This window comes from Zonotrichia leucophrys, chromosome 4 (genome assembly GCF_028769735.1).
Source record: "Zonotrichia leucophrys gambelii isolate GWCS_2022_RI chromosome 4, RI_Zleu_2.0, whole genome shotgun sequence".
NCBI lineage: Eukaryota > Metazoa > Chordata > Aves > Passeriformes > Passerellidae > Zonotrichia > Zonotrichia leucophrys.
Genome location: NC_088173.1, coordinates 55,268,526 through 55,399,788, shown reverse-complemented (window position 1 = coordinate 55,399,788; position 131,263 = coordinate 55,268,526). Strand labels below are relative to the sequence as shown.

The following is a 131,263-nucleotide window of genomic DNA, read 5'->3' as shown; positions in this document are numbered from 1 at the left end:
GCCAGTCTGAGAGAAACTCAATCCAGAAGCCAGGCTTAGCTGTTCCCTGTTCCCACTCTGGAGGTGAGCTGGCAGCTGCTGTGCTGCCCATGGAGCTGGGAGCAGTGGGGCTGCTGGCCTGGACCAGCCAGCCTGTTCTGTGAGCAGTCAGCCTGTGCTCACCTCTGAGTCAGATCAGTCAGTTCTGGCTTCCTGCAGAGAAACAGAGAAGTTTGAAGTCCAATTTACCCCTGACGCCAAAAGAGGCTTCTTCTATGATAGCCAGAATTGCTTGACATTCCCAATTGCCTGATGTGTGACTGCCAGCAAATCTGTCCCACATGAGCAAGGGAGTCACCTGTATTTAGCAACCCCTGAAAACATGGCTTATGATCATCATTCAGGCTGCATTGTCAGATGATGTGACTACCTGAGAGTTTAACATGTCAGTCAGGCCTCAGAGTTTCCCTGTTGATTTGCTTTACTCTATAAAGCTTACAGGCATTAAAATGGGAAGGAGGAATCTTCTCAGGGTAGCCAGATGTGAATATTACAATCAAATAAATATTGATAAATGTCAATGCCAGGATTCTCATGCTCTGCAGGCAGGCCAGATTTCTGGGTTGGCATATTTAGTCTTAATTTCCTGAACCCTGTTCCCTGTATGCAGCTGCAGCCTGTGCATGACGTGTGCAGAGCACAGGAGCTTGCCCCGTGTGTTGCCTTTGAAGGCCCTTCAAATGCCCACCGACCTGCAGGGAAGCAGCACTGGCTTACTGCTGATCTCCTCAAGGTTCTCAGAATCATTCTAGAGACTCTAGAAGTGCCCATTGCACCCAGGTGCAACCCACAAGGCAGGGACAGTGGTTCCAGGAATAGGAAACTGTGGGGAAGAAGCTGCAGCCAAGTTAAAACATAAGGTATTTAGACACAGTGGGAGCAACAGCATTTGTTTGGAGGTGGAAAAATTTCCTTTCTGCTGAGTATTTTTAATAATCTTCATGGGCAATCCATTTCCAAGCAGTTGAAACCCAAATCTTTAATGCACGCTGCCGACTAAGCCGTGCCTCAGTTTACAACTACAGAAACACCTGCACTATATTAAAATGTTAAAGGGAAATGTTAGGTAAGGAAGGGGTTAAGAACACACCTAATCAGATAATAAATGTAAGAATTTGGCACTTCTTAGAGTTGGACATTAAAAATGAAAATAGAATCAGGGAATATAGTTGGAATTTCTGAGTTCAAAGGCACCCACAAGTATCATCAAAGTCCAACTCCCGGCCCTGCGCAGGACAACCCCAAGAATCGCACCACGTGCCTGTAATTGATGGGTAAGTACCAGTTACATCTTTGCAACCAGTAGTTATCACATTCTGAGACACAATTTAGTCACCAGGACAGCCCTGTGCAAAGGGGAATGATATTTATTAATCACCCAGGGCTAAAGAACGATGCCATAGTTCCGTGGTGAAGGCATGTCCCGCATCGGTGGCGGGGGAGGCTCGGGGCGGGCGCTGCCCGGGGCGGATGTCCGGCGGGACCGGCCGGACCGTGCTCCAGCGCCAGGTGGCAGAGCAGCACTGCCGACAGCATCTCCACTCCGCTTCCCGCTGCTGTCCTGCCCAGACCGACTCTTCCAAGCTATTTCTGTTTCGGGAATGATTTATCTGTCCCTGCGTGGGACGGCAGCGTGCAGCCCGCCCGAGAAGGAGAGCAGCCCACGGCCCCGGCCAGCCCTGCTTGTGTATCGGTGCTCATATATCGGTGTATCCCCACATGGCAGTACACAGCCCCTGCCAGCCCCGCTCATACACGAGTGTATCCCCACACGGCCCCAGCCCCGCTCATACACCGGTGTATCCCCACACGGCCCCAGCCAGCCCCGCTCATACACCGGTGTATCCCCACACAGCCCCAGCCCCGCTCATACACCGGTGTAGCCCCACACGGCCCCAGCCAGCCCCGCTCATACACCGGTGTATCCCCACACGGCGCCCAGCTCCTGCTGCTGCCCCCCGAGCCAGAGCTGCCAGGGAGGGAGGTGCCGCAGCAGAAGGCGGTGTCTCAAGGGAGCAGGGCTGTTTGGCAAAGGGTTTACATCGTCCCAGATCAGCGTAGCACCATCATGATGAACATCGTTCTTTATTATTTACCATATAGAAAAGGGCCACTGAGAGGGATAGAACTTAAGCAGGCAAAAAGGATCATAAAATCCTAGAATGGTTTGGGTTGGAAGGGACTTCAAAAATCACCTTCACTGTGGACAGGGACACCTTCTGTTAGACCACATTGAAATAAATAGATGAAAAGGTAAACAGTGTAAAATATGCATTAATAAATGTTTATTATTTTTATATGCCTATGTTTAAGGGCAATTTTTTGACAGTGTTTCCTTACAAGAGCAGAGAAAGTGATGTCTGATCTGATTTGAATCAAAGGCAAGGTGATGAGTCCTCAATCTGCAAGGCAGGACAGAGGACCTGGTGGAAAAAGATGTGTGCACTGGAAATTTGGCACTTGTAAAAGTGGTCACTGTAGGAGTTGAACAGTGCTAAGAATCATTTTTGGTGCTTGATCAGTTAGGAAAACCTCACAGCTGAAAACAGTAGAGGTTTGTATAATGGTTTTGATACTGTAACAAAGTATGAACAAATGAGCCTTTGTCAGGTGACCAGATCATCTATGACTTACCAACAAAACAAGTTAAATCAACTCCCCTTTATGGTGGTCAGCACAACTTGATTTATTAATGTCTAGGTTAACAAAGTGATTGACAGCAGTTTATAACAAGGCAGCAAAATCAGTTGTACGAAGGTCTGGAGCTGGAGCTTTGCCGCCTCTATTCTGATAACATTGAATGCACAGAAAACGTCACAGCTGGACTGTGCAAGGGTCAGTGACCGGCTGAGCCAACAGAGGACTCATATGAGGGGAAGGTCTTTCAAGGTGGGTACATTACACTGCTTGGCAGGGGAGTGCTGCGGGGTTTTGGAGCAGCCTAGTGCAGCTGACAGGTTTGAACAAGCTGCAGAGCCAGCCCTGCACTGGCAATGTGGGCAGGGTCTCAAGGGCTGTGAGGGATGTGCCTTCAGTAGATACCCAAAAGACAGTGCCTGACATAACTTAGATCTCCCAGCAGCATAGTTCTTGGGGATGCAGCTGTGCCTGAGGGTACATACACAGCAGACTTCCTTGATAATAACATCATTTAATCCTCTTAGATGAGCTTTTCTGGCAGGGCAGTGGAGAGAGGCTCACCATCCTTGATGATTCCAGTCACCATCTCTCCAGTCATTGTTTGCAGAGGAATCTGGATAGGCTGCATCAATGGGCCAAGACCAATGGGAAGAAATTCAACAAGACCAAATGCTGAGCCCTGCCCTTGGCTCTCAACACCCCCAGGAAGGGCTACAGGCTGAGGGTGGGGTGTCTGGAAACCTGCCCAGTGGAAAAGAACCTGGGAGTGTTGTTTGACAGCAGTTGAACATGAGCCAGAGTGTGCCCAGGTGGCCAAGAAGGCCAATGGCATATGGCATGGATCAGGAATATCGTGGCCAGCAAGAGCAGGAGAGTGACTCTGTCCCTGTACTTAGCACTGGTGAGGCGACTCCTTGAGTTCTGTGAGCTGTTCTGGACCCTGCAGTTCAGGAAGGGCATTGAGGTGCTGAGTGAGTCCAGAGAAGGGCAACAAAACTGGTGCAGGGTCTGGAGCACAAGTCTGGTGAGGAGAAGCTGAGGCAGCTGGGGGTGTTTAGCCTAGAAAAGAAGAACTCAGGGGTGACCTTATTGCTCTGGACCTGGTTATGGAATATCAAAAAAGAAATTAAACCAAGGCTCACACTGCGTACAAAGTAATTCAGCTGAGTTGGATTGTCTTGTTAGGCCCAAGGGAGTACAGCACAGCTGGACATGGCATTGTGCTGGACCATGTGGCTGCTTGAGTTGTGTGCCTGGTGTGAGCCAGGCTCAGTGTCCCAGCAGCTGGACAGACAGCAAGGACAAAGCTGCCAACTGGCCCTACTCGGCCCCTGACAGCCTGGTCCCTGCTGAGAGAGCACTGTGGGATGGGAAGCTGTGCCTGCCCTCACCAGAGATGACAGATTCAGTGGAGGCACTGGGAGAGCTGGAGGTGGGGACATGGCCTGGGAGCCACACAGGGGGAGCAGCAGGGTCTGCAGGGAGGTTTTATGGGGACAGAGGCAGGCAGTTTTCCCATGCACACAGAGGAGACTGTGCAGAGATGGCTGGATTTTTTCAGAGATTTTTCCATTCCACCTTTTCCAGAAGATGAGCATTTCATTATTTGAAAGTTCACAGTTCAAATCTGTGTTATAACCTAGAGTCAAAGCTCTTTCCATGAGTCAGAAATATGCATTTTAAGGAAGAAACACAGGCAGTTGCATTTCTCAATTAGGTTTCTGTCGCAGTAATTGGGATTGGGTACAGGTTTTGTATGATCTGTTCTGTGTACATTACCTGGCACTTCTGTTTGTCCAGAAAATTTACTGGGAGCTTGGGGGACACCTACCATCAGCTGCTATCAGCTTCTACTATTTCAGCTGTTAAGAAGTTAAAGAAGTTAACCTCATCTCAACTGTGGCCCACCTGCAGAGAACAGATGTTGTGGCACACCCATATGGACAAGTGACTAAAAGAGAGTTTTTTAATGGCATGTAGGAGAACACATCTAGCTCAGCCAGCCAGATAGCTCTGTCCTCTCTGAGAAGTTACTGAATTTCATTTAATAAGAATTCCAATGCATACAAGTATAAAAAGCTGCTACTTTTTGCCAGCCTCCAGGCCTTCTGAAGGCCTGTTTTTTTGTATCTTTGAAGAGAACCTCCATAAGATCAGCCCTCCAGACCAAAAGAAAATCAAGCCTGTTTCTAAAGCATTGCTGCTTGGCCCATGTTTTATGCCTTGCTTGGATCAGGTGTATGGCTGGGTGTCCATGTGTCTGCTCTCCCATCCCATATCCTCCACTGAGAGAAGATCTCGCCCATCACCACTCACTAGCTCCAATTTGGGACCCTCTGGTTCCCAAAGGGTCTCAGAGTGCCTTCACCAAGTCCTGCTAGACCTTAGGTAATGCTGCTCTGAGAGAGAAGCTACTTAATTTAAATGCTTTAGGTAATTCCATCTCTTCCTGTTCCCTTGGAATAAGTTCTGAAAGACCTGATCAATGCACTCTCTTCCATAAGGCAACAGATGGTCAGCAGAGACCCCTCAATTTCTCCTCTGAAGCTGCCTGGCTTATGAAAGGAAAACTTGAGATAAAATACATCCTGTGCTCTTGCTGGTAGTTTTTCCCAGATCCGTAGAAAGTGTACTGGAATGCAGCATCCAGCCAGCACTGTGAGCTGGATATCCCATTTATGGGCTTTTATCCCTTTTTTCGATGTTGCCTCATGTACCTGGTGATACATGGAAATGTAAGACTGGCTTTGAGCGATTATTTACAGAAAGGTGAGTCACTTTCCCCGGTGTTATTGCTTTCAAGCCTCTCTATCACCTTGACATGAAGCTATTATAAGTATTAACCTCTGGAACACCTTCATTGCAATTGAAGCAGCTATGGTGCAACACTGGCTTTTAGGAAGGAAGAGTGCCAATCACTTACTAAAATTGATTCAAATTCTGCCAAGAATTTTAAACTTTCTGAATATTTTTAAGGAAGAGGAAAGCAGTTTGGATAACGTAAATTGAGTGTCAAAGATAACATCTTCTATGAGGGGTTTTCTAAAGGGTACCAGGTTCTGATAAATGTAATAGATACTATTTTTGAATATTGATATATCTGTCTGTTTTGGCATTGTGTTGTGAAGTTCACTTTAAATTATTAAGCTTTACATTATTAAATTATGATGGCTCCATAAAAATGCTCTACTTTGAAGAAGGATTAATATATAAATCATAATGTTCCTAATTCAATTCACAGTGGTTTGAGTTCTCCATGGAACCTACAATCTTAAAGAGAAAGGCTGTTAAAGAGATCAACTAATTTATATTTTGGCTGCTCTTTTATGTCCAAGTCAATTAGCTTAAAATTCTTCAACCATAAAATCCTTGTTCTTTACCATCTAGGCAAGCCCTTTAATAACCACACTGCCCTTACTGGTATGTTGATTGGAACTGAACTCTTTTAAAACTGGAATTCTATACCTTAAAATCTTCCTCCTGTATTTTTAGATGAGTTTGTCCATTATTGGCTGATATGTGATGTATCAAATACTTCTGTGATGCATTTTCATGGCCAGCAGTATGCTAGTGCAGTGCAGTGTGTGCTATTGAAGGCATGTACGGTTTGCATTTTTAATTTGTCCATTTAGCTCCTCCTTTTGCTCAATTATTTGTCTTGTTTATAATCAACACTTGCCCTTTCAAAGGAGAAAGAGAGCTCAGATGACCACCAGCAGCAACATCATGAGTATTTTGGGAAGATTGCCCTTTAGAGATGTGCAAACAGTGTGCCCACCTCCCTTTCACAGCACAAAAGGTCTCACTTCAAATGGTTTTGGTAGAAGAGGAGCCTCCAGTCACTCAGCACGGATGTCTCTGCTGAGTTACAGGTGCCTGCCTCGGGAGCACAGCAGGATTGGTGCTCTGCCAGGGTGATACTGTGCCAAAATTGTGTCCTGTGTGCTGTAAGTGGCCATTCATCAAGTGCAGCTGATGACATCCTGACAACTGAGTCAGGTTTATTTGATTTTTCATTTGCAAGCTGTAAGTGGAACAATCTCCTGCTTGCTATGATCACAGTTTCCCTGTTTCTTTTGCAACACATACACAGTATAATACACCTAAGGTAACACCTACACTTCAATCATTGCTGCATGCCAGTAGATTTTACAGGAATATTTGACATGATCATATGTTCCTGTTACCTTATTTAACACAGTGCTCTCTTAGTACTTTTTTTTTTCTCGTAAATTGTGTCATTTATTTTCTTAGGCAAGAAAAGGCTTTCCCTGTCACTTATTACCTGAGAAGATGGTAATGTATCATGCAAAAAAAATTGCTAAAGGAAACAATTCAGGCCACTTTTCTGTGGGCTGTAGTTGGCTACCCAGTGCCCCCTGGTGAGACACCTCCCCACGCAGCATATCTCACCCAAGTTAAGGTCACACGGAACTATTAGATCATCAAATTTGGCCTGATACATATCAAAGGCATTCAAGTTTCACCCAGGAATGTCTTGTTTGTTACATATTAAGTTTTCAGGTGATAAATCTACACCATTGTCTAGTGTTTAGGAGTGGCTGAGGTCACTTAGTTTGTTCAGTCTGGAGAAGAGGGGACTGAGGGGAAACTTCATTGCAGTTACAACTTCCTTGTGAGGGGAAGACAGGGGGCAGACTCTGACAGGACCCTCCAGTGACAGGATCCAAAGGATCGGCTTGACATTGTGTCAGGGGAGGTTTAGGCTGGATATCAGGAAAAGGTTCTTCACCCAGAGGGTGGTTGGGCACTGGAACAGCTCCCCAGGGAAGAGGTCACAGCAGCAAGCCTGGCAGAGTTCAAGGACAGTGCTCTCAGACATGTGGTGGGACTTTTAGGGTGATTCTTTGCAGGGCCAGGAGTTGGACTTGATGATCCTTTCAGAACCCTTCCAATTCAGAATATTCTGTAACTCCATGGTTTAACAAGATTGATCCCTTCCTGTGCCCCAGCAGAAATTGTTCTTGTTCCCACCAGGACCAAGATGCCTATAGGCCTAAGACCCCATGGCTGCATACAGACTGCAATCAAGCAGAGCCAGCTACACACAGCAAGATAAGGCCGGGAAAACGTGAACAGCTTGCTCATGTCCACACCACACTGTGCTTGGATTTGTACCTCTCCCAAGCGCTACACTTTCTGATGAGTTCAACAAGTCTGAAGTTATACAAGTGCTGTGTTGCAACCCATCAGGGGCATAGTTTGATAACATGACATGACCTGGGTGTGTTGCATGCCTTGAGAAATTGCCTGAGGGTACAAAGTCTGCTGGGATAACATTGGAGGATTGTGAGGGGTGGAGGAGCCAAACCCGACACAGTTTTGTCCATAATGCCTATTGTGAATGCTCCTTGATGTCTGCTGTCTTCTGGACTGAGATGTTGTGTTCTCATAGTGGGCTAACTGGGACAGGTCAACAACATGTCACATACTGACAGCTGCTGCAGTGTTGTTTCACCTAAGGGTTGGTTTTACCTAAGGCCTGAAGGTAACCTTGCAGAATTCTGCAGGTTAGCAGAATTCCCATACCTTGTAACTGTGTCATGCAGCCTTTCTGACTGATATAGGGAGAAGGTGATTCCAGCTTAGAATATATACCAGTACAGAAATGGGACCTAGAGTTAGAAGATCTGGCCTGTTTTTTCACCCAGAACTCACAAACACATGTAGAAGTCACAGACATATATGCAAGTTTTTTGTTGACTAAAGATGTATTTTCTTTGAACAACCATAATGAAAATGGTTGATGATAGAATAATTCTGTCTTTTCCTCTTGAAAACATCAACACTGCATGAAGGATAAACCTACTTTTGCAACACAGGAGATTCCTTGATTTTGTAACAAACTGCCAGACAAGGAATGTCTGGATGTAGAATTCCCCAGGGTGTCAGGAAAACCTGATTTCAGTAGGGTTATGCTGACATAAATACTGAAACAACACAGTCATTGATCAAATAAAAACAGAAAGGCAATATTTTACTTGTTTTTGATTACTGTTCTTTTCACTGTAACTTCATCACAGCCATTAAAACTACTTGATTTTTAAAATTTATAATTCTCCTTTAATATGTATGATAATTTTAGAGAATCATAGAGTGGTTGATGCCAACATCAGCCAACATCAGGGACCTCTGGAGATCATCTTGTCTACACTCCAGACTCAAGCATGGCCTCCTACAACCAATTACCCAGGACTGTGAATAGATCATGTCTAATTACAGTAACAGAGATATTTCCTTCTGATGCTCATGCGTGAATTTTTATTATAATTTCATCGTTGGCTCTTTGAAAAGAAAACTTATGCTTTTTATCATCCCCAGACAACTCTTTGAGTGTCTATGAGGAAGTCTAATAATTTCAGCAGCACTGACCTTGGGAATCTGTGTACTGCAAGATCCCAAAGAGATTATCTACCCATTTGTGGACTACTATGTCCTTTTTAAAGTTATGTTCATAAAAAGATTTTGAATTCCTTTGTTTGGGAAAACAATTTTGGAAATATGGACTAAGAGTCTCATGGTCTAGATTGGTCCTCCTGAATCTACCAATTTCTTTAAAGAACTCTTCACTGACTGTGAACTGCCTTTTGGGATCCTTAGCAGTACAGCCTACCATACTGTTTGTTCTTTCTTTTCTGATAATTTTTAAAGATTATTATTTTTCTAATGAGTCAAAAATTCCCCAATTTTTACTTAGTTCCAGTTTGATTCATGACAGCACTCAACATAAAACATCTGTGACCAAATCAAAACCATGAACAAGCAGCAACTCAAGTGAACTTAATCTTGAAGTAAGTAATTGGAGTTCTGCCTGAGAACGTTACTCATTTAAAAGGGGAGGATTTTTCCTTCTAAAAGCCTTGCTGCTGCATACAACAGCCTTCCCTGGCCTTACTGTGTTCTATGGTTCTGCTGCAGATTTCAATCCAGTTTGCCACGTCTTAGATTCTCAAATGTTTCTCACAGTTCACCTTAAATATCGAACTTGAGAAAGGACTTGAATATTAGAATCTTTTCCCAAAAGAATCAGAGCATTTTCTTCCTTCTGCAGCCTGGTGACCCAGCTGGACAGGACAGCTCACTGGTTCCTGATGCTCCACTCACTGCATGAGGGATCAGTCTGTCTTCCTTACAAGTCCAGGTACTTTGTAGTTTAGCACCGTTTTAAAAAGCTAATTGGAGTCCTGTTTTCACTGCTATGAACACAGCTTAATAAAAACAATAATCTAGATATGACAAGAAATAGCAGCAAAAAATGTACCTTGAGAGCAAACCAGGTTCCTTGTCCAAGTGCGCAATTTGTTTTTCAGCTGCTTCAAAAACTTAACAGCAGAGCACAACTTTGAGGTCTTACCTGTGAACAAGCAGCAACAGAAATCTGATGTGAGGGAAAGCTGCAGCATGTTTGTGCAACCATGGCAGAGCAAGGTTAAGACAAGTATTGAGGTGAAATATGTGTTGGCAATGCCAAGCCAGGTTATGGGTTAAAAAGGGTCATTGATTTTGCAACAAAAGTACTCTTTGGGTGTAGGTCACATGTTAGCCTTAACCCATCAGCCACTTGATTCAGTATTGTGGCTTTCCTCATAACAGTAGTGAACCTTTAAACTGAAAATATGAGTAAGAGTTACAGTTATAAATAATTGGACTTTCTATCAGTAAGCAAGAATTAGGATTCTTGTGCATTTTTTAGTAAATTAATATGTTATAACATTTTTCCTTATTGCCGAGTTCCACCCAGGATTGTCGCTAGTAAGCTACACAACAAGATGTAAAGGTTTGGAACAGGCCACTTCACTGCGCGCATGAATCACAGACACTGCAGAGTTTTTGCTTCAAAAACTTAACTGTTTCTAGATCCTGCTGAGGCTGACTAAAGGATACCTACTCCATTTTCTGTTTTACTTTTTAAACAAAAATCAGCACAAGTAATCACAAATGCTAAGCCTTTTGAGACAAGAGGGCAAACATCAAGTATTTTGAACTTTTTGTTCCTAATCCTAATTAGAAAAACTCACTGGTACTGTTTTCATCATTGTTTATACCATCCTGAATTTAATAGGTTCCACTTAACTGGCTTTAACAAAAACCAGATAAAGAAATCTCCAAATTGGCAACTTATTGAGTTCTTTTCCCACCCCTTTCTTAAACTGAGCTGAAAGATTGCATTTTGTTTGAAGTGTGAGAAAAGATGCAGAAGACATTATGTAACTGATGCCAGTACCAAAATGTCCATTGGTTTCAATAGGCCCAGGATTCATATGTGGTCTGATTTTTGTTCGTAGGTATTTCATTATTAATTATAAATCATAGACTCACAAACCCAAGGCCCTGCTGTTTTCAATGTTGTACAAATGCAAAAGATCTGTTCACTTTCTGTCTCTCTCCAGAGCTGCACTTTATAATTATATGTAAGATACAAATCTACTTAAAAGAGAACTCATTTCATGTGACTCAGTTGTAAGAGACAGATGGGGCCATGTTTATAGCCAGGTAAATTCTTTGTTGTTGGGAAATTTACAGTGTAGCTAACAACGCTCACAAATTCATTCAAGGTAAAAAATGGGCTCCACCCCAGTTGCTCTGCAGTCTGTGTGTAACAAATAAAATGCTGTTGTTCTTGTGCCTTGATGCAGATCTGCCCAGAGCATTGCAGTGCCAAACATGGACAGCTGAGCTGCCTCAGGTGCCAAAAGGAAAAAGGCCACGATGGCTCAGTGCTGCCCTAAGGTGGAGAAGCAGGCTGAAAGTTAATAATTTGTGTGCTTTGTGGGGCAGGAGTACCCAGGGAGGCGTCAGTGCCACACAGCACATGCAACCATTATGTCCATATTCTCTCTTGTAAAAAAGAAAGTTGCATTAAACTTCAAGGTTTTCCTGTGCAGGGTTAGGAACTGGATTTGATGATATTTGTGTGTCACTTCCAAATCAGGGTATTCTGTGATTCTGTGATGCTCCACAGAAAGCTTGTTCTAAGGGGTAAATTTGAAATGTAAAACATATCAAAAGCCCTCATTTTCTAGAAAATTGTTCCAATTAATTAACAAGAGACATAAAACCAAACTCAGGCTTTGAGCTGCCAGATGCTGTGACATGGGTATTTCCTTGCAGATCTGAGTCTTAGGGCACTTGGAGAAAAGTCAGGAAAATCCATCAGAGAGAATTTGATTTAATCCTTACTAATGAATCAACAGGTGCTTCACTAGAAGGCTGTATGTGGAATTATTTTATTCCCAGCTTCACTATCCATGCTTTCTGTCCAGCAACACTCACTTTTTGAGGTCTTGTGATTGAATCTGACCTGCCAATTCTGTGGAAATTTCCTACTCCTGTTGCTGCTCAGCCTCTGATGCTGTGTCTGTCACACCAGCCACTTGGTGCATCTGGAGAGAGAATATTCCTCATCTTGACAGAGTATATGGACAGCCCTACACCAACATGTTATTATGTTGAAACTTGTCCTCTTTTAACCTTACTGTTGCTATTTCAAGAGCAATTTTCATTTATACAAATTAGACCTAGTGAAGCACGCAAATATCAACCAAATGTGAACTCATGGAAATTTCTCCTTGCTGAACAGCAGCATTTGAGCAATTCAGAAGATTTGTGTTTCCTGTTCATAAATAAAAAATATCTAATTTTATATTTTTGCCTGGTCTCTTTATTGTAATTCTGTGCTCCTCACTTTCATTCAAAATATTTGTCCTTATAAGACAGCTTGAAGTGGACTTTAACTATAATATATACTAAATACTTGGTAGGAAAAGACTGTCTCAGACCAGATTAAGACAATTTCACTAACTTTATTTGTTTCCAGTGTTTTCTGGCATTTTTTGAAATATTCTAATGGTCAAAAATGGTAATAATTTAGACAGGAACCTGCTGCCTCTGCCCCTTGGCTGTCACAGACATTTTGGCATCAGCAGATTTCTCTTTAACAAGAGAAGAGAATGAAATGAGATCTGTTTGCGGGTAGGATTAGAATCCATAGATCAAAGCCACTCAGAGAATTTTGACGTCATGCTATAAAGCCACAAGAGTTTCAGAGTTGTATAAGGTAAAAAAAAGGTCTTCTCCAGGCAGTTGCTTCCTGAAACTAATATGTAGTCTTTGTATTACTCCTTGGAAAAAGGAGAGGGTATTTCTGTTTCCTTGATGTTTGTATTTGCTATTTTGTGCCATTTACTCTGTGTAAGAAGAAGGAAATTCAAGACATGTAATGTGATGGAAATGCCCCAAGGAAAGTAGCAGACATGGATGTAGATCTGAGTCACAGAATAGGTAAGGTTGGAAGGGACCACTTGTCCAACCTCCCTGCTCAAGAAGGGGGAATTTTGCCCAGAATTGTGTCAAAACAGCTTTTTAACATCTCCAGGGAAGGAGACTTCACAATCACTCTGGGTAGCCTGTTCCCACGAGGGCTCAGCTGCCCTCATAGTAAAGTTCTTCCTCATTTTCTGATATTCAGATTCATTCTACCTGTTCACCACAGGTATATGTTACCCCTCTATTAATTACCAAAAATATTGCTTATTTTAATTTTCTGGATTGCTTCATTTGTTTGGTAGTATTTGGCAGGAACACTCTGATAGATTTTCTTTAAATTGAAAATTTCTGAAAATATGTTCATTTGGACTAAACTTTCATTGAGAATCAGGAGAAAATTAGGATTAGCATTTGTGATTACAGTAAAACATTCTTGACATTATCATTCTGACTAATAGACTCAGCAGCTGAAACAGAGGATGAAGAATTTTTTTATTAAGGCAGATAAACTTTTACACTTGATCCTATTTGTTCAGTGTCAGGTGTGCACCTATGAGCCCTTTGCTGACTGCAGCATCTCTGAAAGTGTATTTTTAATGCAGATAGAGTAAAGGGCTGTGTTCCCTTTTTTTTCTTAAATTATTTATTTGGCAGTTTATTGCCACAAATCTTCAGTAACACTTGAACATTGAAACCTATTAAAAGCTGAACAAGTAGCAATGTGAATGGTTTCTCTCCTATTTACAGTATAGTTTCTCTCCTAGAAATTCTATAAGGAGTTACTCTACAACTAAGAAGCACTTAATTTGACATATATATTATTTTAAGGTGGGCTATAAGAATTCACACCACATTATTTTCTTCCCACAGTTTAAAATGATCACATTTCTGAACCTGCTTTTAAAAGATTGTGATCTGAGTCGATGACAGCTCTTCAACAAAAGTCCATGCAGTAAAAAGTGATAGAAATGGCAGCTCCATTCTCCAGTGCTAGTTCTTGTGCTGTGGCCTGTTCCATTAGCTGGAAGCTGAATATGCTAGGAAAACTCTTTTGCATTCCCTTGCCTAGAAGTTGGATTTGGGGAAAAAGAAGAGCCGTTCTTAGGAAGGATATTCCTACCTGAGCTTGAATACAGAGCCAGGCGAAGCACCTCACAGATTACTGCTGTCTTGTCCCCAGAGCAGTCTAGTGTTGCCACCTGGTTTGCAGTAATATTTGTTTACATTTGTACTTTCCCCTGCTCCCCGAGTTCTCCTTCAGACCCAAGCCCCATAAAAACCCCATTCTTTATACTGCCTCAGTCGCAGTGAAACAGTACTCCTACCACAGGAAAAAAATTACTAACAATTGCATCATGACAAACAAAGTACCTGAATTGTCAGGAGTTGGCATAAATCAGGAAAAAAATTATTTTTCCCCTTGGAAGAGGCCTTAGTGCAATAGAACAAGACACGGACAAGGAAAGTAGATGTTAACAAAGAAAGGAGTATATCTTGCAGAGGAAGAATTTGTGAGAGAATGAAAATAATAAAGAGGGCTTGGTTCTCAGCCAGACAAAAGTTCAGCAGAGAATTAAGCTGTGCTTACAGCAACCTGATAAAGGAGTGGGGTCTGCCTTTTCTGGGCTTCTAAAAAGGAATCAGATGTGAAAGGTGAACAGAAAGATCATTGCATTTTTGAAAGGGGACCATTTCTAAATGATCTTTACTTTCTTGTTCCTATCCTAGAATAAAAAATAATAGAATCTTAAAAATTCCATCCAAAGACTGTCTGTTCATGTGCTTGTTTACGTCAGTCATCTCTGAACCCAAGACCATCAGTAAATGAGAAAATTAACATTTTAAAGAGGACTGTTGGTTTGAGGGGTTCTTACTAGACCTTGGGATGGGTAATTGGCTCAAGGACTACTGTGTCTCAGGTAGAAACTGGAGACATGACTATTATTTGGTAAAACAAGTGCTTGCAGCATGGGAGCTGCGATATAAAAATGTATAAAATACATATATCTACATGTATATAATGTACATGTATATTTATAAAATTATATATATATATATAAAATTTTATATATATAAAATACATATATTTGCATGCATATAATTTACATGCATATTTACATGTATACATGTTTATGTATTTACATTTATATATAATACGTGCATATATCTACAATACAATACAATGCATATATAAAATATACCTATATAATGTCATATATAAGTGAATTATATATTTTAATATTGTTTGGCCTTGCAACACATGATTACAGTTATGTATTAAAATATGTCAATTTTTGCCATACACAAAATATAGGAATGTTTTACGCCATAGAAAATTATAAGTCTAGAGAATCTGACATGCTAAAATGCTCTATGCAACTTTCACAACTTGCAGGCTAATCCACAGATGACTTTTTCAGACCTTAATTGATAAAAACACAGTGAGTATGAATTAGATACTTTATTAACCGGTTATTTGCAAAATCTAGTGAGAAAGTCTATTTTTTGTTATTTAGTATGACCTTGATGATAACTCTGGCATCCATGAAGTTCCAGTTCCAAAACACTCCCAAGACAAAGTCCTGGTATCTTCCACCAAAGCTGAAGGACTGTGCTTAGTTTTAATCTGGAAATAGGAGATGAAATTGGTTTGCAATCTGCATTTATGATCTCATGGAAAAGTACAAATGAGGAATCACTTTTTATGAAGTAAAAACTCTGGTGTAATTTGAGTGTATGGTTGTTCATGTCAAAGGGAAGAATTTCATATAAAGGAAAGTCATGACACTGCAAGCAAAGTTTATGGTTTTATTACCTATAAAATGTGTCTGAAATATTTATATAAAAACAAAACAGTAACTCTTTTTGTATATATTTCAATGTAGAAATGTCATTTCCTACTTTTCTCTCCTTGAGGTCTATTACTTGACTGCTCTATTGGGCAATTTATAATATTAATTATGTTTTATTTTCTGGCAATATCTGTTGATCTCACAACAAGCAACAATCAGTCATACACCTTGTATCTTAACCTGTAATCTAGAATATTTCATCTACTAATAGCTGTGTTTGGAAAACTGCTACCAGAAGGACAATGGATAATAGAGAAGTCCAGCTTTATACAAAACAGATCTGTGTTACACTTGTTACACAACAACAGCAAGCAAGCCTTGACTCAAAATGGGTTGTGTTTCACTTGCATGGTGACTATAATTTTGAAATATATAATTCTGATACATTTGATGATCAAAGGGCTGGAAAATCTGCTCTGTGAGGAAAGACTGAAGGAGTTAGGTCTTTTCTCCCTGGAAAAGAGAAGATTCAGGGAAGAGGTTCACCACAGAATTTCAGGTTTTGAAGCATGGCTACGAAGAGGGCAGAGGCTCTCCCTTCTGAAGGAGCCACAAAGAGAAGGGGCAAGGGATACCCATTGTTTCAGGGGAGGTTTCCATATAAGAAAGAAATCTTTCATAGTGAGTACAATCAATTATGGGAGCAACCTCCCCATGCAGTAGAGTTCCCATCATTGGAAGTTTTCATGGTGCAAATGAACAGGATGCTAGACAGTCTCACCTGGGCTCCCTTTCTCATGAAAGACTGTGTCAGACAATTTTCTGATGTCCCTTCCAACCTGAGCTGTTCTGTGATTCTCCAAAAATTTTGTAAAAAAACCCCTCCTGGTGTTCAAGAATTGAATTTTGAATGTGTTTGAAAGTTCCTGGGCAATATGGGTAAACGATGCATATCTACAGGCATTTTTATTTCCAAAATTGTTGTTTACAAAAATGTAACAGGCTAAAAGATCAGGCATTCATAATCCAAAAGGCCCTACGAATAGGACATATTAAGACCACCAATACAAGGTCAAGAATGGTGGGAGACTGAATATCTGTTCTGTAGAATTGAAGCAGTAGATGATTTTACATTTAAAGACTAAATTATAGTACATATAGAAAAAGATCACCCAGGAGCATAAGTGGTGCATTCAAAATTAACTTCTGAACCTGAGTAACTGAGTATTTTACCATGCAATTAAAAGGTAGAGGTGAGGTGAGGGAGAGCATGGACAGTCTTTATTCTTCTACACATCAATGCCTCTTCTGTATGGGCAATTTCTTCCAAATCTGTACTTTTATCTTCCAGTGAAGGGAAAAGGGAGAGAATGGTTTCCTTGGGCCTTTGTCCTCCTGTGCACTTTGGACATTAAAGTGAGTGAATGCACCACTAACACTGTCAGCTCTGAGTTCACCAGGTGAGCAGCCCAGCCAGCCCACAGCCACAGCACCTGGGTTTTGGGGAACTGCAGCCTGATAATCACATTAACTTGTGCCCATATTTTCTTAGACCTGTCTAGATTAAGAACAGCATAAGAACAGTTCAATTTCTAATAAACATGTTTTTTCCTGTCTTTACAAATGCTGAGTCTGACTAACCAGTCAGAGTTCTAGAAGGAAGTCTATACCATGACGGATGTGCTTACAAAGTGCCCTAATATCCAGTGAGTCACATCTGCAGATAATCAAGAGAAGTTACCACTTCTCAATCATGGTTGTTAAACACAAAAAATAGGTCACTTGGCCTGTGTGGATGAGAAGTGAATTTAAAGAATGAAGAAGCTCCATATGTAAGCAAGACACTGAAGTAAGTTGAAGGATGACTGTGATTTACTCATAGATGGAAGCAGGCTGCACAGACTGAAAACAGAGGTGTGTGAAGTCTAGACATTGTTTCCTGGCATAATCTTCAACAGTTTTCCTACTCTGCCTCTGTCCTTAAGGGAAAAATCAGCGACTCTGCATGCTGTGTGAGAGGGTACAGTACCCTGGGGGAGCTCTCCCTGGGGAGAAAACAGATCTTCATGAAATAGAGACACCCTTTTCTGAGAGGAAAACAAAGGAAAAAAAATAGCATACAGGCACTGACAGCACCAGAGAAAATTAATGTGTGTTCACAAGAGGCTGAGAAAGGACTCCAAGGATTTCTCTAGAAGCCCTGGTTTGTGGAGACACCAATACTCTGAGCCTTCCAGTGACCCTCCCAAGATATTTTCTGACAAACCAGAAGAAATCCAACATACACAAACCAGAGGAGCAGGATTTGAAAGGAGTCCAAATTTGGAGTAGGAACCCAGAACCTGTTGTTTATTTTTTCACATTTTAAGAGTTCTTGGCATGCTGTTATAGCTCCACTCTTCTCAAGAGAGAGGTGTTGGGATGGTCTTTAATGAATAGTAGGCATTTATTCTGGCTTATACTTCAAATTTGAACAAAAGCCTATTTCTTAATCTGAGGGTCATACTTCCACCTTTGGCCTTCACTTTGATTTTTTTCTTCACATACTGTATCTTACAAATTTTTTTTTTTGAGAGAGAAATTCTGGTTTTAAGTTTGAACTTAAATTTCTTTTTTTATGTGCCCAAAAAAGACACTTTGACATTTTGACACTAGAAAGGCAGAAGAGGCCAGTAAGTGCTCATAGCCTTTAAACCTCAGTCCAGTTAGTCTTTGTGCAGTATGTCATGATAGTGAATATCAGAATTGTGGACTTTACAATTGCTATGCCTCATTTTCCTCATCTCTAAATAAGGTTTGTTGATAAGGGTAAAATTATCCATGTACTTAAATTATATGTAAATCAAGCATCTAATATGTGTTTAATCTCTCAGCTTGAAGGTTTCCTGGATTTAAAAGGTACTTGAGGGTCCCCTATAGGTTCATTTCTATCAGTGGGAGAAGTCTCCCCTCAATTCTACATCATTATACACAAAATCAAAATATTGCTGCTGGCAAGCTGCTGTTTGAACAGCACAGTGCTGGATGGTAGCTGAGACACCAGGGACCTCAGCTGCTGTGCACTACAGAGTAGAAACGAGCATTTGCAAATTCCAGAGTAGTTTGGGAATGGCAATAGAAGGAACTGAACTTTTGAAGGCAAGAAATCTGCCTGTGGGAAAAGAGAGAAGGAAGGGGGAGATGGGTAATTAAGAATCAAGTGAGAAAGATTAAAGAGCTGTGAGAGTCCTCATGGGCAGAGGGCACTGGGCAGCCAAGAGGGCCATCATCCCATCATCCCAGCTTCTTGCTTATCACAGAATCAGGCAGGTTGGAAAAGACCCTTAGGACCACTGGGAGCAAGGACAGCTGGCTAATACTGTATCAGAAAGATCAGGAGCTCAGTGGATAGAGCTCTTCCTAAGCATGTGTGAGATATTGGCGTCCAGCTCCATGGAAGGATGGAAGTGAATGCATGAAAGCAGTACTAAATGTAGCTGGAGCAGACAGAGAAGACTAAAAACACAAATAGCAGGAAAGAAAAGATAATGATAAATAACTCTCCATTTCAGTTAGCTAAATAATCCCGAGAGAGTAAACTATAAATAGGCTAGTATTAGGGTAGAAAAGATCTTCACTTCCTTTTTGTGAGCTGCTCCAGCTTGTCATCTATATAGTCAAAATATCTTTTAATATGAAAAGTGTTAATAATTGTTATCTAACTCCAACAGTCAGACTATTTCCAAGCCTTTATCACAGGCTACATTTACAGACTGTACTAATAACTGGCTTTATCTGCAGTGCAGGAAAACCACAAAATGGAGCAGAAACAAAACATTACTTAAAGTAATGAAATCCATGTTGTGATTAAAATTTATCAAAGACATGTCAAACACAGTCAAATGTATAGGAAGAGGTAACTGTAATCTCCAGTCCCCTTCTGCCCAAACCTAATTAAGCTGAAGTTTGTTGACAGAGAAGAATATTTTTGTGGTCTGTCTAATGAATAGATGAACAGATAGTCCTGTATTTTAGATTACTAAATGATATGGAAAGTAATTTAAGTATCAACTTGGAATATGCATCCTGATCCTTCATCTCCTACATTTTAAAGAGCTTTGTAATTTACATATATGATTGAATCAATTACTTCTAGAATAATTTTGGGAGTTGCCTAGAACTAACTCCTCAAACTACAGACTTGATGATGGCTATGATGGCTAAAAAAAAAAGGGTTCCAAAATTTTCACTTTGCCTCGGCAAAGTTCAAGATTAGGAGAAAATATCAGTGGAAGACTATTTGCTTTAGGCATATCATGTCTGACAGAAAAAACCACAAAAAATACAATAGGCAGAATATGTTTGAAGAATGAAAGCTTGGAATTGAGAACAAATTAACCATTTCTTGCAAATCCATAAAGATCTTATGACAGTGAGCTTTACCCAGAAATCCAACAGCTCAAAGTCCCGTGGGGAATGACAAATAGCCTGAAATATTCTGTGGCTGTTAATGTGCCACAATAACAGCCACAATATTCCTCAATACTGAATTTGATTTCTACACTTAATCAGAAATAGTTAAGATTTGCACATGTGCTATCCTCATGCTGACCATTGACTAGGGATTTGGATTGGAACTGCAGGAGGCAATTGTCAGTATGACAATGTTTTCATTGATTTTATTAGTCTGATTGCCTTTTTGGCCTTTTTATACAAGAAAGATCTAAAAATAAAGTGAAGTGCACCAATTAGAGAGCACTATTGGTAGTATAATTTATTTCCTTAAGGGAATTTGTATAATTTATGTCGTCAAAAGCTATGTCTATTAAAATTGTTTTGTCATACAATCATGAAATAATTTAGATTGGAAGTGACCTCTGGGTTTCACCTAGGCCAGATTTCTGGAGTAGCAGTGTGGAAGTAACTTCAATGCTAAAACATTTTTCTCAGAAGTTGCCCTGGGTGCCTCTTTAAATGGTCCATTGTGAACATTATCTCTTTGAATATACAACCAGAATTTCCCTTTCTGCTTCAAAGAAGAGCTTGTTCACGTCCTTTCTCACCTCCCCCTGCCTCATGAAGTGGAAGACAGTAATTAAATTCACTCCTAAGCTTCTGCTTCTCCAGACTGAACTCCTTCAGACTCTGCCTCTACGTTGGATGTTCCAATACCCCGAGCAGCTCCTGAGTTTCCATCCATCTGCACATCCCTCTCTCATCCCCAGGGACCCAGAGCTTGACAGGGGATTGCAGCACTGCAAATGCCAAATCATCCATTATCGTGTCCCTTTGACTTACTGCTGAGGCTGCCATTAGTCCTGCAATCACTGTTTTAGAACCAACACTCGCTCATATAGAAATCTCTTTGAATACTAAAGAATTAAACTGACATATTATTGAAAAGATCTCAGAGATATAATTTTTCTTTGAAAGTCTAGTTTGGGAATCTCTCTAGATTGTGTGAGTTTAAAAATCTGTATTTATATCTCAGATTTATATTTAAATCCCTACCCTAGACTTTTACTAAAATATAAGAGGTATTATGAAAGAAGCCAGCATTAACTTATCATGTTTTTAAAGAAATCACAAACAATTTCTTATAGGACTTTCTTGTGTAATTTTCCTTTGTTTGGAATCAGAGAACTTCTGAAAATACTGAACAAAAGGCAGAATCTTAGGTTCTTTTTTTCTATAAATTGAATACAATTCATATGATATTTTAATTTTTTTTTTTTTTCAAGAGCAATACTCATAGGAAAATGCTCAAGGAAATTGTTCCGTTTTTCCCAACAGCCACAAAAGTGTGAGCATTTCTCTCAGAGTGGGGTTGAGTTCTTTCCCTTCCAGGAACAATTGAGCAGAGGAATGCAGCTGAACAGCTTTGTTTAATTAGTCAGTTTTTCTGAATTAAGGATGGACTAACACTCTTAGAACAAATAGTATAAAAGAAGTTTGGCAATGATGAAAAGGAAAAACTGAAGACTTGTTTTTGAAAGAATGAGTGAGAGAATAAATTTCAGCCTGAATTAAGACCTTAATAAGTAGGATAATATATCTAAACAACCCATCTCTTTTTACACATAAATTTGTGTATTTTACAAGCTGGGATGTTGAACTGGGGAGCTCTGAACTAGTTAAGAGTGTAGGTGTGCCAAGGGAAGGTGGGTGGTTTGTACCATCTTAATTTCGTGTTCTCTTCACCTGTTCACCTGTATATAAATATAGTATATATATATGTGTGTGTGTGTATATATATATATATATATATGTTGCATAGATTGTGATCTGTTAAAAGCTCATATGACCAGACTCCTTATGAGCTGACTAATACTGTCTTCTTATAATCACTTGGTTTTCTCCACAAATATATTTTTGTCTTTAATTTTATTGGGTTAATTTATTTGATTTGCATATTTTTATAACATATCTACTACAATTATCTTGGCACACATCAGATTCCAGGTCGTTCTTCCATTTGTATTTCCATCTTCACATCCATTAATCCATTGTTGTGTTCAAATAACTCACAATATAGCTTCTAGGTCAAAAAAAGAATGTTAAGTGATGGTAAATTTATTTTCTTACTTTATTTTATTTTTAAATTTTTATTTATAAAGTACCTTAGAACTGTGAAAAGTTTATGTTCCTTGACCTGCCTACAGAACTTGGAAAACTTCCAGAAGGGATTTTTTCCTTTGGAAATCTTTCTAATTACTATCACTGCTGAATAACTGATGTTACAGTTGTTTGAATTAGCCATAAGAACCCCAGAACTGCCATCCTTTGGGACAGATAATTAACCACAATTTATTCTTGAATAAAACTTAACATTTGCCATAAAATCCCAGAGGCATATTTGTATTTTACAAAACCTTAGTTCATCACATGGTGCACAATGGAGCATATTTACTAGCATAGCCTAGTCTAGTACTGCTACCTCTCACGTTAGCATGTATGTACTGGGATCAGAGAGGACTGCTAGAAAGGAATTTCTCATGCAAGACTAAACTCTGCTTTAGGGGTAGATATGCTTCCTAAGAAGAAGAAAAAAAGCAACAAACAATACAAATACTAATAGGAGCAGAAGTATCTGTTAAACTGATACAGTGTTATGAAATAATGGAGCTTGTCCTTTTTAAATTTTCAATTAAGTATTTGTTCATAGTTCATATGATTCTTGAAACAGAAACCAAGTTAATTTTAAAGGCCAGGTTCTTCAATTGTTCAAAGTATAAATATTATACAATGAAAACAAGTTTGGGCTTTTACTTATCTTCCAGGGTTTCTAGTTATCTTCTTCTCCTTGGTCTGTGCTCCAGGATTAAGTATGGCTTGTTCTGGTTCAGCCTACTGTTCAGATATCTACAGAAAAAGATTCCCTGTGGAAAATAAGAACATGTGTCTGGACAGCAAATATATTTGAGGGAATATTGAGGTCCATGACATTTCTTCATTTCATCAGTGTTTTTTTCCTCTGGATTAAGTTCTTGTGCATTTCCTCAGAGAAGTCATTCTGGTACAGCAGTCATCAAGTACATGAGCACGCTGTCTCTTGAGATCAGAGATTAATCACTGGGTTAAATACCTGATATTTTTTAGCTGTGGCTTGTGTCCTTCCAGGACATGTCTAAGCTCAGTTTAACTTGACCAATGTGGGTTTAGCAGCCCTTGATCCTTACCCTAGCGGTTCAACATTTTCACCATATTGTTGTCAATAGGAAAACTCCTTAAGGTTCATTTCAGTGCAGTCTGTTCATAGCCTATTTTTTCCAGTCTGCAGCTACTTCTGCAGTGACTGTAGGAGCACAGAGACTCCAGCACCCAGGAATGAGCTGGTACACACCCCCAGCCAGTGTGACTCAGAGGTGAGGTCTCAGGTCTGGTTCTGCCCTGTGCCTTGCCCCACGTGCAGCTCTGTGGACATGGGCTGCTGTGCCTAACACTGCCTTTTGTCTCTGAGCCAGCTTGGAGACTCTCCACTCTAATCTCCTGTAAATCCTGCTCCAGGATGGAATGATGATCACTTAGTGACTGCAGATTAACAAGATTACATGGGGATTTATTTGGCATATTAGGTTAAATTCAACGCAGGACTTGGATGGAATTGGAAGATTCAAAACTGACTTTTATAAAGTCAAGCTAAATTTAATTTTAAACTCAGTTGTGTGAACTGGATAGCATAAACATAGTAAAAAAACTCTATAGTTGTTTGCTGTTTCGGCAGTAGCCATAGTGCTCAGTTTGGGGTGAGATGATAGAACTCATATCAAGTAGGAATCTGCTCCGAGTACACTGAAAAGCTCTCTAACCAGGTGCTTTTACTGCATGCCTCAATGCAGCAGCTAGGAGCAGGCCTGACAAAAAGAAGCAGCCATGGACATGAGCTGGAGGAGCAGCTTCAGCGACCTCTCCATTCCAGTGCCTTTCAAAGGCTTGCTCACCCCAACACAGAGACTGTTGGCTGCTCTGAAGTGGCTGGAGGGATTAGGGCTCTATCAGTCTGCAAAAGTCACACTGAAAGCAGTATTTCTTTAACTGTGTGTGGTGACAGTGACTCCAAGGCTCTGTACTGGAGTACCATGAATAGCTATACCACAGCCTCAAGCTTTTCTTTGGCTGTATTTTTTTTTCCCTAGTGAACCTCCTCCTCATTGCTGCACACTCAGTACCTTTTTTCCAGGACAGGTCATGGCACTGCCGTTCCAGGTCTCCACTAGTCCGAGCCTGATCTATGGGAACTGGAGGAAGAGAAATGGCTCTCCTTAGGCTGGGTATGAGACTGAAGCAAAGTTCCCCACTTCCTGATGCTGTTCCAGGGGATTATAGTGGCATTGTTAGAAACGTTAACGCCCAAAGTTTTTAGGGGAAAAACAAACAGGCAGTGGGTGTTAGTCTGTTCCCACAGAAAATGGCTGATGATATTGTCCTCCCAGCAGGTTTCTGAGCTGTAAATCTCTGAAACTATACATATGTCATGGTTATGAGAGACAAACTCAGCAGCACACTCTGTGACTCATTGTCCATGTGTCCATGGTATAGGTTTTTTGTCTTTGCACCTTTTGCATGGTCCTGAGATGAAAACTCCTCAGCAAAGTCCTCATGGCCCAACCACAGTCTTGAAAACTACCAACTTTTCATTACTTTCTGAAATACCTCACTGATATTTTAGAATGATCCTGTACTATGCTCATCAGAAAGTTCCAGCAGAGTAAGATGAAAGTGTATAGCATGACTGACTTACTGGGACTTGCCCTTTCTTCTTTTGCTTGTTTTTCTCATATTATTTTCTTCACCCCAAGTGCAGTGAACTCCCTACAAAGAAACACTTTATCTGCTGGATATTGAAACAAAATGCCAAACCTGGAGTTTGTAGTCACTACTGTGTAAATATTTAATACCAACAATAATGGTTCTTTGGGAATAAAGGGTGTATCACCAATAATTGTTACTGGCATTGCTATTACAGTCTCCTGGATCCAAGCCACGAGGTCTGGCAGATGCTGGTGGAAGCACACTCAGACCCTTAAGTGAGGCACTAATGTAAATACAACAGTGTGTCCCCTGTCAGTGCCTATTCAAGCACTGTGCGGTCCCTTTGACTGAACAGTGCTGAGTCTGAGGAAGTTGTGATAATTGTGAACCCAAGGCTGAATTCCTATAAAGTTCAGGCAGAGAAAGATACTGGTTTGAAAAGAGTTTTGAGAAAAACAACTAGATTCTGGAGTCAGCTTCCAATTTACTAAATTTATTAGCATCCATGTGACTAAAGCTGAAAAATGCAGAATTTCTAAGATGTATCAGTTCTTTAAATATTCAGCTTGTGTGTTCTTCAGAATGCTCTATATGTAAGATTGAATGAAAAACAGCAAGTACAGAACTGGGTATTTCAATGAATAATAATTTTGTATTATTGTATTAATGCTTAATTTAAAATTCCTGTTCCTTTTTTTTCTTAGCTCAAAGGCTTCCTAAGACAGGTGTTATTGTCTTTCTAAGGCTTTTGCTGTAGTGAAATAGACTGCATGAAAACCGATGAAATGAAGGAAAAACATGCTTGTTTTCTCTGACGAATTACCTCACTGTTTTTTTTTTTTCTTTCAACTTTATTCTAGCACAATTAATGACTTAATATTAAGGCAACAGATTATCTTATCTGCCCTGTGTTTCTTTCCCCACCAGCTGACTTTGTTCCTTACATACTATTCAGTTTCTTCCCTCCAAGTACTTACCAAGCCAATGCAGGCAGGGAATATGCAGGGAACATGCAGGACATGTTAGGAGCTTTCTTGGGGAGCAGAGAGGTGTGTCTTGTGGTGCCTTTGGTTACTGTGCACCCGAGGGACAGAGGGAGCCCTGAGCAGTCTCTGCCCCATGGGGAGGGCAGTGACGCCTCCTCCGCCCCCATCAGCCGTGCTCTGAGTGAAATTCCACTCGTGGGCAGAGGGCTTGGCTGTCCAGAGCCTTTTCTGCTCTCCGGGAGGGAAGGAAGAGCTTCTTCTCTTTGTCATCCTTGCTCTTGAGTGCCAGCACGGCAGAGGATGCCCAGCAGCACCCCATCTCTTTACTGATTCACAAAAGGTTTGTTTTTATGGGGAATCTTCTGTCTGAGAGGAGTCTGTGCATGTAATGTCCCTTTTATCTTCTGGAGGAACTGTTCTGTAACTATGGCATTCCTTGGAGGCCAAAAAATCTTTAGTGCTTTCTTTAATTGATGTAAGTATAGATTAATCATACGCTAACTTGGCAAGTGGCTTTATTAGAACTAATTTCTGTCTTCAAGCAGTACAGCTTATTATAACAAAATAGTAAAAAGCTCATTATAAAAAGGAAACAAAAATTCACGGGGAGTTTCGGCTCCATGGCACAAATTGTGAGTTGTGAACTTGGGGTCTGACATAGGTATTCTAGCCAATATACAAGGGAACAATCTTGCAACAATAAGATCCAAAGAAAAGGTATGGTGGTTTCTTAGAGTGGGCAGTAATTTATGTGGAAACTCATAACAGATAGATGGGCACTCTTGTATCCTTGTGTGTTTGTATTTAAGAGGGATCAAATATTTATGTGAATGTGACTTTTTTCTCTCAATCTTGTGCAATCTACTCTGAGGCTAAATACATTTTGAGAACTGTGAAGGAAATTTTCCTTGCACCATATCTTTTACAAAACAAGTTAAGACATTTCTTACTCAGCCAAGGGTCCTAATTCTGTTTTACATATGTTATTTATGGTGAGGCAATTCAGGGGCAAAGATTTACATTGATCTCCTGAAAACACTGGAAAGTATTGTACAGTACTGAAGTTGTGATCTTTTATCTTTTTTTATCCATTATCTTTTTGAGTCCAAAGGTAGAAAAAATTAATTCGCAGAAAGCACCCTTTACTTAGCCACACAGTGTGAAAGGCAAGCAAAGATCACAGACTGCCTCAAGTCTGTCAAGAACATCAAAAGAACAGACCCATCTCTTTTTAATAACCTTCAGTATTACCTGATTTGGAGTAAATTTTCACTTCATGATTTTTGAGAAGAACAATACCCAACACCTGTAAAATTCTTTCTTCCTGCAAGCACTTTTTGGATCATCTATCCTCAGAGGTAGGAGACAAAAACTGGGAATACCACAGACTTTTTTACTTGCTTCCTTTGAATTTTGTTTCTGTGTTTCTGTTCCAATGGTTCTAATGCTCTGTGGTCTAATGGGTTGTCCCCAGTCTTTTTGAGTGCAACATTATGGCTAAATCACCAAAATTCTTTACTTGGAAATTCCACTTCCACTAAGTCATAGAGTTGAAAACTCTAAGGCTGAAAAACTGCAAGTTAGGCAGGTCAAGAACCTGGTTTGACAGTGGGTACCTCCCTCTCCTACTGGTAGACTCTCCTAGTGAATATATTTAATGCTAATCACAAGAGGATGAATCAAAATGAATACAAAATGTGTATGAAATCCTAATCCCTTAGTCTCAAATACCTGTGATGGTTGGTCAGACTCAGTCCCACTGTCAGGGAGCTGGAGAGCCAGCTGATGGCAGGCTCTGCACGCTGCCCTGTTTGTTCCTGAAGCAGCCTGATACCTCTGGGCTCCTAGTCCAGACAGGGCTGCTTCTCTCCCTATAAGCCCCTGCTCCAGTCTCACTAACCTCATATTTCTCATTCTTCTCTTCCTCTGCTCCTCATGTGAGGAAGGGTTTTGTTTTGCCTGTAGGTGAGATTTGCTCTTTGTTGCTCAGTAACAGTACTGAGAGCGCAGGGGTAGAAAAGGAGGAAGCTAATGGCTGTATGGAGAAAATAAAAAACGGGAAAATATCTGCTTCTCAGTTCTCATAACCTGGAGTATGTGTGGTGGTGGTGGTTTAGTGGGTTTGTTCTGTCCTGTCTTGTTTTTCAAAACAAACCTTTCTAAATAATGAAATGCTGAAACATAGAGTAGCCCTCCTTATCCATTGCCACGTCCAAAAAACCTGGTTATCTCTCTGTGCTTCAGGGATGTGTGTTTCCCAGTGAGTCTCATGTTATGGAAACAAAAAGTCAAATATAAGTTCTATAATTTTTACATATATATAGGTACAGCAAATTGCTGAAGAATAATCTTCAGTCTTTCTTCACAGGAAAAAAAGGAGCTGATAAGAAATAGAAATTAACTACTTATTTCTGACACTAATCTATAACCCCAACTGCTTAAATGTGGGATCTCAGCACCTCAGGACTGAGGTGCCGAGTCACCGAGACCACCCTTGGGGGGCTCGGGAGTCCTGGAATGTTGCCAGAAGTGTCTGGTGGCTGGACTTTGATCCTACACAGGAGACGACACCTGTATGAGGATAGGAGGATTTCACCGGAGTGAATGGTGAAGAGATAAGTTAATTAGAGAGTGAAACACAGGGTTTAGGATTTCTGTACAGGGGGGTTTAGAGAAGTAAGATGGAGGAATTGGGGCATGCCCTGTCCTTCTTCTTCTTCTTCTTCTCCTCCATCTTCTGTGGTGATGGTGGCACTTTGGGATTGGTTATTACTAAAAGTGCACTGGTTAATAAGGGTAAAAGGTATTGGGGAAAAATGATAAATATTGTATACGTAACTTTGGGTATAAAGATAGGTGACCGCCCGGAGGGCTGGGAGTGTGCTCATGGCTGGCTGCTGAGCAGACTTCTGTCGGGCCGAGAGAAAATCTTTTAGATAAACAATTAATAAACACCTAGACCGAGAAAAGAACTGAAGCCTCTTCTCGTCCTTTGAAACGCGGGCTGCCCCAAGGCCACCCCGGGCCTTTCCAGGCCATCCAAACAGCCGAAAATCGGACACTTAAAGACAGTCAATCTCTATTTCTGGATTTCCAGTCAAACAAAACTAGTTCATGAATGAGAAGGAAGAAAGTGGACAAGTAATGGAACAAGGGGTTTTCCTTCTTTTCCACACTGCACTGAAACAGAGGAATCCTACCAAGGGATATGGCTTTCTCATGACTTTGTTTTAGCAGACAGAAGTTGTTCCTCATTCCTAAACTGTGTGTTACAGAGGAGAGGGCAATGAAGCTTTTGACTCTTAACAGAATTTTACTAGGAAGAAATTTTATGAACAAACATCACAGACAATGGGTAGAAGGAGAAGTAGTAGAGATTTATTTACAAAGAGTTTCAAATCAGGTTTCTCTAATTTCAAAATGATTTTGAGGTGTGCCACAAAGTTTGGGGAAGACGTTTATTACTGTTCCATTACTTTATTACTGCTTCTTAGTTTACAAGTTGGCAGGAGTCTTTTGTGGTCATACAACAATGATACATTTTAATTTAAGTTTAAAAGGAAGAATAAATAGGTAATATTGGAAGCTACCAGAATTTCCAGCTGGAAAAAACCCCTTCAGATTTTTCAATAGGAAGCTATTCCAGTAAAAATCTTTTTGATTGCAAACTGTTTTTAAAAGGATTAAAAAAAAAAAACCACCCAATTTGAGCTCTTGAGCAAGTGAAGCAGATAGAACAAGATCATAACAGAAACTGGAAAATTTAAAGGGAATGGTATCAACTCTTAGGCTTGGACAAAGGACTTGGAGTCTACATTGCTACAGAAACCGAATCATTTAATTTCATGCTAAAACACCTAACAGTAACCTTGAGAGGAGAAACTGTAGTTAACATAATGTTTTGTCTGCCAGGCTGTTAGTATTTCAAGGCAATACTGGCAAACATGAAAGAACATGTAGAGAAGAGGGCAGCTTGAAAGAAAGTCAAAGCCACATTCCTCCTTCCTTGGATTTTAGAAAAAAAAGTTAAGCCACATGTGATCTAAAGCTGTGAGATCTTCTCAATCTCCACAGTCACTTGCAGTTGTCACATTATCACTTTCATTGCTTTCATATCTATAAGATCATCACTTTGAAGTCCAAGAGTTTCCTTGGGAATTTAGGTAGAAAAATCTGTATCAGTAGTTCAGATCACTTCAGCTTAGAGGCAACAGTGAATTAGGAGAGCTTTGGATGGTTGGTGTCCAAATGCAGTTAGAATCTTCTCCATGTTTGTTTTCACCTAAAGTTTACCACAACAGAAGTGTAGATCCAAGGAGTAAGACCTGAGAAGTAACATCACATGTAATCTGCTGTCTCTAAAATCTGTGGTCAGCCAGAGACCAACAAACAAGACACAAACAAGTCTTGATTAGGCCAGAGAGGGCTGTGGCTTCCGTGTAACTATGTGTACAGGCATGAATCAGAGCAAAGATGTGCATGGCAAGGTGATGCAATCTAACCTCTGGTGTGGGAGATTATCTTGTCCTTGATATATCCCACCCACAAAGGATACTAGACCTTAATCAGCTGATGTAGGTCAGGACAGAGGTCACCAATGAGGTCTGAATGCTATAGGGCCTGGTATGGTACACAGTCTATTATATCTGTTGTGGATATTTGGGTAAAGAATGAGCATACGGTTATGTCCCCATAAAGAGACCAGGAACAGCATAATGTGTACTAATTCCTGCAGGAATTAAATTACTTATACACAGAGAAAGGAGTTGAAGAGTTAAAGCTAGGGTTTCAAACAAAATTGATGCTGTGATAATTGCAGACAGCAGGATATTGGGGCAGTGCTTTGCACCTAGAGGGAAAAAATATTAATCAAAATTATCGAGGACAGGGGGGCCATGTGGTAGTACTGAGCCTCAGATAACACGACATTATGATCTTGCAGAGATAGGAGGAAAGGCAAGATGGGGAGAGCTTAAGGAGTTTCATGAATGAATTTCATGCTTTAACTAAATAATTTGAGGGGCAAACAGGAAATTATAGTAAGAGAAGAACAGGAGAATGAATGGAGAAGATCATAAAAATTTTCCAAATTTCTGTTTCAAGAGAAATGCAAAACCTCTTACATCTGAAGAATATAGCATTTATCATAACTTGCTGCCTTGAGGACTGTTGGGAGCATATCAAACTACAGCTGATACCAGCATTTAACCCTTTCAAGCACTTAGATATATTCTGGGTGTTCCATGAAAAGAGCTTATATGTTTGTAAGTATGAGCTTATGTGTCTACTCAATGCAGCTTTGGTGGCAGATCCCACAGAGAGAAAAGTTACTATGGTATGTCATCATTTTCCTTCCTTTGAGACAGAAATTCATGCAGGAGTAAGAGAGACTACATTAAATGTAGCACATCAGCACCCCAGCTGTTTCTCCCAGGCTGCATAGAAGCCGCAAGCTCTTTTGCAACAACAATAATACAAGTCAGTTTTTTAGTGCTCCTGCCTCCCTGGGTTATGTTTTTTGCAGTCCAAGGAAACAATCAGGCAAGTTTCCAGCTGTTAGTTAACTGCTTGTGAATTGTTTTTTTGAAGAAGGGGAAGTATCAAACAGAGTCTGTAATAACTTGGGAAACACCATCATGAGTTACAGTTTATACAAATGCGTGGTGTTTCCCTCTTCCATGGTGATTCTTCTCTCAATGTCTATTAAACTCTTGAGTACAAAGTTGGAAAACCTGAATGCTGTGGCATTATAATCATGTTTGCTTGCAAATTATTGTCTTGCTCTCATGCAGCTGATAAAACAGTAATGGTTCTATTTAAATGTCATACCATTTGTTGATAATGAGTTATTAAACTACAGGGTGGATATTTGCTCTCACTACTTCTGCAGAACACCATATTATGCCTATTAAACTGTTTCATCTGAAGCTTAAATGCCACTCAGAAGATTCTTTCAGGGACAGGATTAATTATGTTGTCTGCATCTCGCTAATTGATACATGACGTATTATGGAACATCAACAAACTGTTTTAGAATTAACCATCCATGAAGCAGACCTCACAGTGGCATTTCAGACAGTTTTATGTTCACAGTTCAGCTGTCAGGAGACTGAGGAGAAGAAGAAGAAGAGCAAATGTGCATAAGAGAAGGATTTTACTATACCTATTGCTAAAAGCTCTCAACAATTCCTATACGACACATCTGTTTCTGCTGTCTCAGTTACCTGCCTGGCTGTCCCCTTGTGTTTGACCAGACCTAGTCTCGCTAATAGAGAATCCACTCTCTTTTGCAAAATAAACGAGAGGGAAAAGGTTAATGAGTTTGCCTAATTGCTTTGTGCCCCTCTATGGTGAGATTTGTGAGTCATGGTATTGCAGCAGTTTGCAGGGCTCCAGAGCACACTCAACACCCACAACATGCACAAACCTTTGCTGTGCAATGTCAGTGAACAAAAACCACTGTGAAAGCCTGATGTGCACACTCTCCTCTGGGAGAGGGATTGGGCAGGGGGAAAACGGAAGCAGGCATGCCAGCCATTGGTGGTATGCAACACCCTGATGTTCCTCAGCCACAAAACTTGTATGCAAGTACAAGAGTCTCTATATATTTGCTTAACTACAATATTTCTTTTTCCAGGACTTTAGGAATAGATGGTCAGAAACCTGTGCCCCTCTCCTCCAAAGACACTACAAACCTGTTGTACCATAACTGAAGTAGAAAGAGCATAAGGTTTCATCTAATAAGATGGGAGTGAAGGGGCGAGAACTTTAATTAAACCTTTTCTGAAAAGGAAATAAACAACTGAGCAAGGAATTTTTTTTTCAGGAATCTTGAGAGGATGAAAAATATGGAGAAAAAAATAAATTAATTAAATATTGTCCCAAAGGCAAACTAATAACTCAGAGTAGTCCAGTCTTCAATCAAGGTGTGATTGATTGCCTCTGCTCTTTACTTCTCATTCTCAGCCTCTTGCCCTAGGAGAGTATTTACACTGAGAACTCTGCCTCTGTAGGCTGTAGTGCTCCATTTTGTTGGTGATTCTGCTTTGCTGCTTCTGATGCCCTGCTTTTCCCTGTCCTGGAGCATCTGGCTCCAGCTCAGGTTTGCCTGTGCTCTGAGTGATCTCTTGCACCAGTTCCTGACACTACTGCAGCAGCTCAGAGAAAGAAGTGAAGAATTTTGCCAAAATAGTCATTTCCTGTCCATAGCAATTCCTTTTGAAAATAAACCCACCACAACACTCTGGGCAGAGGAGAAACCCAAGGCTGAGATTGCCTGTTAGAGCATTACATGAAGGGAGATTCCTTGGGCACATTGGGGAGATTATGGTGAGACCACAGTGGTGTTTTTGTTTAAATTTCAGTAAACCAAGACATGCTCTGGCTTGTAAGGCAGAGTAGTCTTGAAACATGTGAACTAGATGTCTGGTAAAATTTAGGAAAATGAGAACTATTTTAGTGACTAATATATGTACAGCATGTGAGATGTAATTGCTTGATGTAGCACAATGAGAGTGTGCCCAGGGAACCAATGCAGGCAAACCGGCACAACTTCACTCAGGAAGGGTATGGCTGGTAAATCTCACATCACAAGAATTAGGGAAATTCCAGATAAGTAATCAGAAAAGAAGTTAAAACTGACAACCTATGTATGAACCCTGTCAAACTCATTGCCACAGGAAGCTGGAACAAGCAATATAAGTAAATTGGGCAAGCGACACAGAAGAATGGAAAGTGGATCCCAATACTTCAATTTAAGAAGTTTTTAAGGAACCTATTACCGGAATCTGGACATATAAACTTTCTTTGTTTCTCATAAGATTAATTTTCTTGTTTTTCTTGTTTTTCTCTGTCTCAGAGTACTCAACTGTCAGCTTTCTAAGACTATTCACAATGGTTTCAGGATATTTCAAAAAATAGCTACATGTGAGTCCATTTCTGTGTATTTATTAAGAGTTTTTCTGCATTAATATGCATATATAGCGATTAATTTTATCTGCCACTTGATGTACAAAGTGACTTTCTGCAGCTCTTTGTAATCAGCCTTAGATTTGAGTGTCCCTAGTTCACTTTTATGTGAACTTTCTCCTTACATTAGCCCTTTTTTTCAAAATAACTCAATGATAGGTTGAGCAATACAATTCTCAGATAGCCATATTATTGTGTGTTGTTCTTTCATTTAATGGAATTGATTTGATACAGAAGCAGCTCAATTCAGCAGTATTACCAAGGCCAGGTTTATCATCGTGCTTTAGCTCTTTCATAACTTGTTTGTGTGCTTGGACAGCATTTACATGCGTCCTATACTGGTCTGGAACAGCGAATGACCTTTCAAGCAACAAAGCCACAGGAAGTACTTAAAAACCTGATTTTCATGACAACCATAAATGGGAGATAAGAGGACCTATAAACAGAACTCTGCTGTGCAGCTCTCAGTAATTCCAATAATGGCTTGTGGAATAAGATGACTACTTTGAATATTCTTCTCAATGGCTTTGTGTGCACTACCTATAGATTCCAGTTTTTGTTCTCAGGTTAATGTTTTATTAGTTGACAACATAAGTCTTAGCATGAAAATAATGTCCCTTGAACCAACAGCAAAGTGGAATGCAGTAACATACTGTTGTTACAGGATTTTTTTGGCTATACATGGCATGAGTCATGCACTTGGACATAATTCAGTCACTATCACATCCTGTTCATATAATTGGCAATAAAACTAGGAACAATTTCACTGTTAGTGACTTGCCTTATATCAGTGTTCTTGCTTTCACACACTACACCATGAAATTACAGTAGCTTGTTCAATTTTTGAACCTTTAATAACAAGAGTGGGCAGAAATCAACTCCGACCAAACCTTAAACCAGTACCTAAGACTGAAGATACCAAAAGGTTGCTGCAATGGGAAATGCTGGAGTGAAGGGAAACTGAAAAGCTGGAATAAAATAGCTCTCAGTAGCAACACAAACAGAGCATATTGGGCCAATTAGAATGTCATATGAATTTATAACCTGGGGATTTTTGTGTTGCCTAAGAAGCTGTGCATCTGTCTGGATACTTGTTCCAGAGGAGGCTATCACAGAATCATACAATCATTTACTTTGGAAAAGACCTAAGAGTGATAAGGTCCCTCCTGAGCCTCCTTTTCTCCAGGCTAAACAACCCCTGTTCCCTCAGCTGCTCCTCATAAGAGGAGCTCCTGCCCCATCATCAGCTCCTTTGCCCTTCTCTGAACTTGCTCCAGCACCCCAATGTGCTTCCTGGACTGAGGCACCTGGAACTGAACACAGGATTCCATGTGAGGCCTCCCCAGTGCTGAGTACAGGGGGATGATCCCTGCTCTAGTCCTACTCTTTCTCTCCATAGGAAAATCTGGACCCAAAATGATGGCTTTCTGTCAGTGTCCTTTTATTTCATAAAATGAGATAAAAAATATCTTATTCACTCAAAATTACAGTGACATTAATTTAATTTCTAACATCTTCCTAGGATATGCTGTTCTGCTTACATAATTATTTCCATGAATGATTAGACCACCTAAATAATTAGGTGGTTAAAAAGTATTACTTACCATCCTAAACAAAGATTGACAATGAAGTTTACTGCAGAAAAATTATTTTACAATTCAACTGCAACTGAAGCAAAGGTGATCTTTTATGGAGAATTCCTTTTGCTGTCACTAGTGCTAACCAGCTGAGAGAGTTCTGCTTTTGACAAATAGATACTGTACTGAACGTTTGCAGTATCTTCTACCCCCTTGTCTGGACATCACATTCCAAGTGACTGGCTTTCAGAGCAGGAAAACATGGAACAGAAACACTGCTCAAAGCATTGTTTATTGTCAAAGATGAAACACACCTTAGATCTATTAAGAATTTACTGTTAACTGTGAGCCTGTTTCTATAATTGAGATTTTAAGAGTCTAGCTATTAGTCCAGATCTACTTATTACAGAGAAAGAGAGAGCAATGGTGAGTCAGCAATGTTACCCCACACTGCTCAGATCCTGCTCCTCTCCCTGGCATGACCCTCGTCCATCCCCTGCTCTTCCCTAGGCTGATGGCTTCGCCCTGGTCAGGGGTGGGTTACGGCAACTCACCTGCACCTCCAAGTCCTTTGGTTCCGGGTTTTTTTTTGCCTGCAACTCCACAGCTTCTGCATTTATGATATAATTGTGTCTTTCATGCATGCTTGGTACTATTTCTTTGACAATTTCTTTGACTTCCAGTCACCTGGAAGCAGTGATCAGGCTCAGCCAGAAGCGCCACCTGCCCTGGTGATGAGGCAGGTCTGGGGCTCAGGTGTGAGCTGAAATCACCAAGTCAGGGGCAGATCCAGCCCTGTCACCCACAGGCAAGTCCACAGTGATAGGGCAGGTCTGAGTTAGTCAGGGTAAAGTTCAGTTTTACCTGGACTGAGGACAGGGCTGAGAACGTCCCTGAGGTGCTATGCTGAGGGAGGCGGAGGGGAGTCCCCCTCATGGCTGGCTGCCACAAGCTGCTGAAAATGGTAATAACTAACAGACTTTGATCCCAATATCTTTGAAATGCAAAGCAGGCACTTCAGCCACCAGCATTTCCAGTGTTTCATAAGCCATGGCAATGTAAGGGAGTTTCGTATCTTTACGTTCATGTAATTGAAACCTACTGAGTGTGACGAAGCATTTTTTGTACCATTTTTTAAACTACAACAAAAGACATTGAAATGCCTCAGGAAATCACAGCTAAAGCTTGAGAGAGGAGGGAGGACCTACGTTACTAGCTTTTTCTTTTATTTCCCAGTTCCTCAAAGTGGGAGAAAAACACATATGTCCAAAACATGCAGGATTTTACCATATTTACATATCAAGATTTAATTACACAAATTAAGGTAGTGGTACATTGAAACCTATTTTTGTATTACATTACCTACTCTACTTTTAGAGGGGAATACTTTGATAATATCTCTTAACCTTCAGGAGAATAAATGGTGAACTACTGTTTGCCAGGTTTCATGTATCTGAGAATGGGGGAATAACTTGTTACACAAATATCCCTGATTATTTTTAGTCCCTAGATGAAGAAAAATGAAACTTCAAATCTAAAACTACAGCTAGGCAAACTAAAAGGGTTTGACTTAGATTGAAGCAAAGCAGGGATTGAGGTTATTTAAAATAGCTGGACAGGTTGGATAGGGCAAAGTTTGGCAAAGTTTATTTTCCTAGCTTGATTTCCAGGACTGACTTTCAGAAGAAAGTAACATGAATATATATTTCTACCCTAGGCTTGTTCTGCATCCTTTTTAGGCGCATTCAGCCTTGGGAGGAATGTGTGTACTCCAGGCTCAGGCAGTGCTTGCTGCTCTCAGGGGACTGGAGCCTTGCAACTCAAGATTTGAGCAAGCACATGACTGGCTGAGGTTGCAGTGCATGCAAAGGCATTTTGATTCTTTCCTCTCCTCAGAGATCAAGAGTGATGTCTAAGGCTAGAAGAAGTGAGGATGATCCTTAAGTCAGGACAGAGAGCTTGGTCTGTAGGGTTAGCAATTCAAATGATCTTTCAAAAAGATCACCAGTTCTCTGAAGATTTTGAGAAGTAATAAACAATTCCTGAGTGTTATAACACTGCTCAAATGCATTGGTCTCTGAAATGTTGAAGTATTCTTTGACATTCAACCAAAAGGAACTTAGATGCTGGGTACTCTGCCTTCAGGATTGAGTCTAAATTTCCAATCCTAGGAGGGCTTCATTTTGTGGCATCATCCTTCTTTATAACACAAATTAGTTTAAAAGTGTTTCCTGTCCACCTGGAGTGAACCTGTACAAAGCAGCAGCTCCGGTCTTACCTCAGGGCATGACCTCACAACATAAAAGCCTTCACTTGTCAATATTTAATTCAACATTTACTAAATGGTATATAGATGTTAGGTTGATTTCACTGGTAATAACTTTGCAAAGATTTAACTAGCTTTACTCTACATGGAGGGTAATGTTGGAAATAACCCTAACATAATAAAAAACATTAAGCTCATGGCTCATAAGATTTTTCCTAAATGATGACATACCAGACTTGCATGTGTACACAAGAAAAAATGGTTAAAACAACACTAATAGCCAACACAGCAAAGAGTAATTATTAACCACTTTTTCTTGCAAAATAGCTGGAAAACACTTTGTTGTAGCTTACCCTATGAACTGTCATATAAAATCAACAAAAACTATTTTAAAAGATTCAGTATTCTTGTTCTGTTCCCCCCAGATCTGTTTGATTTCCTTGAACAGAAGCACAAGGATTTGGAACTTTGAGATTTTTAAGATAAAAGAACTTCTAAATAAAAATGGTCAGTGTCCTTCCTGGCTTTTCTCTCAAAACTGTGCTTTTAGCAGTGCAGGAAACAGTGCATTTCATCAATGACATGCAGCCATAAAAAGACACCAAATTCCAGTTTTGGTGGTTTGACTAAGTGAGAAGCTATATATTCTCTCTTTCACTAGAAACGTATTTATTGATATGGTTAATTTTCCTATGGAATTAGTTTAAAACTAAACTGTATGCTACTCCTTTTCTAGATCAAAACATTTTTGTAGACCTAAAATCTTAGCATCAGTCTGAGCCTGCATTTCCAAAGGGACCTATCCATCTTTATGTGTGAATGAGCATTCACACTCGTAGTTACAGACACTGTACACCCTCTGGTTATCACATTTTCTCTAGTATTTGTGTTTCCAACTTCCTAACAATGAAAAAAAACATTGCAAAGAGCAAAATTTCACAGCCTTCTGTTTGAATAATCAATTTGTAAGCTTTTAACATGGGTTTGCTTGTAATATTCTAATTTTTCTGTTTTGTTTGTGATTTCTTTCTTGTATGACTTCTAACATAGAAGTTCATGTTTTCATTGGGCTATTTCTTGGTTATGTCTGTGTAAGTTGCCCTTGAGATGGTTTCTTTGTATTCTTGATCAAGATGAAACAGGGCAAATTAAAAAACCTGAATCTACAGTTTGGGATAACTTGGATAAAAGATGTAGTTTGCTAAGTTTGAAAGGATTAGTTTTATCACAAAATGAGCTTCAATGATCATTGAATTAATGCTCTTTGAACATGCATGTGTGTCCAAAGCATACATAACTATGTGAAACTTGTTTTATAATGTAGCAGCACCAGCTTTATAGCCCTTCTTGTTTATTTTCCTCTCCTTATGCCAATCATGGGACATACAGAGCAACAAGCCCTTTCTAGTAGTGACAGATGCTGCTAGGAAGTAGAGCATCTTAGTTTTAGTTTTCATAACCAAATCACCTTGGATTAATTTTAAAGTTGTAAAAGTTTCAGTTCAAATGTAGATTATTTGAAGTGAAAATTAGAAGTGCATCAGTCTGGAAGGCATCATCTCTCTCTGGTAGCTGAGATATAAGATTTGTTTGAAACTCACTTGTCTGCTCCCTCATTCTCCCTCTAGAGAATGAATCCCCTATTTTCTTTTAGCCACCATGTTACATAGAGCTAAAGTACAAGACTGTATTTCCTGTTAAATGTAAGACATTGGATTCCAAGTCTAAAGACAGTTTTACATAAAATATGCTAGGGGATCTGATGGAGAATTTCTTTCCTGTTGCTCAAAAGTGGTGTTTTCTTTGATTAGCATCTTGCAATGGGAGAAGGATGCCTATGTTAAGCTGAAGAAAAACTGATGCTAATATCTTTTGAGAACCTCAGCAAGGTTTATGTAACAGGGTAACAGGTGATCCGTAGGAGCTGCCAGAACAATCACAACTTGAAATACAAACCAAGTACCACATGCTCAATAATCCCACTTTCCCCAAAAGAACAAGGTTACTTCAAATCCCAGCCAGAGTTTACAGTTTCAGCCAACTCACCCCTGTACAGCTGCTTCTTTACCTAATATATCTCGGATACCTTAACATCTGCAAATTTAGGAATAATCCAACTAAATTACCTATCAGGTCCTTAGAAAAATGCTGATGAGACTGATTTAACATACCTTGAATTTTCCAAGAGAGCAATATGTGTAGGATCAGGGAAAAGGCAAGGCAGATAGCACCTTTTTACAATGGAGTGTTCTTATCTCTCTTAGCTTTGGGATGTAAGGAATTTATAACAAAGCGCAACTGCTACACCCTTGTCCTGATCCATATTTTGTTCAATTTTTAAACTAATGCTGATATGGAACACCTCTCTATGGCACAAAGCCAGAACAACAGACAAGGTAAATCTTTTGTATTAACTACTGAGAGGTTTATTGGTGTACAGTATGTTCTGTACTGTATTGTTCCAACCTCCTATCATCTTGCAAACGGGTGAATCCTCACAAGTACCACACACCAGCTCTCATGCTGAGCTCCTGGCCACTGTTAAAATCTATTTATAGCATGTGGAATGCTGTGGGTGTTCCTCAGTGTAGTCACTTGTAAACAGGTAAAAGTATAAGAATGCAGGTCCTAGCCTTAGGCACATGCATTTCAAATATCTAATGGCTCAAATTCGGGAAGCAAGGCTTTTTCACGTTTGTGGTATCTGAAACAAAGACCTCTTGTAGGGTGTCACAGCCATACAAGGCAGTTTGTTTTCCATTGGGCAAAAAAGAGACATTGCATGAATTCCAGCTGAAACGTCATGCTATGCTTTGTTTTCACTGTTAATTATTTATTACTTCTGAAATGATATAAAAGAGTTAAATCTGGCTTTACATTTAACTCAATGACTTAGCTGTCCCTATTTTAGAGAAGTCAGCAGCAGCAATTCTGAGGAGGGCTGTTTCTGAGCTGCACTGAACTTCACTGGAAGAGAAGAATTCTTCAGATAAGGGGTGAGTAGCATCTAAAAGTTGGACTTGACACTTTGCAGCAAATCTGACAATGTTCTCAAGGGGTTGACTTGGGGAGGGAAGAATAGATTTGTCTTGGTATAAACCAATGTTTTAAAGTTCATAAACAAATAATTTCCTGTGCTAGCCAAGTTCTCAGCTTCTTTGTAACTAGTCATTAACTCTGAAATCTGTCTTCCTCTCCTACTGTAAGGCATTTCTATGAAAAATAGCCTTAATTTTCATCACAATTTTTAGAAGAAAATCCACCCAAAACCCAAAAACAAACCACAACAGAACATTTCACTTTGAGATAGAAACCCAGTCTTTCCACTTCTCAGTACAAGAAATCAGATTATGACTTGTATGAAATATTGAAATGCAAATACAATAATTCATCATTTTGCAAAGGCACTTTTGGATAGATACTACAGGTACAGGAAAAAAGGATATATGTGGTTTTTTTCCTACTCAGATAACCAATTACTTATGAGACATGTATTTCTGGGATGGGGTGTCTACAGCATTTGAGAATAACTTTTTTTAAATAGTTCAGTAGCATAGGAATGCTCTGTATCTAATTAAAGCCATACCCCATCGGATTCCCTCAATGGTACTTTAATAATGGGACTCCTAGATATTTTTCATAAACACTATAGGAAACATTGACTTGTACAGTCTCAGAATAGATCTAGATTAACAAAACTGCTTGAGAAGAAAATAATGCCTTCAGTTTTCAATGGAGTTCAATTGTACCTATTTACATAACAAGATATTTGTGTCACTTACCAGAATCTAATACATAAACTGTTACTGCTTTGGGGATATAGACATTCAGAATGTGTTCTTCACATTGGATGCTCTAATTATTCAATCTTTTAATAATCAACGGTGGATTTCTTCTGTGTGAGTGTGTATGTGTGCTTTATGGTACCAGGGAGAGAAGCACATTCATTGTAGCACACACCACAAACTAGGGGCAGAGGTATCTGTCTTGAAGCACAGGCAAGTCCTCTGCTTGCATGTCTTACACTGCAAGAACAGCTCCATTTTTGAAAAGCACAAGCAGTCAGCAACAGAAAACTTCTGCTCTGGCTGAGTAGAAAAAAGACAGCAGCATACAAGCTATGGAACAAGAGTGAGATGCAAAACTTTTCTCCTCCATGCCCTTTTGCCAGAGTTTTAGAGCTGAATCAAAAAAAAAAAAAAAAAAAAAAAAAAATTTAAAGCATGGTCTTATTTCCAGTACTAACCATAGCAAACCAAAGTAATTAAGTTGGGCAATTTTGCCTCCCAAAGGCAAAAATTATTAGATGTCAATCTATCATGGACAATAAGACTTGCTGAGCCTATTTGGGTTATTTTTACACCAGTGTTTTCCAAAGCTTTGCCATTCACACCTTATTGTGGTGCTGTCTCTCTTGGTGCTTCTTTTTCCTCCTTTTAAAAGAAAGGAAACAATTCTCTGCTACAGTTGAGAGAGATGTGTCCTGAGGGGTATAAAGCCCTTTCCATCCCTAAGAGGCCACAACAGTTTATAATTATAACTGAGTTTTGTCAGCTGGAGGCTGCTCTTCCACAGTTCTCCTGTCCATAGTACTGCAATGTTGACACAGACATTATTTTTCCATGGAGATGGTATAATTTTGTACTTGGGAGACAGACAGGGAAGCTCTGCATGCCCAGCACGAGGAATTTGTGACAGGAGAGTCTTTTATATCACAGATAAAGTGCCTGAAGTTTGTTTGTGTTTTGCATTGGGGGGGGTGACCAGGGCCTTGGTGTTAGTCCAAGCTCATCTGATGAAGATGGCAAATGGGCCTTCAATGGCTACTGAGCCTTGTGCTCAGACCAGACAACAATAATTGATCCAGTCCACATTTTATACATTTCTGGCTTGGTCTTGTTGGGGTTTTTTAACATCTGTGTCCTTTAACTCAGCTTTTCTGAGGTGGCCATCTCCTTGGTGATTTCATCATCTAACTTAGCAAATATGGCTGGTGAGAATCTTAGTTCATCTGAACTGCTCCCTTTGCATATTTGCTTTTTCTGAACAGCTTTCCAAGAGCTTTTATTTTTCCTGACTTGCAGTCAGTAAGTGAAAGCTGAATGTTCAATAGAAGTTCAGAATTAAACCTGGATTACAGTTGGTTTATTCATACCTCTCCCAAGTCAGTTTGCTGCGCCAGTCATAATGTTCCTTTTTTGTGAACTGCTGAGCCTTCCGTGCCAAAGCTAACAATTCATAGGACTCAGCTGGATTCCATGTCCTACCAGTGAACTCAACCCATACATCACCAAATAAACTGTTGGATAAATAGATAAGCAAACTGTAGCTGAAATTGAAGATGCCCTGGGCCTGACATAGATGAGCCTTTCCTGATTTGTGAGTCACCTCCTGACTAACTGTAGAAGCTATGGAACAGAAAAATCTAATCTGGTGTGTCAAAGAAAAAATATTCAATTAATATCTTTGGATCAACAACTTTAGAAACTTTACCTGGTACTAGCAATATGAACTTCAGAGGGAAGGAATACTTCTCTACATTATCTACTCAATTTTTTCAGTGAGTGATAAACAGCAGCATTAGAGCAAATATGAGCTTTTCATTACCCTATGAGGATCATCACTTCCTTAGATTTTGTCAAACTCTGCAATCTGAAGATCAGGTTTCTGCTTGCTGTAATCGTGTCTCCCTTCCCCGCACAGGAGTCAATAAGATGCAAAAAATATCATTGACAAAGCCATACAGGATTTCAGTGATTTCTACTCCATCTTCAGTCCAGATTTCTTATTTTTTGCATCAACTAGAATGTCCGTTCTGGATATGGTAATGTTGCTTTTGCTACAGTCAAGTTGATATCTTAAAAAAGCAAAAGAGGGTTACCTGAAATATAGGAAGGATAGCTCAATCTTAACACTTAGACTGATGGTGCATTGCTAGCAATTTAACTTTCCAGACATATCTTAAAATGTTTTAAAGGTGTTCTGAAAAAATTCAGCCACATAAAAATAAGTCGAGTGAGGGAAGGCTGACACAAGTTATCCTGCTAGTGGCTTAGCTGTGAGGTTGTGTCTCCTAAGATATTTAACAGATTGTTTCTGACTTTGTTGTTTCTGTTTCAGTGGTATGACCCATATGTTCTTTATCTTGTCAGCTCTTAAATTCCAGTTTGATGATGCTTTGTTTGTGCTCTGTCAGAACCTTCATTAATTTAATTATCTAAATTATCCACATATATGAAATCTGTATGGGATGGGGAAGCTTCAGTGAACAGGTCATGACATTATTTTTCATATACTTGTTAAAAGTGGCATGGGACAGGAGAACTGTTTGATGAGACTAAGGCTCTCTCCTCTAAAGTGAAATACATTTCCATGAAAGCCCTTTTTGAAGAACAATTTAGCAGGAATTGACTAAGGCCCCTTGAAGCAGAGGGAAAGGAGGTTGTTTGTGGGTTGTTAGCATTGACTGGACTGGTAAGTAGAGAGGGAAGAAGGAAACTTTTCTGGCTTTAGTGCTTCTAGGATGTTGTTACTTCGCTGGTTTCTCTCACATAGAAGCTCAGATTGGTTGCTTGGAGCAATCTGATATAATGGCCTCAGTAATGTCAATGTCTCATGGAAGTGATTCCATCCTAAAATCCTCTTGTAAATGTGATGGCCTCAACAACCAAACTGCTTCACCAAACTGCCTGTTACTCCGCATGTCTCATGGCTCACTGCCTTGTGGACTCCTGTCCGGAAGACAACTTGTATTCAGGGCTGGATCTATCATTACCACAATGGCCACATAAGCAAAAGTCTTGAAATGCACTATCATCTCAAGAGGTTGAAGCGGAATAACACAGTAATCCTTATTCCAAATTAACTGAACAAACTGGCAGACTGCCCAAGATCATACAATGAAGCACCATGTAAATATCAGATTGTCTCTGAAACCAGTTTAGTATCTTCATAAATTAAGATTAAAATGCCCTTTAACATTATTTAAGTACTTATGGTGACGTACAGGCAAGAATTTGCTTGATAGAAGAGTAAATAAATCGACTCTTCCAAATCTGCAAATGCGCAATGACCTAGCTAGTATAGGTCTAATAATCTTTAGAATCACACCAACAATTAATCCAAGTGCCCTGGCTGGAGCTCAGCCATAGTAATGTAGTTCCACCTGACTGACTAAACTTCTTTTGTAGTTGCTCTGGGTCTGAAGTTCCTACTCTAACAGTGACAGCATATCTACTAAAGAGCCTGCATCTTTTTCCCTCCTGAACAGTAGCACAACTTTCTTCTTTTCTTCCTCAGCTATTATTTCACAAGGTAACAGAATGGAGAACAAACAGCAAAGCAACGGCATGATGAAAGAAAATAATGCAGTAAAGAAAAAAGTGGTGAGTGAATTAATCAAATCTTCTTTCAAGGCATTTGTTTTCTATTTGGAGACTGGAGGTAGAAAATAAGTATAAAATAATTATAAAATAATTATTATAAAATAATTATTTGGAACCTATATGAATACTTACTCTTTTTTTGAGTAGCATATGTTTAGTTTCTGTAACTAACCAACAGTGATTGGAAAGGGTCAAAAATTGTGAGCATGTTAAGGTGAGAAATTATGTACATATTAATCACATGTAGCCATGGTATTTGTATTTGAGTATGAACTGAACTACTTGCACCTATTTAACATGAAACAAAACAAGACACAGGTGTCTGATTCATCTCAATATCACTCTATATATTCCAGGGGCTTGATTCTCCTAACTTGACTTATTTTTTTGACTCTTACAACAATTCAAAGGGATGATAAATGTTGTCCAGATCTTCTATCAACATGTATAATAATTGTACACGCTCATGAGTATCCTCTGGCTTTCTATTCAAACACCAGTCATCTTGATCTGAGGAAATGACACCTTGAACTTGCTGCATCATAAACTGTTTCCCAGCCTGCATTGCTTAGTGGAATTATTTACTATGTCTCTGAGAGCTCTGAGATAGTTCTGAGGTATGTACATATCAGAAGTGTAAACAGCTCAGATTTACACCAGTATCAGCTACAGTCACTTGGGGACAATTCCCAGATGCACATCATTGCCAACTAGAAGGTGTCATTTGACTCTTAGCAGTTCAAAATTCCGTGTTTGCAAGTAGGTACCTTCAAATATAATAGCTGAAAGCTTTTATCTTCCCCAGGTGGCATGCCTAATCTCCATCCTTAACACAGCAGCAGTGTGGCGTGTCAGATCTAAACCTCCTAAGGCTGTGGAAACATCCTTAACATCTTAATTGCCTACAGGTCTTGTGGTACCTTCACTTTCTACCTTCGGCAACACGGGAAGTCTTTCTCGCCTTAGTCTAGAGTCCTGCTCACCGAAAGGCTGCCCGGATCTCCAGTCGGGACCGCGGCAGGGGTCCCTGCAAGCCGTGGTCCCCCAGCTGCCACTCGGCGGCGGGGCCGCGATGGACACGAGTGGTGACATTGCCCTGCCCTACGTGGTCTGCTGGCTCAGTGCCCGCGGAGGGACAGCCCCGGGCACGGCGGCGGGCGGGCCCCTTCCCCTAAGTTATGTGCGAGCACGAACAGCAGCGAGCCCGTGCTCCCTCCCCATCGCTCGGGTCCTGCCCGCAGCCCCGGGCACCGGATCAGTCCCCTCCCGAGAGCCGCCTCCTCCCGCGGCCGGGACAGGGCTAGGGATAGGGACAGGGACAGGGACAGGGATAGGGATAGGGATAGGGACAGGGACAGGGGCAGAGACAGGGCTAGGGACTGCGATAGGGGCAGGGACAGGGACATGGAAAGGGGCAAGGGCAGGGACAGCGATAGGGACAGGGGCAGGGACCGGGGCAGAGACGAGGGCAGGGGCAGGGATAGGGGCAGGGACAGGAGCAGACACCGGGGCAGGGACAGGGACAGGGATAGGGCCAGAGACCGGGGCAGGGACAGGGGCAGAGAAGGGGGCAGGGACAGGGATAGGGGCAGGGTTAGGGACAGGGATAGGGACAGGGATAGGGCCAGAGACCGGGGCAGGGACCGGGACAGGGCCGCAGACCTCCGGACGCCCCCGAGCTCCCGGCGCGGCCCCCCCGCCGCCCCCCGCGGCCGCGCCCCCGCTGCCCCCGGAGATGCGCGGCCGTAGCGCCCGTGCGGCGGAGGCGCGGACGGAGCCATGGACGGAGCGGCGGAGCCCGAGGCGAACACGCTGGTGAAGCGCGGAGCGGGGGGCGGCGGCCGCGGTGTAAGTAGTGCGGGGCGCTTTCCGTGGTGCGGGAATGCCCGCAGCCCTTACCGCGGAGCGGGAGCGAGCCCGGAGCTGCGGCGATGCCCACGCCTCGGGGAGGATTAACGGGAGTGATTCCCATCCTCTCAGGAGTGACGGGGAGGGTGGTGCGCGGAAGCTGCGGGAGCCGGAGTAACAGCCCGGGGCTTCCCCGAGAGCCGGGCACAGCTCACAGGTTGCACCGCCCGTCCCCGCTCGGGAAGTTGCTGGTGCCGGTGCAGGGGAGCCGGTGTTGGGCAGAGCTAAAAGCACCGCAGCCGCCGAGCCGGGACGTGGAGGATGCGCGGGGTCAGCGCGGGGCCGGGGGCGCCGCCGCCACTGCCGCGGGTGAAGCGCCGGCCTGCCAGCGCTGAGCGAGGCGAGGGCGCGGCTGCTGCTCCCTCGCTGCTCCCCAGGACCATCCTATTGCAAAGCTCTCAGGGCGAGGGCAGAGGCGGAGAGAGAGACGGAGGTTTCCATTGATCGCCCGCAGCCCCAAGGGCAGAGCTGGCGGAAGGCGCCGGGACAGCGGGCACCGGCCGGGAGCGCCTGGCCCAGCCGGAGCTGCGGCTCCCCGGTATAGTGCTCCAGAGTCCAGCCTTCCTGAGTCAATCAGCAATAGCTATTTAAAAATATTAAACCTCCTTATGCATGCATGCAATGTTTGCCGCTAACGATTGTGCTTAATTTTAGTCTGAGGAGGGGGCTATAACTAACCAAAGTACAACACTCTAAACTGTGTTTTGAAAAATGAGGTGCGAACTGTCATGCAGTAAATTAAAAAAAAAAAAAGGCAAATTGAGACTCATGGTAGCCAGCACAAATATTTCACTGCATACTGAACAAGGGCTGGAGTTGCGAGAAACATCTGTAGAGCACAGATCTGGGATCTGTGATTAGACCAAAAACGTGGGCTTTCACAAGTAAGCAATCCTCGGGTACCTGCAGGTGTTTGCTGTGAGCTGACATGCAGCTTTCCCGACTGAACTCTCATTGCTGTGGTGACGGTGACACGTCCCTGCCCTGGGCTGACAGCAGGTACGCATGAGCAGACACACGCCCGGCCGTGAAGCCAAGGAACACCTGCGAAGGAGGCGTGGCTACCTTCTTGCTTCCTGGCCATTTAAAAGACACTGGGGCTTGTGCTTATCTTTTACTAATGTTGCCACAGGGTAAATTTTTTTTGAGCAACAGTTTGATTTTTGGTTTTTTTTGCATTCTTGCTTTTGTCTTTATCTGGTGTTGCTGAAACCTGAGCAAATATTTAAAATAGTAAATGAGGAGACAGGCCATGGAGAAGTTGAAGTTCATGTTCCAAGTTCCAAAACCTCTGAATTGAGTGAGCCTAAAGTTTTCTGCAGCTGCCTATATACTTAAAAACTCCATAGTATTGAATAAGTTTCTAAACCCAGCTGTCACAGTGTGAAATTTTCTGTGCACCTCTGTGATTTGCCCTGCAGTATCTTCCACTTAGCCTCATGTGCATATAATTTGCCTGTACTGAAATTTTTATGCATTCATTGATGATTTTAATAACCATTTGGCTATATGTTCCAAATAATTTTGATTGCAGGATTTTCTGATGTGTCTAATGTTGTTGAAGTAGAGCCCTTTAGAAATATTGCATTGAGATTAATGCATAACACTTGGGAACTCACACTTAGTGCTTGTGAACTCTTTGGGAGCAGCCTGGTAGACCACCAGAAATATTTTCCCCAGCATTCATTCAGAGTAGTAGCAATTCCTTCTAAGTGCAGGAATGTTTGTGCATAGCAGAGAAACAATAAGCACCCAATATGAGGTGTTATCCTCAGAAGTTAAATAAAGCCTTATGTCAAGTTTCTGCATTTTGTTGACAAAGTAATGGTGCAAACTCTGTGTGTGTGTGGCAGGCTCATTTTAAGAAGCTGGCTAATAACAATAAATTGTGTTTGGCTTATGTAACGATCTCAACGGGATATATTTCGTACACAAGGCTTTTGGCCCCCTGCACACTTCCTCCTGACCTGACCAAAAGCAGGCTGGTTAATGAACTGTGTAATCTCTTAAAAGGTTCCCACACCATGTGGATGAAGTTAAAAGCACCCAGCTGTCCTGCAGGATTCATTTTGAACACTCAGAGCTGGCAGCTCCGAGCGTGGCAGACCCACAAGTGCTGGGCTGTACACTGTGCTCCCCACCCTGGCACCCGGGTGTCTCATCCCGTCTCCACAGGTGACAGAGCCGGTGACAACTGTGGCACAGGAGCTCTGGCACATGCCCATAACCACGGCGTGTCCACCTGCCCGGCTGTGCCAACAGGGCTGGTGGAGCTCGTTCCAGTCACTGTCACTACAGCCATGCCATGTGCCAGCTACACAACCCTTCTTCATGTTCAGGGCCTGCTTTTCCCAAAGTGACCACACAGCTTTGTGCAGCTGACACAACATATTCACTCATTAACCTGTTGTGGTGTGGTCAGTGATAGAACTGAAGCTGAGTTCCTTAGGCATGCTTAAGCAGGTCTTCCTCCTTTTGAAACGATTGGGGCTTCAGTGAATGAGGAAGCTGGGCACAAATTGCAGTGAACTGTGCCTGAAATTCTATATTCTTATCATAGCTGGTTTTTAAATTGAAAACACATTAAAAATACATTCATTTTAGCACATTCAGAGCTGTCTTTCATTATCTACACAATGATATTTGCAATTGACCAGCCACCCAAACACTAACTCCAATGTCTCTTGGGAATGGCTGGGAATGGTCTCTTCTGCCATATTCTGTCATCCAGCAGGAGAAGTGAATGGCAGAAAGTAACACTGGGGAAGTTGAAAAGGAATGCAAAATCTCTCAAATCAAAGCATTTCTACCTTTTATTCAACAGCTGATGTGGAAGCAGAAAGTGCAGATTTGTGCTGAAAAGAGTATGAAGAGGTTGAGGGGAGGAGCCCTGAGGAGGGAGAAGTATGGGTGTGCCACTAGGAAAAGGGCACTGGAGAGCGTGTGGCAAGTGGTGTGGCAACCAGTTACTGTTGGAAACTTGCACACAGTGCAAGTATGCAAGTTTGTAGGCATCATTTTAATGTTTTTGGTCACAATTTCATTAATCCTTTTGGGGGGGGGAGTGTGGTGTGCGCACCATCTCACGGATTTTCAGCCAAGTCAGATCTACCCACAGACCTGTTGTATCACATATATGCTATACCTCACTTCACTGTGTTAATGATATACTGTCAACTGTTTCCTTTGCTGAGATTATGCTTCCCCAGCATTATACTTTTTGATGTGGGAGCTGCTAGAACACTTGCAGCAGAACTCTGTGAGGTTGAAAGAAGTTCAAATGTTCACTTATCCTCCATAGATGTTAAGTGACATGCTGTCACTTCAAATGTAATGTTTCTCAGAATGAGCAGGGGGAAGTGTTTCAGGATATTATTCTGCAGCAAGGACATCTGCCTGCAGGAGCTATGCAAGATAGCTAAAGGGTGTTTAAAACCTGAGGTATGTTAATTCTGAGTGTATTAGCATGTCTGCGTCTTTTCTTTGTTTTGCAGAATTGGTCTGGGAGTCTTGTTGTAGCCTCCTTAACTGGTGCTTTTGGGTCGTCTTTTCTTTACGGCTACAATCTGTCGGTGGTGAACGCTCCCGCGGGGGTAAGTGACTGACTAAAGTGGAATTTAAATCAGTAGAGGGCAGCCTTGTCCAACTATTGTCTCCTCAGCATCCTGCCTTTAAAGTACCCCTGATTACATAGTAGAAGGGGATTAAATCTCGTATAGCAACACTGTTAGCCCAAAACCTTCCTTCTGCTTCCCGTGAGGTTTTCACATAAATTCAGTAAGTGTCAGAGAGCTAAATGCTGCTGTTGAGGTGAATGGGTGCACATGGTTTGCTTCTCATTCTCCCAGGTCCAGGCTAATCATGACTCTTCTTGCACACTTTTATGTGATAAAGCATTGTAATATCTGACTGGTGAGTATTCAGTGGCTGCGAGCACATGTTCAGCAACTTCTGTTCACGTCATCCAATTCTAGAGGGTTGCACAATATTTCATTCCCACAGCACTGATATTGTAAATAATGCCTCTGGTTTCCTCTTAAATAATGGGCCCCCTGTTCTGTTGTGATGCCTTGTTTGGTTCTGAATTCTAAACTTCTTCAACTACTGGCTGCAACATGTGGGATAGATTTGATGAATAGAGCACTGTGAAATCAGTATACAAAATTTGTGGGGATTTCATTAAAATATCAGTTGTTACAAATGGAAATCTGAACATTTTGTTTTTACACTGGCTGTCTCGAGATCCTCAATTCAGTCAAGCACAGCAGGAAGCAATTCAGGGGAGTTGCAAGCAACACTATTTTGAAAAGTAGCTGGTAAATATTGGAAATTAACTGTGCCCAATATTTAGTTCCTTTCCAAAATAGTTCACTTCCAAAGCTAAGCTCCTTCTTTTATGAAAATCTCCTATTAAAATATGTTGCTAGATTTATACCTAAGCAGGTTTTTAATGTTAAAGCTGGATGCAATATTTATGCAAATAACAAAAGAAGCATTTTTAAAATTTATGTTCTATATGTGGATTTTACTTGGTAAACTGTTGACCCAAAGGAGCAGGAAGAGACTCAGCCTATAGAAATCTTTAATTGCTTACTTAATAACTTCTGGGAGTTTTCTTCAAGTTCCTTTTGTATACTAGTTATTCAAGGCTGGATAAACTGGATGTTAGCATGACATGTCCAGTCATCACTTTACCTTGCAGTCATCAGAGGATAAAAACAGCTTAGAAAAAATCAGCAATAAGCTGTAATTCTGTGAGCAAAGGTATTGATTGTCCTGATGGAAAAATCCTTCCTGCACTGCCTTGGGGCTGTCAGCAAAGCAGTGAGAATGAGCCAATTTCTAAACTTTTAAGTACCATTTAAAAAATGGACTGTCCTGGCAGTCAGAGCTTTCTGTCACTTTCTGCAGGAGTAAGGGAAAGAAAGGATGATGGGATGTGCCCCTTTGCAGCACTCAGAAAGTTCTCTTTGAATCATATGATTGATAGATTACAGTGGTGTGGGCAGGGAGGTTGAAGATGCAGCCCTGTGAAAAATGCTAAATTCCAGGTTTTGTACTTAATAACACTTCCAGGATTGTCTGGTTCTGTTTGCAATCTTTAGCGTGGCTTTTGTGCTGGAACTGGGCACTATGCTGATGGCTTTGGTCAAACCATTACAGGTATGCATGAAGTCTCCCTTGGTGTTCAGTGTTTGATTGAGAACTTCATAACTCTCTTATTCGTGTTAAGCATCCATTAGCTAGGGCTAAGGAGCAGTCCTACTGACAAGGAAGGTGTGTAGTTCAAGAAGAAAATACCACTCTGTCCTCCGGCCCTCTCTCTAGGATTGATGTGTGCCATCCATTTGCCTACAGCAGACCACTGTCGTGTCCCTGTCCCTGCAGCTGCAGTGACCAGGCTGAAGGGAGAGCAAAGGCTGAGGTCATGGCCATGGTGGGCAGCAGTGAGCCACATCAGAGCTGTGCTTCTAGCACCACAGCAAAAGGAACCTTTGCCCCATCTGTTTTCTCCTGTATGACTCAATCAGTCTGCTGCAAGGTGACCCTTTGGGAACGATGTGAGATGACAGAAACACCACAGCTGAGCATCTTGTAGCAGTACAAAAACCAGCCTTGTAACAAGTTATACTGGGAATGCAGTAATTCCTACAAGTTGTACCCTGTGTTTCCTTTATAAACTTGGTAGGAATAATAATTTCTTGTGGTGACATTCAGCTCACGGCTGACAATGTCAGATTGTCCTTTTCTGTATAGGATGTTGGGTATCTTCTGCCCCTGTCTACCTCAGTACAATTCCTCTTGATGCTGAAGTCCTACAGCCTTGGAGGAAGACTGTATAACCCTTTGAGAAGTAGTGAAAAAGGGCTTGATTATGACAGTTGACTAAAACACAGAATGTTTCCAGGATCCTAGAACTGAGCATGTCAGCAGGAGCTGATGGAGTGAATGGAGTAAAATTTAAGACTGAATTGTTGAAGAACTATATGTAAATTCTAGTGTCCATTTCCTTTCAGTGCCACAAGTTGTGTCAGCTCATCAAACGACAGGGGAATTCTCCTACAGTTCTCACTGGTGGGCTTTATTTCAGGTCATCTCATGAGGCAGAGTTAGTCTGACTTCCTGATTGTTACAAGGGGGAAATAAGCTGCACATACTCTGTTCAGAGCTGAGATTGCTTCCCACTCAGTTCCCTGTGGTTCTGTGGGAAAGAGCATGGCCCATCACAGGTATGATTCCCTGAGAAACCCAGAATTACGAGTTTCCATGGGCTTGTTCAAAGAGTCACCAGAATTTATTAAAAACATATGGGAGCTATTTGGCAACAGGAAGACAAAAGCTTTAATTGAATATAAGATGAAGCTGTCTTTTTCTGAGCTGGATTTCTCCAGTTCATTTCATGGACTGATTGTGGCAATGCCTGTGAAACAATGATGTGCTTTGTGCTCTGTTAGGGAGGCCAAGTCCCTGCTACTTTCTGCTCTGCAGCCCTTGCCCTCTTCCTGCAGGAGGCTGCAGCTCTGAGTTCCTATGGCACAAACACAGAGCCTGCTGTGACAGCTGGTTCTGTAGTTGTCACTGTGTGTGAGTGACCTCTGTAACTAGGGGTAAGACAAGGAAAATATTTCTCTTGTTTTTAAAATATATCCATTAAATTCATATATATAAAAATTTATATATTCCTTATATTCCTCTTGTCTTTCTCATCCCAGCACTACTATCATAATGAAGTGAGGCAGTTGAGAAAATAAGATACTGATATCTGTCAGCCACCATTTTTTGTAGGCTTTGTTTACAGGCTAAAATTTCTGTGTACAAGTTTATATGCTTTTAGTGTTATTGAGAGACCTGATCAAAAATTCCCAAGAGAGTTTTACACAGAATTTAATGGATTTGAAACCAGTGGATTTGTTCTACCAAGTTTGTTTTTTTTCATGTGCATCTTCTGAAAAGTTCTATGTTTTATTAGCTTCCTATTTATTGGCAATGGGAGTCCAGAGAGAGGTGTTAGTACATGTCAGAACATCCATCTATCTGTTACTAGTGAGTGTTTTAGTTTGTACTTTCTTTTCTTGAAGATTTGCAGTTATTTGATGTCTCCTTGTAAATAACTAAGCTATGCTGAGAAAATTAGTCATAACACAAGGGGAGAGTAATTTACATACTATTTTTAGCCATTATCATTAACAAGAAATGCTATTAGTTTCTAAAAGTGTTTTGTCTCAGTAATCATTACTATCAGAAATTAATTTCAAATAGACAGGAAGATGTCTGAATCGAAATATAAACTGAATATTGGTGTTAAAGAACTAAGATGTTACTACTTGATTTAATGGCAGATTCATTTGGAATCTTACTCTGAAACTTCTAAATGATTCAAGCACCAAAATGACTTGTCTTTTTTATTTTTAAGATTATTTTTAAATGTTTTTTCCCCTGTCTGTTTGGAAACATTCATGATGGGATGGGAGAAATAACCTTGTTCTCCTTTTAATTCAGGGTAAAAAGAGTATTAAATTTGATGGATGGAAGACAAGAAATTGTATATTCCACCTTCACCTTTCTTAGGTGTTTTGTAGATGGAGAGGTGATGATTTTAGTTTGCTAAAAGCCCTCAAATAGAATATTTCATGTGTCTAAGGCCAGACTTTAGGCAAAGTTTGAAATTCCTAGTTTTAACAGGGAAAATGTGGTGGGATATTATGCTGAGAAGAAACTGGGAAGAAGTAAGTAAAGATACAAGATCAAACTTTTGGTACTGTAGAGCTTGAGAGCTTTTCCCAAGTGTGCTGTGCCCTTCTGCTGTAGTGACTGTGACTTCTTGGTACTGCATCCTCACCAGAGCATCAGGCACTACAGTGGCATTTCCTTGGTTTTGAAACAGGAGCAGCACAAAAACAAGGAAGCTTGACTAAAGAGAAAGTAAATAGGAGATGTCTCTGCAGGCAAACAGAGACTGTGTTAAAACACTGTCCTGGAGCTATGACATCTTTACCTTTTAAAAAGATGAAAAACTTATTCTAATTAAACATCAGGGAAGGGATGTTGTTAGAAGGCATCCTTCAAAAATCTGTGGTTGTGCTCATGTGAGGAAAGCAGAGGAAGAGTGTAAACTTTGGCAAGTTAAAGGCTAAAGGGTGATCTCATCCTGGGCATTCTTGGCTATCTGTGGAGATTTTTCCCCATCCCCATACAAGGTTTGGTACTGCCTTGTAGTTATATGTATATATGCTTGGAAAGACTCACCTAGCTTTATTGCAGTTTTATCTATAAATGAAGCTCCATTTTTTGGAGGAGAGAGACAGAAGAGCAGAAGTGATTCCTGCAAGAAAGCTACTGCGGGTTTTCTGAGTTTTTAATTCTGTTTCTCTCAGTTGTATTCCTCAAGTGTGATATATTTTTTTGCACATATTTTTATTATTTATTTTCTTTCAGTTTATCAAGAAGTTTTACAATGAAACTTGGGAGAGGAGATATGGCTTCTCAGTGGATGAAGGCACGCTGACACTCCTCTGGTCAATTACCGTTTCCATTTTTGCCATCGGTGGCCTTGTGGGTGCCATTATTGTAACCCCAATTGTGAAGTTCTTTGGGAGGTAAGTGTTTTGGAAAACTTGCATTTTCTAAAGTAGTTTCTCACTTAAAACCTCTCTAGAAGGTTTTACTTTTATTACAAAACAAAACAAAACTTTAAATTCTGAAAACTTACTGTGCATCATTTGAGTGGCAGAAGCCATTTGCTCTGAACAGGCAGTGGGTTGAGATCTCAAGGAGTGTGACTTGTCAAATATGCCAAAGGAAAATACATAAAATACAAATTATTTCAGAAAAGACTGGCAGCATCTTGTTTCATGAGTTTACTAAATATCTTACTGTAAACAAACAAAGCTATCATCATATCTAATTTGCTGTCATATGGTAATAAAAATTTACTCTTTTTTCAATCCTTGTGTCAACTCAAAATACAGTCTGAAGAATTGGACTAGGATGAAGTTCCAGTATGGCCTTCCCCAAGAAGGGGGTAGGGCATTCTGTACAATGCAGTATTTTATGAAGTCTTGACCATAGAGAATATGAGTATTTTAGGAATGTTTGTATTGGTGTGTGTTTGCATTTTTCTGCAGGTACTAACTAGGTATTTCTGTAAAATTTTTGTGTCATACAGTCTTTCAAATAGGATTTGAAAGGTCATTTATCATTTATCTATATTTAGAAGAGCATGGGAAAAAAACCTCACCATTGTAGCATTCATCATAACTGCTCATTTGGATTTTTCTTAATTGTAAATTCAATATTATTTGATATCTTTTAGTCAGCTAAATCACAGGAGAACATCATCATTGAGGCTTAAATATAAGTGTAAACCTTTAGTGTTCTTACTTTCCTGTTTCACATTCTGACTATTTCCAATAGATTGTACTTTCCTAGGTCTATTTTTCATTCTCCCAACCTGTCCATATGTCATATTTCATCTCAAAGGGTGTATTTTCAGGTTCCTTCATTTCATGCTTACAGCAAGTCAGTATTCTTAGCTGTTACCCATTCTTCATTATTTTTTTTGTCACTTCAGCACTTGATTTCCAATTTTTAAATATTTTCCATAGTTACATTATTTATTTTTTCAGGTTTTCAATTTCTTCTGCCAAATCATGCATTTGGTTTTAATATACTTGTTAGAAATATGAAATTGTGCCTGACTCAGACTAATTAATTCTCAGTAAATAGTTGAGTCTTTATTGAAACAAAGTGAAGTAAAAATGGGTTCACAGAAGTCTAGAATTTTCAGTGAAGAGTAGAACAGCTTTGTGTGCAGGTTTGTCAAAATCGATAACATTGGTAAAAGAGTTTAAATGGTGGCTGATCTCTGCTGTAGATACACTTCCACTGGAGCTGGTCAGGTTTCCAGGGCAGATCTTTACACTTGCAGACTCTGCCCCTGTTTATTATGTTTATCTCCATGATGCCATGAAAACAGCTCTGTTACAGATACAGAGTGCTGGAGCAGAGATGGGAAGGGGCTGTGAATAAAGGCTGCTCACCAAAGAGTGGTTCTTGAGTTTGCTGCTCACCCTGCAGAGTGTTTGTCTGGTCTAGGAACCCAGACTGACACGTCATTATGGTAATTGAGGAGCACACAGTGAAATGTTGACAGAACAATAAAATACTTTGCTGTTAAATTGCTCAAGTGTAGGTTGGAGGGTTGTATCTATGATGAAACTGAGCTCCATTTACACTGACACAGAATAATGAGCTAAGGGGGATTAAAAGCACTAGTCAGAAATAATGCATGACTTTAAAAGAACACTTTTGAATCATATTGCTATAAGGTTAAAAACATAAATTCCAAATTACTGGATTCCTATTTACTTCAAGAGACATGTAAAGTAATTTTTTGAAAGGGAACCTTCATCCACATAAACATAATTCCCAAGTTCAGATGTGGCTTTAACTCTTTGTAACTTAAATTCTCCTCTTCTAACAAAGAGGGTCTGCTGCTGTTTATCCTGACACCCAGACCAATATGCTCAAGGGATTGTTTAGGTCACTTCTAGGATCTCTCTAGAAGGAGGGAGAGGCTGAGCATCACACCAGGCTCCTCTCCTTGCTCTTGGTACCGCAGCCATTGGTCACACAGTGCCTTCAGTGAGAGAAGGGGCAGTGCAAGGGCTCAGGGTCAGTGTGCACAAATTCCTCTGCGCCATTCCTTGCTCCTCACTCCCCTGTGCTCTAGCGTGGGTCCCCATGGACCACAGTCCTTGCTCAGGCCTGGATCACCCTCTCCTCCAGTGGCCTTGTTACACCCTCACTCCACCTCCCCACAGAAGCCACCCCTGCAGCCCCAACAGTCCCCAAACCCTGCCCCAGACACTGCTTCCCATAGCAACACCCTAAATGCAGTGTTCTCTTCTCTTCATTTCCTTTTCATTCGGTCAAAGTCTTTGTTTTTATCATGCTTAGTTAGGCTGTGCTTTTCTCTTCTCAGCTGCATAGTATAAGGGTTTGCTGGCCAATTTTTTCTCAACAATATGTATTTTATAGTTTTTATTTAAATTAAAGGAGAAAAAAGCAGTATCTTCAGATGAATAAGACTTGTTTGACCCAAATGAACATTTTCTTTCCAGTTCTGTCATTATTTGTATCACTTCAGCCATCTCAGAGCGTATATCCATCTGAAAAATCTGTTCTAAATGGTTACAGTCATCAGTCTGATGGTTGTGCTGTATAGACTTTAAATGAATTGTATCTAATTTTTCTATCTTCAAGCCATGCTATTCATTCAGTGTTCAAAACTCACTAGAAAGCAGGAAACATGATTAAAAATACAGGTGTTAAATATAGTTCCTTTCAAAAACATTTGCATCTGTTGCGAGAAGTTGGGTGACTTTTTCAATGGGGGGAAATTTTTCTTGATACTTAGACATTGAAAAAAATTAGAACTGGTGGGACAGGAAAGGGATAGACAGCTTTCCTGATCACTCCTCTTCTTTTGTCCCTCAAACTTCAGCAGAAAGTTCTGAGAGATGAAAACTAAAAGGAATTAGGGTGTTGGCAAATCAAAAGTTTAGATGTTTTGAAAATTTCAAAACACATTTTTGTGATTTGGTTTATGCTTTTTAACAAAGTAATAATTTGCCATAAAGAGTTTATTTTATTTGAAAAATAAAACCCTAATGTTTTATTTAACTGTTATAGAATGAAATAATTGTAAAGTGGGGAAGAAGTATGTAAACCCGTATTTTTATTAATTCCAATAATTTTTAGAAAAGCGTTTCTTTTTATTACTTGAATGAGCCCAAACGTTTTTCCTAACTCTACGAGTAGGAAGTAATTTTCCTCAATGTATGATTTTAATATTGAGAATTTAAGCATGAATTATAATGACACAGGTGATGTCACAGTTGGGAAGCTCTTGAAGTGTCAATAACTTCATGTCACATTAAAGTGCCTGTAGTTATATTGGCTTATTGCTATTTGAAGTATATTCTTTGGGTTCTCCATACAGACATCTATCCAGAATATGCTTATTTATACTCATGTACAGAGCCTCAGACTTGGCATTGGGTTTTAGGATGCATAAGCTGGCTCCTTGCTGTGCTGTTGAAGTACAACTCTTTAGTTATCTATGTTATATTTTCTTTTAAACTGTGGTGTAGGTTTGAAACTGTACCCACGTGGGTATAGTGCTGTTTTTCAGAACTCCACACATCTAAGAGGCAGTGTTTATTAGGCGTTTTTTATTTATAGATATTTAAGAATAATAGCTTAGTGTGCTTCTAATACAACTACATTTAGCTGCCAGGATGCTGGTTTCTACCTAAACCATCTTTGCCTTTTAGGAAATGCACATTGGTGCTCAATAATGTGTTTGCAGTGGCAGCTGCACTGCTGATGTCCCTGTCCTTGCTGGCTGGGTCGTTTGAAATGCTCATCCTGGGCCGCATCATCATGGGAGTGGATGCAGGTAAGCTTTGGTCCTGCTCTACATGTCTGAAATGCCTGTGCTGTGCACACACTGCAGGTCAGCTTTGGTCACACTCTACATGTCTGAAATGCCTGTGCTGTGCACACACTGCAGGTCAGCTTTGGTCACACTCTACATGTCTGAAATGATTGTGCAGTGCACACACTGTCTCCTCTTCCCCTGCCAGAATTTGCTTTACATCAAAGAGGTGTTCCAGGAACTAGCAATAGCCACACTGATTCACTGGGACAAAATGGCACACTAAGGGCTGGAGGATCTGATGTTTGGAGGAGACACTGGGATGGATGCTCACCACTGCTAACAAAGCTGTTGTTTCCCCACCTTTCCTTTTCCAGCCATGGTAGAGTGTATTTGTTTCCATGCCATGAAAACTCCTTGACTAGGAGAGTTTATTCTGCTATTAACACTGCTTTTTGTTGTGTTTAGCAGTTTTTGGATCCCATGTTAACTGCAGGACTAGGGAAGGTTGGTACTTCATCAGCTGTTCCTAGCAATATGGTGTTCCCAGTTTGAAAGTAAACCATGGAGGCACTGCAGCACCAGAATAACCTGGCAGCTAGAAGGAAGGGTTTCTGCTAATTTTTATCCCAGATTACCATTAAGCAACCAAACTTCTGGAGCTGTGCAACCATTGCCATTGCACTGACCAGGGTCATGCATTTGTTTATTCTGTTCCTGGCTTTAAACAGTATTCCAACTCTTATTTTATGCCTATTGCGAAGAGCTCATTGCAGCAATAAGCCTGTATTGAGAAGAACATCTGCTAATACTGTTTACAGTAAAAATACTCCATCTGAACAATGTCTGCTCTGTCTGACTGATGCACTGGGCTTTTGTTCCCTTACCCACACCCATGTTAACATGATTTTGCTTGCTTTGGGATGAGAAAATTTAAAATATAAAATCTGTTCTGGAGATTCTCATCTCTGAGTAACCTTTCGTGCTCCACATCAAAAAGCAGCCTACACACGTTGGTGTAGATCTGTAACAGATAATCAATCCCATTGTTATTAAATGGTGTGAGACTAATTAGACATGCAGGGAAAATTAATCATGTTATGTATGGACAGATATAATTCTGTTCCTTGCATGTTCTTATGCCACCCTTGAGAGCAGATTATCACTCAGGCTCCTTTCAATAGAAATTTGTTGCATACCTGGCATAATAGTATGTTTTGACTTAATATATGGGTTTTGTTCTTCTTTTATAGGCATTTCATTAAGTGCCCTCCCCATGTATTTGAGTGAAATATCTCCTAAGGAAATTCGTGGTTCATTGGGTCAGGTCACAGCCATTTTCATTTGCATTGGTGTTTTCACTGGTCAAGTTTTGGGGCTGCCAGAAATATTTGGGCAAGTAAGTATTTAACAGACCTTTTCTATCAAAGAACACAAGCTTGCTCTAAGTGTCATATTTTCATATTGTGACTGGATTCTTCACAAAAGTGGAAAACAGAAATATTTCTTTTTTGTTATGAAGCACTTTGAAAAGTAGTTTCTTCCATGTCTTCTACAAGCACATGCTAAAAGCATGGCTAAGTTTGGTAGATATGGCTAGCAGGTTCAACAGCTTGAGTGGCTTGTGTGTGTCAATATGCACATCTCCTTTTCCCCCTTTCTTGATCTATTTTTTTAGTTTCCAGTTCCTTTGGATACCATGGAAATGCGTAAGAGTTTTTATATTTTTGATCTCTAATTTTTCAGTGTGAGATAGAGCTGAAAAGGCATGGTTATAGTTATTATAAAACCTGAATAGGAATATGCTTGCTTAGTGATTATAGTGTTCCTTGTAGTGCAGTCCTTGCTTGCCCGGCTTTTAGACTAAGTGATAGAAGAGCAGAGTTAACACACACCTCTATGGAAAGATTATCTATTCAGATAAGAGGTTGTCTTGTTGTCATAGGCTGAGATTAACTTGGTGGCCACTGGATGTCATCATTACTCTGAATAAATGAATTCGAGTTTTGTTCAGGCTGGCAATTGGAAATACAGAATCACACAACGGGTAAGGATGGAGGGAGCCATGCTGGTCATCTGATCTGACCAGGTGTTTTCCATTCAGAGATGATTCTTCAAGGCAGTGTGGAGAAAAGGTCTGCAGCAATCCTCTCACAGTGAAACTTGAACACAGAATCCCTTCTGTCAACCAGAGAAAGTAGTAAGGGGTTGGAAAGTGTGAGGAGCTTTTCCTTCTCTGTCCATCCAAAGGCAACTCTTTTGTAAATACATGATGCCGTCCTCCCTGACACTTGTATTTTTGCCTGACCAGCTTTCTTATTATGTCCCTTTATTCTGTTCAGTTCTCCTAAAGGCAAATGACTTGATTCAATTTACCCTTTACGGAAGGATTGATTTCTCCCCTGCCCATCCAAAGCAATAGATTTTAGGGAAAAACTTAAAATGGCTTTTATTGTGTGACTTCAACAGATGTCCCTTCAATTAGCTTGGGAGCAAGTTTATTACAAACAAGCGTATGAAATGTCAAGAGGCCAATTGATCAGAGTATGGCAGCCCTTATGTAGTAGGAGATTTTTTTAATTTGGGTTTTTGATACATGCATGCACTTTTAAAGTTGAGGTGTCAGGAAAATTCTTATTCCTTGATTTCAGCTCATTATTGCTAGTTTTATTTCCCTTCTTGGCTTCCTTTCATCACTGCTGTTGCTGCTACCAAATTATGGAGGTAGTGTTTCTGTTTCTACAAATTCCTTTAGAGTGAAGTTAATTAATATCCCACCATTAAAGACAGACATAATGTAGGAAGAAATATGCTTTATCTACAGAATTAGTTTTGTCAAGACGGGTAACATCAGCAAGTAAAAGAAGCAAAGTTTTGGCCGATGTGGATCACAATATTTCCAACCAATTTATTGGAGGCAGCTTGAATATTCTAGTTGGGTATGTGGGTGGGGTTTTTTCTTTTCATTTCTCTTGGTTTCAGTCAAGCCAGGATTTTTTTTCCTTAGATTTGTGGGGTTCCCATTGAAACTCCTTCAGTGGGAGTTGGTTTTCATTTTGATGCTCTGTAGTTGTTTGTTTCTCATCAGAATTTGTTGTAAATAATACTACTTACAAAAACTAGCCTTCTGTCATAGTTTCATAAGGTTTCTGCTGAGATCTGTCATGTCTATTACTTGTAAATTGAGCAAATATCTAAGAGGTTGTTAACCATTGTATCTAAGCATCGATGGTTTTGAAGAAAGGAGGGACAAAAACAGATGAGAGTCTTGCTGGAAGAGAATCTTTGAAAAAGGGATGGACATACAAATGGCTGTCAGCATGACTGAGGTCCTTCTTGTAAGAGGAGGTGACAGCAATATTGCTTGTGTGGTCAAGTCAACAGAGGGAAGGGACAGGAACTGACTCCACCTTGTTAACAAAGGAACAAGGAATAGAGTGGCCTAATCTCAAAGACAATATGGCTACAATAATGATTTTTTAAATAAATATTGTGTGAATAATTGCATGCTGAAATTCGTCAGAGTGATGTTTGGAACAGACTCCCAGCTGAAGTAATTTGAGCAGAAAATTAAAATTTTAAATTGGAGCTTGATGCATTTATGTGAATTACATGAGGTTGTTGCCTTAAGTGGTTCTGTAGAAGTCTCTCTGCAGAAAAGGAAAGTGTTTATGTTGGCTGTGGGGCATAGTGTTAACAAGCACTTATTAACAACCTAAGTGATGATTTCCTCTGTTATCAAATGCAAAAGTGTTTCTTAAAATGTAAAATTGTGATAAAAATAGCTCTAAAGCAATGAGTATTACTTGAGGCAACTCAAAAGTCCTTACTGCTTTTTGTATCAAGTATGTTAAGGAGCCCTAAACTGATTTTTTAGCAATCTTTCTTTTGTCAACACTGGTCAAGGTGCAGCAGGAGGGATGTGGGCAGCCCCAGGTGCAGTGCTGAGGGGCAGTGTCAGCTCTGGCTGAGTTACTGGCTCAAGGCTGGTTGGCTGTTTCCCATTCCTTCAGTTTTCCCAAGCTTTCTATTGAAAGTGCTGAGGATTGGCAATCTTCTCATTTCCTTCTAATACCTTTTCATGCCAGTTCTGTCAACTTATTCACATAATTCTTTTGATCAACTGTTATTTATTCCTTAGTACTTTTCTGTTTAGTTTTTTTTCACCACCTTCTACAGTGTGCTTCCTCTCTCCTCCCCCTATCACTTGTGAACTTTGTGTTTCAGATTAAATTTCACCTCCTCTAGTAACACAAGCTCTTTAATCTCTTTCTCACCCTGTAAGCTGTTGTCTCCAATAGTTCCTGGTTTAAATTCAAACCTAGGAGAACAAGATTATACAGCTAACCCAGATGAAATAATACTTTATAAAAAAAGAATTATATTAAATATTTACTGGTTTTCCTGGGAATATTTTGTCTGAAGTATTGCAGAAATGCAATTTTTAATGCAAATTAAATACAATTTAATTCTTTTCTGTGTCCTGCCATATTGGCGTGAACTAGACAAACATGACTATGTCCAATTTTTAAATTATAGTATAAAAGAGCAAACAGAACAAAAAATTTACAATCTAATAAAGACCGTAATACCTAAATACAGGCAATATTTTTGATTCTGGATATATAGAATTTCATTGTATTTGCCTCCAAAGGTACTAATTTTAGAATGTGTTTCTTCATATGCAGTGCTTACCAAGAGTGATTATGTGAGAAAAGTTCCAGTTGTGATAGCAGTCCTCTGCTGCAGTGACTTGATAATCTTACTTGCTTTCCGCAGTCCTAATTGCCTCCCATCCAACAAATTGCAGCTATGCTTTTTATTCAAGATTCTGATTCTTATAGGTCTGGAAAATTCCTGAGGCTTGGGAAATTGTACCATGGTAAAGGGGGCTGGTGATCAGAGTACAGAGCACGATGACTTCATGTGCTGGTGACCTGCTTCTGCCCAGCACCCCAACAAGCTGTGTGCTTCTTTTCACATGCTGGCATCTTGTGTTCTGTAAGCCAGAGTCCTTAACTCTTGAGGAAGCCACGGCATCTGTAGGTGACAACTTGGTGCAGGCCCACGGGTGTGCAATGATGTTATCTGCTGTAATGTGGGCACTGAATTATTGCTGCTGGCTACAGGATTATTTAATTCAGACCATTTTTGGTTGTACAGCATGTGCAGCTTTCCATATATCTGACTGAAGGAAAAAAACAGATAACAAGATAAGGACAAACTATCTTAGACCAGTCACGTCTTCAAACACTGCCCTTCAGGTATTTCTGTTCTCTCTGTTTCTGTGATTCTGCAATTGAATCACCCAGCCTATTTTTCCTGACAGATTGCTCTTGCAAAGCAAAGGCCAGCACACTGTCAGCTTCAGTTTTGAAAGTTCAAATTTACACTTACTGTCTTGGGGAAATATTGTCTGGCCTGATTCTGACACATTCCATGTAACTTTAGGTATCACTCTGGCTAACTCATCTAGTTCCTCCTGCTCCACAGGTTTTCCTTAGCATGGTAACATCTCCTAAACATTGTAAACTGTCTGATTGTCTATTCTATGGCTTCATGTTGTTTTAATGAAGGTGGGCTTTAACCTTTCCCTAAATTATAGAGGATTTAGTTTCTGAATCCATGTGCAGTAGTCACAGTATTCTTATTTTCAATATACATTGGGCTTTAGTATCTCTTTCTGTGTATCAATACCAGAGAGAAAAAAATGTTTCACAGTATGTATATTGATTCAGGACAGGTAAAGCTGAAACAGTTGCCTTTGCCATGCTTTCCTCAGACCTCGGCTTTGAGCCCCTTTTCCTGCTCTTGGTGTATCAGGCTTTGCCAACCTGCAGCTGTTTTCCCTGGAGCTGGCTCCAGTGCCTGGCCTGCTCTGGCTGCTTCTCTGACTGAACAGCTGCTCTTCCCATTGGTACACCAATGGACAAATAGAATTTGGTTTTTGTCTGTTTGCTTCACTAGCCCTACTTTAAAAACCTCAAGTGTTTCTAGGTCATGCAGGCAGGAGCTTGCCTGACTACATGGTTGCATTGTTTCCTAGTGGATAGCATGTTTCCCTAAAAACTTTGCTTGGCTTGCATGCTAAGACTCACCAGGGGAACACTTCCTGAATGAACCCATATGATGTGTTAGTGTTTCAAGGCAAAAAAAAAAAAAAAAAAAAAAAAAAGTAAAAATCCTGATGTATCCATCTCTTGAATGTTGCAAGTAGACTAGCTTTAGTCATTCTGTTATAAAAAGAGTGTAATCAAGCAGTACAAGGTACAGGAGCGAGCAACAATGATCGGATTTGGAAAGTGGCTTCTTGAGGAGAAAAATCGGGGTTAGACAGCTCTTGTGGGTAATCCCATGCTGGGGAAATACTCAAAGTGTGAGTGCATCAGAAACAAAGTGTGCCAGAGAAGGTTTAGAATTTACTCTGAAATGACAGGCTGTCTTTTCTAGACTCTTCTCAATCTTTCTTTAGAAGCACTTGGAATTTATTGCAAAAATCTTTTGTATATGGTTAGAGTTACAAACTTTATGAACTGGATGGTGTCTTTGTCAGAGAAGACATATTAATTAGTCTAATTAAACCTTTTTGAGGATTTTTAGCAGCTTTAATGCATATTTGTCTGGAGAATACCTGTTTTTTAAAAGGTATTTAGCCAGAAATAGGTTTGTGATACACAATGACACTGGCCAAATTGCCCTCCTCATAATTCATTATTTTAGCAAAGAAATTCTGCTACTGATATAAGTATCAATATCAATTTCTGCAGCAAACTGAGCTAAATCTGGAAAAGCACCAATTAACTCCATAGACACTATACAATATGTCAGTAAGGAAGCATCTTTGTGATGAGTCCCTTTCCAGTTAGTTTTTTAGACAAGTGAGCCTTGCTGAGGAATAGTTGTGATAAAACTAAAAACTTCTGTAGATGCTGTGTTACACTCTCATTTTCTTTACCAGACTTCTTAAAATGATGTATTTGATGCAACAGACAACTGTGTATTTAGGAAAGTTTATATAGGAATGTATCATTTTGCTCTATCAAGGCCTTTTAAAAGTGCTCCTTCACTTGCACAAAAACATACAGTGATGGAATAGGTTGTACAGCCTGTGCAGTTCAAGGCTGTTCTGAAAATAAGCTTTGATTTTTACTTGTCAAAGCTTCATTTTCAGCATTATTTTGCTTTGTTTTTCTTTTATTTTCTTTTTTTTTTTAAACTGATCCTTCTTCCTAAGACTATCGACTCAGATTCAAGGATTCCTTAAAAACTGTCAGTGAATTATAGATGAGTAGAGAAAGCAATTCCAAATTGCTCTAGGGACCTGTAGCTTGCAGGTGGACACTAATGGCAAAATGGTCTGCTGGAGATGCTCTTGAAATGAATCTGACACATTAGCATGATAACACAAAGTATGAATCAACCACTTTCTGAGTATTTTTCCATGAGCTCTTTTGTTCTGTATGTTTATCTTCTCCTTGAGCCATGATAGTGACTATAGTTAAAGATATTCTTTAAAATACAAGTGAGAATTTCAGAGGATAGAACAGAGAGCTCTTGTGGCAATAAGAGACAGGTGAACTCTTGCAGCTTCATGCAGAGTGTTGGAAATTAAAGCAGCTTATCCCTTATGCTGTCTACAGAATATAAAAAGATGTTTGTACTTTCCATTAGAGTAGGACAAATACCTCCACCAGTTTAGCATTTTCCAGCATCACTTGAAATCCTAAAGTGTCCTCTTTGTAATAATTTCAAACATCTGGCTAGAATAAAAAATCCCATAACATCTTTACTCTGCCTAGTTATATTCTGCAAGCCTAGTGACTGAACAAAGTCTAGATTGGAAGCCAGTAATTAGTGGAGTGGCCCAGAGTTCCAGTCCTGTTCAGTATCTTCAATAATGACCTGGATGATGGTGGAGCTGTTTGTCTCTGTAGAAACATGCTGCTTTGTGGAGTCTATTTGAGTATATGAATTGCTAGTTCTTAATGAGTTCCTAAGAGCAAAGGTGAGTGTAGGACTTGGGATAAATATCAGGAATTTTCCTCATCAGCTCTGGTTCCCAGTTGTGGGGGTTTTTGGTCAGGATTTGTCTAAGTTTAGAGCCAGTGTTTGAGGAGGTGGTCTCATAGTACTCCTGGGAACCATTCTGCTGTTGATCCAGGCTTGCAAAAGGTGACTCCAAGTTACCCTGGTCCTTGCCAATCCACTGGACTGCTGAGCTTGTACAGTATTTCTTAAAAACACAGAAGCAAAACTGCCTTACATTCATGTACTAAAATACAAAACTGAATGAAAAGCTAAAGCCTTCCCTGAAGAGTGTTCTAAAACTTCTGCTAAGGATACAGGAGACACATTGGTGCTTATAAGTGGCTGCTCAAATCCTTTAAGGGGATGATATTACTAACTCAGAGAAACACCCTTACAAAGAAAGGAATTTCAGGGAGGGAGGCAGGGAGGCAGGGAGGCAGGAAGGAAGGAAGGAAGGAAGGAAGGAAGGAAGGAAGGAAGGAAGGAAGGAAGGAAGGAAGGAAGGAAGGAAGGAAGGAAGGAAGGAAGGAAGGAAGGAAGGAAGGAAGGAAGGAAGGAAGGAAGGAAGGAAGGAAGGAAGGAAGGAAGGAAGGAAGGACAAAAATATTTCAGCGCTCATTCAGATAGTCACTAATTTCAGCAGGTGTTTGATGTCTGCCTGCACCTTCTGCAAACTGCTATCAGGCACACCAATTATGAATTACTTGAGACAGTGAATTTGAAGATGGAAATCCTTTTTCAAATATTCTCAGTTCTTTTCTTTTTCTAGCCATGGGACGTTTCCATCCTCTTTTCACAGTAGCACATAAGGCATGAATTTTGTTACTGCTGAAGCAATTTCCAAGTCTTTATCAAGGCACAAGCACTTCAATACAAGCTGTGAGTTGCTGATCAGGGATATGAAGGTCACCTCACTCAAGGGTTGATTGATCCAGACAAGGAAAGATGCTGTGCAGGCACCAGGCACAGCCTTGGTGGGTCTGATAGAAGTGCAGAAATGCTGCCAGGACCCTCTGGGCTGTTGCATATTCACAGTTCAGTAGGACCCATGGGAAGAGGTCTAGTCTGTCATACCAGCCCTGCTGGGGGAATGTGGTAGAGTTGATAAATTTCTAATGGAGACATTAAGTGAGGTGCTCTGTTTATATCTATTATGGATCAACTGAGATTATGTATTTACTGGAGATTATAAATCAACTTTTTATTGGTTCCCTGAGACAGACACAACAGTATTTATTCATCCCTTTTTTGTACAGAACTCATTAAGTAATGCATGGGAAAACAGCTGTGTGTCTTCATGTTTGCAAATGAGTTTCAGTGCATTAAAGTTGTGCTGTGAGGCTTCAATTCCCAAAGTTGTAACAACATATGGCTGATGGGCCATTTGTAATATTGAAATGTTGCAGTTTTGCATTTGGGAAGGAGAACATCTTACAAGAGAGGAGTTGTCTGAAAGTGGAAATGTGGTTATGGAAATAAGAGCACTATGGCGATAGATATATAATTTACACTCTACAATGAACAAAATACTTAATTACAGAGCATCTAATGTTGGGATAAGAGTTGATCATCAGTGAGGACTGCTGCTCATAGAGAGTGAAACAGTGCTCACCTGACTCTTGAGAAGATTTCTATGTAGCTGTTCCCTGCTTAATTAGGTCAGTTGGAAAAGCAGTAGACAAGCTTTCCTGGAAAGATATCCTTCAAAAGATGTGAAGGAAAGAAAGACATCAAAACACCAGGGAGGCTGACAGCAGTTGTTTACAATTTTCTCCTTATCCACTGAAACATAGTTAGCCTATGTAACTAAACTTAGAGCATTGTTTATACTGATATTTAAAATATGACATTCTGATACTTGATCAGACTTTAAAAGGTGAGTTTTTTCACCTATTGTAGCTGACCCAATAATAATAGTGCCTGTCTATTAAACACAACTTACCTTGTGTAAGTTGGACTCTGCTTCAAATGTTTAGGAGCAGATGAATATTTCAGATTTTCCTGTTTCCTTAGTGCTTGAGTATTTGATAATATGTACAAATCTGTTATTAAACAATAAATCTAAATCGTTTTCACCTGTGACTTCCTTCCAAGTGTGTTTCACACACTGGGGAGAAAACCACCACTTAAACATTTTTGAAGGTTCTTAACCTTCAAGGTTAACATTTCAGTTTTAGTTTCTATTATACATTGTAAAACTATCTATTATTGCAAATTCATGTCCTAATATGTAAATTTATCCTCTACAAATTTGGTATTAATGCCATGGTAGATTGGTCAAACACTGTAGGATAGAATGCAGTCATCATATGGAGTAGGAGGGTGTGTTTTCTACTCTTGAGTGCTTTGCTTTTGAAACTACTGGCAAAAGAAAAAAAATGGGAAGTATATTATTGATTAGTATTTTGAGGGATTTTTTTAAACTTGAAGTAAATGTCAAGTTAAAATAATTTGGTTTTGATTTTTTAAAATCCAAACCAACTTTTTTTGTCAGTAAAAAAATGTTAAGATGAAATATTCAATAATTTCCATTGTTTTTGAAACAGCAAATGTGCTTTGGGTGCTTTTATGTTTATTTTTCTCTTAACCTTAATATACCTTAGTCTAACTCATAACTTCACTTTGGCAAAATATAATCAAATAAAAAAACATTTGCATCCAACGCAATTTCTAGAGGCCCTGGAGCACTTCTCTTCATCTCCCACTACAGTCCCAAAAGGATGCAGGTCTCTGGATTTCTATGTGCTGCATCTGCCAGTCCCACAGGGACATCTGAGGTACCCAAGGGCCTCAGAATTATTGTACCTTCTCATGTTTAAAAAGCTGAGTCTTATCGTACTCAATTATTTTAATTTACTATTTTTATATTTTGTTATTTATGGATGCTAACCTGAGTCTAAATGCATCACTGAAAGGAAGCTCTGTCAGAAATTTTGTCTAGCTCCAGCATACCTCTAATATTTCTTCCTAAATAAGCTCAAATATATATGCTGGCTGCTGATAATAATCCCATGTGAAAGCTTCCCATTTCCCATTGCTTTTTCTCTGAAATTTTTGCTGTTCTTGGAGATAAATAAATGGGGACAAATTATGGCATATAAGTGTGCAGTGAAAAGTTAGCTGTTACTCCAATAAAAAGCTGGACAAAAAACCATCTGGGGAACTTATAACAGATACTTTATTCTCCCTCTCAATACTTCCATGATCTAACATGCCATTTAGTGAAGAGAAAATCATGGTACTCAGACACCAGACACTTTCAAAGCTGTTTTGAGTTCTTATCCAAAGGCCATTTACTCAGTAACAAAAATCTCCTTCTGATTTCTGTGAATTTTATAACAGACTTGTACAGCCTTGAGTCTGTGATTTTCTGTACAGATTATTACCTGGGAAGATACTGATACCTGAGTAATCTTCTTGTCAGAGTTATAGCTATAGGAGGGACCTGTAAAAATAAACATCTGGGTACAGAACAGAGGTGAAATACACATATTGTCTGAGTTGCCTCTGTTTTAAACAGGAAGGTAAGCAATTTGTAACTCTGTTATTGAAATTCTTTTTGGCAAATTGGGTTACAGAAAGGGTCATGCAAAGAGTAAATTGTGTCCAGCAGGGCTATAACTGTGAGATTAGCATCCCCTGCAGCCAGAGGAAGTTGCAGAGCAGTGTTTGGAGTGGTGCAAGGAGGGGAAGAGGAAGGCAATTGTTTTGCACCTTATACTTGAGCAGCTGCTCTGAAGCCTGAGATGCCAAGTTCTCTTTTCTCAGCTGCCACATTATCATCACCACTGTGCCATAGCCTTGACTAAAGGAAGAAAAGTTAGTTCTAAAGCTAAGAAATTAGTTCCATCTCAGTGCTTTTTCAGTCCTTGGCCCCAGGCCAATGTGGTTGTCCTTTACTTTTAGGAGTGTTTTATGTGGTGTGGTAGCAGATTAACAGAGAAATGCTGAACTTGTGCAGTATTCTGGGCTTTGCATGCCTAAGTAAATTTTCCCAGTCTGTTCTGAGCAAGGATACAATTTTTTTTTTGGGGGGGGGGCAAATGGAATATTTCTGATATCCAATTTTTGTGCGAAGTCTGTACAAGAAAGGACAAAATTGAATTGCTTGAATATGAGCAGACAGTTTCATCATGATGCCCTATGGTACCTTAGGTGTCCCTGTGACACTGGCAGGTGTGACACAGAATATCACAGAGACCTGCATCCTCCTGTAACTGCAGCAGGAGGCTGAGGCAAGATGCTCCAGGGCATCTAAAAATTAGACTAGATGTAATTATTTCTGTCTCTGTGTGTGATTATATTTGGCAAAATTAAAATTTTAAAAGTGTTCCTGCTTTTTATAGAAAATGAAAAAGAAGAGACTATCAAATCACTATTTCCTGGATATTTTCAGCATCTTGCATTGGATGCCAGAGGCTTTTGTCTCTTTGTTCCCCACATACAAAATGGGTAAAATATGTCATTTTACAGAAGAACATTATACAAAAAGGTCATTTCTGTTTATAAGTTGTTCAGCACTGTAGTAAATTCATCACAACCCCATCCCCAAGGAATTAATTCCAGAATAAATACTTAAATGGTGATTATTTAATAGTGACTGGTAAATAGACTTGCTCACTGAGATCACAGATCACCCTGTGCACTAAGTGCTAAAAAGGGGAAAAGAGTATTTATTTTGATACCACCTCCTGCTCATTTCAAGCATTAGAGGTAGCCAAGCCCTTGACAGTGCTGTGAGGCAGCATGGTGGCTGCACAGGGATGCAGAGCAGGGCTGGGGAGTGCCCTGTGCTACCCCATGTCCAGCCTGAGCCTAGGAGAAGGTATTTGGGGTGTGAGCATTTCCCTTGGCTCTAGAATGGACAGGAGACAGGATGGGGGAAGCCTACCTGGGAGCAGCTGGGGTCAGGATGCTCAGCGGGACATGGGGATCTCCACAGCACAGAAACCCAAACTCTGGGCAGAGAGCAAATGAGAACTCTGACTGTGCAATTGTGGCTGAGTTGAGAATGGGAGATTCTCCAGATTATATGTCCAGATATGTCCAGATTATGCTTTTAAAATAAAGAGATAAAAATAATTAAATCTATTTATTAAACTAAAAGAGGAGAGGTTTAGCACAGGTGCTAGGAAGAAATCCTTCACTATGAGAGTGGTGAGACACTGGACCAGGCTGCCCTGAGAAACTGTGGATGCTCCAGCCCTGGAAGTGTTCAAGGCCAGGCTGGATGGGTTTCTGGAGGAATCTGGGATAGTAGAAGGTGTCCCTGCCCATGCAGAGTACTGGAACAAGGTGATCTTAGAGGTCCCTTCCCAACCATTCTGTTTCTCTGTTTCTGTGAAATTATTTAGAGGGAAACAAAGAGAGTGAAGCCTGTCACAGTTGCATATTTCCTTTACTCCTGTTATTCATCTCATACTGGGATATTTAATTGGCCCATGGGTGCCCATGTCCAGGGCACTACAGCACTTCTTCCCAACCTCTGTTGCATGGTCTTGTTAACAATTCTGTTCTCCCTTTAAAATATATTTATGTGTATATTGTTTACCTGGTCTGTGTTGAGAGTGTCTTCACATTTCATCAAAATCTTCCTAATTGCTGAGAATACTAAATGTCACTGGTGCTTAAATAGATTATTGAATTTGATAGGGATAGTTCAGCTGTCAGCAGTGCCTGTTGACATTTCTCCATGCCACTTTCTTTTCCACCTTTTGATGGTTACAATAAGTTCCATCTTTTGCATTTTAGCTGATGATTTTCTGACAGGGCAACATTTTCTTTACTGTATTTCAGCGCACCATAATCTTGTTTCATTTGCAGCTGATAAATCCATGCCATACTTTATCTCCCTCCCTTCCACCCAATCTTCCGTCTCTGCAGCTTTGCACTTTATTCCATCAACCTTTGAATGAGTCTGTGGTTGTCAAACTTGCTCTACTGTTTAACTGTCTTTTGTAAATACATCAAAGCCAGGTTTTTCATGCTCCAGCCTAAGCAAATATCCATAATGTGACAGTTTAAAATGAAAATTTTACCATCTTGACATGTTATTTGTACCAATTCTGAGCGGGTGATGAAATCAGGTCCCCTGTAATTAAAACATTTCATGCTCGTTTAAATTTTTCCTGAAATAAAATGGGAGGTAGTTGTTTTCATTTCTCCTAGCAGTGCCTGTGTGCTTCTTCTTAGTGCTGACAATTGAGGTAAAGTGCTTTAAGTGTCTTCTCAGTCACCTACACTGGCTTTTGCCTTTAGCTTATTACTGCTTCTGAGCACTGTCCCTCTATATGTCCTATTCTATTCCTTCTTAAAGGGGTTATGAAACCCTCCTTTTGCCTGCTTCTCTTAGTTCTCTTTACACGGTCTAGTTCAACCTGATTTCCAGCAATTTTGATGATCCTTTAAGCTTATATTACTCCTATTATTTCTTTTCTGTACTGGGAGGAAGGAGTTAAGATTGCATAATGTAAATGAGGAGAAAAGCAAGTAGGGCACACGCTCCAAAATGTTGAATAGGCATGAAATCTTTTGAAATGGATGGAGAAGTTTCCACTGGCTTCAGTGACTTTCTGATCAATTCATGCCAAAATGGCAAGTGGGAGCATATTTATGAGCATTTCTGAGTATTTATGAGTTTATCTTAAGGTTTTGGAAGTTAGCATGATAAGAAGTATAACAGAAATCTTTAACAGAGGAAATAAAGGAAACTTGGTGTGTTATATGGCAAAAATAAAGGTCTTTTCATTATAGTAGCACAGTTTTCTATTTTTTGTGGAGGGTAAGTTCAGAGTCTTGTTCATAAGTTTTTCAAAATAATGCTTTCAAGAAGAGTTATTCGAGATAAATGTGACCAACATAGAAAGTCTCCTATACACTATAGGAGACTTTAAAAGGAGTGTAAGTTTATTCAATGGAAATCTCCATAGGTAAGAGGGAAGAATGCTGATAATAACTGTATAGAAAAAATACTTTTTTTCCTTTAAGAAGTGTCCTTGACATGGTGGAAAAAGAACCTTCAGAAAATATGATGGGCTGACCAAGAGTAACATTTTTATCTGGAGGTACTGTCAAAAATTAGAACACCCTATAATTTTTTTATATGGTACATAGCAAAGAGGTTTATATTGCAGGAAATTATTCCAGGCAGATATGGAATGAAGGTGACAAGTTTTACTGCCTGTTTTCCCAAGTTATCCTTTACAAAGCAGTACCCACTTGATTATATAATTATTGACTGGTTTTAAAGACAGAACCTTAGTTTTCTAGTTTTTAAAATAAGATCCATGCTTGTTTGTCCATAAACAATGTTCACCACTTTTGGTTCATCTACATTACAGAAAGTTTTCCACTCAAGTGGAAAAAAAAAGAGAAAAAAGGAATTAAGAAATAGGGTCTTGAAGCCTTCATGGTAATGCAGGCTCTTAGGATGACCAATTACCTCAAGCTTTAAATTGTTGGAAAAAACACTTTCTCAAGTTGTTTTCCCATCCCAGGAGAATTTTTTAAAAACACTCCTCTCACCTAAAAGGACAGGTGAAAAGTTTGATTAGGAGTTACCCCACCGATTATTTCTGGGATTTATTCAGTTGATTATCTTGGGCCCTGTTTCAGGTTTGAGACATGGATTACATCCCATACCATGCAGAACATACTTTAGGCTTTGCAGAAATGAAAGAATGGAAAATAAAAACTGACAATGGAAAGTGCTTTGGGGACTTGGCCCTTGAGTAAGGTGATTTGAGAGGGAAGTGCTCAAACCACTTACTGAGCTTAGGAGGAACACATCACTCTGGTGGTGGACACAATACTTTGAATGATGAAAAATTACAGTGTTTCCTATCAAAGCTATTTTTCTTCCAAGTGTCACTTTGGGAGACTATTACTGACTCCTGTTTGCATCCATTTGCAGGAATCTCGGTGGCCTTTCTTATTTGGAGCCATCATTGTTCCATCGTTGATACAAGTTGTGATTCTGCCTTTTCTTCCCGAAAGCCCTCGGTACCTCCTACTCGAAAAGCATAACAGGAGCAAGGCAGAAAAAGGTAGGATATGTTCCTTTTTGCAGCAAAGGGTGTTTATTGTTGGGATTCAGGCTGGAGACACCTGATTCTGGTACCACACTAGAAGCAGAATATCCTCATAGAAGAGAATCTCTTGACAATAATTTTTCTCACTTTTTCATTTGTCTCCGTATGCGTAAATATAGCTGTAGCTTTGAAGTTTTTATAAATTAAATCCTCCAGCAAGGTAACTTATATAACATTATACACACAGTGATACAGAACTAACCAAATCATCCTGCTGTTGTGTGCCAGCTGCTCTGTGCAGGGTTCATTTGAAAGTAAAAGGTGGTTTCAGTCATTGTGACCCTTCCTTATCTACAGTCTTTGCACTTTGTCTAGTAAAAACACAGATTCTGTTGCTGCTTTTTTTCCCCCAGTAGTTGCTGTGTTCTGTAACTCAATACCCTTGGTTGATCTAAATAAAAACCCCATACATCTGTTTAACTAAAAAATTCCAGTGCTTCCATATTGCTTCAGCTTTGCAGACACAGAATATTTTGTCCTTACCTTAGGTTCCAGATATAAAACTATAATTTGCTTTTGTGATCACAGTTGCTGCATTCCCCACCCCAGTAAATTTACCAGGGTCCCAATACAGGTGAGAGAATGTTAAAAAGTTTGGTTTAGCTTATTATAACAACATATGAAAAACAGGAGTCTATAAAAAAAGAGTCTGATTATAATACCAAAATACCAAACATAAGTGCTTTACAAATTATTCTTAAAAACTTTGTTTGAATATGACCCTTAACATTTTTAGTCATGAACTAGTTGCTTGCAAAAACTTATAAAGTGTGTATCAACACCTGAAATACAAATGTAATAACCTTTTAGCATAAAATTAATGCAACTCCATCTAGTTTCTTTTATTTTGAAACTAACAATTGGCCTTTCTTATTCTGAAGAGCCTCTGAAAAAGCAATAGCATACTAATGAAGAGACTCCCATGCTGTCTCAATTTGGTGTTGAACGAAGAATTCTATAAAGGTTGGAACCTCAGACATACAGTTCATTGCTTAAAAACAAAAAAAAGAGCACAAAAGCAACAAGGTTTTGGAAAGTGTTCTTAAGGAGCCAGCAGAGTTTTGAGGAGGCAGAGAGCAGCTTTTCCAAGGAAAGGGCTGCCCTGCCAGTGGTGCTCAGAGCAGGACCTGGCTCAGGTTGGCTGTTAGGTGGAAACTTCTGCAGCACCATGGCTGGGCAGGGAAGAAATTTGGCTTTTGGGTGCCAAGTTTAAACTGGCTCATTTCTGCCTGATAAAACTGTAGATATATTTCCGGAGCTATGGCTGGCAAAGGCTCTGCATCTGCAATGCAATTGCATAATGTTACACTTGCTATGAGGAACCATTGAAAATCCTGCTACACCACCTGGAGACCTCAGCACTGACAGTGAAACTGGACCTCTCATAGGTAGAGTTGAAAAATTAGAAAGCATGGCAGTAAATTAACACCACCTGCCTTGAAATTCACACCATTTACTGTTGCTTGGTAATGTGCCAACTGCACTCTGGGATGTTTTCAGCATACGTGTTCTGGAAATAATTTGAAATCTAATCCAGAGGCATTGGAGGTAGGTTTTGGAGTAGAAAGCATGAGGAGAACAGTTGCCTGGGGAAATGAGCTTTAGCCACTGGTTTACTGATTAAAAGAAGATGGCTTTCATGAGCCACCCTAAGGACTATAAATTTAGATACTCAGAGAAAAAAGAGACAGCTGATATAAAAAGCTTTTCAAAGTCACTGCATGTGAATATATGCTTTTGGATTTTATTAATTCTATAAGAAAAGACTCAATTCTGAGATATGTTGTACTACACAGTGTAACTCATTTGGACTGTGGTCTACAGTGGAATTCAAAAAATAGGAGAGTGAATCAACAATCGAGACAAATCATCTGGATATTCGCATTATCAGCAGAAATGGGGGAGGAAAAGTCTAAGTATTAAGAAGACTGGAGGAGTTGTGATTTATTAAAATGCCCTTCTGCTTGTAAGTCATATAATGACAAAGCAGAATTCTTCTTTTTAATGATGACTACAGTAATGCTTTTAAATTATTTGCCTCTTAGCTTAAATCTGCATATTAATATTGGAAAATTGCAACTCTTTCTACTGACTAAATCCCTTTTCTTTCCCTTAATGGATCAAGGCTATTCATGCAAATATATATTTCACTGTGGATTATACCTTGTCAGAGAAATATAAAACTATTATTTTCAAAAGGTCTGCTGTATTTAAAACAGATGACTGTGTTAGTCTTTATGAAATACTCCAAAGTATGCATGTATGTCAAAGCTCCTAAAATGGAGCCAACAACATTAATCTTCCTAATTGTTATAGAGCAATAAAATCCAGTGAGATAATTTAGGTCATTGAGTTTCCACAAAGTTTTGCCCCTGCTTTCATCCCCCCCTTTTCTTCTCTGTCTCAGGAGGCAACAAGCCTTTACCTACCAAAATACGAGTGGTGTCAATCTCTTTTGTGGCAGATATCTTTAAGGGGCAAATAAGAGATGAGAGAAGGGGAAGGACCAAAACATGATGTCTGAACAATGAAAAAATGGAGGGATGAGGGTGGAGGGTTAGAGAGGCATCCTGTGCAAGCCTAAGCCACAGCACCATGAGAGAAGCTACTCTTTGGGGCACAGGGGCAGCGATTCCTCAGATAGTGAGGTCTCCTGAGCCCCATTAGCTGGGCTTTACCCAGTGCCCTGCTTTCCCCTTTCCAGCCGTGTGCGTGATGTGCGGCTGAGCCGACACACGGACACCGTGTCTGACCTGCTGCTCTCTGCCGCCAAAAGCAGCACTGACAGATGAGCTTGGCTCATCTTCCTGCATGTCACCAACCTATGTCCTACTCCCTGAGACCCAAAGGATCTGAACTATCTCTCATATTCCTGTCTCTCACTGCTGAGCATGGGAGAACTGATCCATGTGTTTTGGGGAGAGAACTGTCCACTGGAACAGCAGCATAATCTGTAAACCTGCTTTGTTCAAGAAGAAAAATCTGGTAATGAAGCAAGGGCAGAACCACCCCAGCTCCTCTCCCAGGTCCCATATCTAATATTCTTCTCATTTGATAACAATAGAAGGTAAGAAATTGCCTAGCATTTAACTGGTGTGATCCTTCTTCTCAATCAAGGCCAGACAGCAGAAGAGAAATGGATATTCAAGTGGTTGAAGAGAAGGATTTTGGAAGGAGATTGTGGAAATGAAAAGTGACAGCGATAGAAACAGGAAGAAAATGAAAAACCTGCTGCTATAATTGCATCAGTTTACCATCCAAGTTCTAGGATAGTTAAGACAGGGATTTCACACTGGCTGTCTATTAGTTGTATGCCAAGTGCACCCCTGATCTGTGAGTATCACAACGATGTAAAATAAATAAAATCAGTAGTAGTGATAAAATGGAACATTTGCTACAACTAAAAACATGGGTTATTAATACTTGCAGTTGGAGAGTTGAGGTGTCTTTTTTGAAGTGCACTCTTACAGAGAGGAATCTTGCATTTTCTATGCAGCCACAGTAGCAGGTCACGTAAATCAATAATTCAGCTGGTATCCCAGCTTGCCAGAGAAAAGAATATTGTTATGTCTTAAGGGTCAAACAACTTGGATAAAATGTCACAGCAACATCTGTTGGTGACATACAAAATCTGTTCATCCAGTATGTTCAGTCATACATTAAAAGTCCCATGGTTATGAAAAAAGCATTACAATAGGTATAATGAGAAGCATGGATTTAAATTTTTAGAAAGATGGATTTGGGTTGATATCTTTTCATGTGACAAAAGAGCAAGGCCACTCCTGATTTAAAAAAGCAGGCAGCCAATTTTTTACTAAGTCCTTCAGGGGGCCCACATGGACTGGAGAGGTGTTAAACCCAAACTTTAACAGCAGGAACAAGTGGCTGCAAATCCAGTGATTAAATTGGTTGTTATGACTGATAACAAGCACACATATTATTTATTTTTGTTTCTCTGTGGGTTTTGTATGTCTGTAAGGATTAGAAACTGTTCTTACTGGAAAGGAAGAGACAGCCATGACTACTACACTTGCTGGCTTTTGATGATGGCTTCACCTCAGACTTTTACCTGCCAAAAGCTGGAGTGATTGTGGTGGGTCTGATTTGTTTTTAAACTTTTCTTAAGCCTCCTGTCTTTTAGAAAGGGTATTATGCCATTGGACCTTTAATATAACTCTGTTTACCAATTCTTGTGTTATTTTAGGGTGGCATGTATATGTTTTGTTTTACTAGTACATATTGGCTAGTTTCAGGTGAACCTGAACAGGCCTATTGATGTGTGTAAAACCACAAATACAAGCCGGCAAAAATGTAATATTTAACTGGATAATAATTCAAAAAAGATCTCTGTAGTCTTTACTTAGAAGAAGAGGGAGGTGACATATGCAAAAAGCCTGAAGTGATTTGTCTGTAGTTATATTTTCTGAGATTTTTTTCTCTTAAATTTTGCTATGCTGCATGCTTGTAGGCAATCTATATTTTTCTAGATTTAAATAGCATTATTATACTTATATCTCTTCTAGGAAGATTATACTTATATCTCTTCTAGGAAGATATACCTGAGTTATTCTTCTGGATATTCAGTACTCTAATTATTGGAATATGAATCCCAATATTACCAGTTAGATTGTGCCTGGGCCAGTCTGACCCTTGCTGCTAGGCCAAAGGCGGGAGGTGTGATGTATCACCCCAGAGACACCTTTAGCTTGCTGGTGGTTGCAGCTGGGCACTAAACAAGTCCAGGCTTGTTAGGAACTCCATTTACCTCAGGAGGAAAGCTTCAGGCGATGGTGAAGAGAAAAAAGGAGAGGATTCTGCTGGAGGGTTATATCCAGAGGTTTATTCCATGGTTACAGAGGCCTGAATCTTAGGAACAGCTCCAACAGAATGCTGGCTGCATGGCCTGATTCACCTTTTAAGCTCCCGGGGCAGGAGGAGGGGACAGGTGAGCCACCAACCAGGTGGGAGGGGCAGGGTCTCAGGGGAGAATGACAGCTAGACAGGCCAATGACCCCTGAGGGGCATCCTTTGAACTTGACCAACCACACGACTCCTTGTTGGAATGTTAAGCCTGATTGACAGGACTCACTTAGCAAGGGACGAGGGGGGGAGGGGAAGAGGGTATTGGTACACCTGGGAAAGGGACCTGAAAGTTTAAACACACCACAACACTAATAACATTAGTTTATATGAAATAACTGTTAGTTCATGTTGTGAATTATTTCTGTGGTAACATGGAGTTATTACAGGGAAATTTCTACTATCTATCTTCAACAGTGGCCAAATAAGATGCTGTTTAAGCAGAACTTAGACAAAGATATGTGAAACAGGGTGACACTGGATTTAATATAATTGATCATCAGGGGAGCAAATGTGTCCATGGGAAACAGATGACAATAACACTCCAGCAACTTATTTTAGTTTTTTTCCATTTCTTTTCAAATAATAAGCCCAAACAAACTTTGACTACTTCTCTCTTTTTCTGCCCCCCTTTGCCTGGTGCTGGCTTTATACTGTAAACCACTCAATAGCATTTTGATCTTTTAAAATTTCATTTCAAAATTCATGTGCTAATTCTGTTGATAATAACTGCTTTCTTTGCCAAGTCCTGGAAGTACTATAGTGGAAAAAGAATTAGTAATTCCCTATGTTGCTGAGATGTTGAGTGCCCCTCTTCAGTTAATTTAAAGGCCTGATTTGTTTCAGAGATGGTACCAATGGACTTTTTTTCCAGATATTTGAACCTTTTTCAGGTGTTTCACCTTCACTTAGGTGAGATGAATAAAAACTGGTGGAGTAAATGGAAGGGCTTCCTGACTTCTTTCCCTTTGACTGGAACCATCCAGTTCTTTTCCTATTTTATGAAGGCAGTATTCCAGCTTTTGGAGGCTGAGCTTCTAAAACCTTCTGATCCAAAGGAATTAAATAGGAATCTGGAAATTTTTAAAAGTTTCCAGAGCTGCAACTCCTTAGATGTTTTAAGTGTTACATGAAAATAAAGCTTCCCTACAGAGAGAGGCAGCCAGTCACGGAGGGAAATGAGTCATTGCAGCGAGGAGAGGAATGACTTCTGTGCTTCTCAGTGCCAGCAATGCCAGGGTTTAGACTGTAAAACTAATAAATTGAACATCACACATTGAGAGACTTTTGAGTTTCCCTATCTCTCTGCTAATGCAGAATTTCTTTCCACATTATTTATATATAAAATTGTGATTCTTATGGTACTGAAAAGCTCGTAATGGAAGAAAATTAAAGATGTTGAGTAGCAGGAAAATGTTTTTCCAAGAAGGTTGGGTGATGCCTATTCAAAACTGTGCATGGGTAGCATAGTAATTTCTTAGTATTTCTTGACTTGTTGGTAATTTTAATACCCATCACCATTGCCTAGTGGCATTTACATCTTTTTACTTAATGCCGTGAAGGAAAGAAAAGAAGTCGGGTGTCTATGTTTTTCCTGCCTTGTACTTGACAATTTTGGTAATTCCAGTTTTTTAGTTCCTTGTCCCTCTAGAAATACAGCAAACTCTCTTGTGCAAAAAAGACAGATAGCTATCTTTTTACTTGATTGCACCTATGTTTTTGACTTGTGTGACCTAAAGTAATGCTGAGGATTTTAAGAACGGGAAAAATAAAGAAGACTGTGCACTGACCTAATTTACACCAGATGCTTAAAAATCTGAGAGAATCCTTTTGTGGAAGACTATGGTGATATATGTCTGGTTGTTCTCATCTTTACTTGAATTTTTCTCGATCAACACTCTAATAGTACTGAGGAAAGTGAAATTTCAGTATGAGACATTGACTTAAACACACTGTAGACACACGTTGTTCTAATTTTACATTTCTTATGATTGTCTTTAAATAGATCACACTTGTTACAGTGAGTGTTATTTATTTAAAAATGGGCAAAAACCAAGGACAAACCTGAGCAGCTTAATTTTAGTTCTGAGGTCTCAATTTGTTAATTCATTTCTGATTGTACAGCCTGTGTGAAAAGATAAGTGAAATTGCTTTTACTGGGAGATTTAAAAATTCTGACCTCTCATCTCACAAGAGGGAAACTGGTTATCAGAATATATGAATGTTATGAATTGATTCAACATCCAGAGGTCGTTCATGCCTTAAAAAAATCATCATCTCTGTTAAGCAGAATCAGGTGGGGCCCATTAAAATTCATTAGTAGTGCTGAGTGCCTCAGAAAAGCTTGGCCCAGAGCTCAGGTTAGCTCCCTCCACTGCCAGACCAGGAGAAGGCAGAATGTGCAGCCTTGTGCATTCACTGGGAGGCCACCAGTTCATTTGTGCGACTGATCCGTCACAGCAATGAAATGTCACAAATTGCCCTTTTCACCTGGGTAAAGATAAAATTTTGCAACTTCAAAATCAAAATAAAGTCTGGATGTATTAACCATGACTGTTCAGTATCTCTAATTTTCTTGACCATCTAAGTGATGTTTATGATCCAAAGGTGTGTTAAACATACCGAAATATGTGGTCACTTGTTTATAGGCAGTGTTATGCAAAGCTGTGGATAAAAAAAAAATGGTTTTGCTCTTAGGTGAACTAAATGAACTTATTCATTTAATAAAAATTACAATTTCAAGTGACCTGCTGTGTAAAGGATTGTTTTGCATGTTAGCATCCTACTGGGTCGCAAAGCCTTGTTGCAGGGGTGTTTGTAATGTCATTGTTTCTCTGCAGTGACTCTGAGATGATGAGCATTTTAAACATCTCTTAAAATGCCAGCCCCTGGGGTGTGTTCATTAGATTGAGACAAAAGTATCTATGACTGCATAGACAGCATCTGTCAAACAAGGTTGGTGGAGACACATCACATCCAGTTGGAGGTATCTCTGTCTTGAAGGAGGTGGGAGGTGTAAAGCCTGTATTATTAGTGGAGGGATATTTCAGGAAGCTATCAGTGAGCAATACAAAATGGTGTGGTGTGTTTCTGGGGAGATGAGGTTGGTTGGTTGCTTACATTGGCCATGTAAATTTGTTCCCATGACTCCAGCATTGATAAATATAAAGCCTTGAACTGCTCTGGGTAATTATTTCTAGTATTAATTACCTTGACAAAGTGATTTCTTGTCTATATGCTAGTAAAAACAAGAGGAAATATGAAGAGTAGTAGCTATTCCTTTCTAATGTCTGCCTTTTCTTGGTTTACCAGACTTATATGTATTTTTACATCTTACTACTTCTCTATCCAATGTATCTCCAACAATGAACAGCTATACTGTTAGGCTGCAAAAGTCAAGTCAAATAGTGTTCAGAGGCACTCTGGTAATATTTTCAAGTCACACAGGGTTTTTACTCTTCACTGGACCTTAGGCTGTATTATATATGAAATAACATAAGAGAGATCTCATAGGGAGACAATTTATGGTTGTGTTTCAGTTTTTGAGCCCAATAGCAGGGATGAACCAGATCACATCTGGAGCAGAATGATATTGTTGGCAGAAGAATAATTGAGTTGTAGCCCATGTATGCCTCATGTTTGTGCCAAATATTTCCATTTTAAAGAAGCAAGACAGTTATAAATGCACACAATGCCAAGTGTCTGGCCTAAAGTACATGTCCTGTCTTTGCAGCCTTTCAGAGATTCCTTGGGAAAGGTGATGTGTCTCAGGAGATAGAGGAAGTCTTGGCAGAGTCTCGGGCTCAGAGGAACACCAAGCTGGTGTCGGTGCTTCAGCTGCTGCGCACGCGCGCGGTGCGATGGCAGATCCTGACCGTGGTCGTCACCATGGGCTGCTACCAGCTCTGTGGGCTGAATGCTGTAAGTGTCCTGCCTCGGGCCATGGCACCTCCTGGGGAGCCCCCTTCCCTTATAACGAGCTTTGGATTACACTATTTACCAACCTCTGTGAATTCCCTCTAGCAGTGACTCTGTGACAGCAGTGTGTGGGAAGATCCAGAGATCTGTATTGCCTGGGGGCTCGTAAAACAAAAAATGTTTGAGGAAAGCCATGTTGTGTTAACTTTGAAGGAATACATGGAAAGGTAGAAAAGATCAGCAAAGGAAGAGGATGCAGCTTTCACTTCTGATGCTCAGATTCTCTGTTTCTGAACATGCCCTATGCTTATTCAGAGTTTTTGCAGTAGACATTTCAGCTTGGATTCATTCAGTTCAGTACTTACAGAAGTCATCAAAACTTCCTATAAGGGATTTTAAAAGGTTTCACTGCATATTTGTTTTTGTTTTGGTTTTTTTTGTTGTTGTTGCTTCTATATTATATAATATAATATAATATAATATAATATAATATAATACAATACAATATAATATAATATAATATAATATAATATAATATAATATAATATTCTTCTTCTATAATATTCCTATCCTGGAAAGTGAAGCAAAAGAGGGAAAAGACATAAAACAGTGAATCCTATTGGCCATTAATGTGTCTGAGGCCAATGGATATCAGAAGTCTCCTTCAGCACCTATCTGAGCCTATATGAGAAGGTCACAGGACAGTTAAGGCCAGAAGATCCCTCCAACTGGTCCAAGCCCTTAGTTAGAGCAGAAATGACTTCAGGATTGTCTCAGGCCACTGAGGGCCTTGTGCAGTTGTGTTTGAAACATATTCAAGGGTCAAGAGTCATAACCCTCCTGGGCAACCTCTGCCAGGTGTTTACACCACTTACACTGTGAAAAGTGTGTTCTTTATATCCAGCCAGAATTATCCTTGCTGCAGCTTGCGGCCTCTGGCTTAGATGCTTTATGCTGCACAAAACAAATTTTCTCATGAAGCACCTCAAAGGGAAGGGGTTTTTTGTCATAGTTCAAATGCATTACTTGCTTATTTATATATGAGCAATATTCTTGCTCATGCAAGGAACTCTCACTGTGCTCTGCACCACACTCCAGCTAAATATTCCCCCCAAGGCTAATAAATCTATGTGGTTTTGTATCTGTGAATATTAGCTCAAGCTTATCTCAGGTATCTCTATAGCTTTAAGACTCCAAATAAAAGTAATTTGTCTAAGACTATTTAAAAGATTAATGCAATTGGAACTCTGGTATCTAAAAGCTTTTTGAAAATACTAGGAGGAAATTAAAAGAGTTTTTTCATCCTGTGGGGTAAACTACAATAATGTTTGTATAGGTAGAGTTTTCTTCTAATGGTAGGATTTCAGTGCTAATGGCAGGTTATTTTATTCCTCATTGTGGATAGATTTTTGAGGAAAAAAGCCCCAGAATTATCTTGTCATCCAGTCTTTTTAAGATTTATCAGCACATAATGGAGAAAAAATGACACTTATAGTAGTAAACAGACTGTTCAATGGAGCACATTGCCTATAAGAAAAGATCACAGCTAAATTTTCAGAAGAAACGAAGGAGTTTTGTGATTTTGAGGATACTTACTAGTTGATGGAAATTGTCCAGTACTCTGTGGCAGAATGAAATCACACTCTCATGGCTTCAGTGAGGATGTGGGTAGATAGTCAGGCATCTCCAGTCCAAAAGGGATGCCAGAGTTACTTAAAAGTGTCATTGGATGGTCACTTTCTGAAAATATGTCTCAGAAAAACTTTCTTTGTCAGGGAACCTATGTGTTGAGTTGGCTATTTCAAGCCTTCCTTATTATTATTACTCCGTTTCTCCTCTCATGCAATGTCATCAAACATGAAAAAAAATTATTCACACAAAAATTTTGTTCTGAAATGGATTATTTAAACAGTTGTTAGTAACAGTTAATAGTAAAACCAAGAAAATTGAGAGGTCAAGAGAAATAGCTGGACCACTTGGCTTTCCTGGCTGATGCTGCTCGAGTCATCCAAAGCTTGAAGATGAGAGGACAGGTCCAGGTGTGACAGATACTGGTGAACCCGGGTCTTGGTTTTCCTGAGTGCCTCTGAACCAACCTGCTGGGTGTGAGCCAGCACCAGCCAGGTTTTGCTGGCAGGGAAGGCTCCTTATAACTCATTTGCTTTGTCTGTAGTGCTCTGTTAGTCAGTCTGGTCTTTTCCACAACTACCATCTGGACAGGGCATATGGAAAGCTGGGATTCCTTCGGGCGACAATCTCAGGTCGTTCTCCAGGGAAATTGCCAACTGGCAGATTTGTGTAATCATCCTGCTGGTACCTGAGAACACTTGCTTCTTTTTAAGGATTTTACTTAAGATCAAAAAATATGTTTTACTTAAAACACTACATTTGTTTATTTCAACATGGAACAGAAATCATGGTGAAGCTCCAATCATGTTAATGTTTTCAATTAGAACAAAATACCAGACAGCCTGACCTAAATTTACATAAATTATTTCCTATTCTTCTCTTCTACTCTGTTAACATTTACCTGACACATATAAACCATAATAAGCTTATTTATCCTCCACCATTTTATCTCAGTTCTAAATAAGTTACAAAACTAGGGTGAAGTTTCACTGGTGAACGTTATACTTTTTCATATTGAGGTATAATACACTGTATGACATACTGCTCTAAGGGACTCTTTCCCAAAGTGGGAAGTTGATGTGAATGAGACCCTGATGCTTACCAGACTCAGTATTTTAGAATGTTGCCACTATATATTCTCTGCCTGAATATGGTTTTAATGACTAAATATGACTGACTTCCTCTAAGTCATACAACCTGTATTTCTATCCTTTAGTGACAGCTACTTCAAGCCTCTGATTAAAACAGCATATTACTTTTCCCCAAGCAACTCGAATCTTAAAAGTATCTTTTCTTTCTGTGGATAATAGAGAGAGATTGGGGGGATGGCTTGACTGCAGCTATCCACACTCCAGTAAGGTTAAAGCAGAAATAGCACCTCACTCCTTCTGTCCAAAAAATGAGCAGCTTCTTCAATGCCTCACAACATCTCTTTCCTGTTCTCTCCTCTGTTGTTGCATCCTATTGAAGTGTTCCATAAAGCTACACAAACCTGCTTTGTAAGCCGCATGAAACCTGTTTGTATCCTGTTGTGAGCATAAAGTGAGTTTCTTTGATTTACTCCTAAAGTGAATTAAGCTAAATTGAGTTGAAGCTGTTTGCAATTCTGCCTGGGTCTGCAAGTAGAACTACAGCAGCACTGTGCCTAATCCACCTGGAATTTGCACTTTCCCTATGTCTGTCGTCCTGTTCAGCCCTCGGTGACTTGGGAGTGCTCAGAGTTTTAACAAGTCCCACCTCAAGCAGATTGAATGGTTGGACTGAATACCAATATATTGTAGTTCAACCTGTAATGATTAATAATTCATTTTATTCTCTCTGATGCAGATCTGGTACTACACAAACAACATCTTTAGTGAATCTGGGATCAATCGTGAAACAATCCCTTATGTTACACTAAGTACTGGTGGTGTTGAGACTCTGGCTGCTGTTTTCTCTGTAAGTATGGTTATGAAAATACATTAGCATGCTTGATATTTTAATATTATTAGATTTTATTTTCCTATACAGCCAAAAATATAAAAAGAATAGTGTGTTGATTAAGTGTAATGGTTGATAATGCAATTAAAAATATTATTTCTAATTTTAATCCTAAACCAAATAGTTTTCTTGGAATATTTTTTTAAGGTGTTCTTTAATTTTAGATTCATAAAAGGAACAGAAAAAGTTGGTATGTCTTGCAATGCTCTGTATGTGTGAAGAGGAAGAAGGCAGAAACAGCAAGGGCCAAAGTATATTTAGTGATGACTCATAAATTAGTTCACCTGGTAGAACAACATTACCTGCCAGAGGTTTATTCACATCTCAGTCTTCTCATGACCCTGCTGGGCAGCTGTGGAGCTGTTTGGAGAGGGCTCAGGCACAGCACAGCTGCAGCTGTTCAGTGTGGCTGGCAGGAACAGCCACCCAGGGAGGTGGAACAGTGAAGCCACCCTGCTGGAACAAGGGAGTCCCATGTGGTGTCAGTTCTGCTGCTCACTCAGCACAAACAGGCATCCTTTCCTAACCCATGGGCTACAGAGCAGGTCCTTTGCTCCAGACAAACTCATCTATGTACAGGAAAAGACTAGGAAAAAAATACACTAAATGAGCAAACTAAAACTTCAAGTTCCAGTAGGTGATTACACCATTAATTGCTAAAGGAATTTATTTACATATTTATATACATTTATGTTTGTACTGCAATAGATAAGAAAAGTCTTTGGAATGGAAAGCTGCAAACAAGCCAGCAGACCTTTCTTTGTTTGAATTTTTTCTTCATATATTCTGCACCAACTCCATCTGAACAATACTGAATATAGCAGCAAGCATTTTTAAATGTCAGAATAATGGTTTTGGAAAAAGGGTCCTTTTCAGTGGCAGAGTAACTGCCTGTAACCTACAAAATGTTAAATTAAATCCAGCTATCAGGTATGTTTTCTTATAGTCTAGGACATAAGGACTCTACAGGGTCACATTTAACCTTCGGATGTTTGTGAATTTCCACAAATCTGTTTTCCGCTGTTTTTTTTTTTTTATATTAAAGAGACTTTTATTTTATTATTCATTTCAATAGGTAGAAATAGAGAAATATGAAAGTGCCTACCTCTTACAATTTCTTTGTGATACTGCACACATGGTTCTTTGATTAAGATATATGGAAAAATAATAATGATAATTCTACCACTGATTTAGGTGAAGAATACACCTCTTTTATGTGAAAACAGATGATAATTACATGGAGATGATTCCATTATATTAAAGCCATTCTATAAATAGGGTCTGTTATTTTTCAATTCCTTCTGTGCTGTCAGCTTGTGGGGCTTCTTCAGAGCACACTCCTCACACATAATGAGGTGGATGAGTGTACTTTGGCTCCTAGTATGTGTTTTAACTTTCTGTACTCAAGAGGAAGTTTTCTTAATAATTTTTTTGTTAGTGCTACCTGCTGTGCCTCTGGAAATGCTGATATACTAATACACCTGTTCCCTTCCAATTTCTCAGTTCAGGACACACTGCCTTTTAGCCTTATTTCCTTAATCTTCATAAATGTTTCATTTCTGTTGTTTAAAGGAACAACAACATGAATTTCATTTTTCAGTTGAAGATTTTGCAGCTTCTTTATTTGAGTAACTTCCCATCAAGTTTTCATGCCTAGTGATGAGGACAGGATTCCTCCCACTCCCAACCTCTCCCAATGTCTGCTTTTGATATTTTTTTAAAAATCTCTTTCAAAGCCTTAAGTGTTAAGCCAGGTGTATGCCTTTTGTATTACTCAGAGATTATACAGGAGAAAGCAAGAAGAAAACTCCATTTTCCTGGTATTTTTTAATATGTTGTATTTGCTAGCAGAAACCAGATTTACTCCCAATAAACTTCACAATTTCAGTAAAGGTAAACAGTTATAGAGGTATAGTTTCTGTCCTCTTAAATGAAATAGCAGTTGGAAATGTACACTAGAAATCATGCACCATCTGTGATCATTTTGCATAAATTAGGGAGTATGAGATTGAGCCTCAGTAAGAATACTTGGGTATTGGTGACTTGCATTGATGGGACCCTTACAAATGCCAAAGGAAAACAGTAAAATAGAGATATATTTCATAGAGAAGCAAAGTAATATTGAGGAGATAAAATACTGAAACTGTGAAAATTTCTGAAAGTCTCCATTTAATTCATCTCTTGGGAGCAGCAGCACAACAATAATAATGTTGATGTGGTCCATGAGGAAAGACAATTAATATTCCATCCTTTTCATAGCTCTGTATTGCCTCAGATCCCTTGATATGCCCACTTGTAGCATGATTTGCCTACAGCTCCATCCCTCCTCCTTTCCAGCAAAAGCCATATAAACAAGACACTGAAAGATGAAACAGTCTTCATAGTTTTCCTTTCACTCACATAATTTGGCTGCAACTTCCACTTGCACCACCTCTTCCTAATTTACTTCATGAAATATGTATAGCATTGCATACCTGATGCCCTGGCTTCTCTCTAGGGAGACAGTATAAATTTTCTGTATATTTTTTGGTTAATGATAGAGAATTCTACCCATTGTACTTAACACAGATTTGATTTAGAGGAATTACTAAACAATTACTTTTTAGTGGGGTGCTCATTAATTTTTTTCTGATGTTTTTTATCCTCTGGAATGAAATACTGAGTAGATTTACTATTCATAGACGTGTTACATCAGTAAGTTATCTAACCTGATGCAATTCTTTGAAGCAGGGTGGAATATACCTAAATAATTCCCTGTGTTTAGTAGAAGTCTGTTCTATAACTTCTAAAGTACCACAAACTTAGTTGTTCTTCTGTAAGATTAATTACTGTTGCTGTTTTCTAAGCTTTAGTAATTCAGTTTAATTTTAGTTGTTGTCTTACTCTCAGTGGGCAAAGAAAACAAATTTCCAGTGCCTTTCTTTAGCACAGCAGCAGGGTGAATGGGAGACAGAAGGAAACGTCTGAAAAGATTCCTTCCCTCCTCCACGAAGCCCAGCCTAGAATAAAAGAGAATATTATTCAAATTAAGCATCCCACATGCAATTTTGCCATCTGTGGCACCAAATTTGGTTTTCTTACAGTGTTCACAGAAAGAGTCTAGACGTGACTATATTGAGAAGACTGTGCCCCAAGTATTTCCCATAGGATGATGCATGAAGGTGTTACTAAAAGCCTGTGACAGAGACAAGCTGTGTGAAGCCTGGAAAGAGTTAAAATACATTGCAGTACTAGACCACAAGAGAATGTAGGAAATCCTTTGCAGTATCACACAGAAGTCAGGGAAGGCAGCCTTCTTTAGCAAGATGATTCTAATCTGGTATAGGATGTCATGAGAAAGGGCTCTTAGACTCATTCTTTGTTTCTTTTATTGCTAATAGATCTCAGTATAGAAGGAAATATTCCCTGCTCAGGGCATGGCACATCTTAAATAAAGGGTATTCCAGATACTTCCAGAGGTTTTCTCATCTCCAAAACATTTCCTTCATGGTTTCCACAGGATGATGCAAGACATCTCCACTGAAACCCTGGGTCCACCGTCACAGGAGAAAGAGATATGTCCAAGTAACAGCCAGTCTTAGCAAGTGAAAAAAATGAGGTGACAAATACCAGAATCTCAAGTGTTCCTAGGAAGTTCTGTTAGAATCTGATTTTTAGTAAGACTTTTAATGCAGTCCGATGTGACGTTGCTCCCACCAACTCAGAATCAGCCTTCACATACCCACAATTTCCAGTAGGATGTAAGTAGAGAGGGCAAGAATGGGGTAAGCATGGCATTTCCCCCTATTTCTCCCCTCACCCTGCCAAGCTGTTGCCCAAGGATTGCCAGAATTTGAAGGTGATATCTTGGTCTGTAGTAGCCCAGACAGAGACAGCAGTAGAAAAGAGATTGGGCAAGCAGCATCTCAGATCTTGGTGTTTGTCAAAGGCCAGAGGCATTTGGACATATTTTCTCTGCAGGGTGGACTGCAGAGAGAGACTGTGCTGTGCACACTGGCTTAGGCCACAACTGATCAACATTTTGGTTTTAGGTAAAGATTGTTTAGGATTGTTTTTAGGTAAAGACATTATTCCTTTGTAATTTTTTAATACACATGGACTTTTGAATAGATGAGGACTGCATGTGTTGAAGTATCTGTGTAGTGCCTTCCAAAAGAAAAAGTTTCATCAAGAAGGTCTGCCTGACAGCACCACTCCCAAGACCCAAGGTGTGCATGGTTAAAGGCTGCATTTGTGTAGTTCAAATTCTTTTGTAGGATAAATTCAGAAATTGGATGTTTTAAAGATGTATCTTTTGCTGCTGAGGATTAAAAGCATTGAATTTGAGTAATTCTTTTATCAATCTATTCAGGATGATCTGCAACAGGGCATCCAAATACCATAATTAGAAAATAAAGCATCGGCCACAATATGTTGTCACAGATCAAGGTTGAGATCTAGTCTGGCTTTTATTGCATAAACTTGATAGCTCAACACTTTTAACAACTGAATCATCACTAGAAGGAGTTTTGCTTCAGAAATATCTACAGTTTACTCAAGGGATAGAATAGGGATAAGGAAATGAGTGGTTTTGTGCTGCCCTAGGGCTGTTGCCAAGCACTGCTGAGGCAAAAGTTTCTGGATAAGATAGGTCCTTGCATGGGCTATATATGTCCTGGCTGTGCTGGTCTTGGCAGGTATCGAGTATGGAGAGCATCTTTAGTGAACAGAAAATTTCACTGCCAAATGAAGCTGATTAAGGATGCCTCACTGCAAAATACTTCAGACTGAGCTTAGAAATGCAGCAATCAATTCCATGCTTTACTGAGAGTAATCTTTAGACAGATATCTGCAGAAGTTTATAAGATCCTATTGTGGCTTTAATACAGATACAGGCAAATTGATGAGAACCTTGCAGACAGGCATTTCTTTAAGGCTTGTGCTTATGTGGTCACAGTTGGTGCTATGCCTTTAAATTCCAGTTTAGGTACTTAAATACAATACCCCCTTTTGTGTTTTAAAATTAATAATTCTTATAGTAGACTAATGGATATACATCAAAGTATGAATAAAACCCCCCAGTTTATAATTCTCAGTCTGCTGTTCCTCTCCTTTTCCTGGGTACAAGATACTACACATTGTGTCATAGAGTGGTATAAATGAGGTTATCCATTTTAATCCTGATATTTAAAATGGAAATAACACAGTGTTAGCTTGCCATGTTAAGTCTGAGTCCAGTCACAGAGTCTTACTCAGACCTTTATCCAAAATACATGAGAAAGAAAGTGTGGCTATTCTTGACATTAACTTATAGAGCAAACTTCTTCACAGAGCTGAGACATCAAGAAAAGCTGACAGGGTTTGCTTAGTATAATATAGGGCCAGGATATAAGTAGGGAATAGTACGCAGCCTCCTATTTGGACTGCAGGACTTGCTTGCACATTCATTTTATCTGAGGAAGCTTGTCTGATCTATTTTAATGCACCCTGCTTTCATTATGTCAGCCCTGGTATCTGCAGCTGACTCAAGTGAAAAGGTTGACATTTGCTTCTTTAACTTTATTCACAAGTGTTTCCTGACAGACAGAAGTAAGTTGTGTGAGCTGTTAATGTATTTTGTATATCAGTTGCCTTTTTATCGCGAAACATTTGTCTTGCAAGAATTTTGGATGCAATATTTTTTACACATTTTCAATCATTTCATCTGTGCTAACCATCATGGCTAGGTATAGGTTTCTACAAATACATGTTTATGATCACACAGAAATAAGTATCAACCTACACAGCCTGGCACATAACTCAGGTGTTATCACAGAAAACAGTTCTAATGTTCCTCTGCTGTCTCTACTTGAGCATGCACTGGATTTCTTGTTATTTCATTTACTCTTCTGTACAGCATATTTTGATTTGCTATAGACCTTCAATAGGTAACAGTTACCAGTACATAGCAGTGGATCATTCAGAACTATAAATACTTGGAAAATGGTGAATCATCTTCCACTTCTTATGAGTCATAAGTATCTTAGCGGGTTCTGCAAGTGAACAAGTTCTGGATTTGTATAATCATAACTAAAAAATTAAGTTGTTGTTGTCTGTTTACACCCTCAAAACCAGCGTTTCTTTCACCAGGAAAACTTGCTGTTATGGAAGACCAAATCCAAACTGTCCTTCCTTACTGGAATTTGTTTTGCTTTGAGTTTTACAAGTGAAAACTATATATCACATTTTTCCATGTTTTGTATGAGAGGCATCTATGAACTTTTTCCCTCTAAGAGAAGCATCATCCCTGGCCCTGTTTTAATACAAAACCCCTCAGCTGTGTAACACCAAGATGTCTTGATCATGACCACCAATCCAGCATTGAAAAAAATAAGAGAAATTGCACAGCATGTCAAATTACATGTGCAACATTTATTGCTGAACATAAATCCACTCCAAATTACATGTGAAACATCTGTTGCAGAAGTTTCTTGCGGAAATTGCAGAAGATGGGTCTTACAGACCTATCAAATATTTTTTTAGCCGTCCAAGCCATTGAAGTTGTCTCTTGGTTCAGTGCCTGTGTGGTCATGTGTGTTTGCAAGATGGATTTATTAATCATAATGGGAAATAGCTGCCATATTGTAGAGGTTTTGACAGTGAAACAGTTGCAGTTTTGAAACATTTGTACCCTATAAGATCTTCTTAATATCACTGCAGGTCTTTTTAAAATTCCAAAATTCTATTATTGAAATTTGAAATACTATTGAAATTGTCCAAATTAATATATTTAACCATTTAAAGAAATAAAGAATGAAAAATCTTGCCACAGAACTGTTTTCAGTGATCTGCAGCATCACAGATCATATCTCTGGTGAGGAAGTTCAGCTCAGGGTGCAACATCAGCGTGTATTTAGGACAGACAAGCCTGCCCTAAAATCCCCTGGCTCCAGACTGAGGGAGAAGCATTTGCCTCTCAAGGCATTTCATCTGTGGGTGTCTCTGTACTTTGCTTTAACACATTTCTTCTAGATGCTGGTGGTGGAGTGATGTGTGTTGTTTCCCAGAATTAAGAGTATTACTCCAGATTTCATTTTAGTTGCCCTTTTTTTTTTCTCAAAGGATGTGCAGAAGATGGCATTCAGTCACTAGTCAATAATGGCAAATAGTTTTGTGATTCTGACTTCAACTTATTTGAAGTGGTACATTTTAATCTTCATAAAATCCTCTTATTTTTCTTATAAGATAGCCAAGTGTAATTAGTAATTTTAGTAGTTACCAACATGAAAAGTACATCAGCTGTTATGACAAAATACGTATTAGCCTATTTTAATGAGTCAGACTAGCAGAGTTTCCAGTTACAGCTTTTTAAGAAATTTTCCATTGTGTTTTTCTCTAGCAGATAAGTATTCAGATTTTGTGATTTATATTCAGATGTTAAATATAAATTGAAAATGGGTGTAACTGCACAAGTATTAGTGTTAAAATCACTTCTCTGAGCAAAATTTTCTGCTGCATGGATTTTTTTGCTTGGATATTCTAATTACTCTAATTATCCAAAATGAAAACTAAATTCTTATTCTACATTTGCGAAAGAAAGAAATTTAAAATAAATTTTTGTTTAATTAAGATGTAATTTCTGCTAAAAATATTTCAATCTCAAATTTTAAATGTCTTAAGCTTAAATTCAGAGACATGTTGAAATAAGGAAACAATCAAAATGCAAAAGCAAGAGACTATAATTCACTTAAAGGCAGTGGTATTTAAAATTATGTATTGTAAGAACATTGTCATAGAAATTTAGTGCATATCTGTGAGCCATTCAAAAAATGAACAATTTTTTCAATGGCCCTAGATAAGGATACAATACTGACTTGTTCTTTCAGACATGTTAAATATTCTAAATATAACTGTGAGCACAATTATGAATGCCATAGCTTATGAACGGTGTAAAATCAATTCATGGTTGAGTTTTGATCTTCATATTTAATGAGAGAACATATTTCATGATCCAAGCTCTTCAGTTTTTTCTCAGGAAGGTGAAATGCCACCTTTTGTTTTCCAGGGCTTGGTTATTGAGCGGCTTGGGCGCAGGCCTCTCCTCATTGGAGGTTTTGGGCTGATGATCGTCTTCTTCGCAGTGCTCACTGTCTCCCTGACCTTACAGGTAACACCAGGGCACTGCAGATTTTTACTCTCTCATTTATCTATTTTAAAGATGCTTGATACTGGTTTGTCTCGACATTCCTACACGAGCCAATCCTTTTAATCAGCTCGGCATGAGGAGGGAAAGGTCTCTTATACTAATTTATGAGTCTGTTTGCTCCAAAGGTTTTGCATTTAAAAAACTATAGGGACTTTCTCACATTCTCACATTCAGACTCCTTAACTCAAAGATTTATGCATATGATGAACCATTATGAAGACAGTTTTACCCATAGCTGAATAAACAGTTTACCCATATTCTGTGGGTGTATCTTTGTAATTCACTCTCTCTGAGATTTCTTTCATGCTTTATATGTCATTCCTACTTTACATTTGGAATTTTTTAGTGAAACATTTCCACATTTGATGTTTCTTTCAAGTTACTTTTCTGGTATTTGTATAGGCAATAAAAAGACTTATCCTTTGGAGAACATTTGGCCTTAGAAGAAAGATGGGAATAGATTCTTTAGCAGGGCTTTTTGTGATAGGACAAGGGGCAATAATTTTAAACTGAACCAGGGTCAATTTAGATCAAATATAAGGAAAAAGTGTTTTCCAATGAGGGTGTTGAAGTGTTGGAACAGGTTGTCCAGAGAAGTGTTTGATGCCCCATCTCTGGAAACACTCATGGCTAGGCTGACAGGCCCTGAACAAGCTGATTTGGTTGAAGGTGCCTCTGTGCAGTGTAGGGGGATTGGAACTAGATGAACTTTAAAGGTCTCTTTCAATCAATATCTTCCTATGATGATATGGCTCTAATTTATCAGACGTTATTAGCACTCAATTCCCCAGATGTTTCATATTATCATATTTTATTTACTAAACCAGTTTAAACTCTGGCCCTGTATATTTTTTCTTATTTAGCTTTCATCTATGTAATAGTGTGGTTTGTTTATGTTTCTGAGGACTTTGGAGAAATGAAACTGAGATTTGCATTGGCATGGGTTTGGGTGGTGTTTCTTCAAAGTGTTTTCCTGCTGGTTTTGATTCCTGTGTGATGCCATTTATCTGGCTTCCAAATCTTGTTCTTGTTCGAAGGGAGTCAGTAGGTCAGGTTGACTGGCAGGTCTGTGCCACGCCACTGCAGTTTTATTTGATTTACCTGAATGTACATCACAATAAAGCTTTACTTCACTCTCCTGCCAGGACAGCTGTAAGACAGCTCTCCTCCTGAAGAGAGATGCTATTGCATATTTTGTATGCTAAGTGAAAAATTCTCTTCCAGATCTTTTAAACCTAAGCTGGGGGTGTGAGGACCTTCAGCTATTTAAAATTCCTGAAGTCTGAATGCCTTTCAGTTTTGCCTCCTTTCAAAAGGGTCTCAAACTGTAAAGTGTTAGAGATTTGCTTTGGACAAAGCATCATGGTACAAATAGACCTCATCTCAGAGAATTTGTGAGCCATTCAAACAATGAACATTTTTTTCAATGGTCCTAGATAAGATACCACACTGACTTGTTCTTTCAGACATGTTAAATATCTACTCCATATTTGCACCTTCTCTTTCTCAGAGACCTTGGATTTGCTTCCAGACAAGAACCCTAGATTGTGTAATTTTGATAGATCTATAATCCTTTTGGTTAATGTTAATGTCCAGGAGACCATGGTTTCCACAACTAAGAAAATAACCCAGACTAGAAGAGGAAAAACATCAGAAAATGGGAGCCTTTCCTTAACACTGAAAAAATAATTACTTTCTTTAGAAAGGATATTTTTACAATGCCATTCAAGGTAGTGATAGTACACTTAAGTGTATGGTAACAAACTTTTCAAAAATAGCAAAATTCTATTAAAAATATCATTCACACTTTGCTGCATTAAAACTCCACCTGTTGGAGAGAGAAAGAAGTGGGTATCCATGTTTTTTTCCTCATCTATTAGTATTAGAATCAAATATTCACATACATTATTAAGAAACAGTGTCCTGCAAGCTCCAGAGGAATTGCTCTTCGTATTTCAAGTTCCTGATTTTTAGAGGTCTCAGTAGAGAAAAATCTACTTAGAAATAGCGCAAAGATAGCATATATGGACTTCCTTGTCTGAAAAATCAGATTATAGCTGAAAAGCCCTGGACTGTGGCTTTCCCATGCTTTGCCAAGGTTCAGATCCTGATTGTCCAACTAAATGTCAGCCATAGTCTTCAGCCAAGCCTTTCACTGGTGAACTGTGAAGCTCTGTGGGCCATCCTAGATGCTCTTTTCAAACATTACTGAATGTTTTAAAAGAGGTGGATGGAGGTGCTGAAGTGTTCAGTGTTCCAGGTTGGCTTGAGCTTTACCACAAGATGTTGAGATTTTTTAGAATTCTGACTGTGGTACATTACTTGTCTAGTGTTTCTCTACAGGGATTTCACAGAGACCAAAGCCTTTAAACACAAATCATCTAATAAGGTCCTACAGAAATGCTGGGATTTTCTAAAATAACGCCAGACTAAATTCTGAAATAGATCAAGAATCATGGAAAACACTATCTGTTATCTGCAAGTTTTAAGAAATATTTGTGATATGTACAATATATCTAAAATTAATTAATGTCTTTTATCCACCCAGAACACTGTGTATTGGCTTCCTTACCTCAGTATATTTTGTATCCTTGCAATCATTGCATCATTCTGCATTGGACCAGGTATGTTTATTCCTATTTTTTCATATTTCTTTGTACATCTGAGGACAGGTATTTTTGCACTGACATTATGCTTGCAAATCAGTTGTACAGAACTTCACTTTAGCAGTAAACCAGAAAGTAAGACTTTTGTTCCCTTGAGCTTTTGGAGGTTTCTTTATGCACTGTTTATTGCCTCTTTTTCTTTCTAAGGAGTTTGACATTAAACATTAATCAGCTGTTTATACATCTTTACCACTGAAGTGGTCTAATTGATTGATTGTGGTTTATTTGTGGAAGAGTTCCTGATATTTGATGTGACTCTAATGAAATACTGCTGTAATTCCATCGATCCTCTTTTGAAAAGCGGAGAAAAAAATTTAGAGAAAAATGGGGAGAAGACTAAGATAGTTCTTTACCCTTGTTTCTGGGAAAAAAGTTTGTCAATGATTTATGTGCAAAATACTGTGAAAATATTGGGAAAAAAATAGCAATCCCTTTGTCCTTCTGTAAGGACAAATCTCAGGTTCAGCTAAGTCCACTGTTCTGCTGACATACGTTTCTTAGACTGAGATCTGGGGGTGGATGTTAAAGAATTCTGTGGAATAGAACTTTTCTTGAATTTTAAATACCTTAGGAATGTCAAATGTTGACTTGAAACTTCTTTGAAACTTCTTTAAAACTTCTGGTGTTTTATGTGGTTCAGAGGGTTTAAGTGCAGCTACTTGCAGTATCACCATTAGGGTTTTTTAAAATCTTGGTTGAATCACACTGAAGTTTTTTCTCTATTACAGATATGTTCCACCAGTTTTTAGAACCTCCAAATTAATGTGTTCTTATATGTCATATTTCCAGCATATTAAGATTAACCCTCTGCTTTTCTTCTTCACCTTACCATTCTTCAAAATAGGTTCTAGAATTCTTCATTTAGATTCTTTCTCTTTACTGACGTTGTTCATGATTTGTGCTGCACTTCACAATCTCTTTGGACCAAAGTGTCTTCAGATACATCCAGGACAAACAGCTATTGTTAGAAATTGCTTCCTTGCTTTCTACAGAAATTCATTAAAATTAAAGCTTCTATTGTGTTTTTCACTGTGCTCAGTGCTGTTAAAGCCAAAGAACATTAACGGTGTACCAGCAGCTACCTAGTTGGCCTCTCCATCTTTCCTTGTGTGTTCAAACATGTCATATCTGACAGTAGTGGGAATATCTGGGTAGCACTTAAAATTGAATTGCTTTTAATGAAAATCTTGGTAATTGACTCTTCAGCTGTTGAGAAGAAGCCATGAAGAGTCACATTCTGATATCTCTGCAAATCAATAGCAATATTTTAGCTGACTTTGATGGGGCCTGATTTATCTTCAATGAGACTTCTCTGTTCTCCTTAGAAGATCTTAATAAATCTGAATTACTTTACTGCCTTTTAGCTGGGCAACTTCCATTATTAGCAATGTTTTGAGATGATTGAATATGAAGAGAGCATATATTAGTTTTTTTTCTGAACAAAGAAATTATTTCCAATAAGTCCACTTTGCATCCATTGCTTTTTGTACCACAAGGCACAACTCAATAATTGAGAGCAACTGCTGTGTCATGTTTTGTCCCCCTTTCCTTGTATGGGAAAGGCATCAATAGCCTGTGACAAGTCCATTGGAGAGTCACCATGTCAGTGTCAGGAGACCCCTGAGAAGGGACTGGGTGATCTGGGCTTGGCCAGCCTGAGAAGAGATAGCTTTGGGGACTAAGAGCAGTGCCACTACCTGTGAGAAGGGTGTTGCAATGGCAGAGCCAGTCTCCTGTTGGTGAGCTGCTTGAGAGGCAGAATGAAAGTGTAAAAAAAAAAAGATGCATACAGACTGTAAGGAAAGACTGTTTTTGATTCTAGGCAGTGGAGCAGGCTACCAAGTCCGAGTCCTTAATTACTACATAAAGATCAAAACTGAATAGTTGGTACTTCTCTATTTCTCCATTGCAGTGGTTGTAGGGAAGTGTCCAGAGCACAATAAAAACAGGGCAAGTAGGTGAGACATTTTTAGAGAAACAGTGCACCTTTTTTTTCCAGCTTAGGGTCTTTCTGATGTACAGCTTCTAACATTTTCATATTCTCCAGTGGATTGTTAAATCTCTGTCTGAAACAGCAGAATTTTAGTATTCTTTGGCAAAGAAAACCACATGTCTACCACCTTTTATACATACATCCTTTGTTAGTTTTTGTGTGATACCCTCTAGGTCTTGCAGAAACAGAGCAACTGATCCTCTTCCTCCTTTTCAACATTCTTGTGGTCTTGTAAACTTTTATCTTATCAACACAGATTTTTCTGGAATGAACAGCTATTTCTTATTGCCACCATTTCTCAGTGGTATTTTATGACACCCCTTTAGCAGGAAAACTTTGGTGTTCTTTTGTAGCACTCTGATGGCTTAATGAGACAAGACTGAAGTTCAGTAATAACTTTCCCACCTTTCTGGTAGTAAAAGGGGTTTTCCCCATGAAAATTAAGATATATTCTTTATTATGAAGCTGCATATTTTTATACTTCTAGCCTTTTGTAGAGGTCTTACCATTAATTTGTAGTGCTTAAACAGATACAATTGTCAACTAATCCTCTGTATCTTAATTCCTCCTGTAGTTACACTACAAAAACAATGTGTGATGATTCCATAGGTACAAATCTTAAGCTAGGAGTAATTTAGTTTATGTTCATTGAGCTATTGGTACTTGGAAAAATTGCCCCATCTAAAGACAACAAATAACATGATAAATTGAGTTTATAAAAATACTGCTTTAACTTTCTAGATCATAAAATTGCCTTTAAAGGTACAATATTTTCTCTCTTGTTAGAACATCTAATACCTTCTTGATAGTTTAGATGTTGTGTAAACCATTTTCTGATAGTATATGCATGAGTCCCATCTGCACCTTTACAGTGAGGATCATCTGTTACTATAAACTGTGGAGGGTTTATTGGTTTCATTTTTCTGAACTCAGCTTTTCAGCTTGCAGGTATTTTTGAGGACTGAAACAGTAATGCTAGCAACAGATATGTCCAGGCATGTGTGGGGTTTGGTACTTCATCATTTTTGTCAAAAGACAAACATCAGAAAGTTTTCACTTTCTAAAAATTAAAGGGCCCCTTATACAGTCAATGTGTGATCTGAGAGAAAATTATTTATTGTTCCATAGATTAGGGAGCCATGCTGCCCCAGACAGTTGTTTCATTGTGCCTATTTGGTTAATTTTACTCAAGTGATTTGCTGGACCTGAAATAAATATAGGATACATTTCAAAGAATTGTTTCAAAGAATAGGATACAAACAAAGAATTGTCATCCAGTAAAAAATAAATAGAAAAAACTGAGGGGATTGCAGCTGAGAAAACAAATCAAAGGGAAAAGTAAAAGAACATTATCAGGATCTGCAGAGAGCATTTGTGCTGTTTGGGTTATGTATCATGAGCAAACACATTGATTTGTAATGCCTTTACAGAATGGGTAAATAACGTGCAGTTTTTTGGAAATTTGAATGGTGATAGACAGGTTTAGGTACGTGTGAAACATCTTCCTTCTTTAACTTTGCCTTAGTTAATATTTAATAAAAAAGGAAAACTAAGATTTATTCCCACTTTCTCAGTTAAACCTGTGGATGCCTCTTCATGGACTGAGCACTCATGTTCAACTGTGCCTGCAGAATCAATCTCTTTAAGTAAAGATGGTCTAAAATCTGACTTAAACAGAAAAAAGAAAAGGTTATGATTATTTTTAGCTATTTTCTTGAACTCCCCATTCACCCATTGTACCTTTACAACAGTTGCTTGTGCCAGCAAGAGATTTTTGATTTTTCAGAGAACATTGAAAAATTGTGCATTGTAGTCTTGGAAAACCTGCTACAGATTGTTCCCTTTTACCCACCAGCCAAATATTTTCAAAAAGAACTGAATACCCAAAATCTGACACAGAATGTATTCCATTCAGTTTCCTGATTTGTCTGCAGGGATGTTGACCCCATTTGTCAGTAAGTCTGTCGTGCATTTTCAGATGCGGGGCTTGCAGGTTTTGATTTTGAAGTTTTTCCCACTCACATAACACAATTATATGTTCATCCTCTGAACCAAATAATGGCTTTTCTGCCACCTGTCAAGATGTATCAGATGGTGGAGCATGTGGAGAAAAAACCTTATCAACTGATTAATTGGAGATTACAGAAACATTGGCATGAGTTCCAGACAACCTTCCAAGTGAAAATAAGCGTAACAGACAGTCAGGACCTTGAGAGCTTGGAAACCTGGCATAAAGCATTTCCATGCATTATCTTTGGATGAAGAGGTTTCTTGGTATTTCTTCCTTAGAAGTGTATTCTGTTTAAGGGTAGCACCTTTCCATTCAGTTTTGATAAGTGGAGAAGGCACTACTGCAGAGAAGGGACAGGAAACCAGGGTGGCTGAGGTTAGGCATGATGCCTGTCTTTAACTAAATGGAAGGATGGGAGGAGGTGGGAGGAGAGTATTGTTTTGATAAAATACCTAGCTTTGAAATATTTTTTTTTACCACCTTCTTTCAGTAACTGAATAAGTATTGTTGCTCTCAAATCCCTGCAAATTTGCTGGCTCTGGAAACATGGTGCACTGAAGCATTGGAATTATTTTACCACTGGAAATAGGTAGAAATAACCCCAGACCCCAGATCTGACTTGTAGCAGTAATATCTGTAAAAACTTTTGTGTAGCACAAGTGTGTTGCTCACCCTTTGACCACTGTATCTGAGAGGGAGATCAGCCACATGTGTGCACAGGAAAGCATTTGGTAATGTTCCTTCTTCCAAAGAGTTCCTTGGAGTCCTTTGGAAAGAAAAGAAAAATTGTCTTTTTATTACAACAAATAGTAACACTCATGGAAGTTCCAAAAATCTGAGGAGTTGATTGTATATCAATTGCCTGATCATGATAGCTCAAGCCATTTTTGTGCCAGAAATCTGTGTTATTCTGGTGGCACTCCAAGTTGGAGATTAGTGATTTTGTTGAAATCTTTTGCATTTTGCCCATTTTTAAGAATGGGACATATATGCCTGCATGACCTGCAGAGAAAAAGAGGCTTAGAAACTCAGAACAGGGTGAGGATTTAAGGATGTCTGAAAAATGCCAGTTAGCTAGGGAAAAATATAATATCTCTAAGTATCACATGGAAGACTTACACATATATTTTATCTCAGTAATTTGAAAAATTGTTTTATATGAACACTGTACGCACATTCTTTTACGTGTTTTCTTAAAGACCTAATACATCATATTGTCATGCATTGTCTCACCGTATTGTAAGGTGAAAAATGCTCATTGGGCTGTCAGGCATCATGTCATCATTTTTGAGATGACTTAGAGCTGAATGTTGGAGCACAAAACTGCTCAGGCAGCAGTTAGCAAAGAAGGGCTGCAAAGGTGAAGAAACCATGAAGGTGAAGAAAATAGATTTATATATGAAAAGATCAAGAATAACTTCATGGTGTCTCACAGAGAAGGCTGAGAATTAAATAGTGCCTGAAATAACTGAGGATTTTATTTGAACCAGATGATCTAATATGATCCTGGATTCTTTTATCTTCTAATCTTGTGTTCTTTTTTTATCTCTAAGTGAGATGCTCAGCCCTCTGTATAAAGTCATACCTTGTTTCTACCTGTCTAAAGTCCTTGGTGTCTGCAAAGATGCACATGTGGCCAGAGGGATTTTATAGTGGATCACTGCAACAAAATGCAGCCCCTGACTTCATTTATGTCAATAGCTGCTATTTTTAAATCAGTGGCACTAGAGAGAAGAAAGAAAGAGTTTCTTGCTAAGTCATACACAGTGGCTTCAGGCATTTTGGCTTTACTGTCTTATGTAATGTCTTAGAAGTAGTTATTCTGGCCTTGAATCCTGCAAGTATTTCTGTGGACAAGTAGCATTTCCCCACACAAGTCCTGCTGAGTTCAGTGTAGCACAGATAAGGCTTTAGTGTGATCAAACAGGAGTCTGTGATTTTACTTAAATTTCCACTTTTAAAATAAGTTTCTATTTAGTATGCATAAGGATGACAAAATCAGATCAGTGGTATCTTTCCAGTCATGCTGTGATTACAGGAAAGAGAAATCAGTAAAATTCAAACTCAGATGAATTTGGAAAAAATAATAAGTTGATGGTAGCAAGATCTTAATTTTTCAGTTGTTACTTTTTACAGTAATTGCATTTTCAAACACAACTGAGAAATATCAAAGAACCAGGCCATTCCAGAAAAATGTTTCACTTATGCTTGTCTCTTTTTGAGAGTTTTATAATATTTGTCATGGCTTGTGGAAGGTGAGTGAAGTCTTCCCTAGCACAGCTGAATACAGTGAATACAACTGAATAGCATTTTAAATTGACATTGCAAGGTAAAGAAAAGAAAACTCAGAGAAAATCACTGCTGTGCCCTAAGACATATCAGAGATACTTTGGTATTTAAAGTTTAAATCAGTCCATGCTCTTACTCTGAATGCCAGCGTGCAACTGTATTGACAGCAGAGCTGTTGTCCTAAAAGGGTCACTTTGAAAGTCACAAGGTTTGTTCAGCCTGAAATGTCATGAGTGAAAAAGATAAAAATCAGCTTTTAGATGTGAAACAATCAAAGGTGTGATAGCACACATGTAGACACAAAAGTACTGCAATGAAAGGCAGCATCACTATTATTGCCTGAAATAGGCATTTACAGAAGCTTTGTGATGTTTTAGCTTCTCCACTTAGAGTGGGGTGTAAGAATTCCTAAGACACATGGGCTCCCACAGAGGCATTATGCCAGTCCACTTTGAGAAAGACTTTGAGCTTACTTGAGTGCAAAAAAACCACTCTCTGTACCAGAAAAGTGTATGCAGAAAAAAAGAAACAAACAAACCCATGTTACTCTATATTTAGTTAAAAAGTTGTAGATTTGAAAGGTTAGGTTAATTTTCAATATTTTTTTAGTTCTATGAACTAGAACCATTTCCAGTCTTCCCAGCAGATAGGCATTATTTGACAATGCCACGTAGTCCCTGCATTGGATATAGAGGGTATTTGTGCAGAAATAACCTTTAGTTTTCCCAGGTATTTAGGAAAAGGCTTGGCTTGTTGATATTTATAAGGCTTTTGTGGATACAGCAGCAAAATTAAAATATGCTGCATAAAAATCAGTTAAATACTGCAAATGTGAGTTATGGTTCTGTTCAGAAATTTGTAATAACCTGCAGACAGTACATACCAGTCCCAGCTGAAGATTTTCTGAGAGCCCTGGCCCCATTCCCTTGCTCTCAGGTGCCATCCATCCAAAGCAGGTGTCCTTGGGGTTGGTGCTTTGCCCTCCCAGCTGCAGCCTGCCCTGCCAATGCCCTTTAACAGCTGTGGCTGTGCAGCACAGCCATGGGAGGCTCACTTTCCTTCCCTCCTCTGCTTCTCTCCAGCAATGGAAAAGCTCCTGCCTACCCCTGGGGGCCGCACTATTAACTACTTCTACCAAGTCAAGTAGTTGAGAATTTATCTTTTGATTACCTTTGAGTGGGCAAACTGATTTTTTTAGGCTGTTGAGAAATAAGACTAGAATTGCTTTCAAAATTCATTGAATTTTTATTGGTGTAGAGGATAACATGTCCTTTGAATAAATTAAATGCAGTGTCATTCAATATATATTTTGGGATTAATGCCTGTTTTACGTTTTGTTTGAATTCCTCTCTCTTAAAGAGCAGCATAGAGAAAATGTGCAGCTTTTAACAGTTCTGCAGCAAAAGTGATTAAAATTCTTCATAATTAGTGGCAGTTCTAAAGAAAAATGAACCCTTAGTATTTGAAAGGTAATTGTATCTGTTGAATAAAGGAATTGCTGGAGGTGACACCTGGAGTTCTCAGCAGCAGGAAAACTTATGAACTTTATCCTGCTAACAATAGATTAAAAAAATTATCTTAATTGAAGCTTTCAAAATGTGAATACTTTGACACTTGACAGCACTCCTCCTACCTGAACAAGCAGCTTTTCCTGAATGATCATTAATTAGTGGCTCATGGCTCACAACCCTATCCTGAAGAAATGTACTGGTGCAAAAATGCAACCATGTGTTTTAGAGGTCCATGTAACCATGAAATAAAACATTCATTCAAAAGCTGTATGAGTGACCTAGGTACATTATTCAGATTAATAGGCTTTTGATATGGAAAGCATAGTGAAAAAAAGTTTCACAGAATTCATAGGGGTTTTTTTCTGTGAGTTCGTATAAAATGGTTATACTTGCAAAGGTGCAAACGAATAAATATATAGAACAATAGATGTGGAATTAATGAATGTAAGGCAATCAAAATATTTTATTTCCCTTATTCTCAGGCGCAATGCACAGCAAAGAAGAGTTTTCTGTTCATCTCATCTATTTCTGACTAATCTCCACAGCTAAGATCTAAATGCAGAAGTTTATTAGTTTTATGTTGCAATGAACACTGCTCTGGAGTCCAGACAGTGTTTCTTGGTAGACAATGCACTGTTATAGAAAGATGAATAAACACCAGTAACAGACTTTTAGAGGAAAAAAATAGTTCAGGAGAGCTACATGGACAGGGGTACTCAGTGCCAGTTTGACCAAGCAAACAGTCAAAGCAGTTGTTTCCTTTAAATCTCCAGATGTTATCTGTCCTACTCTAGAAACTTCACTTTTTTGGAAACACTGAGTTATGTCTTATGTGACCTCTTTCTGAGTTTCATCAGAAAGAAGGCTTATACTGTTCATCACAGCAAGACTGTTACTGTCTTCAGCTGGTACTTCTAGTCGAAGATAATCTTCTGAATCTCTCTCCCTTTTCCTTTCTGTTTGTTAGCAAGCAAGAACTGATATTTGTTATATTTGTTATATTTGTTTTGGTTATTGGTCACAGTAAGGATTTTTTTTGTTATTATTATCTTACATTATTATCTTATCTTACATTATTATCTTATCTTTTTCTTTTGTTATTATCTTAGTTCTACAACTACTGCTCCTCATAACTTGTCCACCATCCGGTAGCAGCAACCAATTTCTTTAATTGCAGGCATTTGAGGCCACATGTCCTAAAAACTTCAGCAGTTTCCAGAAATCATAAGCAGTGAAGGCATGGTCTGTTACCCATCTTAAGCAGGAGAAGGACAGGGAGAACTCTTCAGTCTCAGCTTCTCTGAAAATTTGGCCCATTTCTTTTACTGTTGGCATCCTTCAGGATGAATGCAGCTATACAATTACATAATTGTGCACTGCTAGCATGAATAATTTGTTTGCTAAAATATACTGACTTTACAAGATTTCTTTAGCTTGCAGGTTCACAACCAGCAGCATTTTGTACTAAAGGTCTGTCAACTTGAATTCCTAACAGGAAATCATGTCTGATCGGTTTATATTTCTTTCAGAAGATTATCATAGAAATAATAAGCCTAGAATACATAGAGGTTGGGTTTTTTCTTCTTTTCAGTCCTCATACAGTGATGTGACTGTATGAATATTTCTCTTACCTAGGACTGAACAGGAGTCTTTAATTTGGGTATTTCCACACTACTTCCATCTGTATAGTGGATGAATATACAAGGGACACTTCTGTGCTTTTATTATAGTAAAAACTCTTTCATCATTGTTCTCATAATTGAGATAATTGGTTTTAACAATTTAATATGAACAGAAATGCCTAATCATCATTGTTACTGAGAATAATTATAAATTTAATTTTGTTATATCATCTCATAGTCGTAGCTCAGTAGAAAAAATGTTCTTTACATTCAAGTAGACCAGAAAGTTGGGCTAAAATTAGATTTGCGATGTTATATGGTGGATCTGAATATATGGCGGAAATGCTGAAAATATTATTAACTGTTTACGTGGTTATAAGTTGAGTGTATTTTTTTAAATTGCATTTTATTCTTTGGTAGCTATGCAGCATTATCATTGTGAAGCAAAAAGAAATGTTGCCAAGAACCAGAGGAGAAATTTGATGTTGATGTTCAGTTTTTACAAAAAGCCAAGACCAAAAAAGGTAGAACAATAATAATAACAAAAAACCCCCAAAAACTTAGCAAATATCCCAATAGACTGAAATAGTTACCAAAAAAACCAAAAAACCAATGTATTTATTTTGTTCAGAATGGCCTACATACCGCCGATTTGTCTTACAATAAAAGAGGCAAAAAAATTAAATATTGCATTAAATTAATGATTAAAATAAATTCAAGATTAAATACATTCTCACATTTACAGCCAACAATTATACTTCAAAGGGAATTTTTATAACTCATCTAAAGAAAAATATCTTTAAAGTACTGAACACATTTGAATTCGTCGGTTATATCATAAGTATTTTGTCAAAAAAATTTCAGAGAAAAATTATTCAGTCAGTAAAGGATTGCTCATAAAATTCTGCTTGAGTGCACTGACTTATGGAAGTAAAAATTCTAGGAAAGTACTCTAATTAATATTCAAGAGGGGGAGAATTTCACTGAAGAGGAAATTATCAGGTGGTTCATGTAAGGGTATTGCGGTTTTTTGCATGGAATATCTGCTGTAGAACTAATTACCTAAATGGACCCAGAATGAATACTGTGTGATTTATTATGTTTTATGTAATAGCCTTGTTGTTGTATGTCAACCATTTTAGTACAAATTACCTGATGAGAACCAAGAAATAACATTTTAACTACTGAGGTTAGAACAGAGTGAATCAATATTTTTGTTCTGCACCATTGCTTAGTTTTGTTTTATTTACCCTGATTGATATGGGTTGCCTTGTACCAACAAAGTTCAGAATACCTCCAGAAATGGCTTTTTAAATGCTGTTGGAATAGCAGGTTTTATATAGATGCTAAACCAAAAGCCAATTAATCAATGCAACGTCTTTCACACAATACTGAATTAAAAACTAGTCCTTTATAAGTATAAATACTATTTATTATAATATCAGAGTTTGCAAGGAATTATTTGTGTTTTAGTTTGGTCTTATCATTTGCACTTTTGTTTGCCACAGACTGACTGCCTTAAATGTCTTTTACTCAAGTGGTCTTTAATCTAAGAAAACATTCAAATGGTACAAATTAATATGGTTAATGAAATATACCATTTTCTAGAAACAAAGTGCCTATTTTTCTTAATTATCCTGTGGAGAAGAGCTGCAGACAGCCAGAAAAGTCTGTAGCATGAAGCTGTGACTCAGTACACCCCTGTCACACCTTCTGTTCCCAGTTCTCTCAGCAGGATTAGCTGGGAGTACAGCTGTCATTTCTGACTGTAATGTCATATTTGGTGAGGTATTATTCAATCAAATACAAAGTGCAAGTTAAAATCATCTAACAGGTGACAGAACACCTTTATAAAGATTGAGATATCTATTTTGCAAATTTTTTATTCTATCTGTAGACCTACAGAAATGGAAGAAACTCAGTAGCTGCATTGCATCCCTCCCTTGCAGTATTCTTGAAGTATATTTTCCCATGGGTCTTGTTGTACATTTTTGGGGGTTTTGTTCATTGGTGGTTAGGTTGGGGTTTGTTGGTTTATTTGTTTGTTGTTTGTAAATAACTAAAGTCTGGTTAGAAACTAACAGCCTTTTGCTCTCCCATTGAAGTGCACTGGGCTTTTTCCAGCAGTCATCTTCCAGGAGTTTTGTCTCACTTCCATTGCTTCTCTCCCAGAGCTGCCCTCTAGAGGCGCCTTGACTTGCAAATAGCAAAACCTTTGGCTGGGACAGTCCTTTGTCTCCCAACCCTGTTAGGGTACATCAGTCTTCCCTGCGTGCCCTTCCTTGCAGACAGAGCCATTTTGCTTGATCATATTTGGAGATCCACCGACTTCTTTTCCCCCCAAAACCAGAACATTGTTGCAAGGTAATTGTCTGTTTTCTCAAAACAGTTTTCTCAATAACTCCTTGTCTCAAAGCATGGAAGTGGAAAGTCTGGGAGCTCTTGCCCTAATCAGCCTTTTGGGATTCCCAGGCTCCCCCCTGTAGAGCAGAATTTGGAGACCTGAGACCTGCAGGAGGTCACAAAGTTTCTGTCACCTTTAGAGGTGATTTACCACTGTGACAAATCTCCCTGATTTGTATTAGGCATTTATTCTTGTAACAGTCTCATTCCTTAAATCATATATATAGCCCTAACATAAATTCCCAGTTAGGTACTGGATAAAAACAGAATGAGGAGTTCAGCATTTTCCTTCCTTTGTCATGTTTTCTGTATTCAGGTTTTTGCACTGACTCATGTAACTTCTAAGCAATATTTATTCATAACTGCTTACTGAAAAAACAGTAAATATGAGCACCTATTTTTTCCTGAGAAAACATTTGTATAAATTTAAATATATATTTGAAAATCTAGAGCATGGATACAAGAATATTTTTTCTGTTCTAACATTCAAATTTCATGCATAAAAGAGTACTGGATTGAGTCTGGAATTTCACTAGCACATGAAATTGATTCTGTGTGTAACTGGACTAATTACAGAGATAAATTAATAAAGAACACAAAACCAGAAGTATTTATGCATGTCTAATTGTTCCATATGGGTTTAATCTTGTTTTATAAAACACCTTATTGTTATACAAGTCCTGCAGTAAGACATTTGTAGTTTCCAATAGATGTAGAATCCTACAGGTATAACAATCTTTCTTTACTAGCACTGCAGTATGTTAAGAATTTTTTTATTATGTTCATTGCAATGCTAAAAGAACAAAGTATTAGAAATTAATCACTGTAATTATGTGGTCAATGCATTACCTATTTAAATTCATGTTTGGAAGCTACTTTGCTGAGAAACTCCTACGGGAAATCCTAATATACACTTTTTAGTTTTATGATCAGAGCTAAAATAAAGCTGCTTCACTGAAAATTATATGGAAAGCTTTCCAGGGGAAAAGACAATGCGAGGTTCATCCTCCATGAGAAAGATCAGGTAGCGTTTTTGTGAATTGTTTCGCCCACATACAAATACGTGTTAAAGCTGCAAAACTCATGACAAAGTGCTTAAAGGCTTTCCCAAAAATACAGTGGTTTGGTTGGATTGCTTTTGACGGTGGTTTCCAAGCTTCCATGTTTGAGCACAGGCTACTACAGACCCATTTGGGCTAGAGATTATGTAGGGTACCTTGCAGAGACTGACTCTTAAGTGGTTGGTAAGATGTCACAGTATTGTGATCTCTGCTCAGATCCAACTTATGTAGTCAAAGCATAATACAGCTCCCTTCAGCTCCAGGCACTCAGACTTGTACTCAAAGAACAGTGAGGTCCAGCAGAAAGGCACTCCTTGAGCACATCCCTGGCATCTTGAAATGACCGAGGATGGAATGCTGGGGCTGTAAGTTCAGCCCATCTCAGGTGCCATCACTGACTGTGACTTTAAGGCTTTACAGTTCTCCTTCAGCTCTCCCAAATTTCTTTTTCCCTTCACTCAGCTGCAGAGTGTGTTTTTCACAGTGGTGGGGCCCTTGGGAGGCATTCACAAGCCCTGCTCTTCATCTTCGTAAGGTCAAGTCTGTGCTCCTCCAGGCACACAGCAAAAGACAGCAGTGACCTGGCTTTATTCCATTTCTTGTGTTCCCAGACCTAACCTGACTTTCACATAACTCATGTACCACTTTTCAGGCTCCTTGGTTCCTCCTTACAATTCTTTATGGACATTCCCCTACAGAAGCTGACTTTCTGTTTTGTGATGCTGTGGCTACACTTCTCTAAACCATGAGAAAGATGAGGGGTCTGACTGTGCCACCCTTCCCATTCCTCCGCAGAATTTTTGAAAGTTAGAGATAGTTGATGTGTTCTTAGAAATTAAATTGGAATTTCAAGGAACCTTTTTCCGAGATAGTGCCCATGCATTTTTATTTCCATTACACTTTTTATTTCCATTTTGATGCTTTCTGATAGGTTTCTGTCCTTTCGTACTTTTTCTTTTTTTTTTTTTGCCTCTGGCTTTTTTCCTCTCTTGTATAATATGTATTTTTCCAAATGCTGCTTCTCCAAATGCTGCTTCCAACAGCATATTTTATTATACTGACAAGAACAGCAACACCTCTGTAGATTGTCCTACAGCAAAGGCATGACAGAATAAATGATTATAAATAAGTCATCTTACACAATTTCTGTGTTTCCAGTCCTTCAGTTCCTCTCTCCAAGGGGCAAGTGTCCTGGCAAGCTGCTGCCTCATATGGTATTTAAGACCCAAACCAGATGCTGACAGAACAGATGTGATTGCTGCCATTTGAACCCAAATCCCAAGGGTGTGATAGAATGGCCACTGGAAGCCATCAAGCATTGATAGACCCTATGTTGCTGGAATTTTGTTAAGTTTTGGGGGTTCAGATACTTATTCTACATGTTCAAACTTCTGCTGGAAGGGATTACTTTTTTTTAGTCACAGAATTCTGGTACTACATATATCTTGTAGAAAGATACAAAGCAGCAGTTTGGATGGCTAAAACTCTCCATATCTCAGTTTCCTATGTATAAAAAGAGGAGTAAATAAATTTATTTATTCTCTATTTTTTTTGGTGTAATTTATACTGACACTCTTTGGCACAGAAAGTTCAGTTGAAGGCTTTGCTACCACTTCAGATATACTCTCACAAAAAGCCACACAAGCTCACGATGGAGAGCAGCTCTTTGCTGCATCACATTGCCTTTATTTATGCACATATTCATGGCTTCTGCATCTGGAAGGATGTCTGACAACACGTGTCATCTGTATGTCATGTTCTGAGTTTGCAAGTCCCTATCTCACACTGCTCACAGGAGCTTCTGGTGCATGTGTTTAAGCTCAGGGGCCCCCAGCACACAGGGCTACATAAGGATGCAGTCACATAGGGCACTTAGAGATGAATTCCCAAATGTCCAAGGGTAAAGGCAGTGCAAAAGATTAGCACATAGACCAAGGGAAGATGTGCAAGGAGAAAAGCCAGGGGATGGATAAGTCTGTAGTGGTGTTTTCTTATTAATTTATAAATCTTTTGGAGGTCAGTATCGCTATAGAGGTTTTTGAAAGTAAATATATCTATAAATATGGATTTGTTTGTTTATACTATCTTATTAAAATGCTTAAAACTGAGGAAGGACTTACATAGTCTTACACAGTGTATATGGGTCTTGCCTACAAAAGCTGAATGGTGAGACAGGTAATACCAGCACACTTGAGGACCCAGAGGCAGAAACTGGTAAGAGCAGAATGTTACTAGTTGTACAGTTCTTCAAACTGTAATAATAATTATTTCAAAACTGAAATAATTCTGCAAGTAGATATATGTCTAATGTGTAACATTAACTGAATTATGTAGCTGATCAACAAGTAAAATCCAGGTTTTATTCTCTAAAAATAGAAATACTTCTATGGAAATATCGGATGGGAATGAAGGAAGCCAAAGATCATAAATTGAGACTTTCAGCTACTAGACAGCTACTCCCTGGGGGTTACTGCTATATGCCAGTGCTGTACAAAATAGTCCACTGCCTAAGTGGAAGGAAACAAATGTCACAAATGTGGTATTCAACTGCAATTGTTATTATGGAGGTCAGAGTCCTTGACTGATGGGAGAAATAGACCTCGCCAGGAGTGCCAGCAGTGTCTGATAAGGGAATGTATTAAATAAGCCTTAATGACAAGTGTACTCATAGGGAAGCAAAAGTTTGGTATTTTTTATTGCTGAAAAAAAAGTGGGTAATAATTATAAAAAAGTAGGAGTTAGTCTCTTTGGAGCCATTTTTCCAACTGTTAAGATCTAAAAGTATTTTGGAGTATGTCTGAATTTTCAGAATTTCAAGCATTGTAGTAGAAACAATCATTCTTATTTTGAATAAACAGTTTATCACATGATTCTCTGGAAGCTGTTGTGAGGATTCTCTGCTCTGCTACCTGTTTTCATCCCTGAAAAGAATGTCAACCAGGAGATGTGATGGCATGAAAGAAAGAAGTGCCACTTCTCTCAAATATGGTTTGGACAGATCTGTTTCACAAGGCCCTGCAGAGCAGTGCTACTCATGGAGATGTGTGTCACGAGGCTTGTTCATCTCTGCTGATAGGACTTTACTAAAACCACTCTTGTTGGACCCTGTTTCAGGTGGGATTCCCTTTGTCCTCACTGGAGAGCTTTTCCAGCAGTCACAGAGGCCAGCTGCATTCATGATAGCTGGGACAGTCAACTGGCTCTGCAACTTCGCAGTGGGACTGCTCTTCCCCTTCATCCAGGTACTCAGCATCCCTGCTGACTGACATGCTGCGTATCACTGCTGCTGACAATTCCCTTGAGCTTTTGCAAACCTGACTAGTCCATGGAGCAGCCCCAGCTCATCCAGCAAATGGATGCTTCTGTGTGGTCAATAGGTTTTTCTTCCAGAAGGTGAGGAGTGACTGTTTTGGTAGCATTAGACCCTCCCTCCAGCCCAGCTGCTTCTACCACCTGCCTCCATGGCACCTGGGCAGGGACAGAGAACAAGATCTCAAACCTAGGGACATTTACTCAGAATACTTTTATCTGGGTTACAGTTTGGTTTGTTGTATTGGTTTTTTAGTGGCTTTTTTTTGGGGGGGGGGGAGGGTGTATTTTTTTGTTCTTTTTTTTTTTAATTATCCAGACACATTTCTTCAAAACTGCAGTTTCTGCCTCCTGCACAAAACTGGGGATAACCCCAAGTTCTGCTTAGCTGTCAGATTTGAATTAATGGAACTCATGACAATCCCTACTTGTTCTGCTAATGCTACCTGACAGATCATCTGGTGAAAATGCTCAATAAATTCAGATTAAAAGGCAAACTGCATTTCATAATTTCCCACACACATATTAAAGCTTTTTGAGTGATTTAGTATGCATCCATATGAAGTTTGCTGTAGCCTTGGGGAATTTATCATTAGGTGTCATAAAAATATCCAGTTGTGTGATTAGAAAATTATCCAGTTTAGTTTTAATGAGGATAAATTTTATTTCCAGCTTGAAGGTTTTTGGGGGGGATTTTTTTTCTTCTTTTAAAGAAAAGAGAAATAAAAAGAGAAAAAGCTTAGAGTTTGTACCTAAAGATGAAAGCAGTGTTACTCAGACTTTGATTTTTAAAGCTTTTTCACAAGATCAAACTAGAACATCTCCTCTTTCCCAAGCTTTAACTTTTTTCCTATTTCAGTCAACCTTATTCTCAAAATTCAGTTTATGAGTCACCACTTTCCTCACATAGAGGCAATATCTTCTTAGCTGATTTTATAAACCTTAACCAGGAAAAAAAATCTTTAAGGTACCTTCACAGGATGAATGCATAATCCTGCCTGTGTATTTGAGTACTAACCTGTTTGCTTGAGAAGCAGCAGCCACTTTTTTTGATCCTTGGTGTGCTTCTACAAAATTATCCCAAACATTTGGGAAACAAATCTGTTAAGTTTAGGGTTACTAAAAAAATCAACCAGTAGTTAGTTTTCCAAATGTCACCAATTAACTAATTTGAATGACTAGATTTTTGCCCTTCAACCATCTGTAGATAAATGTAATCAAAGAGTGGCTTGAGTCATACATTAAAATATATGGATGAGATTGAAAATCTAGTATACAAATAAATTTTTGACAAAATTGAAAAAGAAATTGGATGTGGCTTCTCTTCCAGGCCTCATCACTACCTATTTGAGGTGCTGAAATGTGAACAGGGTCACAGTAAATCAGAAATTAGAATGTATATATGTGGAAATGGGTGCAATGAGCTGAAGCAGGCACAGGGAACAACAAACCAGCAGAAAAGTATAATCTAAAAGGCCAAAAACTTCTGGTGCAGTAGGATAGATTTCTTGTGTTAAAGAAATACTCTTCATTCGTTTGCAGGGATAGACTTCAGCAATCCAGTGGTGTAGCAGGACCCTAAATTCCATGTCATCTAGACAAAGTTTCTGTTTACTTTTTGTAATGTGTTGTGTAAATACAAAGAATTATTAAACATCAATAATTACCAAATAATTTCCCAACATGCTATTCTCACTACATGTTAACGTATTTTTATTTCATATTTCAAGTTGTGCTATTAGATTGTTATGAGGCACTTAAAGACTCCATGGTAAATTAGTGATACACTGTAGAAAACCATGGCAGATTTCTCCAGAAGTTTTCTGTCCTAATAATTTCTCTTTCTAGAAAACTGTGCAGAGTCTTTTGTTGATGTCAAACTCACATTGTATATTCAGTACATATTCAAGAAATATTTAAATTGCTATGTATTTTATATTTTTTAATTTTCAAGAACAGCTCATCTTCAGACTTTTGTCCTAATACAAAAGTTTCCAATAACTGGGGGATTGCAGAGGAATCTCCCATTGTGATTAGGGAACTGTTATATGGAAAACTGATTTGACTCTTAACTGGGGTTTATATAAATAATCTGCTTGGATCCAGAAGGAGCTCAGTATCATATGGGATAAGGGTGCTAAAACCATTGAAGCCTTAGTTCAGATTGCCTATTAGTACTATGCCAAGACTTGTATATGTTTTTATTTTCCTCCTTTCAGAAACTAATTTATTTGTGCCTGTGAAGTAGTACTTCTGAGTCATTACACTGGTTTCTGGAGGTTCTCTTTTACTTCTACTTTATTTCTTCCTTAGTTTTACACCAGGGATTTTCATTCTCAAGATTCATTTACTCAGCAAGATTGTCTTTTGCTTGTCCTTATTATTTCCTTACGGTGTGATAGCATCCCTTGACTTTTTCTATTGCTCAGCACAAGGATTTCAATAACAGGTGTGCACAGAAAGTTACGCATAATCTCCCTGAGCCAAGGTGTTTTAAAGTTCTTCAAATACATTGGATGTTTCATGTAATAACAGTGTCCCTGTGTTAGGGGAAATAGTTAAAGTTCCCCTCAAAGACAAGAAAATGAAATGTGGGTTATCAGAGGGTTAGATGTGCTTGTCTTAATTGGAAGCAACCCACTTCAGAGATGCAATATAAGGATCTGCTACATTTTTATGAAGAGATAGTGTGTGTGTGCATGTGAAGGTCGTGGTTGAAATTGCAGTTCATGTCTAAAAATGTCTCTATTTTTTACTTAGGAATTATGTTTCATGACATTATACTTCAGTCCTTCTTCATTGTCCTACACTTTCAGCAGAACCTTAAATTATGTCTGGAACAGAAGGACAAAGGGGGAAGGACACAAGCTCTTATCCATTTGTTTCACTGCATTATATCAATTTGAAGCAAAGGGAAGTCAAATGTCTACCTGAATAACAGTTTTCCTGCTGATCAATTTTGTAAGACATTGAACCATTGTCACTTGACCTCAGCACCTCAAAAGCCAGTTTGACCCACATCTCGTGACACTAATCTTCATGGCAACTTCCAAATGCAAGGAGTATTTGCTGGGAAGAGCCAGAAGTTTTGTTTTAAAAATATTGTGTTATGTTTGTTAAATGAATTCAGATTTTTTTTATTTGCTCATTTATTTTTCTGTACCTGCCCTAGAATATATGTTTTCCTGTTTCCAGTATCACAGCCCTGCTTAGAATTTAACTTTTGCTACAGGGTGTGTTAAGTCAGTAAGCGACCATTATTAAATAGCACATAATGGTCCTCTCAACTACTTTTATATTCCTCCAGAACATGGTGTTCACAGCATGCAAGCTATTAGCAGGAAGACTATTCTCAGCTAGATTGTTTCAAAAGTAGCAAATTGTGTGGTTTTTTAATTAAAACCAGAATTCTGGTCATTTCAATGCTAGGTTTTTTATTTCAGTTTACTTTTCAGCTTTAAAAAATGAACTCTTTTTCTCATTCATTTTGGGCACTCAAAGTCAGTTCATGATGCTGAAAATTAAGTATTTTTTACTATTGTATTTAAAGAGAGATGGGGGAAATGCCTGTACATTCTCTCTAATGTGAATAGCAGCCCCTCACAAGCTGGGGATAGGTTTGTTCATCTCTTTGCTTAAGGAAATGTGGGAAAGCTGCACCTGCTTATTCATACCTGTTGCTTATGCAGCTCTATTTCATCCTCAAAGTCAGTCCTGATTGCTTGCCATGCCTGGGATCTGATGTGGGGGAATTGCCTGAGTACTTCCATTCTTTTTAGTGGTAATTGCATGTGTGTCTTAGGTAAATCATTTATTGGTTTTCTTTTTTTTTTTTTTCCCCACAAATACAAAGCCTTGATCATCTGCAGAAAAGACAAAAATGAGTAATTCAGGATTCAGCTGGCCAGAATTTGCAGAAATGCTGTTTTTCAAATGGCCTCCTTAGAAAGCTGGTATTAAAAATAGAAGGTGATGCATTTTAAAGTTTATGCTTAACTATTAACTATCCTGTATAGAAATAGCCCTCACCAGTCTTGAAAAATCCAATGCAAATCCTGCTTTGGAGAGGTTTTATTAGTCTGCTGACCTAGTAGGTGCTTCCCTCAGGAGATTGCATCAATAAATGTGTCTGCTGTTCTTCTGCCCTCCCCATGGACCTGACAGGGCAGTGACCCTCAGTAACCCCAGAAAGCCTGGTCATTCAAGGATCCTCACTGTGTATCTGCCCTTGATATGGAATGGATATCTACCAGGAGACAGCACTGCTGCTATTTGGGGATCCACCTGAAGCTCTGCTCACCTTTGAACCTTGGGTGTTCCTGCAGGAGGTTATGCTTAAGGAAATGCTGAGGGAAAACAACTGCAAGGCACAGGCTGCTGTAGAGCTTTGTCCTGACCTCCTTCTGACCTTTGGGTTTCTAACCCTGCAGGTGAAAGCCTGGCTTCAGGTATTGTTGAGGAAACGTTCCCAGCTCTGGCAAGGCTGCCTGGGGGTGTGGGAGGAGAAGCAGCTTTGTTCTGAAAGGTGCACTGTGTTCTGAGCCTGAGCAGTTTGTGCAGGCAGGGTGGAGAGAGCAGCATGGGTGGAGGTGTGAAAAGAGCAGCATGGGTGGAGGTGTCAGTGGGACAGGGATGGGGCTGCCCTGGAGCTTCCTGCATGCCCAGGGCTGCTGCTGCTGCTCCTGCTTGGAGCAGGGGGTGAGGCAGGAACCTGTCCTCACGTGAGGAAATGCAGAGCTACAGAAACCACACACTTGCCTTGAATTTTTTTCTCTATTTGCTTAGAACTTCCATTCAGAATTGATTTGCTTTTACTTCTTCCTCTGACATTCCCTTCCTCTTTTAGCCGCCCCTTCCAGCTGTTCAGGGGTGGTATGTTTAGCTAAACAGAATACTTGTATGCACCAGAAGAGTCAAGCTTCTCTTCTGATGGATACAAGTATTCAATTTTTTGACCAGAGAGGCTTCTACTCCATTTAGCAGGTGAAATACTGTCACAAAGCATAGAAAAAGGATTTACCTTTTCAATTTTATTATATATATTGTCATTATTCTTGTATCATTGGCAGTGCACATGTCAGTGAAGAATCTTGAGGCCGTCCATGTCTGTAGGCTCAAATACCCAGAGCTGCAGAGAATCCGTGCTTTGTCACCAAAGACTTTAATTGAAGTTCTTCCTCAACTTTCTACTCCCACCCCAGCCCAGGATAAGCAATATTCTGTGGTTTTACTTCTACAGTAGCAGCAGCAGGCTCACCTCTAGCACCTTGGAAGGGGTAAAACAACAGAGAAACTACAGGTTAGTTAGGAGACTGTGGTGATTACAAATAGTGAGGTACACAGGTTTCATGGACATAACATAAACAATATCCAATATAAACAAATTCAATACAAATAAAAGAAAGTACACTAATCTCATGGAACAAAGATCCTGTTTCCTTGCAGATCTGTCTATTAATACCTTTTCTGTAGTATCCATATCTCAGCATTTACTGCACTTCACCACATTATTTCACCTTCTAGGTTCCCTGATGGGCACATCAGATATGTTTGGGCCAATCTATTGCATGTTCCATCCCTCAGATCTTTCCTCCAGCACCAGGCAGTTCAAAATACATCAGAAACAAACAAAAATTAATTAAATATCTAGGCTAAACTGTATCCCACCTATGTCCCACTAAAGGTTTTTACTGAGTTGGGATTTGTGATTTAACATTTTCCTCCCCCTTTACCCTGTATTTCTGTCTTACAACCTTTATCAGTCTGCAGTGCATATAGAGGGTTTCATGTTTATAATGAGTAATTTAATTAGTATGTGATGTTCTGTGTCAAATGCAGGTTTGGGTGATATAAGTTGAACTCTGGATGACTTATGAAAGGTTTATGAATGAGTGGTTTCCTTTGCTGTGAGGGTAAATAATAACCAGCTTTAAGAAAATATTATAACTGAAGAATGGCTGGTGATGAAACCATAAAGCAGTTTTATGGTCACCCTGCAGCGTTCCTCCTGTCTGGGAATTATGGGCCTGTTGGACAAATCCTGCAGGATGCAATAAACCCTACAAAACCCACTTGTAGGATTTATAACAAAATTTAATTTTTAACTTATTCTCTGTAAAACTTCAGTTGGAGGTCCTTGAGGGCTGCTTCCTCAAGGATTGCAGAAATTAAGAAGAGTATGGTTATTACAAATAAATATAAATACATTAGGTAAAATAATTGCAAATAAAACATGCACTCATGAGTGTTTAGTTCAATTAGAAGAGGTTTACCTAGATATGAATCAAAGATAATAAGCACTAATTTATTTAGCTCATGGACAGCAAAGAAATCAAGAGGAATTAGAAAGGGGCCACAAAGTTGTGGCTGCACCACCAAAAAACATTTATTTTAATTTATTCCAATTGATTGCCATGTTTATTTATATGGGATATTAAAGATTCACTTTCATCATGGAGAATATTTAATTCAGTGAAATTTTAAAAAGTGAGAAACATGATTCTGGGTAGAAATTCTGCCATTCAGCTGAAAAGCAATTACAAATGCAGAAGATCCAGATGTAAAATTTCAATTCTTAGCATGACAGGATGATTTATGAGGCACTGCAAAATTTTTTTCGCCTGTCTACTAAATCCTTTTGCTTCTGCCTCTGTACAAGCTATTTGTTCTATTAAGTTCTATCTGTTACATGCCAGAATATTTCCCCCCCCTCCATGTTATCCATGCTGTTTGGCTTCTGATTGTCAGCTTGCTCAGGACTTCATGCTTCTAGGATTTAATGAAAAAGTATTGGTGATCTCTAGAGTCCATAAACAATATCAGAGAATGCACTGGCTGGCTTTTCCTGTTACAGGCAGGATTCAAAGCACTGAACTAGGTAATGAATTATCAACAGAAACAAAGAACATTGTGACTAGGCAGGCTGGAAATCAGCCATGGTATTAAAAAGCAGCTGCAGGAAAGGGTTTGTTCCATTTTTTCTTTCTTGTTCCACGCAGGAATTAATATTCTTCTTGCACACCACGCATGATGCATAATGAGCAAGTGTAACATAAAAATAGTGCCAAGAATTGCATACACCTTGAGCACCCAAAGCAGGGAGTTAAACCAGCCTGCAGTGTAGGACTGCTGTGACTAAGGAGGCATGACGACAGGCTGTTACAAAAATGTGTAAAATGAAGGTTACTGGCTCTGTCTTACTTGCTTCAGTTACATTGCTTTAATGGCATCCATAAATATTTGTGTTGAGGAAGACAGGTCTGTTTCTTCTGTCCTGAGTGGCTTTCCCTGGGGTAACCTCAGCCTGCAGCACCTGAGGTATGTGTGAGGAGTTTGGCTCTCCTTGAGTTTGCTGTTCATGACCTCAGACACCGCATCACAGAAATGTAACCTTATTTTTGGAGTTGGAGATACTCGTTCTGGCTTAATTCAGCCTTGTTAATAAAAGAAATTAGAAAGATATGGGTACATAAGGTGTTTGAGAATGTAAATTAATAGAGGAGGAAGGGAGGTTTCCTCAGATGTTGCAAGTGGCTTCTGTGGAGCCATAGTATCAAACCTGTTCCAAGTTCAACAAAGCTCAGATGGCAATATGGTATTTATCAAATGTTTTTCACAACTGTACTGCTGAAAGGTAACTGGTAGCTTCTAAATGATCCAATAATCACCAGGCGAGAAATAGTTATGTTTCAGTGAACTACAACTCCTCCTGGCTGGTGGGAGCCTTTAAAATCAATTAATAAATGAACTTCTTTACATCTACTCTCTTTGGTTTTACAGTGAACTAAAATCTATAACATTCAAATATGATCTGTACTTTGCATTCCCTTAACTAACTCTTACACTTTCTAGCATGAAAAGAAATGCATTTTAGGACTTTTTTTTCCTGCTGTGAACTCCCCTAACTGTAAGAGTGATAACAAATGTGTGCTATTTGGGGTTTTTCCTCATTTATCTTGCAAATCTCAAAGCCTGTAACTGCTGTGATGAAGATGCCCCTGGCTATGGCAGTTTCTCCATGAGTTTGTAGAGGTGCACAGCACTGCTGAAGCGTGCCTCAGTTCCTGTTCCTGGGACTGGGATGTGGTGTGTAGAACCACCCAGTGAAACATCTGCCCCATTTCCAGGAACCCCGGGGCAGTGCTAGGCTCAGCTGAGCACAGTGCAGGATTCCTGCTCTTCCCTGCTCTCCCCAGCTCAGTCTGGTGTCTCCCAGCACTGCCCAGATTGCAGCTCTGTGTGCCTGTGCCAGGAACCTGCTTTGCTGTCGACAGGCACAGGCAGTGTTGGAAGAACCAAAATTTCATGCATTTTTTTGAACATCTCAGCGCTTCAGCTAGCAATGAATGCCAGTAATGTACTTGGTTTAAAATTGCTCCATACACCCCATTTTTTTCTTTCAAACTATTCCTGCCTTTCTTCTGAATTTTTTTCTCCTTTGTAATGGCCATCTCCTCTGTTTTCTATTCACAGACTGGTTTGCAGACCTACTGCTTCCTAGTGTTTGCTGGCATCTGCTTTGCAGGAGCAGCCTACCTGTTTTTTGTCCTGCCTGAAACAAAAAATAAGACATTTCATGAGATCAGCCAAGCATTTGCCAAAAGGAATAAAGTAACTTTAGAAATGCAAGAGATGAACCACTACCCAGGGGAGAGGAAACCAAGTGAAGAGCAAGAATCAAACTTCACATCTCCAGTGGACAATGGGGAAACCATAAAAGGGATTGTGTAAACCCAGCATGTTCTTTCAGGGGATGGGGGAGAGAGTGCTCTTTTTATTTATAGCAGTGCACAACTTGTATATTTTATGAAGATCATGAAATGCTTCTGCTTTGAAAATGTTCTAAGTGAGTATGGGTGAACTCATTAGCAGCTGGGGTAACAGCTGAGACAATGAGGGGTGGAGGAGAAGCAATTGATAAATTAAATGAGATGGAGTTTCCTTGGCACCTGTGAAGCAGGTGAGTGGTGAGTGGGATGGGGAATGTAGACTTGGAGATGTGAAGTGGCAGTGGGGAGCCAGGGTGTTGAGCAGTACTGGCTGAGCCCCCCTGTGTGCTCACAGGGAGGTGGGCATGCTCTTTGCAAGAGGAGGAGGCAGAGGCAAGGGAAGAGATCCCAGTGGGGACGGCTGAGAAGCAAACCTGGAATGGCACCAGAATTAATTTCTCCATGATTCCCAAGATGTCATTCAAGCCCCCCACGAGATCTGACATGGCACTTCCCTGACCTCCCATTCCTCTTCTAGCTATTTTGACTTTCAGCTGCGTTGTTTGAACATCTCCCACCTTCCCACAAATGGGTAGCTCTGGGTCCTGATGAGTTTCCTTGTCTCACTTGCAAATTCTAATTCAGTAGTAATAGAGTTTGTAAAAATCATGCTCAACAAGAGTTGTCTCTAGTTTCTGGGTTTGCTGGCACTGCATTTCTCTGAATATATATATTTACATAATTTTAATTTTTAAACTTAAAAGGTTTAATATGAAAGGAAAACTAAACCTCATGGGGAAGATGGTATGTGTAGGGCATAGTATTGAAACAAAAATTCAAACATTAAGTGTTCCAAGGGTTAGGGTTTTTTAATATTTTTTTTCATTTGTTTGTTTATTGTTTTTCTTTTCAAATTCCTTTTAAAACAAGTCTTAGGGGCCCAAATTTCCCTGAGACCTGACAATTTAATTCTTAATACTCAGATGTCTACATAGGAATTTAGACCCCTATTTCTTAAACACTAATTTTTATTTGGGCATTAGATTCTGAAGCACCAGGCCTACCTCTTATTACCAAGTTTCTAAGCTATCTAAAGTTTGTAAAACTGCTTGATTTTATGAGAGAAAGACTCAGCAGGCTCTCAGTGGTTCAGTCACCAATTAATGGGATTTTTTTTTCTTAATGAACATCATCTTTACAGTTTGTAATTTTGATAACAGTTTTTCTTGATCCCTCTAGGTACCGGGATGTTGATGTAAAAAGAATTTTTAAATTAAATAGCTGTTTTGTATGGAAAGTCAGTAAATCTTTGAGCTGCTCTCAGGAGTAAGACACAAGAAGAAAGTGCAGCATGTAGAGTCAACTGCTTCCACAAGTTATATTTACTAATCTAGAAATTCATGAATTTGGAGCATTTTTGCAAGAAAATTTGCATATATATTCATATATGTATGCATACATGAATATATATGTATATACATTCCAAGTATAGATGCATATTAATATTCAGTGGCTTAATATTAGTGCCTTTAAGGTGAAAGAGGGTAGATAGAGATTGGATATTAGGAAGAAATTCTTTTCTGTGAGGGTGATGAGGTACTGGAGCAGGTTGCCAAAGAAACTGTGGCTGCCCCATCCCTGGAATTGTTCAAGTCCAGATTGGATGGGGCTTTGAGCAATCTGGTCTAGTGGAAGGTGTCCTTGCCCATGGTGGGGGATTGGAACAAGATGATCTTTAAGGTGCCTTCCAACCCAGGCTATTCTATGATTCTGTGATTTATATTCATGTATACACACACACAGTGGATAATTATTTTCTGGTATCTGCAGGGGGAGGGGGGGTTTTTTGTATTTCTCCAAGTAATAAGCTCTTTTTTTTTTTTGTTCTACACTGTAAATTACACTGTAAATTATAATCAGAGATCCTAATGTTCAGCTGTTACTACTAATTTATGCATATAGTTTTATACTGTGATTTATTTGTATATGGCATATTTACCACAGACATTGTAAGCTGACCTAATAGGGCAATTTCATTACTAGGTAATTTACAAAAAATTGATGGGAGCTTTTATGCCAGACTTTATGGAGTTTTTTTCCACTGGGATATAAGTACAGCAGTAAGAAAATTAAATATATGTGAGAAAGAGAATTGGGAATGAAAAATAAAAAATTTATGGGTTTGGTGCTACTATTAAGAAAGAGAGCAAAGTGGGATTATTCCAACAGACAGTCATAAATGGAAGCTAATCAAATACTGTGGAGAAAACTGAACAAAAATATTATTGTAATAACCACTTGTAAAATTATATATACAGCAAATGAAAGTATTACTTTTCACTGCCTTTATTTCCCTATTCCAAGGGTTACATGAGGCTTGCAAGGTGAGTTGTTATGTAAACATTGAGTGTGAATGCCAGCCCTCCAGAAAATGTTATGAAAAATTTCTTCCTTTTTTGCCTGCAGGGCAAGACTGGCAAATTCAGACATTCTCCTTCAGACTGGGAATTACTTTACTTTTTAGTTAGGGCTACTAACATGGTATGATCAGATGTGCTTTGAGCCATGGTGGAAAATTGGAAACCAATATTATTAGAATGAGCAGAATTTAGCACTTAGTGCTGTTCATCAGCATACATTATAGACACTGTTGAAAATGTTACCACTGGATAACTTCAATTAAATATCATGCTGACCTGATACAGCAGTTGTATCAGAAATCATGATACATTTGCCTAAAGTTGCATTTGGAGCCCAGCTCTGAATGCACAGGTAGAGATGTCTGATAGAATTTCCTATCACAGCTCGGGGGCCCTGTACAGCATTAGCAGCAAGGGGTCATGTTTTCATTTCTGCAATCCCATTTGCCCTCTCCTGTCCTGCCTGAGATGGGCACACACTTTCTGTGTGGCTGCTACAGACTGGGCACGGTGTGGGATGGGGGTTCCACATCTCACCTGATTTTTCTTGCCATCCAATGGTCAAAGCAATTCCAGGCCAAGCTACTGCTCTGTTCATTAGCCAGGGAAGTGTCCTCTGCCTTGGGCTGTGGGAGTTGTGCCAGTACTTCATTAACTTTCTCATCTCTGACCCTAATGAGTGTGTTGTTCTTGAAGTTGTTCCATACAGTTTTGTTTCCATTGTTACGCTGCTATAATTTTTCCAGCAATGAGAGGACCACATGGAAAATATCAGCAAATTACAGTTTATTCTTTCTTGTTGAATGTATCTAATTGTCTATAGCCTGTGTGTTTGTCAGCAAGTGTTGTGTGGTGCCACATTCCCTTTTCCGGTCTGACATTGGGGTGAGGTACTTTGAGGTGGTGTTTGTATGGGTACCCAAGTCTGTGTGATCAACTATGTCCATGCACAGTGATTGTAAAATAAACCTTTGGAATAAAATTGAAATTATGTGGATTTTGTTCTGGGTAAATCTGAACCTCCCCAGGTGCACATGTTTCAATTCCCTGGGGTTTTGTATGTCCCAGCACGAGACTGTTCAGTCCTATATCTGGATGAGCCAAGTCATTGTGAACTCCACAGTTGGGTGGTTGGGAATTATGGGAAGAAAATGGTCCCTGAAGCATTTTTGTAGCATATTTTATTTTGAAGTATTATTTATATTTTGATTCTCAAATCAGATTCCACACTTCATTCTTTCATATGTTTATACTGGGCTTCAGAAATAAAAATGCAGACAATGGTGTGAGGAAAATTATTAAAACTGGCTAGTGGTAGTAATAACTGCTTATAAGAATTGTTGAAACTGGTGAGGCTTTTTGCAGAAAGTTGTCATTAGCAATGGATGAATTTGAGTTGCTACAGCTCTACTTTTTGATGAGAAATTCAGTCAAGTGACTATTTCTGCTACAACGATATGCAAAAACTGAAATCTGAAAGATGTATAAAAAGTTGAATTTCATACTTCAGGTTCTGAAGCCAATTTTTGCTCCACAAGGATCTGCTTGCTAGTGGGGGAAGATGTGAGTAATAATCCATATGGGATAGTTTTCATCTTCAGAGTAAAATCTTAAAAAGTAAAAAAAAATTGAAAAAATACCCACTCCAAAATCAACTCTTTGAAATTTGCTTTCTTTCATTTGACTATTTTTATGTGCTTTTCCTTAAAGACATCACCATATAAACTACTGGAGCTCACATCACTTCACACAGCAGGAGGAACAAATCCAAGTACAGCATTCTTAGGAAATGCCTGGGGACTTTTCCTTTCAGTCTAACTCTAGTAAACAGCGTTAAGATAAAATCTAAAACCCTGAAACACACAGGCCCAAACTGAACTAGGTTGGTTAAGGCGAACATTTGTGCAGTTAAAACATTCAGGTTTGACTCCATACTTAATTCTCTTTACAAGTAATTTTATTTGAAAGTGAGATCTATGGAAAGGTGAATTTCTTGGGCTTGGATTCCTAATCAAGTTATCACAGCCCAGTAAGCAATCATGAATAACCTGAGTCACTGGAGCCCCTTCCTTGCAGGCTAAGCTGCATTAACCTTGCTTTTGCCAAGATCTAAGACAAACATGGGCAGTGGATAATTGAGCTGGTTTTTGAGATGTTCCTGCTAAAGCTTCACTACAGTTAAACTCTTTTAAACTGGGATTTTGGCTTTTAAAAAAAAGTACACAAGAAAAGCTTTCAGGAGACATTTCCACAGTGAATGGTGAAGTCAACAGAAAACTTCTCCCGTGGTTTCAACTCCACGAGTGTACCCAAGAAAGACGCACTATATGTACAGGAATGCTAAGTTTGGCATGTTTTTATCTGCTTTAGATAGCAAACCAGTGGCTTGTTTTTTTAGTCTAGGAAAATAATGGCATAATTCAGAGGCTGCAAAAGCACCAATCTGAGGCATTTCTTCTGAATTTGGGAGCAGAGGCTTGGTTGGTTGGTTGGTTGGTTGGTTGGTTGAGGTTTTTTTAAGAGATCGCTTTCAGTCTGGCTCATACACCAAAGCAGAGTACCAAGAATGAGACTGCTGGAGTTGGTTGTCTTAAGATTATTCCCAAAAGGTTTAAAGACAAATATGACTCTGTCAGACCCTTGAAACACAATCCATTAAGAGCATGATCTTGCAAATGTAGGAGGTAATTTGTCTGCTGCTGTGTAAGGTACCATGCAGAGACATTGATTTTTGTTTCATTTTCTCTTGGTCCTCTCAGTTAAAAAAGTCAGTCAAGCTAAATGAAATGCTCATCTCTACATTTGTTCCACCTTTTGTTTCTGACTTGTTCCACCCAATTATATAAAAACTTTTACAGTTCACACTTGAAAATCAGAAAGCAATAGTTACTTAGGAAAAGCAAACATGCCAAAGATTACAAAAGTGATAAATACAATTTTCTCTACAGGCTGGCATTTTCAAAGATGAATTAAAGATTTAATCCCTTAAATCCAAATTTCATATAATTTCATGTCTTTGTATTAAATTCTACTGTCCATGTATATGTGTATATATAGAGAGACTTTTATGTTATCCCATGGAAAAAGTTCAGCAGCTTTAATTCTTGTACATAAAATAAATTGGACCATTTGGATACCATATCAAGTTGTGAACTGGACAGGTGAGACACTCTGGGATTCAGACACTTGCATTAACAAACTTAGCTAAAGTTTGCATCATCTTAGGTTTGGAAAAGTTGCCTAGCAAGGCTGTCTCTTTTTGGCCAGCCTTGGACTTTTCATTTTTCACTTTTCTAGACTGCTAGGGAGAGACTATGATGCTAATTCGCTTAAATTTATTTTGAGGCATCAAAGGAAAACATCAAAACTCTCTTCATCCAGCTAGACTGAAGACCCTCAAGAAGCAGCACGTATTAGAATAGTCCTCAGGCTAAATATACTTTTCCAGGATCTGGTGATGCATTTTGTACACCAGAATCTCAGCCTTTCAGTGGGGAGGCCTCACTGCCACCCCTCCCTTCTTTTCTCTCCTCTATCCCCACCTTCCTCTGACATGGGCTGTGCTTTGCCTCTAGGTGTGCCAGCACATCTTTAGAAACAGAATTTTCATCAACTGAAAGAATTAGAAAAGCTGATGCTTTTCTGGACCACCATTCAGGCAGGCATGCTGTCACAATTCTTACAGGTTGCAGTGAGCATTATTTCCTGACCCAGACTATCATAGAAGTGGAGAAACCCCAGCACCACCAAAAAATACATAAAGAGGCAGAAAGGAGGGCTCACCTCTCAGTGGGATGAAAGGGGTGCAACCATGGCTCTCCTGCAGACAGGCACAGCTGCACTTTTAAACTTCTTTTATGGACTTTAAATAGGCCATGAGCAATGCAACCACAAGGAAGGTGGAAGAAACTCAGGAGTTTGTGACTGGACAGCTGCTGACAGATGAAATCTGTGTCTGAGAAATCATCCAAGTGGCTTAGGCATTGCTGCTGTGGATTTAATCAGTATGAAACATGTAGATGGGCATCTGTGGTATCACTCTGAGATCACAGTAAAAGCACTGCTCACTTTGCAATAGTAATCAAAGAAAACTAAAGGCCAAAGGGACAACAGTGGACATCACAAGAAAAATCTAATATTACAAATGAAGTTTTCTAATGGAATATCAGTTAAGAATAAACATGGCCAAGAAAAACAGGATGCAAGACAGATGGCTTATTTTTTGGTACATGACACCTATTCAATGAGCAATTAAAAATTAATTTAAAGATAATAGAAAAGTTCAGAAATGCATAACCAAAGCTGTAGAATTCATTGGCACAAATTAGAATTAATGAATTTTTATAGGAGTAGATATTTAAATTAATGATAACTTTCATATTTAGGTTAGGCACTAGGAATAAAGAACAGCTGTAGCTTACAACAGCTAAGAAATTTCTCTAGGGAGATGAATTGCCTATAATTGACCATTAGATCACACTTCCATCTTCTTTTCAGATGCACAGATAAATTATGGACACAAGCTGATGCTTTTCTGGACCACCATTCAGGCAACAATTTTTACAGGTTGCAGGGAGCACTATTTACTGACCATAGAAGTGGGGAAGCTCCAGCACTACCCAAAAAAATACATAAATAAGACTTGAGGAAGGTGGGGATAGAGGAGGGAAAAAAGGGAGGGGTGGCAATGGGGCCTCCCCACTGAAAGGCTGGGAGATTCTGGTGTACAAAATGCATCTCTAGATCCCAGAAGAGTATATTTAGCTTGGGCCAGCCTGAGCACTATGCTAATACATGCTGCTTCTTGAGGATCTTCAATATAAATTGTTCTCTAGTTGGATGAAAAGAGTTTTGATGTTTTCCTTTGATGCCTCAAAATAAATTTAAGCAAATTAGCATATAAGTCTCACATTGTTTCAAAAAAACCCAAAACCCAAGCCTCAAGTTGTTTCCACACAAGGAAGCTTTCATATTAAATTTGAATTATGCCTAGTGATAACCATTGGGAGATTGTGTTCAGAACTTTTTCAGCTCTTTTGAAAGCTTTGCTACATTTTATTAACTCAGATTTTTCACAGCT

General features: G+C 39.3%; 1 protein-coding gene and 1 long non-coding RNA gene across 3 annotated transcripts; one reads left to right on the top strand and one right to left on the bottom strand.

Moving 5' to 3' along the window:
• Positions 1–46,950: 46,950 nt before the first annotated feature.
• SLC2A9 (solute carrier family 2 member 9) lies at positions 46,951–124,369 on the top strand. Of its 2 annotated transcripts, XM_064711790.1 has the most exons (13): positions 46,951–47,023; positions 48,132–48,136; positions 50,574–50,672; positions 55,516–55,676; positions 59,418–59,542; positions 60,775–60,920; positions 75,462–75,594; positions 84,233–84,420; positions 87,874–87,984; positions 96,050–96,151; positions 98,739–98,814; positions 114,861–114,988; positions 123,528–124,369. In XM_064711790.1, the coding sequence occupies exons 1-13, from the start codon at positions 46,951–46,953 to the stop codon at positions 123,783–123,785; spliced, it is 1,605 nt and encodes a 534-aa protein (XP_064567860.1). In that variant the 3' UTR covers positions 123,786–124,369. The 2 variants fall into 2 exon arrangements, with proteins under 2 accessions (XP_064567860.1, XP_064567859.1); XM_064711789.1 differs by lacking the exon at positions 48,132–48,136 and having other exon boundaries at positions 46,951–47,028.
• On the bottom strand, positions 89,180–106,336 carry LOC135447060 (uncharacterized). Its single transcript, XR_010439990.1, has 3 exons — positions 106,033–106,336; positions 103,533–103,626; positions 89,180–91,025 (listed from the first exon to the last, which is right to left on the bottom strand). It is a non-coding gene; the product is annotated as an uncharacterized LOC135447060 (long non-coding RNA).
• Positions 124,370–131,263: the final 6,894 nt, after the last annotated feature.

Bases quoted from the DNA above. Each gene is read 5' to 3' on its own strand.
- SLC2A9 (XM_064711790.1), top strand. From the start codon at position 46,951: ATGGACGGAGCGGCGGAGCCCGAGGCGAACACGCTGGTGAAGCGCGGA. The intron at 98,815-114,860 runs GTATGTTTATTC...ACCCTGTTTCAG, and splicing joins ATCATTCTGCATTGGACCAG to GTGGGATTCCCTTTGTCCTC. The intron at 114,989-123,527 runs GTACTCAGCATC...TTCTATTCACAG, and splicing joins TGCTCTTCCCCTTCATCCAG to ACTGGTTTGCAGACCTACTG.